Source organism: Poeciliopsis prolifica, unplaced genomic scaffold, assembly GCF_027474105.1.
Source record: "Poeciliopsis prolifica strain line A6 unplaced genomic scaffold, Auburn_PproV2 SCAFFOLD122, whole genome shotgun sequence".
Taxonomy (NCBI): Eukaryota; Metazoa; Chordata; class Actinopteri; order Cyprinodontiformes; family Poeciliidae; genus Poeciliopsis; species Poeciliopsis prolifica.
Window position 1 is genome coordinate 655,482 of NW_026562497.1, and position 123,855 is coordinate 779,336.

Below are 123,855 nucleotides of genomic sequence, written 5' to 3' on the forward strand. Positions count from 1 at the left end.
TTATTTTTATTTTACTATTATCAATTATTTTGTTTTAATGATTTTCTTTTCTTCAGATACTACTGTACCAATGAAGATGGTTCAGCTTGGAGACTCTGTGACCTTTCAATGTTCTCTGCCCAGTGAGTTTAATGACAGAGTCATCTACTGGTATAAGCAAAGTCCAGGAGATATTCTGAGACTGATTTTGAAAGTGACTGTGAGACAACAACAACCTAAGAGCCCTGAATATGAACCAGAGTTTTCTGACTCAAGATGGGAGGTAAATAATGATAAAAAATTTAGCCATCTGACGTTGTTGAAGGCAACCTACAGTGATGATGGACTCTATCACTGTGCACTCGTTGCTTGGAAAGGGATTGTCGAATGGAGAGGGACATATCGGATGGTTACAGGTAAATAAATTTTTTTTCTTCTGAATATTAGCTTCTAAAACTTCACCTTATGTATATAGTAGAACTGTAAAAAACAGAACAATATGTAGACTTAATAGAATCATAACATAATGTATAACAAACTTGATGGCATTTTAAAATTTACTTTAAGCAAAGTTACATTTTATAAGTATGTCTCATCGAACCTATTATTCATTTAACAAACACATTACAGGTGTATTTGATATAATTTAATTGACTTTTAAACTTCTGTTGTGCAGAGAATACTGCAAAAGTATCCGAATACACTGTCATTCAGCAGCCTGCAGTATCCATTCCAGTCCTCTCAGGAGACAGGGCTACACTTCACTGTTCAGTTTTGTTTGACTCTGAGAAGATGGCTTGCTCTGAAGATTTCAGCATGTTCTGGTTCCGAGTAAAATCAAATACTACCGATTCAAATATGATCTACACAGAAGAAAACAAACATCATGAATGTGAGAAGAGATCTGACTCTGAGAAGAGTTGTATGTTTAAATTGTCAGAAGATGTCCACTCTTCTGATTCTGGGATTTTTTACTGTGCTGTGGCCGCATGTGGAAAAATATTATTTGGAAATGGAACCAGACTGGAAATTGGTAGGATTTTGTCTCTGATTCTTTAAATTAAATAATAATTTTTAAAATATATATTAATTACAAATAATATCTTTTGTTGTTTTTAGTGGACAACACAAGTTTTGAATCTGTTGCCCTGCTGACTACAGTATCCTGCTTGGTTTTGTCTTTTATTTTAAATGTTGTTCTCATCTGTTACCGAGCTCTGAGGACAGGGAAAAAAAGATCTCATGGCAAGTATTACAAAAAATTCATATTTTTGTTATTTTAGTTTATTTTTCTTGGACAATGTACAGAAGACATTCCTCTGATACATATATGTAGCTCTTTTTCCATTTGTATTCTCTGTAGATATTCTAATTTGGTGTAAAGTTTGTTTTATTTGTTCATAGAACAAATAAAACTATATTTGCAACTATAATTTTTGATACCAACTTTGAAATTATGAATTTGTTAAATATGTTTTTGCATTGTTTTTGTTTGCATTTAATATCTGTGACACTTGGTAGTCAAATGTTTAACTAAACATAAGTAACTTTTTTTTTAATCTCTAATCTTAAGCAATTTGTTTCTTACCAAGACTCTTTTAAAATGTGTAAAATTGTTCATGTAATTTGCCGCCCAGTCCAGCCTTTAATTATATCAAATTAAACGGGCTGAAGCTTTTGACACTTGTTATTTATTTTAAAGTATGTTCACCTCTTTTTTCTGCATATTTAATCATATTACTTGACTTGTGTCATCACAGTATATAACAGATTTAAACATCCAAAGTAAATGGATGGAGTTTATAACCTTCTGATTTATTTGTGTCAGGGATGGAGAGCACCACTTCACAAGCGACATCGCACAGACTGAGACAGAGAAGACCTGATCCCGTATGTAATATAGATTGATGTGCAGTAATTTTTTGCTTTGATTTCCTTGTGTTTTATTCAATGGGTAAATGCCATAATTTTATTTTCATCTGCTCCACAGGCTGACGGTGGAAACAAAAACTTCCACCGTTTTTCTAAAAGTAAAGGAAAACATGGAAGCAAGAAGACAAAAATAGAATATGAGGAGTGCTTTTACTCTGAGATTAAAATCAATCAATACTGATGTGAAAAATCAAATGTATCTGCTTTTTATGCGTAATATTTTAAAATGCATTTCTCCCTAATCTATTCAAAAAAGACCTTTGTTTTTAAGGCATGTTACTTTTTTAAGCTGCATCTACTAACACAAACTGACTCTTTGAAATGTATGTTGTTTTTTTGTTTTTGCCTAAATTAGTTGCTTTACAGGTTCTTCAATACAAGCAGTCAAAGAAAAACCCAGAAATACTTGAGCCTTATACTTCCATGTTATTCACATTCATTTAAATTGCTAATCAGTTGGGATCAGAGTACGCTATTCATATCTGTTACGCAATAATCTGTTTCCTGTGTTGTACAGTATGATGTTCTTTGTTTTATGTATTTTAACTTTGTGAACTTCAATAGCTTGACATTTTAGTTATTAAGAAATTAATAACTAGGTACAGTGTTTGACACTGTGTATATTTGGTGGGTATGTCAATACGTCTCTCTTATACATCAAAAATACATCAATTATTAATCTCTTACATATTTAAGTGGATCAGGATGAAAGTTAATTCTGTATGTTTATGGACTGAAGTCTAACCCAAAATCTTCTAAATAAAAACCAAAAATATTCTATAAACTCAAGATAATTGATGTCCAGTTAGCTTTTTGAAAATTGGATGCCTGCAGTGACAAAATTATAACTCTGATAATATAGGTGGTGATTCAACACAATTAAAAAGTAATCTAAGGCTTCAGAGATGTCCTTTTGTTGGATTTTAAGCCTACGAAACCATGTGTTAAAATGAATACAAAAATAATGTATATTAAAGGATCATGTTAAGAATTTAAAAAGAGGAATAACTTGATTTAGCTCGTTAATTTATTCCTCTGTCCTAGGTTCTTGTGTCTGTGTAAGTGTCGAGGGAGAAAGACCAATCATACGACGTCAGACTTCAGATATTCAGAGTTTTATCCAAAGAATTCAATGCAATACAGAATGTTACAGCAAGCATCTCAACTAGATTATCAAAAGTCCAAGACATGACAAAACAGAGACAAAGAACTGAGTAAAAAAGGAAAAACAAAAGACAAAAGATGCATCTTCCGGGAAACTCTCACTCAGCACAAAGAGATTCGAACTTCTGCTGTAAAACAAATTATTTTATAGACTGTGTATTCTCCTCATTTAAATATATGCATTAGGAGGTGTGTTCTTTTCCTTTGTGTGGGCTGTCTTAATGTTAATTTTATTACCTCTGAGACCCAAACCCCCTTTTCTTCTCGTACCAGGCTCCGACCTGATTTACAGCGTGGAACTGGAACGTTATCTCTGCCTCAAGATGCTTTCACAAGAAAGTAGTTGGTGTTTTTTAACCAAGCTTGCACAAAATGTAATGCTAAATAAGGACTATAAGTTTGGATCTAAACTAACTAATTAAAAACAACTTTTTAATGCTTAAAGAAATATACCAATATGTTTGATTATATGTTGTAACAGACTTCTATAGTTTTTAGTGTTTGCCTGAACTATTCAACCCTGAGTAAAGAATTTATTGCCCTGATAGCCATGCTTTACTGTGGTGATGATTGTTGAAATAAGAATTTTAAAGTAGCACAATAGTACATAAGTTAACTTTTAGGTTAAGATAAACTTAGATACAAATCCAAACTGGGACAGCTGTCTGAAATGTTCCTTAAGGAGTGTAAGACTGCTTTCTGATTAGGAATTTATGTAAGTTCAGAGAGTCACCAGATGTCCCAGTTTGGATTTGTATCTAAGTTTATCTTAACCTAAAAGTTAACTTATGTACTATTGTGCTACTTTAAAATTCTTATTTCAACAATCATCACCACAGTAAAGCAGAGCGATGTCTGATATCTTCATACTTTGGGGCTGTTCTTTCTCTGAAAGTGCAAATTTAGTGAAGTGGAGGCAGACCCTCACTGGCGTAATACCTGTGCTGCACTGACAGACATGCTGCTGATGTGGAGAGACGGGTGTGTGTTAGAATTATGGCAGCAAACCAACAAAAGGCAAAGACATTTACACAGTTACTCCCTCAAGCCACCGAGTGAACTGAGTAATGCTGCTGGATGCAGATAATGTTAGCTAAATGATTACTAGCTAGTAGCAATGTACCATGTTAAGCTTGTTAAGTTAATATTGTTATGAATGTTCAAAAGTGAGTCATACTGGCTACATGTACTTGAGTATCATTTTGGAGAAAAGGTACTTATAAGAGTATTTTACTGTACTTTACTTCTAAGTAAAATTACATAGATTGATTTTGCATTTAAAGAAATAGACGTTAGAGATTGGAAACATTAGATTCTCAGATATCTGCAATGTGTGTGCTAATGTTTATGCAAATTTGCATAATTTGACACGTCACAAGTCATAGTGACATGTGACATTTGACATATGTCACTGTTTACATCCTTATTGAACTGAACTGAATTTTGGTGAGACGAGAAGAAGAAAACAGTGAACACTGTGGAGTTGCTTAAGTGAAACTGACACAGATACAATTCCAGACTCAAACTATTTTTCCCTTTTGGATCGGAAGTTTGAATCATCTTTAAGTTGATGGAGGATATAAGCGGATGAAGGAGGAAATGGATCCATCTTGTTGTTGGAAGAGAGTCCAGTATCAAGATGCCTGCTTTCACTGAAAAGTGGAGATCAATGTGGAGACCTTACTTTTGCTCAAGTACTCTTGTATGCTGCCTCCTAATGAGCTCAGTTGTGCCTGCAGTCAAGAGACAGCATGAAACCACAAACAAGCACAAACACAAATGTAGTCTACACTAAAGGTGGCCAAAGTCAGTCCTCAAGGGCCAATGCATGTATGTTTAGTTCCCCACAAGACATTATACCAGTTCAGTGTGAAAGATTTCAAGCATTTTTGCTTAACAGAGTGGAAAGGGGACTATCTACATTTATTTTTCCTATTGGAGGCCATGCATAAATTAAGTCTTTGGCGCTCGGGCCCCGGCTAAGGACATCAAGCTGTGATTGCGATAAGCTCGGATGAGCATTCCCGATGCTGATAGGAATGTAATCCTCCGGGACCCGATACTGGTGGTGGAGGTCGGTGAATGAAGTATGCCTGGAGAGGCAGGACAGTGGAGGTGGAGAAGGGGTGGAGGTGGGTTGAGCAGCGAAGCGGAAGACGCCTTGGATGGACGTCCTTATCAACTGGGGCATGGAGGGTGATTGGCTGCGACATGGCTTGGTCCAGCGATGATAGGTCGTTGATGATTAGCGGGATGCGCCAATTAGATGATGCAGGTGGGCTAAAGAGTCTTCCAGTTTGAAGCCTAGGCTTTATTTCAACAAATTGCAAAGCCTGAAAACAGTGTAAACCTGTCATATTGGCTTTATATCCACTTATAATTTAGACCTATAATTGGCTTTACATCCAATTGTTATTTACACCTAAATACAGAGCTGTATTGAGACCTACAGACTTGCAGGTCTGTATTTAGATCTACAGGGCTCCTACAGCCACAGGCGTCCTGTGGCTGTAAGTTTCAGAAAAATATTAGAACTACCGAAGCGAAACCGCGGGTGATACTTCAGAGTTAACATCAGCAAGTCTAACCCAAAATCAAAAAAAGTTTTTGAGTTTTTTAAAGACGTGTGTAAAAAAAGAAGATTGAAGTGATATGTGTTTCTAAGAAATGGAAAAGAAAAAAAACTGTGTGGCAGGAAGTATGTATGACTTCTGCAACTTGCCATCACCAAACAGTTTTTGTGACAACCAATGAGAATAATCTTACGCTGTGACATATAGGATATTAGTACTAATGAAGAACCATCCACTGTGATTAGAAGTCCAGCAAAATTTCTACCAAGCGACAGGGTCAAGATGATCGTATTATTGGTGACATTCCTTTTCCTTCATCGGGGATGTGAGTTTTTATTTTTATTATACCAACTATGTCTTTAAAAGCAGCATTTTCATTCAATGCTTTTGTTCTTTTCAGACACTCTTGTACAAATGAACATTGTTCAGACTGGAGAATCTGTGACTTTCACATGTGCTCTACCCAGTGAGCCTTGTCAAAGAATCATCTTCTGGTACAAGCAAAGACCAGGAGGCGGTCTGAGACAGATTTTGAATATTTCATTGAAAAATTACAAATTTACACCCCATAAATCTGAATCAGAGTTTTCTGAATCAATATGGGACATAAATAATGATAAAAAATTTAGTAATCTGACATTGTTGAAGGCAACCAACAGTGATGATGGACTCTATCACTGTGCACTCGTTTCTTGGACAGAGGGAATCAAATGGAGTGAGACATATTTGATGGTGACAGGTAAACATGTTTTTTTTTTTTTTTTCTAAATATTTGCTTCTAAAACTTCACCTTATGGACATAGTCAAGTACAATATGTAGACTCATAATCCATTTGAATTGCACTTTAAAATTTAATTGAATAAAAACTACATTTTTGTAATTATAACTTTCAAAAGACTGACAGGTATTAAGAGTCTCAATGAACCTGTCTGTTCTTTAACAGAAATATTACAGGTGTATTTGACACACTCCAATTGACTTTGAGGCTTTTCTTCTGTTGTGCAGAGAAATCTGTAAGGATGTCAGACAACATTGTCATTCAGCAGCCTGCAGTATCCAATCCAGTCCTCTCAGGAGACAGGGCTACACTTCACTGTTCAGTTTTGTTTGACTCTGAGAAGATGGCTTGCTCTGAAGATTTCAGCATGTTCTGGTTCCGAGTAAAATCAAATACTACCCATCCAAATATGATCTACACAGAAGGAAACAAACATCACGAATGTGAGAAGAAATCTAACTCTGAGAAGAGTTGTATCTTTAAATTGTCAGAAGTTGTCCACTCATCTGATTCTGGGATTTTTTACTGTGCTGTGGCCGCATGTGGAAAAATTTTATTTGGAAATGGAACGAGACTGGAAATTGGTAAGATTTTGTCTCTGATTCTTTAACTTAAATAATACATTTTAATATATATATATATATATATATATATATATATATATATATATATATATATATATATATATATATATATATATATATATATATATATATCAATTACAAATATATCAATTACAAATAATATCTTTTGCTGTTTTTAGTGGACAACACAAGTTTTGAATTTGTTGCCCTGCTGACTACAGTATCCTGCCTGGTTTTGTCTTTGATTGTAAATGTTCTCATCTGTTACCGAGCTCTGAGGACAGGGCAAAAAAGATCTCATGGCAAGTATCACTAAAATGTATATTTTTATTATTTTAGATTTTTTATCTGGGACTATGAAAAGAATGAATTGTTTTAAATAGATAGAACTCCTTTTCCATCTTTTCCTACCTATAGATTAGCCGAGTTAGTGTAGTTTGTTTTATTTCTTAGCAGGAATGCTTTTGAAATCATGAATTTGTCAAATAAGTTTTTACATCATTTTTGTTTGCATATATGTGAAATTTGGCAGTCAAATTTGTAACTAAACATCAGTAACTATTTTGTTCAAATCTCTAAACTTAAGTAATTTGTTCCTTAAGAAGCCTGTCTTTTTAAAATGCTTCAAATTGTTCATGTAATGTACAATGCAGACCAGACTTTAATTATATCAAATTAAACGGGCTAAAGCTTTTGACACTTCTTACTTACTTCTTACTACGTTCACTTCGTATATTTGCTCACAACTATTACTTGACTTGTGTCATCACAGTATATAACAGATTTAAACATCCAAACTAAATGGATGGAGTTTATAACCTTCTGATTTTTTGTGTCAGGGACGGAGAGCACCACTTCACAAGACACATCGCACAGACTGAGACAGAGAATACCTGATCCTGTACGTAAAATACACTGATGTACAGTAATTTTTTGCTTTGGATATCTTTTGTTCATATTCAACATCTATTAGCACTAATTTTATTTTCATCTGCTCCACAGACTGACAGTGGAAACAAAAACTATGCTGCCTTGGACTTTTCTAGACGTAAGGAAAAACGTAGAGGCAAGAAGGAAAAAGTGGAACCGCAGGAGTGCTTTTACTCTGAAATTAAAGTCTAATCATCAATAAATATTGATTTGAATAATTGGGCATACCTCTTTATGTAGAGTACTTCAACATATATGTCAACCTATGGTAAAATACTATACTGGAAGATTTTATGACTGAAGGTATGTTGCTTTGCTTGACAGCTTTTATTAACGAGTACTGCTCGTCTTTTTTAAATGTCTGTATTTTTACTTTTATTGCTAACACGGTCCACTCCTATTGTAATCACCTGTATAAACAAAAGAATTTGAAATGACAGAAATTGTTTTGTACAACTGGACAGCATGCAGAAGTATTTCTCACAGATATTGAAGAGTTTAATAATGTGTCTTTTTGATCACCTTTCTGCTGGAAAAACATTAAGAATATTAGGTCATTTCTGGTAAGAAGATGATTAAAATGATTTTTTTCTTGTTTTGCTTTTTCCTGTTTAGTACTGTATCCTCTGTATATGTCCCAATTAGTTGCTTTATAGTACAGAAGTTGTTGCATATCATAATTGAATATTAAGAAAATTACTATTTCACATTAATCTTCACAGCTACCTGTATTTTATTATTCTGAATCTGCTTCTGTTTTAAGTTTCGTTCAGAATTTAGTATTTTTTTAATTTTTGTTATTATTATTGTTGTAAATGTAAACATCAATTTCCAGTTAGAATAAGAAAAATGGCAACAGCTTGGTTTATGTCATTTGTATGCGCAATATAGAATCTTTTTTGATGCTCTTTGGTATTGATTTATTTGACTCATCAGAAGAAAAAAAAATTGCAAAATATTGTTGATCATGCAATTTGCAAGTTCATTAAAAAACCTTAACCATCATTTTAGATCAGATATTTTTCTTCTATGCAAAAATGCTTTTTGAAAATGGCTCAAATATTAAAATTCAATAAAGTTTCTGATTCAAATGTTATCTTCGATTGTTAATTCATAAAGCAGTTATTTCAAATTGTTTTCTGACAAAGAAAACAATTAATATTAATATATTTTCAGTTCAACCTGACTGTGAGGTTAATGTATGACTCTTTAATTCTATAGTGTGAAAATAAAGGGGATGACGTGAAAAAAAATTTATTAACTAGAAAATTTAATCAAAGTTAATCAGAAATTATAGTACCATTCAGGGACCTTCTTCATAAATATCTATGTTAAACCAAAATTATTAGTTGAACAAAACTAACCTTTTCATGTAAGATAAATTGACATTTTTAATATATATTGGGAAAAATGGTACTAATAATTTTAAAATTGCATTAGTTTTGCAATTTATGAAAGCTAAAATCATTTGTACGCCTATATTGAAACAAAAAGATGAAGCATAAAATGAACAAAGCCGCTACGTGGCAGCCGAGAACCACCAAAAACTGAGCGTAGCGTTACATATTGTTACACACAACAAGGTGGCAAAGAAAAAAGACATAACAAAGGCAATTGTTCAGATGTGTGCTAACAAAGTGAAGACTTATATAGCAAATTGTTTAGTGAGGAGGAAGAGGAAATTAGTAGCAACTTGCTCAGAGATTTAAAAGCTTTGAGTGACAAGTTTAATCTCTCTATATCACAACAATGATGACAGACTGCTTGTCTTCTGTAGCCTGACTGTGTAAGTCTGCAACGTTTCAGGAACTGGTGAGAAACTAAGTAAATTGTGATGCTTATCATCTAGTACTGTTTGCACTTAGATGTATATATATATAAAAAAAAAAAAAAATCCCTTCTCACCCACCGCGGGTGGTTCTTATCCTCTGAGCTCGGGTCCTCTACCAGAGGCCTGGGAGCTTGAGGGTCCTGCGCAGTATCTTGGCTGTGCCAAGGACTGCACATTTCTGGACTGAGATGTCTGATGTTGTTCCTGGGATCTGTTGTAGCCACTGCTCCAGTTTGGGGGTTACTGCCCCGAGGGCCCCGATGACCACAGGCACCACTGTGGTCTTCACCTTCCATATATATATATATATATATATATATATATATATATATATATATATATATATACATCCCAAATCCAGCACCCTGAGACTGTACACGAACCGCAAGGACGGAGGCAGAGGACTAGTGAGTGTGAGAACCACTGTCCAGGACGAAACAACTAAGATCCATAAATACATCAGGGACAAAGCCTCAACAGACAATGTGCTCAGTGAATGTCTCAGACAACAGGGAACGGAGGTTGAGGTGCCAGAGATACCATCATGGGAGGACAAGCCCCTACATGGAATGTACCACCAGCAAATAACCCAAGTAGCTACCAATGGCTGGAAAAAGCTGGACTCAAGGACAGCACAGAGGCCCTCATCCTGGCCGCCCAGGAACAGGCCCTAAACACCAGAGCAATAGAGGCCCAGATCTACCACACTAGACAAGACCCAAGGTGTAGGTTGTGCAAGGAGGCCCCTGAGACAGTCCAGCACATCACAGCAGGGTGCAAGATACTGGCAGGGAAAGCGTACATGGAGCGACATAACCAAGTGGCAGGCATTGTGTACAGAAACATCTGTGCAGAATATGGACTGGAAACCCCGAGATCAAAGTGGGAAACACCCCCAAAGGTGGTGGAGAACGCCAGAGCTAAGATCCTGTGGACTTCCAGATCCAGACAGACAAAATGGTAATGGCGAACCAACCAGACATTGTCGTAGTGGATAAAAATCAGAGGAAAGCCGTTGTGGTAGATGTAGCAATACCAAGTGATTGCAACATCAGGAAAAAGGAGCACGAGAAACTGGAGAAATACCAGGGCCTCAGGGAAGAACTGGAGAGGGCCTGGAAGGTGAAGACCACAGTGGTGCCTGTGGTCATCGGGGCCCTCGGGGCAGTAACCCCCAAACTGGAGCAGTGGCTACAACAGATCCCAGGAACAACAGACATCTCAGTCCAGAAATGTGCAGTCCTTGGCACAGCCAAGATACTGCGCAGAACCCTCAAGCTCCCAGGCCTCTGGTAGAGGACCCGAGCTCAGAGGATATGAACCACCCGGTGGGTGAGAAGGGAATTTATATATATATATATATATATATATATATATATATATATATATATATATATATATATATATATATATATATATATATATATATATATATATATATGTTATTGCGACAGACTGGCGACCTGTCCATGGTGTACCCCGTCTCTCGCCCGGAACGCAGCACCTCCCGACCCCATTAGGGCGATGGGTGACCGGAAAATTGATGGATATATATATACATTTTTCTTTTTCTTGTAACTACAAGGAAAAGGCTCCAGGAAAATTATTTTATCCATGATTTTGAAGTCATAATAAAAACTGTCTTTAGTGATCATATTACTAGAAGCAGGGACAGACTGGAATACAGAACCACCAGGGATTTCCTCGGTGGGTGGATGGGTCACAGGTTTAGCCTGTGGAACAGTACCAGTCATCTCAGAGTAATGAAGCTCATTTTTGCCTTCTCTGTTTCTTCTGCCTCAGCCAAGCGCTTCATAGATCCGCTCAGTGTGCAGCTGTGCACATTTGCAAGTGGTACTGTTCAGTTCAGGTGACAATGAAGAGCAGCGATCAGAAAAACTCATCCGATAGAGCCTAGCCTATGAATATAAAAATAGCCTCTATGGTTTATTATTATATCAACTATCTTGAAATGCAAAAGCTTTGTTCCCACTAAAGCCTCATAAATTTAAACTCCTTGTTTGTTTCTCGCAGCCAACAGAGAAAAGTGCAGTGCAATGGTTCAGGCTCATCATGCAAGACCAGATTAAGATTATAACTTTTGATAACCAATCAGAAAAATGTGTATGACATGTTTGATGTTGAAGCTCCTCCCAGTCAGATTAAAAATATCAGTGTTTTTTGAGCGACTGCAAGAGGAAGAATGAAGATGCTTGTGCTATTAACTACACTGCTGTTTCTGCGTCACGCATGTGAGTGCTTTTGAATGAGTTACAAGTTTATTGTGATTATATTGACGGGGGTTCTTCCATGTAATATGTCTTCTTTTTGTTCAGATTCTCTGGTTCCAGTGATGCAAGTTCAGCTTGGTGAACCTGCAACTTTTCTATGTGACTTGAAGTTAACACATCAAGTCGTTTATTGGTACAAGCAGAGTCCAGGGGATATTTTGAGACAAATTGTTAAACTGACTGTGAAACAACAAAAAATAACAAATTCTAGGTTTGAAACACAGTTTTCTGACTTAAGATGGAAGATTACTGACGATAAAAAAGAAATAAACTTGACAATTTTGAGGACAACACGAGGAGATCTGGGGATATATCACTGTGCAAGCAAGGTTTTCTCTCATGATGCTGAATGGAGTGCTACAAATTTGACATTCAAAGGTAAAAATACAACATACTTCTATAAAGTTTGCAATTGCCTGTTATGAAAGAAATAGAAGATATTGTTAACAATATGAAAACTTAACCAAGGCTCCTTAATTTACATCCAAAATAACATTAAGTACTCATTTTGGTTGTATACATGACTCACAGGGAAGACATAATCCATTTTAATTGCATTTTAAATTTAATTGAATAAAAAATAAATTTTTGTAAGTATAACAGGTATTAAGAGTCTCAATGAACCTGTCTGTTCTTTAACAGAAATATTACAGGTGTATTTGACACACTCCAATTGACTTTGAGGCTTTTCTTCTGTTGTGCAGAGAAATCTGTAAGGATGTCAGACAACATTGTCATTCAGCAGCCTGCAGTATCCAATCCAGTCCTCTCAGGAGACAGGGCTACACTTCACTGTTCAGTTTTGTTTGACTCTGAGAAGATGCCTTGCTCTGAAGATTTCAGCATGTTCTGGTTCCGAGTAAAATCAAATACTACCCATCCAAATATGATCTACACAGAAGGAAACAAACATCACGAATGTGAGAAGAAATCTAACTCTGAGAAGAGTTGTATGTTTAATTATTCAGAAGTTGTCCACTCTTCTGATTCTGGGATTTTTTACTGTGCTGTGGCCGCATGTGGAAAAATATTATTTGGAAATGGAACCAGACTGGAAATTGGTAAGATTTTGTCTCTGATTCTTTAAATTAAATGATAAATTTTAAAAAATTATCAATTTCAAATAATATCTTTTGCTGTTTTTAGTGGACAACACAAGTTTTGAATTTGTTGCCCTGCTGACTACAGTATCCTGCCTGGTTTTGTCTTTGACTGTAAATGTTGTTCTCATCTGTTACCGAGCTCTGAGGACAGGGCAAAAAAGATCTCATGGCAAGTATTACAAAAAATATATATTTTTGTTATTTTAGCTTGTTTATCTGGGACTATTCAAAAAATGAATTGTTTTAAATAGATAGAACTCCTTTTCCATCTTTTTCCATCTATAGATTAGCCGTCTTAGTGTAGTTTGTTTTATTTCTTAGCAGGAATGCTTTTGTCATAATTGCAATCATTTTTGATACCAACTTTGAAATCATGAATTTCTTAAATATGTTTTTACATTGTCTTTGTTTGCATATATGTGAAATTTGGCATTCAAATTTGTAACTAAACATAAGTAACTATTTTGTTAAAATCTCTAAACTTAAGTAATTTGTTCCTTAAGAAGCCTGTCTTTTTAAAATGCTTCAAATTGTTCATGTAATGTACAGTGCAGACCAGACTTTAATTATTTCAAATTAAACGGGCTAAAGCTTTTGACACTTCTTACTATGTTCACTTTGTATTTCTGCATATTTGCTCACCACTATTACTTGACTTGTGTCATCACAGTATATAACAGATTTAAACATCCAAACTAAATGGATGGAGTTTATAACCTTCTGATTTATTTGTGTCAGGGACGGAGAGCACCACTTCACAAGAGGCATCGCACAGACTGAGACAGAGAATACCTGATCCTGTACGTAAAATACACTGATGTACAGTAATTTTTTGCTTTGATTTCCTTGTGTTTTATTCAATGGGTAAATACCATAATTTTATTTTCATCTGCTCCACAGACTGACAGTGGAAACAAAAACTATGCTGCTTTGGACTTTTCTAGACGTAAGGAAAAACGTAGAGGCAAGAAGGAAAAAGTGGAACCGCAGGAGTGCTTTTACTCTGAAATTAAAGTCTAATCATCAATAAATATTGATTTCAATAATTGGGTATACCTCTCTATGTAGAGTACTTCAACATATATGTCAACCTATGGTAAAATACTATACTGGAAGATTTTATGACTGAAGGTATGTTGCTTTGCTTGACAGTTTTAATTAACGAGTACTGCTCGTCTTTTTTAAAATGTCTGTATTTTTACTTTTATTGCTAACACGGTCCACTCCTATTGTAATCACCTGTATAAACAAAAGAATTTGAAATGACAGAAATTGTTTTGTACAACTGGACAGCATGCAGAAGTATTTCTCACAGATATTGAAGAGTTTAATAATGTGTCTTTTTGATCACCTTTCTGCTGAAAAAACATTAAGAATATTAGGTCATTTCTGGTAAGAAGATGATTAAAATGATTTTTTTCTTGTTTTGCTTTTTCCTGTTTAGTACTGTATCCTCTGTATATGTCCCAATTAGTTGCTTTATAGTACAGAAGTTGTTGCATATCATAATTGAATATTAAGAAAAATGAAGCCTAGGCGTAAATTCAATCTGGAAGACTCTTTAGCCCCTCCCGCAGCTTTCAGTAGGCGCTTCCCGCTAATCACTGACGACCTATCATCGCTAGACTTAGCCATGTCGCAGCCAATCACCGACCACGCCTCAGTTCATAAGGACGTCCATCCAAAGTGCCTCCCGTTTCGCTGCTGCGTCAAACACGTTCAGTCGCACGTCCCAGCTTCCTAGCAAACCATCCCAGCGGATCCCTTTCTTGGTGATTCCTTGCGTACAGCTGCTTTGCCGTGTCCTCGACCCTTCCTTCCCCATCAGACGCTCCCGAGTCTGCGCTCATCAGTCGCTCACCAGCCGCTCATCAGCCGCTCCCAGATGAAGGCCCAGCTGGCCTTCATCTACCAGGTCCCCATCATCCTCGCACGCAACATCCCCAGCTGGCCTTCATCTACCAGGTCCCCATCATCCCTCGCACGCAACATCCCCGGCTGGCCTTCATCTACCAGCTCTCCATCATCCCTCGCACGCAACATCCCCAGCTGGCCTTCATCTAACAGCTCCCCATCATCCCTCGCACGCAACAATAAAAAAAATAAATAAATAAAAAAATCATCTACCAGCTCTCCATCATCCCTCGCACGCAACATCCAGCTGGCCTTCATCTACCAGCTCCCCATCATCCCTCGCACGCAACATCCCCAGCTGGCCTTCATCTACCAGCTCCCCATCATCCCTCGCACGCAACATCCCCGGCTGGCCTTCATCTACCAGCTCCCCATCATCCCTCACACGTAACGTCCCCGGCTGGCCTTCTACTTCCAAGCATTTTATCATTTTTAGCTGCGCAACATCCCTAGCTGGCCTTCATCCACCAGCATTTTATCTTCCCTCACGCTGCCGTGCCCTCTGCCGCCTTTTATCTAACAGCAACCTAGCTGGCCTTCATCTACCAGTTCCAGGTAGATGAATCAACGGGCCATTCTACGCCCCGTTATGTCCCCTCACTGGCCTTCATCTAAAAGCTTCACATGGTCCCAGCCTGTAATCCTGAGTTAGCTTAGCTCATCCCGTTTTCTCTACTTTCCCAATTCCGGCCTCGGCCCCGGCCTCAGCCTCCCTTTTTGGGGGGATGTCATTCCTATTAGCATCAGGTATGCTCATCCGAGCTTATCGCGTCAGCCCGATGTCCTTAGCCGGGGCCCGAGCTCCAAAGACTTAATTAACTTTTCTAATTGCTTTCATTAGCTGGCTTTCCCTAGCTGGCCTTCATCCACCAGCATTTTATCTTCCCTCACGCTGCCGTGCCCTCTGCCGCCTTTTATCTAACAGCAACCTAGCTGGCCTTCATCTACCAGTTCCAGGTAGATGAATCAACGGGCCATTCTGCGCCCCGTTGTGTCCCCTCACTGGCCTTCATCTAAAAGCTTCACATGGTCCCAGCCTGTAATCCTGAGTTAGCTTAGCTCATCCCGTTTTCTCTACTTTCCCAATTCCGGCCTCGGCCCCGGCCTCAGCCTCCCTTTTTGGGGGGATGTCATTCCTATTAGCATCAGGTATGCTCATCCGAGCTTATCGCGTCAGCCCGATGTCCTTAGCCGGGCCCGAGCACCAAAGACTTAATTAACTTTTCTAATTGCTTTCATTAGCTGGCTTTCCCTAGCTGGCCTTCATCCACCAGCATTTATCTTCCCTCACGCTGCCGTGCCCTCTGCCGCCTTTTATCTAGCAGCAACCTGCGCCCTCCTCGTTCCTAGCTGGCCTTCATCTACCAGTTCCCGGTAGATGAATCAACGGGCCATTCTATTCCCTGTGGTGTCCCCTCACTGGCCTTCATCTAAAAGCTTCACATGGTCCCAGCCTGTAATCCTGAGTTAGCTTAGCTCATCCCGTTTTCTCTACTTTCCCACTTTCGGCCTCGGCCCCGGCCTCAGCCTCCCTTTATGGGGGGATGTCATTCCTATCAGCATCGGGAATGCTCATCCGAGCTTATCGCGTCAGCTCGATGTCCTTAGCCGGGCCGAGCGCCAAAGACTTAACTAACTTTTCTAATCGCTTTCATTCTCATCTGAGTCTCTCCCGATTGAAATGAAGCCTAGGCGTAAATTCAATCTGGAAGACTCTTTAGCCCTCCCGCAGCTTTCAGTAGGCGCTTCCGCTAATCACTGACGACCTATCATCGCTAGACTTAGCCATGTCGCAGCCAATCACCGACCACGCCTCAGTTCATATGGACGTCCATCCAAAGTGCCTCCCGTTTCGCTGCTGCGCTCAACACGTTCAGTCGCACGTCCAGCTTCCCAGCAAACCATCCAGCGGATCCCTTTCTTGGTGATTCCTTGCGTACAGCTGCTTTGCCGTGTCCTCGACCCTTCCTTCCCATCAGACGCTCCCGAGTCTGCGTTCAGCCCACCTCCACCCCTTCTCCACCTCCATCGTCCAGGCTCCCAGGCATACTCATTCACTGACCTCCACCACACCAGGCCGGGTCCCGGAGGGATGTCATTCCTATCAGCATCGGGAATGCTCATCCGAGCTTATCGCGTCAGCTCGATGTCCTTAGCCGGGGCCCGAGCGCCAAAGACTTAACTAACTTTTCTAATCGCTTTCATTCTCATCTGAGTCTCCCGATTGAATTTATTTCACATTAATCTTCACAGCTACCTGTATTTTATTACTCTGAATCTGCATTTGTTTTAAATTTCGTTCAGAATTTAATAGTTGTTTTTATTTTTATTATTATTATTGTAAATGTAAACATCAATTTCCAGTTAGAATAAGAAAATTGGCAACAGCTTGGTTTATGTCATTTGTATGCGCAATATAGAATCTTTTTCGATGCTCTTTGGTATTGATTTATTTGATTCATCAGAAGAAAAAAAATTGTAAAGTATTGTTGATCATGCAATTTGCAAGTTCATTAAAAAACCTTCACCATTATTTTAGATCAGATATTTTTCTTCTATGCAAAAATGTTTTTTGAAAATGGCTCAAATATTAAAATTCAATAAAGTTTCTGATTCAAATGTTATCTTCGATTGTTAATTCATAAAGCAGTTATTTCAAATTGTTTTCTGACAAAGAAAACAATTAATATTAATATATTTTCAGTTCAACATGACTGTGAGGTTAATCTATGACTCTTTAATTCTATAGTGTGAAAATAAAGGGGATGACGTGAAAAAAAATTTATTAACTAGAAAATTTAATCAAAGTTAATCAGAAATTATAGTACCATTCAGGGACCTTCTTCATAAATATCTATGTTAAACCAAAATTATTAGTTGAACAAAACTAACCTTTTCATGTAAGATAAATTGACATTTTTAATATATATTGGGAAAAATGGTACTAATAATTTTAAAATTGCATTAGTTTTGCAATTTATGAAAGCTAAAAAATTTGTACGCCTATATTGAAACAAAAAGATGAAGCATAAAATGAACAAAGCCGCTACGTGGCAGCCGAGAACAACCAAAAACTGAGCGTAGCGTTACATATTGTTACACACAACAAGGTGGCAAAGAAAAAAGACATAAAGGCAATTGTTCAGATGTGTGCTAACAAAGTGAAGACTTATATAGCAAATTGTTTAGTGTGAGGAGGAAGAGGAAATTAGTAGCAACTTGCTCAGAGATTTAAAAGCTTTGAGTGACAAGTTTAATCTCTCTATATCACAACAATGATGACAGACTGCTTGTCTTCTGTAGCCTGACTGTGTAAGTCTGCAACGTTTCAGGAACTGGTGGGAAACTAAGTAAATTGTGATGCAGTAACATTTAGTACTGTTTGCACTTAGTTTATTCACTAAATATATGCATTTCAAGAGCGAAATGGAATTAATGTGCACTGGGTTTCTCTGGTCGTACTGACCACATGAACCCATTCCCACTCATCAATGTACACAAACACTGATTCACAGATCAGCAGGAGACTTGGGATTGAATGCCTTGCTGAGGGGCACATCGACATCAAACAGGAAGAAGCTGGAACCCACATCCTTCGCACTGAGGTCATTTTCACACCAAGAATTGCAAAGCATTTCAGCATTTTTGCTTTAATCTCCTCCAGAATAAGATTTGTAAAACATTGGCATTTCTGAGTTACATTGTTGAAAAAAGCATTCAAATATATCAAAAAGTCAAAAGAAAAACTATAAAAATATTTTCTAAAATAAAAAAAAAAAAATTAATAGCATGAAGACTTTTAAAGATAAAAAGCACATTTCACACAATGTATTTACATGCCATCAAATTGAATCTCTAAAGCGTACTACATAGGCAATAAGTTGTATTTAAAATTTAACTTGCGAGTACACACTTTCATCCGTTGGTTTCTTCTTTTCTTTCTTTGCTTTCCCTCCTGAGAAATGCAACGCTGCATAGTTCACAGCATTTTCAATGTCACCCTGCACAAAATAAATAAATTGCAGTAATAATGCTCATGTTTCCACAACAAAAAGTTAAGTGAATAAAAATGTATTTGACTGATATGATTACATACATTATTATCTTCTTGTTGGCCCAAATCATCATGCTTTGATGTTATGTCTAAAATAAAATGAATAAAATGAAACAAGACCAGTAATGTTTCACTAAAAATTGCATCTTATAGTTCTAAAATTGCTGTCTTTAAACACTTCCAAGTCTATGAAGATGAGAAAGGTATTCACAGTAAACTCTTATCTCATTTTTTTGCTAGAATATATATAAAACATTAGATTCAATAAATGACGCTTACCTTTACTATGTTTTTTTGCTTTTTTATGGGTTTGGTGACAGAAGATGGTAATATGCAAAACAGCTGAAATTATCAGGCAAATTACTACTGTAACCAGAATGATAAATGTTGAGTCTGATGATTTCTCTAGAAAATAAAAGGAACAAATAGGTTTTTAAGGAACAATTTGAATTAGTAATACAATTTATGTAAAAAATAAATATTCTTACCAGCTTCAAAAGCAGTCCCATTTCCAAATAATATTTCTCCACAAATGGATATCGCACAGTAGTAGGTACCAAACTCTGAGCTGCTGACATTGTGAAAGAAGCTGTGAACGCATTTCCTGCCATGTTTCCAAGTACAGTTGTCTTGGGTGATTCCATCCATGAAAATGATTTCAGGGAGAGATTTTTGTGATCTGGCTCTGAACCAGAGCACACTGAGGCCTCCTGGACAAGACCTATTCTTGGAGTGAGAGAGAACTGAACACTCCAAAGTTGCAGAATCTCCCAACCTGGCTATATTTGCTGGTCGTGATCGCTGCACAATTGTGTAGCTCATTGTTTCGTCTTTGTTTCCTGCATAGTAAAAAATGTTTAGCAACATTAACGGTAACACTCAAGAGTGAAGGATTTGAATATTAAAAATGCATTTAAAAAATAAAATCAGACTATAAGCTAACTTTTACTGTTCATGTAATGCACATTTGTGTTTTTCAATTTTACACAAGCACAATCTGTAAAAAGATTACATCTTTTTTGTCAGGATTTGCAGTAACAGGTGAGGTAGACACAGTGTAGCCAGATTGTAGTGAGAAAATTAAGATTTAAAGGTGATGAAGGTTTACAGAAAGTCCAGGCAGCACAGGTGAGCATTAAGACAAGGTATTCTAACACTGGTAACAAGTAGCGCAAAAATAAACCAACGAGAACTGAAAAAAGACGTAGCGTAGACCAACCACATTCGACAAGGACCCAACAGAGGAACACAGACACAAGTGGAGTTACGTACACCAGGAGCAATCAAGGGGAAACAAGAGGCAGCTGGAGACAATAAAGGGGAAGGCAGGACAATACAGAGACTCAACTGAACACAGAAACCTAAATTAACACATAGAAAAATCACATCCTCACACTTTTGCTGTTGCAAATTGCTTAATATTAATTTATTTTTATTCAAACAATTAATTTTCTTATAAGTAGCTAGAATGGTATCTCTAAAAAAAAAAAGAAAATGTCTAAATTTTGAAAAAAAAATAGTTTTGTTCACATGCCATTAAAAAAAGCATATAAAACAATGTGTCAAAATAATTTTAAGGTCTCAAATGTCCTGAAAGGGTCAATTGTGATAAACTTATCATTAGCTAATGGTTACTAATAATTTATAATAATAAACTGCTGTTTCTGTATTTGATTAGTAAAACTAAATAATATTGAACATCTTATCACATCAATGCTATGTGACAATATATAGATAAAAATTGCTTTGATTTTTTCAAAGTCTCTGTGTGTCCATCCAGAGTTTAGAAGACGACATAAAAAGTTATGAAAGTACCAGATTTGGTCGACATAACTGTTCATTTTTGAGTAAGACACGTGATATAAAACCTTCTCTGTTACCAAAGCTTTTTTATTATTGCTGATCAGTGTTTTGGATGTTTCAACGGGTATTTTGACAATTTATCTTTGAACTCCCCGTCTATGAGGTTAAAAAATTCTCATCCCATCATCGTAATATTTATCTCCATCTGCAGATTTTCTATTAAAGTCAGGGTTCTCAACTTGGGCCACCATAAAATGTTACCCTTACTTCCCATCAGAAGAAATATGTTAAGAGTAAAATGAATACCTTTTATTGACAAATAGGTCGATCTCCAGATATTCTCAGTCCAGTCAAGGATCGCACAGTGATAGAATCCCTCGTCTTCTTTAGTTGTCCTCAGAATTGTCAGATTGGTGATTTTCTCATGATATGTTGTCTTCAGTCTTGAGCCCGACATCCCCGGTCCATACTTAGGGTCGGTGTTTTTACGCAGCATTGTAATCACTTTCAGAGTATCACCTGCACTCTGCTTGTACCAGTGGAGACTTTTAATACCCAACCATTCATTTGTCAAAGCACAGGTTAAAGTTGCAGGCTCACCGAGTTGAACTGTGATCACTGGAACCAATGTACCTAAAGAAATAAAGAAATAAAAAACAAGAATGAAGTAAAAATTACAAAGGATACAAAATTAAATCATACAGAGAAAAGTAATTGCTAAAATATTTATTTACTTTAAAAATAACTTACATCCTTGATGAACAAGGAGCAGTGCAAGCCACAAGAAAATCATCTTCACAATGTCTTTTTTTGGCCAGTTGATGATATTTAAATGAAAAAAGGAGGCGTGGTATTCAAAACGCTCGATGCATCTGATTGGTCATACCAAAATATAATCAAGGAGCAGAGGAAAGTTCATTTCCTCTGCTACTAGCTCATCCTTCAATAAACTTTTTTTTAGTTTTGTTCTAGTCTTGACCCTTAAATTTAAATCCCTAGTAACATCAGCATGTCATTTAAATCTTAGAAGCTCTGCTATCTTTGCAACTGCAAAATTTGCTAATGTTTCAGATCTATGTTATAGGTTAACATAGACCTCCACTGATAACAGATAACTTGTTATCAGTGGAGCTGATCTTTCCTTTTAACAGACTAAAACACCTCTGGTGACACATCTTCAAATCATGTCTTTAAATCTGGAGCGCAGTCTTGGCTCTGATTGTTGTGGTACTCTTATACAAGTTGAAAAAGGAAAGAGGATTGAGATCAGCATAACAACTGTTGTCAAATCGGTGGCAGTCTGTCAGAGCAGTGTAAAAAGAAAATATATATATATTTTTATAGATAGATAGATAGACAGACAGACAGACAGACAGACAGACAGACAGACAGACAGACAGACAGACAGACAGACAGACAGACAGACAGACAGACAGACAGACAGACAGACAGACAGACAGACAGACAGACAGACAGACAGACAGACAGACAGATAGATAGATAGATAGATAGATAGATAGATAGATAGATAGATAGATAGATAGATAGATAGATAGATAGATATGAAATGTAAGTCATTGTTTTGCAAGTCTCAAGTTTCCATCCTAATCTATCGAGTCAATTCTCATGGCCACTGTCAAGTCAAGTCTGTTGCAAAAATAGAAACATCAATAATACACCAAATGACCAAGTTTATGTGACTTTATGCAAATATGGACTACAGACCACTCAAAAAGCAGGAAGCTCAAATAGTTGTGGGTAAAAACAGCCAAAGCAAAGACTCACATGTTTAACACTAGAGGGAGAAATGGCTTGTGGTCTTTTGCCACAGACAAAAGAGAAATCTTACAATGGCTATAATCTAAGGCAGCTCCATTTTTCTTTATATTTTGTGAAGCAAAAAGTTGTAGTCACTGTTGCACCACACCCTTTAAGTACTTGAATGTACTTCTATACTATTGCACATTTTTGTATTTTGTCATCTGATATTACTTATTGTGTTTAGTATGTCCAGGGAAAAAAAAAGTAACTCAAAAGTAAGTCATTCTTTATTCTGAAACTAGAAAATAAGTTGTGGGTCACTGCTTAACAAATGGAAACAATACACTCACATTTTGTTTTATTTTATTTTTTTTATCAATACATTCATACAGTCATAGTAATTATAAATGTTTAAGATAAACATATATCAAGCTTACTTATATAGCACATCTACAAACAACAATAGGCAAGGTGTTTTACACTGTAAGAAATCAAAAACTCAAGCAAAATAATCAATAAAAATGTCAGAAAAACGTTTGTGCACAGAGATGTTCTGCTTAAGTAGAATTGCAAGCCATAAAAATGTCCCAAAAAGTAGCAGATATTTAAAGTTATCAATGGTTTGAGCAGCTCTGACTTTCAAAGGCACCTTATGGGTCCCCATAGAAAAAGCTTTGCCGTTTCTGTTTTCACTCTGAATTGTTTATAAGCAATTGACCAACGGATAGAAGAGCTCTGTTTGGATTATGACAGCGAAGCAGAATTTTGAACAACTGCCACTAAATGAAAATTTCACCCTTTTTATCATACTTTCTGACGGAGGTTTTATTAGTTCCCACACAGACTTTCCTGTTCAGACTTTAACTTGTGCATACACATCTTCCTCAGCATACGACTGTTTCTTTTTTGTTCCTCGTGTGCTTTTTCTTCCAGAGAATTGCAAAGCAGCATAGTCCAGATTCTGGTCATCGTTGTCCTTTACAGAAAACAAATAGATTAATATATATTCACATTGCCACATGAATTTGTTGGAAAATATTTAAATGAATTTTTACTTACAGTATATTCTCCTGATTCAGTTATGTTATCATGTGTGTCTGCTGAAGAGGTGATTTTTGTCCCTAAATATAAAGACAATAAGTAATATGTTGCATTCAAACACAGAAGATGTACTGAATTTTGAACTTGAAATAAAACAATAAAACTGTTTGAAAAAGTACAAGAAAAAGAATGATTAAATCTTGTGTGTCATTAAATCTTGGTATAACATTTTATAATTTCTGCAGGGTATGTTAAAGAGTTTTAAACAGATGAATGACACATTAAGCTAATGAATTTAGTAATGTTATATATTGGTTTAATTATTTATTTTCTTAACTAATCAGGTACCACATTGCAAACCATATACCTGCTTATGCAATTTGGTAAAACATTTTGTAGTGTTGGACCGATCTATGTAACCCAAGCAAGTTGAATGTTTTTGCGATCCAGTTTGAGTAATAATGGCTATGAAGATATTTTACCTATTCGAATTCAATAAAAAAATAAAAATAAAAATAAAAAAAAACTTACCTTTAACTTGTCTGCATGCTGCCTTTTGGGTTTGGTAGCAGATCAAAATAACATTTACAATGACCGAAATGATCAAACATGTTATTATCACCAGTGCATTATCTTGTGGGTCTTTTGTTTGCTCTATACAAAAAAGACAGAAACATACTCACTTTTAAAAAATACTCTTTTACTAATACTCACTTTATTAGCATCTATTTTTTCTATTCTAAAATCATACCAGGTTGTTGATTCTGTTCTGCTCCAGTTCCAAGGAAAATCTCTCCGCATGAGGCCACAGCACAGTAATATTTCCCAGTATCAGACACTCTGATGTTCTTGGAGAACACGCACCTCCTCTGGAAATCAGATTTATCTTGACATTTATCATTTCTGTCTCCATTAACATAGATGACATTCGGATGAGACTGATCTGATTTGACTTTGAACCAAAACACATTGATGTCTTCTGGACACGCATTGTGGTTGAAGTCAGACATCACTGAACACTGAAGAGTCAAAGAGTTGCTTTCGTGATCTGGAGCTGACGCTTTTGCCTCTTGTACAATTTGGTACGTTGGTATATTTTCAGAGTTTCCTGAAGCATAGAACACAGATTTTGTTAATTCTAACTATTCTGACATATGACAAACATCCAATAATGCTAGTTAAGACAATGTCATAATGCTCCCTGTAGGAAAAAATGTTAAACCAGAGACAAATGCTCTCATGAGGTATATGAAGCTGTGGGAAATACATTTTTTAAAACCTCTTGACAATATATTTTTCACATTTTCTGACGTTTTATATGATAAAAATAAATATTTGAACACAGAGTCCAGTTTTCAGCAGTTATTTTAAGTTTACCTGTTAATAACAAATAGGTCCCATGCCAAGAATTCTCTGTCCAGTCAATAATCGCGCAGTGATACATTCCTTCATCTTCTTGAACTGTTCTCAGAATTGTCAGACTGCTGGTGTCGTAATTTTTTGATGCCCGCACTCTTGAGGCAGAATATTCTGGCCCATAAGCAGGTTCGGCATGCTTTCGCAGCTTTGTGATTAATTTGAGCGTCTGTCCTGCATTCTGTTTGTACCAGTGAAGCTCGTTATTGTTCAGCTTTTCATCAGGAAGCGAACATGTAAAAGTTGCTGGGTCACCTAGAGGAACTGTGGTCACTGGCACCAAGGTACCTACATTGTATTTTAAAAAAAGAACAACATGATAAACAAGTGAGTCACAAAAAGCCACAAGTGGAGAGTAAGGTAATAGGGCAACAGAAACCCCAAACAGGTACAAATGAAAACAGCACCTATTTACCAAAGTATAGGAACTTACATCCTTGATGAAGAAGAAGCAGTACAACCAAAAACTCAATCATCCTGACAATGTCTTCATAGGAGCAATTTTTCATATATAAGTTACAGAAGGAGGTCTTATGTTCCTTAGAGAGATCTGATTGGTTATCTTAAACTATACAATGATTGAGCATTTCCTACCACAGTGGTCTCCCCGCCTTTTAGGTGTGTTGCCCCAAATTCTTGCAATGTAATGATGAAGCTTCCAGTAATTCTCACAGCGAGTTATAAATACAAGAACAATTTTTGTTAAGACATTGTCAGTTAATTAAAGTCACTACTGAAATCTGGACTCCATATGCAGTCAATTAATAAAGTTGACAGTCATTGCATTTCAATCGATACTCTGTAATAAGGCGTACTACCTCGACTTTTCAGTTTCTATTCTACAGAAACTGTCTTGGTGTATTTCATTAAATTAGTTTTTCAAGCTTTTAGTTAGAAAAGTTTGACTTTTTCCTTTTAATAAGAACCTATCAGTGGTATTAGAAAAACTATTTGGTCTTGTCAAGTGTGGAAATATTTATTCTGTAAAATATAGGCTACTTGGCCCTTTTTAATTTTTTTTAAGAAGGATATTTAATATTTTTTTCTGAGAAAGGCTGTCGAGTTGGAGGAAGGTTGTTGCTTAGAGGTGCTTCCAAGTATTGATTCTGTGATTGGAGCCTCTAGTAGAGACGACAAGCTCTTCTCTACAGATGATGCTGTGCTTAGTGTTGATGCTTCTGCTTTGTTTTCAGCCACCTCTTACAGCTTTCAATTCAATTCAATTCAATTCAATTTGTTGATAAACAAAAGTAATTGTTTGTTAGGAACGACCATATGCACGAATGTACTGATCACATTTTCAAATGCTAAAAAATCTGAAGTCCTGATGTCGGTGGATGCTACCAACCCAAACAAGCATGTTAGGTTTATTTTACTTAAGTATCTTCTTTCAGTATCTTTCAATATTTATCTTTTTACACAACAACAAGGTCCAACTGAGTCTCCAGTACCACGGACAGTGCCATCCCAGAAGTTGGACTAAAGTACATTGAAAGACAGCTGACGTTATTTGTTAGCAGCAAATCTCTAGACTTAGACAAACTTAGACTTTGTGACCAACAAACTTTGAAATTTCTACTAAAATAAACACATCTCTTAAATTTTCACATTAAAATTACAAGGCTTCATTAAAGCATTTGCTTGTTTTGTTTTTTGTCTTTTTTTTTTTTTTGTCAGTCTGTCTTCATCTGTTCAAAAAAAAAAAAAAAAAAAAAAAAAAAAAGACATGACCCCCGGCCCCGGTTTTCACCCTGGTTTCACTTCAGCTCTTGTACATCTTGATATGTGAAAGCGATAACCTGGAAAGAAGAAGCCACACAAGAAGAGACTTGAACTTCATACCTGATTTTTAAGCAAGAGAGGAAGCGCTTTCTTCTGAAGCCCGCTCATTGATTCAAATAAGTTCTGTTTTGATGTCAAATGTAATTTGAAGTCTGAAAAAAGATGCTACATTTTTGGTGGTGGTAAGAGTTCATGGGGCCAGTGTGATTTCAGATCCTTTATTTAAGACCAAGTAAACAAAGCGCAGCTGACAACTTTTATCTAAGCAATATGCATATGATTAAGGGGGGATTTCCAAAGCAAAAGTCCCTAAAGGACTGAGCTTTATGTTCAGATTCTGATTGCAGATCTTTTGAATGCACTCAGTGCTTTAACAAGTTGTTTTTTTTATCATCCTTTACATGAGATGCTGCTGGTCAGCTTATTTTTCAGAACAGAGAGAATCTAAGGATTATGTGATTCTCTCCTTCTTAGTGATGAACCTTTGAGTTGCTTCAACACATAGTATAAGTCATGGAACAAAGTGGAAAATGGGGGATGTGAAAAATATTTCACGCTGTATCCATTGTGACATAACAGGATAATTTGGCATCTTCAAATATTCATAAAGTCACCTCATGGCTTTCGCTTTAATTAAGCAACATTTTACACATGAACCTCTGGACAGTTATTAGGCATGTCTCATTTTTGAGATTTATATTTATTGTTAACAATAAACATAAATTATGTTTATTGTGAACAATAAACATAAATTAACCATATATTTTTATGTTTCTAAACATAAACCAGTTCTATGGTAAATCCAAAATGTTAACGAACATCAAATGTTTAAAAAAGAAAAATTAATGTTTCAGACTTGAGAGAAATATTTGTGTGTTCACAATTATTGCACAAAATTCTGAAATAACAAAATTTAAACCACACATTTTTCTATCTCACTTTTAAATTATTTTAGAACCAGAAACAAAAACCTCCAAAGTTTTCAATAAACATTTGACATTTTAAGCAAAAATCAGTGACCAATATTGCCACCCTTCTTTTCACCATTCATGTCAGTTTCTCGTTCTGTTAACAATCAACTTTTTGTGCAACAGCAACCACAGTTTAGAGAGGTCGACTTTTTTCCTTCACTATAAATATCTTGCTTCAGCATTGCCCACAAGTTCTCAATCATGTTCAGGTCAGGTCAGTAAGGGAGCCTTTACTACAAACCATGCAGATGAATAATTAGATGAATACAAAACAATCATTGTCTTTTTGGAAGATGCAAACTTCTTCCTGTACCACTACTTGAAGATAATGCCTTCTGACAACTGGCAGTAAGTTTGAGAGTTGGTTTCAAACCAGTCTTCCACCTGGAAAGGTTATCAGCCTATACCAGCACCTCACCTCTGGGGTGACTGAAGCACTGTAATATCCGTTGATTCAACTGAAGGCCGTTCATTTGGTCTAGTAAGAATTATTCTCATTTCATCCATAAAATCCTTTGAAAAAGTTTTCTCCGGATATGTCTTGGTTCAGATTAGACGAATCAGCTTAAGTCTTATGTGGATTGTTGGTCAAGTTTAGCCTCCCTAAACTTGGCATTGTCTCTTTGGGCTGAAAATCTTCCACTTCTTGGTGTTCCAGGTAGATTGTAGTTATGGAATATGATGGAACTGGAGGATAACATGCTCCTGGATGCTTCATGCTTGAAACTTCTCAAATCCTTTGGAGTTCACTTCTCTTGCAATCCTGTAGACTATTTGCCACAAAACATGTGATGGTTTTGTGATCATGCAATTTCAACAGTGACAAATCTGTCTGAGATAATTTTGGTAATTGTTAACTTTTCAGAATCAGTTCGATTTCATTTTGGCACCATTTTGCCTAAATAAAAGAGGCTGCAAAATAATTATGTACACCCTGATATAAAATGTTGACCTCCCAGGCCACATGCTTCCTCATTCACAAATACACTTTACCTGCTATGCTTAAATCTATTAAGCTTGGGGTTAAAAAAATATCCCAAAAGATATTTTAAAGATACTCGTTTGCCTAGTAAATGCACAATCAAGTAATTTTACTTGATTGCATCAGGTTACATTGACATTTTCACATTTTCCAATTAAGTGTTCTACCATTTTTCTTGTGTTTTTCTTAAGAAAATAGTTTCAAGATCAAAATCTTGATCATGAATCTTATCAGTTCCTAGATGTTCTTTTTGACATCTTTTGACAAAACATGTATTAAATGACAAATGGAAAACAAATACATAACACAGTTGTTAAAATTGTGTTTGCATTAATTTGTTATTTTTAGAAAAATAATTTTGGTCATGAAAGAATTTAGAGTAGCAAAGAAAGACAGAAATTACATGAAGACCTGGACAATAATTTGAATGAAGAACATAACATTTCAAGTATCCTCCAGGTAGGCATATTAAAAGATAAACAAAAAACTTGTACTAAATATTTTCTTACAAAGACAAAAGATCTTAATAAAAAACTTAAACACACTGTGTTTAGCATACAAATGAAATATAATAAATCTTATTCACAGTTCTGCTTATTTTACAAAAGCAATATGATCCAAACAAGTATCTATTCAATTTTTAGTTACAGGCAACATCAAAGATCTCAAATCCAAAATCTTTGATTCGTGTGAACTTTCTCTCTCTACGGTTGTTTCAGGGATCCACTTCCAGGTTCCTTATGCTGAAGACAACCACAGAGTACATCTGTCCATATTCAACCCCCTTGTAAAATAGAAAAGATTGATCAAAATAGATAACTGCACAAAATTGTACTATTGACATTAAAATATAAATTTTAATACGTTACCTGTTGTCTTTTCTCACGACCACAGTACTTGTGTAGGTCAACCCCAGCTGTTTATTGGAACAAAAATATATATTAATAGGATTGATGCTCTTCTACCCACAAATAAACTGTTAACTTGTACTACCTTTGTTGTCCTTATACTTGCTTGTGCTAATGGAGACTATCAGGACAATTGTTGAAATAAGACTTAAAGCTAAAGCTGCACACAATGGAAGAATAACTTTGTCCGTATCTTGGAACCACAAGTTGAACCCTAAATCATTATTTAAGGAGGGGGAAACTTGAGTTACAAAAGCGAATTGCCTTTGCAGTTACTGTCACATTATCTGATCCAATACACATCATACATAAAATATAAAATTATCTTATGTCAAAATATGCAATTACCTTGAACTTTGGCTTTTGTTCCGTTTCCAGTAAATATTTCTTCACATGTGGCCACAGCGCAGTAGTAAGTAGCGTTGTCGATGGATCTGATGTTTTTAGAAAATGCACATCTCCTCTGAGAGTCCTTTCTCGTATTGCAGTCATCATGTTTGTTTCCATCTATGTAAATGATGTGTGGATGAAGTTGAATGATTTGGCTCTGACCCAGTATACACTGAAGTCTTCTGGACACATATTGTCAGGTAAACGTTTTTAGTATCTTTAAAAAAATTTTTATTAAATGAAGAACAGAGTAAAATTGAAGACTTATTTACCTACAGTTTCTCTCTCTTGTTTTTCTTAAGTTCTTGATCTTTGAGTGGCTTTAATTATTTAAAATTTTTATTCACAGAGTGATGAAGTTGCTTACTTAGTTTTGGTTGTGGATTATGCAATTTAAATATAAATTTTTATTCTGATTGTCCCAATATTTTTAGAGCAATTACAGGTGAGCATATAGAATTGTGGCGTTATAGGGAGCGATTATCTGATCTCACTAAGTAAAATTATATCTCTTCACTCTGATAATAAACTTGTTGAGAAAGGTGACATTTCATCATAAGTGACAGAATTGTTCAAAGTTGCTGAAAGAGCAACAATTATAATTGCTTTTATTTCTACATTACCTTTGAAATACAAATAGGTCCCATGCCAAAGGTTTTCTGTCCACTCGATGATAGCACAGTGATACATTCCTTCATCTTCTGGAACTGTTTTCAGTATTGTCAGTCTGCTAACAGTCTCAGTTTTTGATGCAATCATTCTTAAGGAAGAAAATTCCTGCCCAAATGCAGGGTCCGCATGCTTCCGCAGCTTCACAATCAATTTAAGAGTATCCCCTGTACTCTGTTTGTACCAGTGGACTTCATTGTTGCTCAGCTTATCAGCAGGAAATGGGCATGTGAAAGTTGCTGGTTGACCAAGGGGAACTGTTTTCACTGGGACCAACATATCTGCATTTTGGAAATAAGTATGACATCATAAAAAGTAAGATTAGGTTAAAGAAAACATACAACATCAAAAGATATGTAAAATATAGACATTAGCTGTCATTAATCTAATAGTAATTCAACTAGATGAAAAGTTTAAATGAATGCGGGTTTAACTTACGTCCCTGAGGAAGGAGAAGCAGTGTAACCAACAAAAGAACCATCTTGACACTCCCTTCTTTGACAGACTTGTTCTTGCCTAAGTTAGAGAAGGAGGTGTGGTGTTCCAGGATGTCTTTGTTTTGTTTTGTTTTAAATATCTAGTCAAAGAACATTTGTTGCCACAATCGCTCTTCCCTCTTCTGGTTCTTTGTCTTGGTTTTTTTACTTTAATGATCGCAAATTCACCAAGACATTGTATAAAATTTATACATTATTGGGTGTCACTATATTATCTCATCTTAAGCAAACCAGTAATATAGCTCATTCATATATTCTTCAGCTTTATAAATTGACATGGTGGACATGCACTACAACAAACTCAATCACTAGAACAAAATATGTTGTATTTGATTAGGAGTGATAAACTGCGGTCCTCAGTGCTTGACAGTCTGCATGTTACAGATCTATTACAGCTCCTACACACCAGACAAAATGGCTTCGTTATCACGTCATTGAGCTCTGAGCCAAGGATACCTCAAAAACATGATGACTAGCAAATTCAGGAAGATTTTCTAAACCAATGCCTTAGATATTTTTACTCATTGTCAATAATACTAACAATTTGTCGAACTAATTAAATAAGAAGGTTGTTGACTTTTAGACTTTTTCTGCATGGAGTTTGTGTGTTGTCCGGGTGGATCCCTGGGATCTCTCTACTTACTCCAGCTTTCTCCAATAGACCAAAACCACAAATGATTACTCTAAATTTTCGTTATGTATATGTGCAAGTGTTGTAGTTGTAGTTGCGTGTCCTGTGTGTCTCTGTGTTGCCTTCTAATGTAGTGACAAGCTGTTCAGGGTGCACTCTGCCTCTCCTCCAACAACCTTAGGGGATTGGTACAATCATCAAGCATTTCAAGATTTGCAAGATGATCACTGAGCATCTGACGGTCAGTGGTGGTTGGAGTAAATACTCCCCTAAATATCGTTTTTGCAAAATGATACTTACCTAATGTCTTCATTTGTTCTAAAACCCAAAGTTACAAAAGAAACAAACATGTACATCTGTAACTTACTTCAAGTTTCCAACAGGTAAATCCAATAGCACATGCATTGGTTTTTGCAAAACAAACATTTTGCTGAACAATAAACAATAGTTTATCAATGTACTTTCAACATTTCTCTGTTTGGGTCACAAAAGCTAATAAAACATCGATGTTGAGCACAGCACACATATGCTGAACAACAGCATTGAATGCAGCATATTTGCTTTTATTGGTAGCAGATAAACAAGTTTTCTTTACAATTTTCATCTTAATAATGACATATGAAAACAACCTCCAGAATGATAACAGCTAGGTGTTAGCAAACCAATAATTGTTGTGTAGACTATTTGTAGCAGAGTGGTCCTACTCTGCTACAATATCATCAGGTTGCTTCAGCAAGTTACATGTTTCTGTAAAACAACTCAAAAAACAATAGACCAGTGTTATGATACTAGAAAATATGATTTGTACATTTTAATACTTCAGCATTTTCAAAAGTAAATACAGTGTGCACCACTGCCAACCAGGGTTTGCAGATGCATGAAACCTGAAACTGCAACCCTTGCCCCTGAGTTCAGTGTTGTTTTCTTTTGATAAAGATAGCTTCCTTCACCCCTCTTTCAAACTATTCTCTCTGTCCTCAACCTGGACATAATGTCACCCCAGGCGTGGTGCAGTTGGAACAGTTGTTGCCATACATTGGAGTTTTGCTAAACCACAATGACACAACACTGGAACATGATGAAAATAGAACTCTGGTTTAACCTGACATGGCCAGGCTATCTGTGCAGTTTCCTGTGGAAGCTTCATGACGACCCTTCCCCACCATTCTACTTCTTCCTTTTGCACACCCTGTGCTTCAAGAGTCAGAGCACACTGCTAGCATTCAACAATAAGGAGGTGTTTGTGGTGGAAGCTCCAGTCGTGCACCAATTATTGAAACACATCTTACTGTATCTGATCGAAGGTTTCACCCTCAACCGGCACACAAGTTGATAAGTGAAACAAGTAACCTCGATACAAAAACCACGAAAGAAGACTTGGAACTTCAGCCTCATTTTTGGACAGCAAAAGAAACTGTATCTCATATAAGCAGGACTTGTGCTTGACATAGGCCACATACATTTGCATTGGGAGGCAGCATCTGAAGGGGGTGCTGCTGCAAAAACTTACAAAAAAATCATAGACTGAAATAAATATCAATAATGTGCCGGGTTGACTGGTTCCATTTTCTTATGCTTTGTTAAAAATAAAAATTATGAAAATATCAACAAAAATCCATCTTCCTTCACTGTTGACATCCTGATGCTTCTCCTCTTGCTCTCAATCAAATTTGCCAAAATGAAACTTCCATCCATCTACCGATGCGCCATAATCAATTAATCCAAGGCAATCAACTAATTTCTTACTGATTTAACATTAAGAAATGTTTAAATTAATAACCTTGTGTTTAAATAAATTTGAAAACTGTTAGTGATTGCATGTTCCTGTCTAGCATGTTCCCTCCAGTAGATGAGTGATGAAACATTACTAATAAAAAGCACATGGCTCTCAAAGGATTGGGTGTAGAATCACTCTGAATATCTGATTGAACAGATCTTTGGAGAGGTTATAAAATGTCTGCACAGACCAATCCCATTCAACCTGATGGAGCTGCAGATGTACTGCAAGAAGAATGAGCAAAATTGCATAAATATAAGCTGACTAAGCTTATGGTATCACATTTAAAAACACTTGAGGCTGCTAAATGTGGATCAGCCACGCATGAAGGAAAGGCTGTGAATACCTACATGAATGTGATTTCTTGATTATCTAATTTTAATAAATTTACAAATCACTCAAAACTATTTTCTACCTTTTCATAAAGTGAATTTGTGAGTAAAACCCTAAGGAAATAGATTAATTTTAAAAAAATTGTAGTAAGGCTAATATGACAAAATGTTGAAAAAGTGAAGAATGATACATTGTATGTTACTACTTATTGCATTTATATAAGGTTCCAGATTGTCTACTTTCGTGGAAATACAATCAGAGTTGTTTCAGTGTATTTTTAAGGTCTGTGTTATCTAGGTGAACTAGGTGGAAAAGCTGAATTTAGTTTGTTAAAAATTACCATCTATCCACCATCATATCAACTTTTATTCTTCTTATTTTACAGTTTTATTACAGAACAAACATATCTATAACTAAATATCCGGCTGAAATTTTTTTTAAAGATTAAAAAAATACAATAAGATCGAAACTTTTAATTCTGTGAAAGTACTGTAAATGGCAAACATATGCATTTACTGTATTCTTCAGGGCATAAAACAACAAGAGAAAAAACCATTTTATTCACTCCCTCTGTGAGATTTTGCTCCCAGAAAAAATTACCACCACTTATTTATATTTTAGTGTTTCACTTGTGAATACACACTCTCGTCAGTCTTCATCTCTCTCTTTGGCGTTCCTTTCATCCTTTTTGCTCCAGAGAAACGTAACGCTGCATAGTTTAATTCATGTTCCTCTTCATTCTATCAAGTAAAGGAAATATTTATCAAAAATGTTATCGCCATACCAGATGGGTGGGTAATATTTCATTACACCTCAACAATTAAACTGATTTTACATTTTTACTTACAGCAAGATCTTTGGACTCCCCCCGGGTGGTTTGTTTTGCTCGAGAACAGGACTCTTCTTTCCCTGAGTATCCACAAAAGATAAATATGGTCATGTATTTAACCCAACAGTTTGAAGAGCATCCACAGTTTAATTAGATTTTTCTTAACTAACACAAGAAGTTTAACAGTACAAGCTGCTTCACTAGAAGCATGTTTTTTCACACAATGCCTAACTAGAAACATGTTAACTAGATTATGTCACTTTAATTTATAGTATTCTCCAAAACCATTTAAGAATCTTTCTTGAAGAAATGCCTTTTTTTATTTCCATTTCTCTTATTTTATGAAATGTGTCATTTAGCACTTACCTTTAACAAGTTTACATGATGCTCTTGGGATTTGGCAGCAGAAAACTATATTTATAATCACAGAAATTGCCAAGCAGGTAATTGTTACCACCAGGATGACAAAGTCATCTTCAGATGTAGCTATAATTGAAAGACACACACAAAAAAGTTTTAACTTCTGAGGAAAAAATAAAAACATTGTTTATCTAATTTCCTCACTTGCTTACATTAATGTTATTAAATGTAAACCCAAAATCATACCAACATCCAATTTTGTTCCAGTCCCAAAAAATATCTCTCCACATGTGGCCACAGCACAGTAGAAAGTCCCATCAGATGCATTGACCGTTTTGGAGACATTGTACACACATCTCTGCTGAGAGTCCAAATTTTCTTCACATTTGTTTTCTCTATTTCCATCAGTGTAGATGATGTTTGGAATAGATTTGTTCCCAGCTCTTATCCAGAACAAATTCAGGTCTCCTGAACATTTCTTCTTGTCAGAGGTAGAGAGGACCGAACACTGAAGAGTCACTGGGCTTCCTGGATGAACTGGATGTGATATTGTTGGCGTCTGAACAACTGTGTAACTTGAAGACGACACAGTGTTTCCTAAACATAGCAAAATTCTTTGTTAGACACTGTAAATTAATTTTGGATGACTAGGAGAAGAAAAAAAATGCAGCAGGATCGAATGTTCAAAATCGTGGTATATATTTATCTCACTGAAGTGAATACACCACAGTGTTTCCTGAATAAAAGATAATTTTTTGTTAGACACTACAATTATAAAAATGTAAAAAAAAAAGTCTTGATAAGTCTTAGCAAACTGTTTAGAGTTGGGATAGTTTTGTTTGCACTATGAGTAATACCTTAATATGTGGTTAGTAGGTAACAATATTGAGAATATACTTTTTTCTTTCAACAGGTTGAGTGTTACTTCTTGAGTTGAACTCTACTTACAATTAGACTGAATTATCATTAATTCCTCAATCACTTACTGAAGTTGTTTAGACATGTTACACATATTCTTTAATTTGTTCATTTTGATATATTTTTTTATTCTGTAAACTTCTTTGAACTTCTTTGCTACTGAAATGTGTTGGAAATATATTAGACTTGAATTAAAATTTTATAAACTTAACAAATAATAGACTTGCTGTCACTATGTGAAAATTACTTTCATTGAAAAGAAACATGTTTGTCAAATTAGGTGATTAATTTAATCCCAAATCTGTCAGGGTTATAAATACTTTTTAGCTTAAATATATTCCTGTAAGCATAAATTACAATTTTAAAAAAATAAATAAAATAAATTGTTGTGATGGATCGCTACATTTGATTACTTCTACCTAATGAATTTGGCATTGACTTATGCTAAGACTTGGAAAAGGTTATGATAACTCTCATCCATTCAGCTCCCTTTTCAGTTGACCTCTGGGAGATGCTAGAGGTCTTTTGAGAACCTCAGCTGGATTTTTTAACAGTTTATATACTGTAAAAGTCTGCCCACTTTTACTTTTTGCTTCCTCACTTTATTTTACTTGCTTGTGCATTTGTAAAGTAAAACAATTAATCATTTTCAACAGTTCACCCAACAATATATCTATTCTACATAGGGATTCATACTCAGGATTGATGGCTAGGTGTTTATCTTTAAATTTAAAAGAAGTTGCTCAAATGTCAAATGTGACAAACCATGTTTTAGATAACCTTGTGCTAGATTATCTATTAAGATGTCTTTTAATATTTATATAGATCAAAAGAAAAGTGTTTATTTCTAAGCATTTGTCTTGTTGAAGTAATTTTAATAGTTAAAATACCTTGTATTAGCAAATAGGTCCCTTGCCAAGTGTTCTTGTTCCAATCAATCACCGCGCAGTGATACATGCCTTCGTCTCCTTCAGTTGTCATTCTAATTGTCAGATTGCTAATTTTTGCTGTATATGTTGCAGTCAATCTTGAGCCCAAAGATTCAGATCCATAAGTAGGTGCAACATTTTCCATCAGCTTCACAATCAATTCCAGTGTATTTCCTGCAGTTTGTTTGTACCAGTGAAGTTCACTGCTGCTGCTCTGCTTTTCTTCTTGAAAAGAGCATTTCAAAGTCACAGTGTCTCCAAGCTGAACGATCTTCACTGTAACCAAGGCATCTGCAATATGAAGAATAAAACATGTAAACATTGTTTGCTATTCAGAACAACCAAAAAAGACACAATCTACAGAAAAAGATAAAATATGAGGATACATATGTTCAAATTCGTATGCTCACAAACATTCAGAGGTTTTGTTTGTTTTCTAACTTACATCCTTGGTGCAGGAGGATCAGTCCGAGCCATAACAGATTCATCTTTAAGCTGTTTTCACAGAAACACAAGGTTTTATTCCAGTGACAGAAGGAGGAGTGGTTACAGGACCATCTGATTGGTTATCTCAAAATGCACAATCAAAGGCCATTTCCTGCAGCAAAAGTCTTTCTCTTCTCGGGGCCAGGCCTTGTAATTATAGCAATATTCATTCAATTGTCATGTTGATGGTCAATAATTGAACAACACTTCAAATGCACCTGTTTAGAGTTGGATTTTACACATAATCAATTACAAATTTAGTGATTATTGGCTGAAAGTGCAGCAATTGTACCTACATAATGAAAAGGTTTTATTTGCGTTATTATGGCACTTGACTTAATGTAGTTTTTTGATTATTGATTCTATCTTGCATGACTTTGTGTTTTTGTGTTTATGATGTAAAGCACTTTGAAATGACTTGCTGCTGAAATGTGCTATACAAATAAAATTTGATTGATTGATTGATTGATTGCAACTACACCATTTAGATGAAGATAGAAATACAGATATTCATCTGAAAACAGAGTCACATTCTGAATGCAGCAGGAAAACATACCTAGGTTACTCCATCCTGAATTGACATGTCTCAAAAGGCTGTGATCTCTCAGGCTACAATTTACATCATGTGCATTGACCTATTTAAAGGTGCAGTCACAGAGGGTGATGAGGGTTACAATTGGCAAACTCTCCTGCAGAAGACATTTTGTTTCTCCTTTCTTTTATATGATTTTGTTTCTTCTTTTAGTTCCTAAAACTGTATTAGAAAAACTATCCTTTTTCAAATCAGTTTCACAGTATTGTTTGTGTGTTTTAAATTCTTGCTAGACAAACAGCAGACTCCTCAGTAATCTGCATAAACGATCTCATGTTCTCTGTTCAGCGCCTCATTCGACTCCCTGGTATTTTCTGTTTTAAGGAATCCTAGAATTAAAATACAATGTTTTTTGTGAACAATACCAACAGACAAATTACAAAGTAGCATATCTTCTTAGAAATTATTATGATTTGTAAAATGGTGGATCTGAAAGATCTGAAGGTCATTTGCTGGAAAAAAATTGTGCTGTTGCAAATCTGTGCTATGAAGGTATTTGTTTGTATGTGGTATGATACTTTGTTAATTTCTTCATCACTTCACAAAAATTGAGAAATATATCATCTTGTCTTGGACTGTATATTGCACTGTCCAAAAATGCTTCATATGTTGATTTAAATGCAGAGAATTCAGGGAATTTTTCATAAAACTTTAAATTCATGTCTTTTAAAGACTGATGCATTTGATGCACAACATGTAATTGCATGTTTATTATAATCAGAGGTGAAACATTTACAGTGTTCTGCCTTGTCAGAATAAGGAATTTTATTTTTGCAATGAGAGCACAGTCTCATTTAGTGTTAAATTTACATATTTTACAAAATTTTTAGATGTATGTTTAATGTCCTACACAAATAGTTCAATATTCAGCAAATGCCCAAAAGTGACTGAATTGTCAGGATCTCCAGCAGCTTTGATCTAAGTTGAGTTTATTTTTTTCTCAGAGTTCTGCTCCCTAGCTCTCAGTGAAGGCGGACGCTTGCTTCCTCTGCTCCTTCTCTGCCCACCTTTACCCTACATGCTCTATTTTTATGCTTTTGTGCTGCATTTTTGGAGGCTCTCTTTGCACATCCACCGAATCAACAAATTATGGATCTGGTCCACTGGCCTCTCGATGCGATTGATCAAATAATCTCAATGAGAAGAGAGGGCAGAGGAGAGTCCACTTGTCTTGCTGGGGTATACCAGGTGTAATACAAGATTCATTGCTGTTTGGAGTTAATGGATACCTGGCATATTGACAAATTTGTGATGGGTTGGGCCAACCAGCAAATACCCAGACTAACATGCTGTAGGTCAGATGTGCAAGTTGGATGTGATTCTTGCTGAAATTTGCAGGCCAGGTGTGGACCCTAGGACTCACTATCAGAGTAGAAGTTGCTAGTTTTGGCCCTGTGGAAAGAACTATACTAATTTGGATGATTGAAATCAACAGAGATGTACCAGTGAGACTTTAGGGCAGATTGAAATGTTAAAGTCTGCCCAATCTAAATATATTATCTGTATCTGAACTGGCTTCCATGTGTCAGCTTTGGGTGGCTGCCTATTTCAAATCTCCTGGATGATTTGTAAACAACATTTCTTTCCATCTCACTGCCATCTGAAGACATCCGTATGACTGTGGAACAGAACACCCCCAAGGACTTGCTCTTAGATAAAACCATCACATCAGAAACTGTTGCCTGGAGAGAACTATACAGCTTGTGGTTACACACATGCTTACACATTCACAGCAAACAGATACACACCATGATTTTCACCACCTTTGGCTGGCTCCATGTCTGTGCCTTGTCTCGCTAGATGTGTCATATCCTTTCCAATGCTGTCATTTCGTCCCACTCATTCTTATTAGTTAGAACAAACTAAAGATTTAGAGAAACTCCTGTTAGTTCATCTAGAGAGGCTCCTACTATTTTATAAAATGTGGAGTACTTATTCTTGTTCCTTAGAAAAACATCTGCTAATTCATGATTATGAAGTACTTTGGTTGTTTTGTTTTTCTTTTGCTTTCTTCTGTTTTTTTTTTTTTTTTTTTTTTTTTTGTATTTCCTTTAATTCATATAAAGCCTTTTGAACTGCCTTGGTGCTGAAAATGTCCTTGCCTTGCCTTGCCTTGCCTTCCCTTGCCTTACCTCAGAGAAGACAAAGTGCAATGCATAACATGAGGATAAGCACAATTTCATCAGCAAACTGATGTGTGATGTGATGGTGATATGCGGGTATGCATGGTTGTGATATTGAAGTGGATTATTTTGACAGACAAAAACATAAAGGTGTGGGAGCATCTTATAGCACCAGGTGCACAGAAAGGTGATGTTGTCTATTGAAATCCATTGAAATATAAGCCAGAAAACAAGTGTGGTGAGGATGTTATAACTTCTACATTAACAAACACAACAACAACAGGACAGTACATATACTGTTGTTCATATACTCTTAAGATTGCATAAAACAGAGTCTAACAATCTCCTCAAGTTACATAAATTTTCATGAATATACAAAAGAAACAGCATATAAATGGTGTCTATGTGTAGAAAGAACATCTTTTCTTTCCACACATGTGATACTCATAACATCTGCATCATGTGTGTATATCAGTAACCATATTTCCATTTATGATTTTTTATGTGCATGTAGAAAAAGATGATGAAAATAGCAAATAGCAAAATAACTTTCTCAATTTCTCCAAAAGGTTACTCAGTGATGGACTGGCGACCTGACCAGGGTGAACCCCATCTCTCGCCCGAATGGATGGATGGATGGATGGATGGATGGATGGATGGATGGATGGATGGATGGATGGATGGATGGATGGATGGATGGATGGATGGATGGATGGATGGATGGATGGATGGATGGATGGATGGATGGATGGATGGATGGATGGATGGATGGATGGATGGATGGATGGATGGATGGATGGATGGATGGATGGATGGATGGATGGATGGATGGATGGATGGATGGATGGATGGATGGATGGATGGATGAGTTACTCTTGTTATTTGCCATATAAGTTCTGATGCAGCAAATGCTCCCATCCACAATGCATGCCTTAGAGCCACAAAACTCAGAAAAACTCTCAGGTTATTTTTAGATGTGTGATCCATGCTAGTTTGTAAACTCTACATTTTGTTTATTACAACTATGCATTGTATCAACATTTGATGAAATAACACAGCATCAACATCAGACTCAGATTTAGACTGGTTGATCCAAAGTAGATGGAAACACATCTAATTTGCTTTTTTTTTCTTGTTGATACTTTTTACGTTTGCTCCAAATTTGCATGTTACTGCAGTAACAAGGTTTTTTCAACAGCTGACGATTAAAAATAAGTAAATTATCCTTATTTGTGTAATAGCGTTTACAGGTAAAAATCACAAAATATATCTAAATGTGAGCATAAATATAAAAAATATGCTGAAAAATTAAAATGCTAGAATTACTTGTATAAATGCCAGATTTCAGATAAAACTTCAGGGTGAAGTTTTATCAGCACTCTTGATATTATAGTCAAATGAAAGAACTACAATTTTACTTACAAAGAGTAACAAAAGTAAAACTTGTCATTATAGAAAAATCTAAGAACAAAACACATATTTTTGATGCTATATTTATTCACTCATGTTCACCACATGGATGTTTTAAACATCCTGCACATATTCACAGATTTTCAGAGTTTAATTTGGGAATACACGCTGTCCTCTGGCCCTTTTCTCTTCTTTCCTCTTGTGGCTTTCCCAGCATTGAAGTGTAACGCTGCATAGTTCAGATCTAATCCATCTTCATTCTGCACAGCAAATAAAAAAAATCATTACAATGCATGATGATGGATGGATGGATGGATAGAAACAATTTCAGTAGGTGTTCACTTGAGATTTTGACTTGACTTACAATTTGATCACCTTGCTGACTCAAGTTCCTCCATCTTTCTTCTGAAGAGGCGCTTTCTACTTCTAATTATAGAGAAAGAAACAAGAGTAATCTGAATCTGACTTAATCTGATTCTTAAACCTTGTTTTTACACTGATTGACACTTCTAAGCAAAGTTTAAACTGTCATTTCTTCTGTCTAGAATCTGAAATGTGCCTGGGTTATTGTACATGATTATATGATTACAAAATTGTTACTGAATGTGAGTTTAGTTTTGTGAAGTGATCAAGAGGATGAGTACAAATCGGAGCTTAACTAATGTTTCTGATAGCTTTTAAATCCCAGAATTTCAGTGACATTTACCTTTAATTTTTTTACATGCTGCTCTTGGGGCTCGGTAAAAGACAAAAACAGCATTTATGATCATGGAAATAATTAAACAGGTCACAGCTGTCAATAGTATGGGAAATTCAGGGTCTGCCTTTCGCTCTGTGAAGAAAAGACAAAAAAATATGTTTTGGGAAAAAATTATGTTTGAAAATGTATTTTTCAATGGAAACCAAAAAAATCATACAACCTTCCAGCTTTGCTCCGTTTCCATATAATATCTCTCCACATGTGGCCACAGCACAGTAGTAAGTCCCATCATCAGAGGAGCTGATCTTTCTAGAAAAATTATAAACCCCTCCAGTCTGATCATCAATTTTCTTCTGACATCTGTTTGTTCTGTTTCCATCTGTGTAGATGATGTCTGGGTGAGATTTCTCTGATCGGAACCAGAACACACTGAGGTCTTCTGAACAAGTCTTGTTCTGAAAATCGGAGAGGATGGAGCACTGAAGAGTCACATAATCGTCTGGACCGTCGGAATCTGATACCATCTCCTTCTGAACTACTCTGAAGTTTGATGTTCCCACAGCGTTTCCTGTAGATTATTGTACAAAATGTTAGAAAATGCTATTTAAATTTTTTGACATATTCTAGATTCAGAATTATAACAGAACTGTGGAGTCGGATAAAATATACAGTAAGAAACAAATATTGCATCGAGTTCTCGCTAACATAGAGTTTGAGCTCTCCACCATTTCGCTTTTCTAATTAATGTGTCATGTTTCTTTTGAATGAAGCTCTCATTATTTAGCATATGACACATCCAGTTCAATTAAGTAAATAGCTAAATATTAAGATAAGGTAAAACTATAAAGCTTGTAAAGTTAAAAAACTCAATTTATTGGGCCACCACAGTATTGTGATTAATAATTGGGAACAGATCATCTCAAGACTTTCTCAATGACCAAAATATAGAATTTTAGAAATTACAATTTTGCATTTTTTTTTCAACACAAGATAAATAAGCAATTTTTTTATGTTTTTACTTCAATTGATTAAAATAAATGTTTCCTTTCACCAGTGCAGGCCACATTTTGATATGAAATGTGTATTTTATTGAAACTAGAATTTACTAAAATTATTATATATACATATATTTTTGTTTGTTTGATTGTTTTTTTTGTTTTTTTTTCTAATTTCTCTCTCTCAGAAATCTTCTAGAGATTACTTCTTCACCTGAAATGCCAAGAGTTGCCATAAAAGGCATTATGGCTTAGTGAAATAATTAATCGTGGACAGTAACGTAAAACATAACTTACATTTTTTTCACTTTAAAGAAATTATAAACATTCTCATTTTAATTATTTTACTTTAGCATTGCAAAAACAAACATAACTGATCCAAAATTTATGAATATTATTTGATTAAAAATCTATTAATCTCTCATGCAGTTTTGTAAACGTTTTGATAAAAAAAAAGAAAAACATAAAAGCTAAATACCTTTCAAAATACTTTACCTTTTATTAACAAGTACATCCCCTGCCAAACGTTTTGGTTCCAGTCGGTAAAGCCACAGTGATACATTCCTTCATCTTCTTGAGCTACTTTTAAAATAGTCAGGTTGCTCACTTTGTCAGTAAGTACAGCTTTTACTCTTGAGTCAGAGTAACCTGCTCCATACTCTGGGTTTGCAAGATTTATAAGTTTTACAGCAACTTCCAGAGTATCTCCTGCAGTTTGCCTGTACCAAAAAAGTTTATTACGTCTGTCTTTAATAGCAGGCAACAGGCATGTAAGTGTTGTAGCTTCACCAAGATGAGCTGTGATCACTGGAACCAAACCATCTGCATTAGATAGAAAGATAAGAAATTGTTAAATAATTATTCAAAAAAAAAGTAAAGGCACTCCATAGTATGTAATAACACCACAAAACTGGAAGCAAGAGCAGTGATAAAAATTGCAGGCATTCAAATATTTACATGACAAATTTAAATAAATTGATATTTAACTCACGTCCTTGATGAAGGAGAAGTGTGATCCAAAACAGAATCATTTTGAGACTGTCTTTGTTTGGCCACTGGTTCAACTTTAAATAGGAGGTGGGTTCTGATTCCTGGCATCTGATTGGTTGTCTTAAAATATACCATTTTGAGGCGTTTCCAACAACACAAGCATTTTTCTCACATAAATTTTGTTAATTGCTGTAAAATTTTGTGCAATTTATCATGCTCTATAATATTCAAACCACTGTATACAATGTTTAATCTTAATATCTGCACAGGATGGTGTTTTACAGAGTGTATGACAAGAACAGCTCTACCTCATATGATAGTCATATGGTAGATATCTCTAGACCAGCTATAACTTTAGACCAATGAAGGAAATGCAGACTGACCGTACATAAAAATATGATAGACTACCTTCATTCTTAAATTGACCTCTATTAAATTTAAGGCTGAAGATATTCAAAATATGCACAAACAAATTCTGCCCTCTTTCTGCAGACAAAAATACAAAAATAACAGAAGATACCCAATGAGCTTGATCAGATCATTGTAATTTATATTTTAACTGATTGGTTCAACCCTGGCATTTTGTGTGTTGGGTTGTGTGTCTTTCCTTGTGCTCCTCTTTAGTCTTCTTGTGTTTGTCTGTGTAGTAGTTTTTGTTATTATATCTAATCTCTATCAAATATTCATTTTTTGTACCTTTACTTGTGGCATGGTGTCCTGTTTTTGTTATGACTGAAAAACTCATCAGATCTTATTTTTAAATAATTATTGTTTTGTCTCAAACCTCTTCTGGAGAAAACAAAGGCTTGAAGAGGACATAAGTGAGTTTTCCAGGACTGTGGTTTATAGTCTCTCTGTGTTTCTCCAGGATGGATCAGTGGCATCAGGTTTTCAGGCAGGTGGAGCTCGATGTGGAATCCACTAAGGAGCTTTTTTGTGTTGCAGTGGTGGGATGATTTTTAGAAGAATCCACAAACCAAAGCAGCAGGATGACGAATGGAACCAGGAATCTAAAAGGATTCCTGCATTTATTAATATTTTCTGCTCTTTCAGATTGTGGAGTTGTCTATCAGGCAGTTGCCAAGTTTGTAGAGCCAACAACGAGAGAGAGAGAGAGAGAGAAACAGGAAGAAAAAAAGAGAGGCAGAGAGACAGAGAGAAAGAAAGAGAGAGAGGGGAAGACTTTGTTGTTTAGCATTATTTTCCCTTTGACGTGGCTCACTGTGGCCATTGTACTTTGAGTTTTAGGCTCTTTACTGAAATAAAGTGAGTATAGCTATTTGTGTTTGCCATAGTGGATATAATGATGAGACTGTCTCTAAAATAATACTTTCAACCTGGATTGCTCAGCTGTTGAAAATTAGCTGGCACAAATAAAATTAGGTATCTGCTAAAAGCTGCAACTTCTGAAACCTGCTATTGGAAAAATATCCCAACCTCAAAAGTTGTTTTCATCTTGACCCTTCTCTTTGGATCCATTTATTTGTGGATTTTAATTTTCTCACGTAAAGATCATCAAATCAAAGTACAAATCTAGCATGACTGATTGACACCTGCTGGCCTGCCTGAGGCTTGCAGCAAACTTTTACTGTTCAGACCATGAGAAACTTTCTCCTCCCAGTGTCAGAAGTCCCACTAACAAAAAACTGCACAATGCTTTCTTTCAGTTTAAGATATATGTTGTTACTGGGATATAGTTGCGTATAACATAAGTTAATACAGTTTCATTTATAATGTTCAGTGAAGCTGGAGTCTTCACCTTAGACATATTCGAGTCACATGCATTTATGTTGCGTATCAACTGCATAGATGTCCAGCAGAGGAGTAATTTTTGTTATTATCATTATTTAATTATTATTATTAGAGCACAAGTGCAGTGGCATCAAGTTTGAATTTAGGTTTTTCATATTGTTCACAATTTACAAAAACTTGCACGATCTTTCATGCACACTGTAGGTCACCCCTAGTACAATCTGGTTGACTCTACTAAAATCTGTCTGGTAGAGTTAAGCCGATATTTATCATTTAAGAGATTTATTGTACATAATGCGTCACAGGATAAAAACAAATGAAAACTGAGCACATGACATGAGTCATGGAAAAGTACCAAGAGTTTTGATGTTTTCGTTTCATTTCACCAGATGTGCACAAGGTCTAACCAACGAAACCGGTTCAAAGTTTTACAGCAAGTTATTGGAGATTCGGAAATCATATAAATGATTCTTTTGACTATATATGTATATATATCTATATATCTATATATATATATATGTATATATATATATATATATATATATATATATATATATATATATATATATTATATATATATATATATATATATATATATATATATATATATATATATATATATATATATATATATATATAAAGACAAAAGATATAGCATAAATCATTTTTGCAGTATGCCTTTTGCACTGTCTTGTGTTTTCTGCATTCCTCAAAGCAGGCATTTGAACACCCAATTCCACTTTATAATTATTGTCTTTGAAATGCATACATAAATGGTACTGCAAATAAATCCAGTTTATTTTCAAAATATGTTTACAAATTATTTGTAATCAACTTATTATATAGTAGCCACTAAGAAGTTATCAGAAAATTCTTCATATTCAGCACCCTGAATATGAAGGGTATTGATTGATCATCAATCCCTGCTAATCATTTAGTCTATACGCAATGAAAGCAGGTCTATTATTATTAATCATTTGAACAATGTTTTGCGCAAGAATTTTAAAAGAACAATGATTTGACAATAAGTTTTATTTTATGTCCATTTCCATAAAGAGAGCGTACAAAAATTATGACATATACATGACTTTTTCAAAATAACAAACAAAAATATCAATAGGAATGTGTTGATCTTCCAAAAAAAAAAAAAGCTTGCAGTCTTTTGGGTCATTGAAAGTGGTCACAAAAAGGCGATATTTCAATCTGAATTACATGTAGACTATGTTTTATAAGCGTATTTAATATCAAGGATTAATATTAAATACGCTTTAATATTAAAGCATATTTAATATTGAGAAAATCAGTGCAAACAAAATAAAAAGCATAAAAACAACATAACAAGCAAAATCTTTGACTATAAAACATTTTTGAAAACATACCTTTGAAAAGCAGACAACAAAATAAGTTCAGATTTTTGTGCATGCTGCTCGCTGCTAAATTATAATCATTAAAGCATTCATAGCCTAATAACCATAGGATGAGTCAACATTGCATAAAAACATATGCAATAAATTGTGAAAATATATACAATGTTTCATCGAAGGTCATCTTGTTTGAATGGTGTAAAGAAATCCTCTGAACTGGTTACACTCACCATTTTTCCAATCATTTCTAATCATTTTCACACAAACAATGATTGGCATTACTTGGCTAATTTAATGAGGCGTTATTGAATCCCTCAATTCCTGGCATGTGTGTAGATTGTCTCCTCATGTGTTGCTTTTATTTTACGTCTTCCCGCTTTTCCAACATTTGTCTTGGTGAACGCTGGGGCAGAATAAACCAAACAGTGTGCATCTCTCTGTGGAAAGTTTAAAAAAATTACATAGAAAAGTATGTTAATTTACATATGAGCACTAAACAAATGTTCATGTCTTTGCTCCTTTTACCTGTTCTTTCTGCTGAGGACCACATCCCGTCGCGGCATCTGTTAAACAGACAACAGAATTTCTCATAAAAATGTAAAAATTTACTTCTACAGACCACCTTGAAAGTGATGTGTGAAACATACCATTGCAAAAATGTGAAGCTTTCTTCATCAAGGTCTAAACGAGGCACATAATGACAACTAGACATCCACCCACAGCCACGCACAACAGTAGAAGTATTTTAGACTTCCAAAAACTGAATTGTTCTAGAAAAAAGTACAAATAACTGTTCTTATTATCTGAGTTAATTTTAATTACTGCAACTTAGAAATGTTTTCTACATACCTTGAACATCCAAAAATGTTCCATTTCCAAAAAATAACTTTTTATGCGTGGCCACAGCACAGTAGTAAGTCCCAGCATCAGAGGCTGTAATGTCCTTGGAGAAACTGTAGACACACTTTTCAGCATCCAGACATTCATTTCCACTTTTTCCATCAACGTAAATTAAAGAGGGTTGAGACTCATCTGGTCTAGTTTTGAACCAGTACACCCTGTGGTCAGCTGGGCAGTTTCTGCTCTCACAGTCAGAGGAAACCAAACACCTTAGAGTCATCTGGTCTCCTGGAAAGGCAGGGTGAAGTAGAGGCTCCTGAATTACAGTCGTGAGATCTTGATCTGGTCCTGGAAAATACAAAAAAAAGCATAAAATAAATACATTTGACATGACTACCAAATAGAATATTGTCTTCTCATATTTATATACAGAAATACTGTTTTGTGGACCTTCAACCATCAGAAGAATTCCTTTCACAAATATCAGTTTTAATGATTCAACTCTGATGCAATAGTAAAGTCCAGTGTCATTCTGCTGAGCTTCTTTTATATGCAGAATAAATGTTCCTTTCTCTTGTTTTGACGTAAAATGACGAGTTTGGGAAACCTTTTCATAATCAAAAGTTATTGTTTGTCCAAGAGATTCAGGCCAACTTCCGGAAGAAAATTTGACCCAAAACAAATTTTGGGATTGACTGGTTGGCAGGCGAGGACATATCAGGGTCACATCTTCCCCCACTTGAATAGTTTCTGTCTCCAAATTGTGACCATTTATGAGACCTACAAAAAAACAAAAAAGTTATTGACATGAATAAGATCATTGAAACTCAAAACAATCTTACAGTTTTGATATTTGTACATTCTGTACTTACGTCTGTCACTGAGCAAGAGTAGGAAATAAAATATGACCACCATATTTTTTTTAAAACATCAAACAGCTGCACAAAAAGACGAGCATAACATGGATGGTTCAGTCTAATATACCACTGTAAAGTGGGAGGGGGGAGAGCTGAAACAGTCTGATAGGCCTTTTAACCCTCACTGCCACCACAGTGGAAATTATCAACCATGTTTCCAACTGAAGCTTACAAAATAACACCTAGTTCATGTTTTTTTTTCATAGTGTTGGTCTTATTAAAAAAAAACAGCATTTTAATCTAGGAGGTCTAACCAAAGCTACAGGGAGCTTTACCTAATTAATTGGCTTAACCTCGTCTTCAAAGATTGCATGTGGGTCGACGCTCTATTAGCATTTTTATCAATGCTGAAGCGTGAGAGATGTATGGGTCCTCACTGTGCAAACGCTTTTTTATAAGGGTATTATAATACAGGAAAGGTAACTTGATATTGACTTATTTGTTCATAGCTTTCTTTCTGGGTTCATTTTCCATTTACTCATGTATGATGATAGAGAGGATTAAATTACCACGCTACTTTTCTCTCTACCGTTGCAGAGAGAGAAAAGTAACTTTTACTTTTACAATGTAAAAGTGTAAATTGTAAAACAGTGTCATTTTCTCTGCTTATTGCTGAGAAAGTGAAACCCTGTGAAACTTGTGTAGCTTTAACGTTGGTGAACTTCCTGATGAAGTTTGGATGATTTATTTTGAAGGAACAGCTTCCTGTTTAACTGCTAACACAAATGGAGCTTAACAGTAAAAACAAGTTGTAATGTAGTTTATGAAATATGTCTTGTTATGAGCAGCCCATTTGACAAAAACAAAAAACTATATTTATGATGTTAATCATAACATAACATAATCATAACACAAAATTTAATAACTTAAACTGTGCATTTATTTAATTATTTCCCATGACTAAAGCTAAAAGCCTTTGCTTCTTTATCACCCACTTCTCTAAACCCATAACTACTGCAGTAATGCTCATGGGAAAGCATTTCCGTCAAACTTAGAGTAACTCAGAAACATAATTGAACAGTTTCAATTGTGTTTCAATTGTCCATTTTCTTACACACCTGGTACACATGTTACCAGTCTGTCGCAGGGCGACACAGAGACTACAGGACAGGCAAGCATGCACACACATTCACACTGAGGGAGAATTTTAGAGAGACCAATTAACCTAACACTTATGTGGGAGGAAGCCGGAGAGAACATGCAAACTCTGTGCAGAAAGACCCAGGGCCAGGAAACGAACCAAGGACCTTCTTGCTGCAAGGCAACAGTGCTACCAACTGCACCACTAAGTCAAGGCTAAATTTATGAACTCTAGAGGTCATGCAAATAAAATGGCAGATTTACTTTCATGGTTGTTCTTCAGCTGCTGCAGATTCTCATTAAAGGTTTCACAAAAACACTTCTCTCCGGCTTTGTTGTTTGCCATTTATGTTTTTTGTGTGTGTTCAATAAGAAACGTGTGGAGGCTTTATCAGCAAGCCACACACTCCACGTTTACCAAAACTTAAAGCTCTGGGAAAGTAAAAGTAGCATTTTTACCTGTTGTAAAATTTTTGTGTGGATGAAAAGACTGCTTGTTTTAGAAGAAAAAAAATGTGAATAAGGCCTAAAGGTTTTTTCTGAGTGTGAACAGAGGATTCAATTGCAGTTGGAATCTATGATGCAAGAGGAACATGTAAAACAGTGAGTTTTGTGGTAGAACTGACTGTGAGCCAACATATGTGATGTGTTACAAAAGATTAATTTGGAGACAGATACCTTGAATTTCTGTGAAATCAAAATGAAAAAATAAATATTTTCTTCTTTGAGAGTTATAGCTGCAATAGCCCATATTATAAAGATTTCTTTTACATGGTCATTGCAGAGAACAGCTATCTACTTTCACTTTCTAAAAATAAACAGCACAATGCTGTTAATTTTGTTGTGCAGTAGTCCAGAATGTTATGAAATTAAACCAGTTTTTCTTTTGCAAACAGCTTTATTTTTATGTTTTAAACAAAATAGAGCACACATTTTGAATTTAAATGATTTTATCCTGTAACAGAAAACCCAGTCCTAATTGAGGCATAAATTTGGTTTTAAGTGAGTGTGAGACATTTGAAACTTAATTTTACTTTATTATGCATATCAATACTATCTTTTTTTTTAGAATTTCACAAACATCAATAGTGAGACAGAAAAAAAACACTCAAGAATAAAACATGGATTGATGACCAGAAATTACAATTGAATGAAACAGGGGGAAAAAATAACATTTTTGAAATACTGAATGGATTTGAATCTATATTCAATGCAAAAAAAACTTAATTTATTTCTTTACTTAGTTTAAGCTTAAAGCAAACAATTTCCTCAATTTAATCCAAAAGCTTTGACAGCAGCGTAGATCCTCTTTTTCTTTGCTTCTTTCTTCAGTCCTGCCCAGTCAGAGTTTGTTGAAGTAAAGATGGCTGCAGAGTAAATCCATCCACCCTTACATGTCTTAGAAAACAAAGAACGTTATAATTCACTCCGTTTTAAAACCTAATCAAATATTTAAACCATATTGGGATTTTTTTACCTCTTGAGGTTTCTGTCTGCTAATGTTTTTCTGCAACTCTGAATCAGCTGGAAAACAAAATAAAACGGAAACCAATTAATATTCCTTCAGATTAAGTAAACCACAGGAACTGCTTCAAGATTGCTTTCTTACCTTTACAGTGAACACAGTTATCTTTCAGGCTGAAGTAAATAAGAAACGCAATCACAACCAGACTTATTACCAGAGCAGTAGAGAGAAGAAGAATAACTTTTCGAGCATCCTGGGACCACAAGCTGGATTCTGAAACAGCATTAAATAAAAAATAAATAAATAACTACAAGTTAGTAAAAAGGACATGTTTTTTAATGTTCTGATTTTTTTTAAAAAAAGAAAAGTAACATTTTACATTGAATAGTTCACCTCACAATGGTACAAATAATTCAAGTTACCTTTAATATCTATACTGGTTCCATTTCCAAAAAATATCTCTCCACATGTGGCCACAGCACAGTAGAAAGTCCCATCAGATGCATTGACCGTTTTGGAGACATTGTACACACATCTCTGCTGAGAGTCCAAATTTTCTTCACATTTGTTTTCTCTATTTCCATCAGTGTAAATGATGTTTGGAATAGATTTGTTCCCAGCTCTTATCCAGAACAAATTCAGGTCTCCTGAACATTTCTTCTTGTCAGAGGTAGAGAGGACCGAACACTGAAGAGTCACTGGGCTTCCTGGATGAACTGGATGTGATATTGTTGGCGTCTGAACAACTGTGTAACTTGAAGACGACGCCACAGTGTTTCCTAAACATAGCAAAATTCTTTGTTAGACACTGTAAATTAATTTTGGATGACTAGGAGAAGGAAAAAAATGCAACAGGATCTAGTGTTCAAAACCGTGGTGTATATTTCTCTCACTGAAGTGAATACAGCTGGACATGATGGACTTAATTTAATATGAACTTCTTTATATTGATAGAAAACATTTTCTCCCAAAATGTGTTAACATTGCTGATAAATACCTATGACACTGTGAAATAACTATTTCTTATCCCTTTTCTTTCTCAGCTACAACTTATAACCTGATAAAGATAATAAAAACTGGATTCCTAAGTATTTGTCTTGTTGAAGTAATTTTAATAGTTAAAATACCTTGTATTAGCAAATAGGTCCCTTGCCAAGTGTTCTTGTTCCAATCAATCACCGCGCAGTGATACATGCCTTCGTCTCCTTCAGTTGTCATTCTAATTGTCAGATTGCTAATTTTTGCTGTATATGTTGCAGTCAATCTTGAGCCCAAAGATTCAGATCCATAAGTAGGTGCAACATTTTCCATCAGCTTCACAATCAATTCCAGTGTATTTCCTGCACTTTGTTTGTACCAGTGAAGTTCACTGCTGCTGCTCTGCTTTTCTTCTTGAAAAGAGCATTTCAAAGTCACAGTGTCTCCAAGCTGAACGATCTTCACTGTAACCAAGGCATCTGCAATATGAAGAATAAAACATGTTAGCATTGTTTGCTTTTCAGAACAAACAAATAAGACACAATCTACAGAAAAAGATAAAATATGAGGATACATATGTTCAAATTATTATGCTCACAAACATTCAGAGGTTTTGTTTGTTTTCTAACTTACGTTCTTGGTGCAGAAGGATCAATGTGAGCCACAACAGATTCAGTCTGATAATAATAAATAAATATTTTTTTAACAAAATCTCATAATTATAATAATCATTCTACTGTCATCCTGATGCTCAATACAATTCAAATTCTATTGTTTACAAATGGGCTCTTTTTGTTAGATTTTGACCAGAAAATATTTTCATTAAGTGTCTCCAAGCTGAACAATTTTCACTGGAATCAATGCATCTGCATCATATGAAAAGTGTAAACTGTTAATATTTACATCAACATATCAAAACTTCCTGCAATATAAAAAAAATGATAAAGTATTATGAACATGACCTTTCCCAGCAGGATTTCAACTGCATTACAAATCATTCAAGTCTTGTACATTTAACTTACACCCTTGATGAAGGAGAAGCAGTGTAAACCAGAACAGCGTCATCTTTACACACTGTCCACACTGAAGCTTTTCTTTTTATTACTGAAAGTAAGAGGTGTGACGATCCACAGCCCTGAAAGCATTTGATTGGCTACATAAAAGCTCAAGTTCAAGGGCATTTCCTGTCTTTTCGAAGCACAGTGTCTTCTACTTAACTCTCACAAACTGAGTAAACGTAAAGAAAGCCTGCAGATATTGTCATAACTTGTAGCAGTTCTAAGAAATGAATAAACGCTAATAACAACTTATTTGAATTTCTGTCTAAAACAAATTCCCCACTACCTCCTGCTGGTTTCTGCTCTTTTTAAGATGCATATTTTATTTGTAATTCTTTTTAAATAAGTTATGGTAAAGTTTTTCTTTTTGGATGCTTTATTGGCAGGCGTTATCTGACTGAAATGTTATTTGCAAATATGATAATTTTGAGGTACAAAGTGTGAGCTTCATAACAGATGCTGTATAGTTTACTAAATAAATATTTGTAGCATTAACACCTCCTGAAAGGGCTCATCTCTTTATTGTCTCTTGATTCTCTACAGGTTTTAACAAAGCACGTTTTTATCATTTTAAAAATACTATATGGCAATTTTGAACTTCAAAGGTATTTATTGCAGCAGAGCTGAAGGAACCTTGAACAGGAAATATGTTTATATGTTCCCTAATCTTCTGCTCTATTGTTGAATATCTGGGCTGTGATTTTGTGCCATATAAAAACAAATGTTGCCGGCTAACAATCCGGCAACATCTTCTAGAATTCTGATATTGTAGTGCTGATGAAAATATATCTGCTGAAAGGTATGTTTAACTGCATTTATCTGTGTTGAAACGTTTGGGTTGTGTAAGTAAAGAGAAGAAAGTTGTGGAATCTACTGAGAAGAATATTGAAGATGAAGTGACATTTTAAGAGGGTAATAGATCAGATAAGTTTGCTGCTTTGAGCACAGAGGTGCGATAAAATCATCTGGGACCTGGTTTACTTGTCAGTACATATACAGCCACCCACATACTACATACTGTAGTATGTGGGTGAGACTTATCTGTATCTAAACTTGGTTGTAAGTCTGATTTTGTTAGACGCAGACGAGGAGTTTATTATCCTGATCTGACTCTCTCCGTCCATTCAAGAATAAATTGAAGAACTGTCTCTTTATTTAAACTTAGCTGTTCTTATTGCTCCAAATTCAGTAACAAATGTCATGCGACATTTATGTTTTTGGAGATCTTGCAACATTCTGTGTTGTAAGTCAAATTTCCCAATTTACAGCAAATATGCATAATAGTCTTTTATTTACATTCGTCTGAATTAATATTCTGCACATATTTCACAATGACCACAATGCAATGACCTGATAATAACATTACCATTAACAGAGCTTATCTGTCCTGAAGATTTAATGGGCTTGCATGGAAAGGAAGTCGGTGCTGTTTGTTTAGTGGTTCAGGCTTTGGTTCTTTGAGCACTTGGGGCTCCTCATGGACTCTGCAGTGAGCATAAAACTTTCAGCTGAAGAAATCCACATAATCACACAAACACCCTTTGTCCTTCCACTCTATCCAAGCAGACACACATACACACGCCCACATACGCACTGCATCTAAATCTAATAAACTAATTTTACACCAAAACTCATTAATTTCCCTGCTATCCTCTGAGCTGTGACATGGTGTCTCTAAAACTGATGTCTCCAGCTACAGTCTTGCAAAAACAAGCAAGAGAATGAGAAAAGGTATTTCATAGTAAATAGGCACAATATCTTTACATTCCCTTTCAGTTTCACATACAGGCTTCATCTAGAAAAATGAGTCAATCTTCTTCTCTAACATCTATAGTTTGAGACATGGTTTCATATGGAATAAACACAATCAACGCTGCTCCTTAAGTTTCTAAGTCATTTAAACTTCTGTAATCTGCATTTGACATTGTTCAGTCCAGACTTAGCTTAAACTGGCTTTGAATGACGAGAAATCAAAAGCTATGTTCTTTTCACATGTTAAGCAGCACACAAATCTCCTCTCTAGCTTGTGAATTGTCTAAGGGTGTTGTGCAACAATAGGTCTGGTTTTGGCTTGAATAATTATAAATAATTGCTTAGGAAAATTATTGATAAAATAGTAATTTAGTTAATATTTACCAAATCAGCATAACCACCTGATCATCATGAAAATAAAAGCTAAATAGATCAGACTCACTAATTGTGTCTTAATGTCTATCTGCTAAAGCTTAGATGTTAAAATAATAGATGGAGGGGTAAAAAACACCCAGCATTGTTTTTTTTAACACAAAGACACGACACATGCATGGAATAAACACAAACAACTCTTTACCCCAATACAAGAGTTTATTAACAAAAATAATTCAGCCTTAAAGTTGAATACTTCAATTAACAAACTCACTCATAACACTCATCTGACTATATATGAAAGGATAATGAAAATTAATTAACCACTGAAAGGTAAAAGAATAAAAATGTACGACAAGAATAGAATCAATAAAATCATACAATGATATCACACTTCAGTATGGATTATGAACACTGAAAAACCAGATTTATTTAAGAGCAATTTGGATATGAGGACAAGTCAGTTTTCAATTAATTTAAATATTTTTGTGAAAAACAGCGGGAAACATGCAAGACAAAAACAAATTACTCATAAAGGCAGCTGTAAAACTCGAGAAAATTTTTTATATGAATCTGTTTTTTCTATAACTTCTGATGCACTCAATAAAATTTTCTTTACAAAAGAAAATTCAAGGACTTCATTTTAAAAATCCTAAGTTAAAATAAACAATCGAAAAACATCAGCTTGCATGAAACTTAAAATATAAATTATCCAAAATATAGATTTATTAATGAATATTGTATTATTGGTTTTAAGAATGATAAGCAGCAATTTATTCATCACTTTAGAGCAAATTAGATCTGTCGAAATGTTTTAACGTCAGTGTATACCGTCTCCTCTTGCGCTGTTCTTACATTCCTTCTTTCTCCTTTTTTGGCTTTGTTCTTGTTGAATGTTGGTGCAGAATATACCAAATGCTTTTCTTCACTCTGGGAAAGCAATACAAAGGTTAAAGAATATTCTGTGACTTAAATAAAAGCTGCAAATTCACAAGAATATTTTGCACTTTACCTGACTTGGCTTATCACCACCACTTGTTGGCGGACCTGTTTGCATATAGAGAAAAAAAATAAGAATCTCGAACCGATTGAAAACTATTTTGATGAACTGATGAATGAAACTTGCTTTACCTTTGCAACAGCCACACTTTTTCTTCTTGATTTTATAAATGAGCCAAGATATTACAACAAGACTTATAACCAAAGCTGAGCACAATAAAGGAAGTAATATTTTGGAAAAATCCATAGACTTGGCACCTAGGAAGAAAAAAATAAAAGAAGAAATGCATTTTAAAAATTATATTCCAGTAGCCTGTCCATCATTACTATATAGAAAAGTTCTGTACCCCCAAGTTTTGCTCCGTTTCCAAATAATATCTGTCCACATGCAGCCACAGCGCAGTGATAAATCCCACTCTCAGAGGTCTCAGAAAAATTGTAGAAACATTTCTGTGCAGTTTGAGCTTCAGGACTGCTTTCACACTCATCTCCACTGTTTTCTGGTAGATAAAGGAAACTGGGATGAGAATGATCCGATCCAGCTTTGAACCAGTACACCCTGTTATCTGCTGGACATGTTTTCCTCTCAGAGTCTGAGAGAACTGAACACTGCAGAGTGTTTGAGTTTTCTGCATTAAATGAGCCAGATGGAGGGTCCTGAATAAAATTGACCATATCCAATTCCTGACCTGGAGAAAAGAAAGATATGGTTTACTTTCTCAAATAAAAGAAATAAGTACAAATATGCAGTAGTTACATGTCATAAATAGATCTTTTTACCTTTAATTTTCAGAAATGTTCCATTCATAAATGTGAAGTCAAGTTGTCTGACTTTAACACAGTAGTAAAGTCCAGTGTCATTTCGCTGAGTTTCATTGATATGAAGATGAAATTTTCTTTCCTCTGTTTTGGCCTGAATATGAGGAATCTTGGAAACATCGTCAATCTTGAAATTAACTGTTGCTCCGAGAAATTCAGGCCAGTTTCCAGAAACAAGTCGGATCCAATAAAAAGTTTCTCGGTAGAGAGTGGAGGTCTGGCGAGGACAACTTAGGGTCACATTTTGTCCAGCAGTCACGGTCTTTACCTCACTCTTCAATTCGTCACTGCAAACTGGAAATAAATCCAATCAAAAAAATCTCACCTTAATAAACTTCAATAAAAACAGAATTTAGCACAATTAACATAATATAATCATATGTAAAACTCTTGTAAACACATATATTTCGCATTTGCAAAGATACTTACATCCAAATCTGAGGGTGAGTAATGCATAAACAAGAATTGCATTTTCATATTAACCCACATTAGCGGCTTCGTCCAGCTAAGAGACGATTGTAGGAGGATGGACCCTCCTAATATAACGCTGCAGAGTGGGAGTGAACTATTTCAGAACAGTTTGATTGGTCTTTTGTAATGTGAGGCGTCACTGTTGAACAACCACAATGGAAATCTATAAACCCCTTTTTTTCACCCTTAACACAAGAAAGACAATGTGCACACTTCCTACTGATGAAAACGCTGTTTCTGTTTGATAAACAAAACATCTACATTTCATTTTTCTCAGTGTGTTAATCTAAAAAACAGATTTCCTGTGATGCAAAAAAAGGATTTTTGCTCCTTGTTGTGATATAAGATATGGTTGTAATACCAAAAAATTTAAATTAATTCTCATTTTTAAAAACTCCAAATAAATGAGGACGTAATGTCACTGTGGTGCGCTGTGAAGGAAGCTGTCATAGATTTCAGACAATGTTAGCCCCGCCCACTGGCTTGTGAACTGAGAGATTTGTTGATCAAAGTTTCACCAAAAATATTGACCTCAGAGTCATAGCAATCATGTGTGCTTACTGGTTGAAACAGCCAATCAGATGTCAGTTTGCTTACGGGATCAGGTCAGCAAGTGATGCAATTAATATGGGACCACATTTCATCGTGTATCATTTTGACTATCCAGTGCCAGCCTTCATCTATTAATACATCACACACATCCTGATTAAAGTTATTTTTCTACTTTGACTTTTCATTTACTGAGTCATAATGATCTTCCATTAGGTACTTTTTTTGGTACGAGCCATTTCTTTAGTGTCCAAAATAAAATACAAACATTGAAATGAACCATGATAACTTTCGGACATTTCACAGCTAAGTTGGTCATAAGAGTATATAAGAGGAAGTTAGTGACTGGAAACAAAAAAAAGATATCATAAAATATTTATCATCTGATGACTGCTCATAGGTACAATTCAATCTGGATAGACTGACAAAGAGAAAATAGCAGTCAGTAGATTTTATTCAATCTGAAGACACTCAGACGGAGAGAAGGGAAGACAAAATTTAAAGTCTTTGGCGCTCAGGCCCCGACTGAGGACATCGGTTATCGCAAAATTATTTGCGATAAGCTCAGATGAGCGTTCCCAATGCTGATAGGAACATCATCCCCCAGGGACCCGGCACTGATGGTGGAGGTTGGGGAAGAATGCGGCCGAATGGCTGGGCCCGTGGAGGTTAGTGTTAGGGTTAGCTATGCTCTGGGATAACCCCCACATTTTTTATTTTTTTTATTTTCTTTATCTACTCGCCTGCATTTAATTCTAATGGGGCTTCAGGATTAATCTAGTATCTCATTGCTGGCGTCAAAGGTAGCATGACATATATTGTCACGCAGTTAAAGACAACGAGTGCACGAACTGACCATGACTTAGCCAATAAAGAAGCAGAGAACTGAATGCAGTAACCATGATGACCCATGAATAAGACTGCATTTTTATTTATGAATAATCCTTCTGTGCAGATAAGCGTGAATCGACATGGGCACTTGACTGAGAGAGGCGAGAAAAGGAGCAGGAGGTCCGGTGTGGGGCATAATAAAGTTCAAGGTAATATATGGGGCTTGAAAACAAAAGGAGACCGAGGCTACTACTGAGTACGAGACGCTGGGAAAATAGGTTGATGATCCACTTGGCTCACGCTAGGAGGGATGTTACTATTTATTTATTAATTTATTTAAATGTTCATTCAGTTAAAAGCCCTGAAGCATTGAAATGCAGCCTGAGTGGCGCATAAGAATAGGTCCTGCTAGTTCAGGAAGGAGATGAACTAATTGAAAGACTTTGCATTTCCGTGCATTGCGAACCATGAATGAGTCTTGTGAAGATACATCTTACCCCAAAACCCCGAGGTGGGCGTGGCGTGAGGAATCCAATGGGAGGTGCTGATGAGTGGGCTGACAGCGGCCACATGGTGGTAAGAGAAGCTGTTGACGAGGCTGAACCACAGCGGGGGAACCGTTCAGGCGATGTGATGAACAGCAGTGGTGAAATGGAGAGATGATGGACGATGAGCTGGGAGGAAGCGGCATAGTAGATTGGTGCGGCGAGACCTTAGCCGGCCGGCCAGGGCCTGTGGCGAAGAAAGGCTGCCAGGGGATGAACACAGTGGGATTACGCCAGAGATGTACCGTTAAAAAGGTGGCAAAGGAGCAGGAGACGGTGGTTCCCAGTCAGGCGAGAGAGCAGTGGGAGAAGCTGTTTGGAATGATCGAGGCCAACTAGGGAGCGTCATGTCTCCATTTTACCCCTTTCGGCTTTTATGACGGAAGTTAGAGGTGGAAGGACGAGAAATTACGAAGAAAAGGATCTGGGTGAGAAGCTGAGGTGTGTGAATGAACAAATTGAGCACTGCTGGAAAGCGGAAGACACCATGGATGGAGGTCCTTATCAGATGGAACTTGGACAGTTATTGGACATGACCTGTCTTGGATCAGCCTTGATTGGTCGATGGTGATAAGCAGAATGCACCCGTTGGCTGAGGCAGGTAAGGCTAGGAAAAGTCTTCCAGTTTGAATTTGTGCCTAGGCTTCATTACAAAGTTCGTTGGCGCTCAAACTCAGCAGAAGACTTATGAGCTGATGTAGTCTTCACCCCGGTCCGAATACTGGTGATGGAGCGGAGCCTTGAGATGAAGGAGCACAGAGGAAGGTGTCCGTTGGGATGAAGCTGAAGATGGGGAGGAAGCGAGTCGAAGCGCGGCTGAGGAGCGGGTAGACCCAAGGTAGCTAGACCTTTTGAAGAGACCCATGAGCGACGATTGGCTGGATAGATGACTTAGTCATGTCATTGATGGACTTAGTATCTTTTACGTTACTAATCCCAGGGATGTAAGCGTACTTTGACCAAAAAAGATATTCTGTAAGTACCACCATTTTTTCCAGCGTAGAGCTGGCAAGAAAAATAGTATCAATGCTAACTCCGTGATCTGTCTGAATTTTTCTCTCCCTATATGTTTCACTTATGTGTTGTCAGTGAGGCCTGGGGGCTTGAGGGTCCTGCGCAGTATCTTGGCTGTGCCAGGGACTGCACATTTCTGGACTGAGATGTCTGATGTTGTTCCTGGGATCTGTTGTCGCCATTGCTCCAGTTTGGGGGTTACTGCCCCGAGGGCCCCGATGACCACAGGCACCACTGTGGTCTTCACCTTCCAGGCCCTCTCCAGTTCTTCCCTGAGGCCCTGGTATATATATATATATATATATATATATATATATATATATATATATATATATATATATATATATATATATATATATGACTGGATATATAGCTGACTGGATAGCTCAATACATAAGGCATCAGTATATCACCCGAGAGGGCAGGGTTCGAATCCAGTCTGGGTCCTTAGGCAAGACCCTTCAAGCTACTGCCTACCTCATACCATGAGAGATACTAAGTTGCGTAACATGCCGGCTCAGACGTCGCCCGGCCAAAAACAAGGTCTGCGTCAGGTGTTGGGGAACCAGAGCACCTTGATGACAAATGGGCTACTGGAACAAGACGGAAATGGGCGAGAGATGAAAATGTGGATCTGTTGGAATGCTACTACTCAAGTAACCCTAGTGAGAGAGGTTACATGCAAAGACTGGGGAAGGAATGGTTACTTCGACATCCCCAGTCAACACTAAGCGCTAAACAACTAGTAGCTCAGTGTTCCAACATCCGCAAACGGCAACTGCTATCACAACTTGAGATTGACGAGATACAACACAAATGCTACGGCAAAAGGGAGGAACCCGGATGTCAGGACTGTGGGGACTTAACTACAAGTCCCCACCCAGTGAGGGGATACACGGCCCCAATGAGCGAAACAGAGCTGAACGAGACAGCTGCTGACCTGAGAGAGAGAATCATGACCCGAATGACAACCAGGCCTCCCCGGCGCCAATTACAACGGCTGAGTGAAGTACCATCAGAAAGTCTCATTGAGAATGTGAATGCAGCATTGAGAACGATCCCTACCAACACCATAACAGAAACCAATGAGCTGATCTACAACTCAGCATCAGTGATCCTTGAGATACTTGGCTATAAGAGCAACCATGAGACCCAATACCCACCATGGAAAAGACGGTTAGAGGCTAAAATCAAGGTAACAAGGAGGGAAGTGAGCCAACTGTCAGAGCTCAACAAGGGTACAATGAAAAGACCAGTACCCAGAAAGTACAGGCAGATGCCCATACCTGAAGCACTCGAGACTGGCCAAGGCTCCAAGCCTTGGCCAGCCGCCTAAAGAGATACACAAGGGAGAATGAATCCAGAAGGATTAACCGGCTCTTCTCCACTCAACCAGCTAAGGTGTACTCTCAATGGCAGGGTAATAACAACAGAGCAGACCCACCAAGGCTGGAGACTGAACAATACTGGAAAGGCATATGGAAAGGGAGGCGTCCCACAACAGCAATGCACAGTGGCTGATCTCTCTACGAGAGGACCACAGCAACCTCCCTGAGCAAGCCCCGGTAACCATCACTGTGACAGATGTTCAAGAAAGAGTCTCAGGTATGAAAAACTGGACAGCAGCAGGGCCTGACATGATCCATGCCTACTGGCTAAAGAAACTCACTGCTCTCCATGAGCGACTGGCAGCCCAAATGAGCTGCTACAAAGTGGGACTCACCCTGAATGGTTAACTGAAGGGCGGACAATCCTAATCCAGAAGGATCCATCAAAGGGTCCAGTCCCACCCAACTAACCGACCAATAACCTGCCTCTCCACAACCTGGAAGCTCATGTCAGGCATCATAGCGGCCAAGATAAGCAAACACATGGATAAACACATGGATAAACACATGAGCACGGCACAGAAGGGTATCGGTGTAAATACCAGAGGAGCCAAACACCAACTCCTCGTAGACCGCACAGTTGCCCGAGACTGCAAAACCCGACACACCAACCTGTGCATGGCTTGGATCGATTACAAGAAAGCCTATGACTCAATGCCGCATACTTGGATCATTGAATGCCTAGAGATGTATAACATCAACAGGATTCTGAGAGCCTTCATTGCAAACTTGATGAAGCTGTGGAAAACCACCCTTGAAGCCAACTGCAAACCACTTGCACAAGTGTCCATCAAATGTGGCATATACCAAGGAGATGCTCTGTCCCCGCTACTGTTCTGCATAGGCCTGAACCCCCTCAGCCAAATTATCAACAAGACTGGCTACGGATACCGACTCAAAAATGGGGCCAACATCAGTCACCTCCTCTACATGGATGACATCAAGCTGTATGCCAAGAGTGAGCGAGACATCGACTCACTGATCCACACCACCAGGATCTACAGCACTGACATTGGGATGTCATTCGGACTGGAGAATTGTGGTTGGCTGATCACAAAGAGGGGGAAGGTGATCCGCACAGAAGGAGTCTCACTCCCACAAGGAACAATAGCAGACATAGAGGACAGTTACAAGTACCTAGGTATACCACAAGCAAATGGCAACCTCGATGAGGCCACAAGGAAAGGAGCCACAGCTAAATACCTCCAACGAATAAGGCAAGTCCTGAGAAGCCAGCTCAATGGCAAGAACAAAATCCGTGCGATAAACAGCTATGCCCTGCCAGTAATCAGATACCCTGCTGGAATAATTAGCTGGCCAAAGGAGGAGATAAAAGCCACAGATATTAAGACTAGAAAGCTACTAACCATGCATGGAGGGTTCCATCCCAAATCCAGCACCCTGAGACTGTACACGAGCCGCAAGGACGGAGGCAGAGGACTAGTGAGTGTGAGAACCACTGTCCAGGACGAAACAACTAAGATCCATAAATACATCAGGGACAAAGCCTCAACAGACAATGTGCTCAGTGAATGTCTCAGACAACAGGGAACAGAGGTTGAGGTGCCGGAGATACCATCATGGGAGGACAAACCCCTACATGGGATGTACCACCAGCAAATAACCCAAGTGGCTGATATCAGTAAATCCTACCAATGGCTGGAAAAAGCTGGACTCAAGGACAGCACAGAGGCCCTCATCCTGGCCGCCCAGGAACAGGGCCTAAACACCAGAGCAATAGAGGCCCAGATCTACCACACCAGACAAGACCCAAGGTGTAGGTTGTGCAAGGAGGCCCCTGAGACAGTCCAGGACATCACAGCAGGGTGCAAGATACTGGCAGGGAAAGCGTACATGGAACGACATGACCAAGTGGCAGGCATAGTGTACAGAAACATCTGTGCAGAATATGGACTGGAAACCCGAGATCAAAGTGGGAAACACCCCCAAAGGTGGTGGAGAACGCCAGAGCTAAGATCCTGTGGGACTTCCAGATCCAGACAGACAAAATGGTAATGGCGAACCAACCAGACATTGCCGTAGTGGATAAACAACAGAGGAAAGCCGTTGTGGTAGATGTAGCAATACCAAGTGATTGCAACATCAGGAAAAAGGAGCACGAGAAACTAGAGAAATACCAGGGCCTCAGGGAGGAACTGGAGAGGGCCTGGAAGGTGAAGACCACAGTGGTGCCTGTGGTCATCGGGGCCCTCGGGGCAGTAACCCCCAAACTGGAGCAGTGGCTACAACAGATCCCAGGAACAACATCAGACATCTCAGTCCAGAAATGTGCAGTCCTTGGCACAGCCAAGATACTGCGCAGAACCCTCAAGCTCCCAGGCCTCTGGTAGAGGACCCGAGCTCAGAGGATAAGAACCACCCGCGGTGGGTGAGAAGGGAATTTTATATATATATATATTGTTATAGAGGTTCAGCTGTGATGACACATCATCTCCTGATTGGCCTCCTGGAAGCTGCAGGAGCTTCACCCCATTGGACCAGCAGAGAACTGCAAGCCTATCAGATGTTAATGAGATTCACCTGTTCTTATAAAAGGCTCCTGAAACATTCCTTCAGTGGGAAAGCTTGTAAGAGGAGGTTTTGCTCTGCTGTTCCCCACCTTTGTTTGTAATTGCCTTTGGCAATTTTGGAAATATTTTGTTGTTTGCTCTGCTAAAGCAGTTTGATTTGTTTAGGTTGTCTTCACAAGCTAGAAACTAGTGTTTAGGAGGCTTGCTGCTCCCTTCGTGGGTGTTTATTTTTCTTTTCCCTTTTGGGTTATTTGAGTTACTTTAGACTGACTTGTTTGGGCATCTTGTAATTTACTTTGCACTTAATCATTCTTAAAGATGTTAGCCCTTTTCCTTTGTTTTAATCGGTTAAGTTGTATTGTGTCTTGGTTTTGTGCAAACTTTGGTTTTTTTTGTAATAAATTACTTTTTCTATTGCCCCTTATTTTCTCTGGACATTTTTATGTTACCGCCCTGAATATCTAGACCTTAAGGGTGTAGCATACTATTTCCTTGTGCCTTTGACACCAATTTTCTCTGATTTGAAGAAGGTGGGGGGGCCAACTTCACTCAGGTCTACTTGACTCAAGTAAACTATCTTCTTAGGCAGTATGACAATATTGGAGAATTCAAACTTAACAAAAAGTAAAATGGTGAAATCCCAGAATAGATTGAAAATATACAATAATTTGAGGTCATGCACAGTCAAAATATCATTAAACTGGCATATCCAAAAAAGATAGTTTATGAAAATCCCACAGAAAAACAGGTTGACTTTGTTTCACTATATTGCTTCAAATTAAAACTTTAAGCATTACATGCTAAGACTTTTTTTTTTCCTGCACAATAGGTCACTTAAACTTCCTTTATATCGTACTTCATCATTCAATACAATATTTAAAATGTAACTCCACAAATTTCACATAACGCATCAGATCAAGCGTGACGCATTCATCCAATTGATCCAAACCTTGATTGTTAAGTTTTGGAATCACATTTTAGATGTGTTACAGGTACAAAACACTGGAATGAAATGGCTTAATCACCTCCTTCTTGTGTAGATCAGTTCCCCAGAGCCTTGATAATGTTTGATTCAGGTGTGGTGCAGCAGAGGCACATCTAAAAGTAGCAAGGCAGTGGCCCTGCAGGACTGAAATTTGGCTCCTGGTCCCTAGTGTATCCGATTGTTTTTTATTATTTCCTTGGTGAAAAACTGTATGATCAAAACTGATAAGAACTTGTTTTTAATAAACAGTGTCTGACTTAAAACCACATCACATTTTCTGTTGGTTGGTCTCAGTATGTGCATATACAAAATGAGCACACATACATGCACACATACAGACACATATATATGAAAAATACAAAAACCATCAAAACACAAAAATATGCAAGCTGCACCCAGATGAAAAACTTTTATTGGTCATTGAAGGATTTGGTCCACCCGTAATGCCTGGTAGAATTACATAAAATTTGTTTCAACCAACTTAAAATTCAAAATACCTTACATAACTAAACTACTAACTACTAACTACTAATACTACTACTAGTATTGTTAGTAGGAAACTACTAACAATACTATATGCATGTTTATGTATTGAGAAACAGATTTGTGAAGGGATGGTGAGCAGAGGAAAAAAAGCTGAAATAAAGAACAGTCAGTAGAAGAATAAAATTGTTGCAAAAAACACTTTCACAGCATAACAAGGCTTTCATTGTGTATATTATGCTGCTTAATGAACAAACACATTTAAAATGCAGTTCCACAAGTTTCACATAACATGAAATCAAGCATGACACATTCACCCAAAACTAATTGATCTGAATTATCTGAAATTTAAGAATCTTGTTGATGACCGACTTTAAGATCCAGCAGTCTGGTGACACTATGAATGAATCCAATAGTTAATCAAAGAAAAGTTTAAATTAGTCAGACACTGGCATATAATCTGTGGACTCCACATGATGAAATGTTAAATTATATTTATTGTAGTTACACTAATAGACACTTTCTTAAAAAAAACAGTACATATTGTCTTACATTGTGACATTATTCAATGCATGTGAAACATATGTTGCATGGCAGCTATAACCCAAAGGCTTTTACAGCAGTATAAATACTCTCTCTTTGAGCTGATGAGTTAATTGGTCCACTCTCCAGTTTCATCACAGTGAAAATGACAGCAGTGTAGATCCATTTGTTTTCTTGTCCCTATAAAAATGATTGAGCAAGGAAATATACTACAACTTCATAAAAACTGCAAACGTACAAGAATATTTTGCACTTTACCTGACTTCGGTTATCGCCAACACTTGTTGCCGGACCTGTTTGCATATAAAGAAAAATAATAAGAATCTCAAACCAATTGAAAACTCTTTTGATGAACTGATGAATGAAACTTCCTTTACCTTTGCAACAGCCACACTTTTTCTTCTTGATTTTATAAATGAGCCAAGATATTACAACAAGACTTATAACCAAAGCTGAGCACAATAAAGGAAGTAATATTTTGGAAAAATCCATAGACCTGGCATCTAGGAAGAAAAAAATAAAAGAAGAAAAAATGCATTTTGAAAATTTGATTCCAGTAGCCTGTCCATCATTATTATATAGAAAAGTTCTGTACCCCCAAGTTTTGCTCCGTTTCCAAATAATATCTGTCCACATGCAGCCACAGCGCAGTGATAAATCCCACTCTCAGAGGTCTCAGAAAAATTGTAGAAACATTTCTGTGCAGTTTGAGCTTCAGGACTGCTTTCACACTCATCTCCACTGTTTTCTGGTAGATAAAGGAAACTGGGATGAGAATGATCCGATCCAGCTTTGAACCAGTACACCCTGTTATCTGCTGGACATGTTTTCCTCTCAGAGTCTGAGAGAACTGAACACTGCAGAGTGTTTGAGTTTTCTGCATTAAATGAGCCAGATGGAGGGTCCTGAATAAAATTGACCATATCCAATTCCTGACCTGGAGAAAAGAAAGATATGGTTTACTTTCTCAATAAAAGAAATAAGTACAAATATGCAGTAGTTACATGTCATAAATAGATCTTTTTACCTTTAATTTTCAGAAATGTTCCATTCATAAATGTGAAGTCAAGTTGTCTGACTTTAACACAGTAGTAAAGTCCAGTGTCATTTCGCTGAGCTTCATTGATATGAAGATGAAATTCTCTTTCCTCTGTTTTGGCCTGAATATGAGGAATCTTGGAAACATCGTCAATCTTGAAATTAACTGTTGCTCCGAGAAATTCAGGCCAGTTTCCAGAAACAAGTCGGATCCAATAAAAAGTTTCTCGGTAGAGAGTGGAGGTCTGGCGAGGACAACTTAGGGTCACATTTTGTCCAGCAGTCACGGTCTTTACCTCACTCTTCAATTCGTCACTGCAAACTGGAAATAAATCCAATCAAAAAAATCTCACCTTAATAAACTTCAATAAAAACAGAATTTAGCACAATTAACATAATATAATCATATGTAAAACTCTTGTAAAACACATATATTTCGCATTTGCAAAGATACTTACATCCAAATCTGAGGGTGAGTAATGCATAAAACAAGAATTGCATTTTCATATTAACCCACATTAGCGGCTTCGTCCAGCTAAGAGACGATTGTAGGAGGATGGACCCTCCTAATATAACGCTGCAGAGTGGGAGTGAACTATTTCAGAACAGTTTGATTGGTCTTTGTAATGTGAGGCGTCACTGTTGAACAACCACAATGGAAATCTATAAACCCCTTTTTTTCACTCTTAACACAAGAAAGACAATGTGCACACTTCCTACTGATGAAAATGTTGTTTCTGTTTGATAAAGAAAACATCTACATTTCATTCTCAGTGTGTTAATCTAAAAAACAGATTTCCTGTGATGCAAAAAAAGGATGTTTGCTCCTTGTTGTAATATAAGATATGGTTGTAATACCAAAAAACTTAAATTAATTCTCATGTTTTAAAACTCCAAATAAATGAGGACGTAATGTCACTATGGTGCGCTGTGAAGGAAGCTGTCATAGATTTCAGACAATGTTAGCCCCGCCCACTGGCTCTTGAACTGAGAGATTTGTTGATCAAAGTTTCACCAAAAATATTGACCTCAGAGTCATAGCAATCATGTGTGCTTACTGGTTGAAACAGCCAATCAGATGTCAGTTTGCTTATGGGATCAGGTAAACAGGTCAGCATGTGATGCAATTAATGTGGGACCACACTTCATCCTGCATCATTTTGACTATCCAGTGCCAGCCTTCATCTATTAATACATCACACACATCCTGATTAAAGTTATTTTTCTACTTTGACTTTTCATCTACTCAGTTATAAGGATCTTCCATTAGGTAATTCTTTTGGTATCAGACATTTCCTTAGTGTCTAAAAAAAATACAACATAAAGTGAACCATGATAACATTTTACAGCTAAGTTGGTGATAAGAGAGTAAAAGAGGAAGTTAGTGACTGGAAACAAAAAAAACATTCAAAAATATTCCTTATCTGATGACTGCTCACAGGTACAAGTTTACAGCACAGCAATATTGCATTTACTGGACCGTCCAGAACCGCAACTCTAATAGTAGTTTGGACCAAATAATTGAAAATTATTCAACCAAATGGATACCATTTACCACCAACAATCAGCAAAGAACTGGAGGAAGAATGACAGTCACGTCACTGCTGGGTTTAATTATCTTTTATTTTACTCATTCCAGAATATCTTTCTTTGGTTAAAGTAAGTTTACATAAAAGAAAGTTATTCTGTAAGTAGTGCCATGTTCTCCAGCATGGAGGTGGCCAGAAAGATAGTTAGTATCAATGCTAACTCCATGATCTGATTGAATTTTGCTCTCCCTATATGTTTCACTTATGTGTTGTCATTGTGTATTTTGTTTGTTTTTTTCTATTGTAAATAGTTTGTATTTTGCTGTTGTAATAAAACAATATTTGCTTGCATCTTAATTTTTCTATTTTCATTTTCATTTCTCCGCTGCATAGATTCCAGTGGTGAGTGATTTTATGTGGCTTACCACTTTGTGTCTGACTTGTTGCTGTTTGTTATTACTTTCACTTTGTTAGACCACTGACAGTTAACTGTTAAAAATGTCTTTGCTGAGGAATCTTTTGACAACGTTTTGCACAGGTGACATCTTATATCGTCGTTTTACCAGAAATCACTAAGCTTCTGAGAGTAACCTGTTGTTTCACCATTGTTTGTAGAAGTAGCCTGATTGGTACATACTTGATTTTATTCACCTCTATCCATGGAATGAATGAATGTGTTTATTTCCATTGTATTGGTAAACAAAGCTGGATGGAGTGCTCAAGGTGCTGTTAAAGTACAATAAACAAATAATTAAAACACATTTAGCAGCTATAGCCTGTTCAGTATGTCACAAGATGGCTGTGTTAAGTGCAGCTACTGTATTCTTTAGCATTGAAATTGTAGATCACTCTTTTGTCTGGGATATTAGTAGCCTGTAGCATCTGTTATGTGCTGGAAGTTTAAAAAAAAAGAGTGTCAGGGATGAGAGGATTTGAGTGATCTAGACTGAATTAATAATTTGGAGGGACAACCCAATACCTTTCACAATATGGCATATGTTGCAGGCAGAAGAAAATCCTCCTGAACATCATCATCTGCTTTAGCATTAGAAACATCTTCATTCTTTACAAGGCACACCAGTGACTGGTGAGTAATGATATCTTGCACTACATGAGTATAATTGGGTTTAATAGACATGTATATAGAGTATCTAGCATATAACATCCATGGATATCGAGAGTAAAACCATTCAAAAGTTTAAAGTTCCAAGTCCTGATTTAGATAACTAATACATTTTCTACATTTAGCTGTGTTTAGAGAGGATTATTGCGTATGAGATAAGTTTACACAATGAGGTGTCTTGCATCCTAGCAGCCATAAGAATATCTCATTACCCTCAAATACAACTAGACTCAGGTCAGCTAAAGCAAAATGGTGAAATCCCAAAATAGACTGAAATCATGCAACTATGCAATGGTAGTATCTTATTTTTTTATGCTTTTTCTAGTTGTCACTATTCCAGTGTTTTATTGAATTGGGATAATAGAACCACAATCTGGATCACAAGTTTGTTACTTTGTGAGATGAAAATTCACGAGAACCACTGTATGCAAACTATTTACAATATTTATGCAAGAAATTTCATAGAAAAAATAATTTATTTGACATAATTTTACAGACATAAACCTTAAGAGGTTTATGTCTATGATTACAGACATTTGCATTTGCTTTTACGTTTAGTAAATCGTCATCTGGATATGCACATATCAAAAATGTACAAATTAATATTTACTGCACCACGATCATGCCACTTTTCAGCCAAACGATCTTTCCCAGCATAGTCACAAAATATACAGAACATATAGTGAAAGAATTTTTCTTTGATTATGAAATGTTTTCATAATCAAAGTGTGTTCTCTGGTATGCCACATGAATTTCTGACTTCAAAAAGTATAAATAAGACTTTATAAAGTTTATTTTAATCTTTGAAGAAGTTTCTTTTTGTTATTTATTGGAGTTTAGTACGCTAAGATTTTGGTCAGTTTAGAAAACACAAGCTATTCCTGATTGCAATGAACATCCTAAATATTAATAACATTTCTATTTTACACTGTAACACATTATTTGTTTTTTTAAAAAATAAGGAGAACAGAAGCAAATCAAAGTCATATTAAGATATTTGTAAGCAGTCAAAGCACAAAAACATGACACAGAAGATTTGTTTGATTTATTTCAGCATATTCTTTATATTAAAGTACAATATTCTTATGTGCTATGTGTCGTCAACATAAAGCATCTGTTAATATGTTTCAAAGTTGTGTTGTTATTGATATAAACAAATCTTTATGTTAAGACATCACCTAGATTTTTTTATAAGGGGCATCTGCTGAAAACCATACATTGCAGAAACAAAAAAAGAGAAACAGAAATAAGAGAAAACAATTTAAAAAAGAAAAAAAAAATTTTTTCTTCTAAAGGCAATGACAAAATTATATGTGTGTGTGTGTGTATGTGTGTGGGCACGTGCATGCAAGTGCGTGTGTGTTAAACCTAAGCTAAAATTAGGCCAACACACTTGCTTTAAACTAGGGATAACACTTAAATAAAAGTATATCTGTGTTTCTGGTCTTACGAATGAGAAGCAACAACTAATTCATCACTTCAGACTAAAGTAAATCTATTGAAATGTTTTGACATCAGTGTAGACCGTCTCCTCTTGAGCCGTTTTCACAGTCCTTCTTTCAGCTTTTTTAGCTTTGTTCTTGTTAAATGTTGGTGCAGAATATACCAAATTCTCTTCTCTCTGGAAAGAAAATAAAGACTTAAATAATAATCCTAATAATGAGTAAAAAGGGCAAATTAAAAATGTTTTTCTGCCTTACCTGTTTACTTTGGTGATCGCCAGTACTTGTTGCTGGACCTGTTTGTACAGTGAAGAAAATAAATAATGAGAATGTCAAATCTATGGAAAATAGTTTTAATAAATAGATAAATGAAACTTGCTTTACCTTTGCAACAGCCACACTTTTTCTTCTTGATTTTATAAATGAGCCAAGATATTACAGCAAGACATATAACCAAAGCCGAACACAATAAAGGGAGAAATATTTTGTAAAACTTCTCTGAGTTGGAACCTGAAAAGATAAAAGAAATATTTAAAAAAAGAAAAAAAATCTGAAAAAGTAATTTCCAGTAATATTTCCATCATAATTGTGATTTAGAAAAGTTCTCTAGATACCAAAACGTTTTGCTCCATTTCCAAATAATATCTGTCCACATGCAGCCACAGCGCAGCTATAGATCCCAGCATCAGACGTATCCGAAAAGTTGTAGAAACATTTTTGTGCAGAAGGAGTTTCAGGAATCCTTTCACACTCATCTCCACTGTTTTCTTGTAAATAAAGTAAATTGGGATGAGAATGATTTGATCCAGCTTTGTACCAGTACACCCTGTTATCTGGTGGACATGTTTTCCTCTCAGAGTAAGAGAGAACTGAACACTGCAGAGTCTGTCGGGTCTCTGACTGGATGGCACCAGATGGAGAATCATCCAGAAAAACAGTTACATCTGATTCCTCTCCTGAAAAAAAAGAAACGTTTTACTCTCTCAACCTGAAGACTGTTACTCTCAAGTAAAAGAAGGATTTTCTAAATACTTTATTACATTTACCTCTAATTTGTAGAAATGTTCCATTCATAAATATAAAGTCAAGCTGTCTGACTTTGACACAGTAGTAAAGCCCAGTGTCGTTTCGCTGAGCTTCATTAATAAGAAGAAGAAATTCTCCTTCCTCTTGTTTGGTCTGAATTCGAGGAATCTTTGACTCTTCATTATACCCAAAGTTAAATGTTGCTCCAAGAAATTCTGGCCAGTTTCCAGAAACCAGTCGGATCCAGTACAGAGTGTCTTGGTAGAGAGCGGAGGACTCGATAGGACAGCTTAGGTTCACATTTTGTCCAGCAGTCACAGTTTTTACCTCAAAATTATTTTCTGTGCAAACTGAAAATAAAACCCCAGTTAAGTTTATTATTTAAAAACAACACAATGGATCACAGAGACAAATATGAAAAAGAGACATACCTTCAGAGCTAATTATTATTGGATATTTTCATTTTGTGAATATACTTACATGCAAAATTGAACGTGAGCACTGCATAAAACAGGAAAAGCATTTTTGTATTAATCCACTGTAGCAGCGACATACAAATAAGAGGCGATCAAAAGATGAACCCCCTTAATATAATGTCGCAGAGTGGGAGTGAACAACTTCACAGCAATCTGATTGGCCTTTTTAATCACAAGGTTTCACTGTACTACAACCACAATGGAAATAATGTAAACCTTTTTTCCAACCTTAACACTTGAAACAAATGTGTTCACTTTCTTTATGATCAAATAATAACTGAATTTCTTCACCAGTATAGATGAAGCTCTGCAGAGGTCTGGTAATTTATTTGATTGAGGTCACTTGCAGAAGAGATGCATGTAAATAATCCAGGATGGTAGATCTGAGGACTGAAGCTGAACACATAGGGAGAGTTGAACTCCACTACTCACACTCATGTTTAGCAATACCTGAATCCTCCGTGGCAACCACTCAGGGGTGCCTAAATGCTTGCTGTCAACCAGCAAGGCCTAATTTCACAAAACTTCTCCTTGGAGCTGCAATCTCCAGTTTACCTCACAGAGCAGCTTCTCCGATGCCTCCCTCTCTCAGCTTCTTCAGACTAGAAGCAGGAAGAAATAACAAACTACTTATAAACTACTTTAAAGTTTATAACTCCTGAGAACAGTTGTGAACAGCATAATTAATGAACATTGTTGTGATGAAGTGCTGAAGTTGGGGAGTTTGAAAGAGTAGGATCTCCTTAAAGCAGCAGAGGCACAATTTTAAGGTGTTACATTGCGATGTCAAGTTTCTGTTAAGCTATGCATAACAGAAACTAGATGATATTGACCTCTTCATCTCCTCTGCTTCTACTTGCACCGTTGTGGGGATAAAGGTGAGGTGTCTGTCGCCAGTCATTGGGTAAGAGGAAATACACCCACTGAAACACAAATGGTAAACAACCATGCACACAGATTTAGTCTTCAAGGCAGTTTGGAGAGACCTATTAGTCTAAAGATCATATTTTGACAGCACTATTGGAAGAAGCTACATTACTCAGACAGAACCCACTCATATATGAGGAGAACATGCAAAGTCAATACAGAAAGGCCCAACCAGACTCTTACTACTGCAAGTTAACCGTGACACCAAATAACTCTTTTCATTGTAAATTAAAGGTAACACATACTAGTTTTTTTTTGTTGTTGTTGTTTTTGTTTTGTTTTTTCATAGTCATGTATTACTCCTGTGTAGTTTGACACTCAACTTCCAATAAGATGGCCTGAAGTTTGTTATTGTAATATTGGTAAAGGTGAAAAATGTTGAAGTCATAGTGAAATTTTTCAAGGCTCAGTAATAACAGAAAAAGTTCTGTTGTAGTCTCACCTATTATATCTGAATGTTATTAACAGTAAACATGTGAAAATATCATGGAGAAATCATAATTACTCTAATAGCCCCTGGTAACTATAAATTACTCAACAACACATGTTTTATCTTAGGTCAAATTATAAGAACATGGAAAATCTTCATCATGCATTTTAATCTCTCCTTATAAATAAATAATAAAGCCATAAATTGTTTTGTTTTTTTAACAGAAGGTTTTAACTGCTGCAATGACCAATGTTTAAGAACAGCCTGTTTTATTTCCATGATGGCCAAAAGTAACAAGAACTTGTTTTTATTAAACAGTGTATGAAACAAACCACATCACTTGTATGACTGAAGGGTGTTTGTCCCACTGCAAAGTCACACCTCACATTTCCTGTGTGTTGGCCATTGCTTGCAGTCTCAGAAATGCACCATGTGCACGTACAAAATGAGCACACACCATTAAAATCGCAAAGGAAGATGACAAATTAGTTTAAAATTTAAATCAATGTTAAGTTAGGTTCATTTTACTTTGACTCATTCTACATTAATGGCTCCAACTTTTTGTTGCTTGTAGCTATTGAAACTGAAGCTGGACGTCTGCCAACACGTGTTTTATTTCCTGATAAACTGACTGCTGTAGTGAGAAAAAAGAACCACAGAAACAGACCCTCACTCTCAGATGCATTGTCATCTTGTGACGTGATTAGAAAATAATCGTTTTGGTAAATGATTATAGATTAGAAAATCTGTTTCTTTCTGCAGTTCATTTGTCCAAACAAAAATTGTGGTGTATACATTTGAATAGATATTAATGCAGTGGTGCCTAAAGATTTCCTGGGGCCCAGAACAGTCTGTGTTACTTCCATGATACAAAAGTAGATGGATCTAGTAGGGGACCCAATATTGGGTCCCCTGTGGATTACAATAAAATCCCCACCAAAAAGGAAAAAAAAAATCAACCAGACATAAACCTATACATATATTTTATTTTCAAACTCCACCCAAGTTTATTTCACACTTCAGGTTGTAACAAAACACAGTTCAAACCATCTTTACAGTGAAACACTATTGTGTAACAGTTTTTTTTTTTTCATCCATACCGCTTCATCCCCCCACTCTTCTGCAATGGCACTGCCCCCCTGTAGGAGGCGCACCACACACTCTGGGAACCACTGATTTAATGCTTTTGATATTGTGTTTTTCTTCATGTGGCAAAATTATTAAAATATCAAAATAATTCTGCATTAAAAATAGAATAGAGTTGAAGACATGAAATAATAAATGTATTTAAAAATCATCTTTTAGTTTTAGATTTTAGTGTGGATGACAAATCACTGGTCCTCAAGGCCCTGATGGGTGTGTAGGGATGTAAGAACAAATGCAGCTCCACGAATTTAAAATCAAGTATGACACATTCATCCAATTGATCCAAATAAATTTTGGAATCACATTTTAGATGTGTTACAGGTACAAAACACTGGAATGAAATGGCTTAATCACCTCCTTGTCGTGTAGATAAGTTCTCCAGAGCCTTGATAATGACCTGATTCAATTCAAGTGTGGTGCAGCAGAGGCACATCTAAAGGTAGCAGGGCAGCAGCCCTCCAGGACTGGAGTTTGACATCTGTATCTAGTATATCCTGTTATTTCCTCTGTAAAAAATATATGACCAAAACTGATAAGAATTTCTGTTGGTTGGTCATTGCTTGAGGTCTCAGTATGTTTATGTACAAAATGAGTACAAATATATGCACACACGTATATTGAAAAAAATATGAAAAAACATCAAAACACAAAAATATGCAGATGAACAACTAGCTTTAATTGATCATTGAAGGATCTGTTCAACCCGTAATGCCTTGTAGAATTACATAAAATTCATGTTTCAAGAAACTTATGATTCAAAATACTTTAGAAAACTAAACTTTACAGGGAACTAATAGCGATACTAAATGTATGTTTGTGTATTGAGAAACAGATTTGTGATGGGATGGTGAAGAGAGGAACAAAAGCTGAAATAAAGAAATATCAGTAGAAGAATAAAATTGTTGCAAAAAACACATTTTCACAGCATAACATGCATTCCAAAACTAATTAATCTGAACTTTGATTGTTACATTTAAGAATCTTGTTCATGACCGACTTTAAGATCCAGCAGTCTGGTGACACTATGAATGAATCCAATAGTTAATCAAAGAAAAGTTGAAATTAGTGAGACACTGGCATATAATCTGTGGACTCCTCATGATGAAATGTTAAATTATATTTATTGTAGTTACACTAATAGACACTTTCTTAAAAAAAACAGTATATCCTGTCTTACATTGTGACATTATCCAATGCATGTGAAACATATGTTGCATGGCAGCTATAACCCAAAGGCTTTTGCAGCAGTATAAATACTCTCTCTTTGAGCTGATGAGTTTATTGGTCCACTCTCCAGTTTCATTACAGTGAAAATGACAGCAGTGTAGATCCATTTGTTCTTGTGTCCCTATAAAAATGATTGAGTAAGGAAATGTTATCAAAATAGTGTTAAGAAAGTAAATGAATATTTTATGCTTTACCTTTAATGTGTCCTGACTGCAAAGTTTTTGCAGCTCAACACCATCTGGATTATAAAATAAACTAAGGTTATAGAAAGAAAACTGCTCTTGCTGAAAACTGAATACGTATCATCCAGTACCTTCAGAGGAGTCACTTTTCTTTTTGATGATTATGCAGATAAGGACAACAATAACCATCAGGCTTAGGGTCGAGACTGTGCACAGAGTAAATATGCTAACTCCCACTTTCTTCACACAAAGAAAGTGGGACGGTTCTGCCTGCTGAATAATAGTGCTGTTTAATATCCCCTCTGTGTTTCCTGTTTGAAAGCAATAACAAACAATTAACTTTAATAAAATATTGAAACATGTTATCCACATGTTCCTTGTTACCAGGACTTAAAAATAAAGACTAAATTTAATCTTGATAAAATTATGCTCAATTAATCAGACTATAACTTGTCTATAAAGTGCTTGTAAGTTACATCTTTTACCACATGCACAGAAAATCCCATTACAAATCTATATGCTTAATATCAACACCACATGTTACAACTTAAATAGTTGCAAATTATCCAGGTAAGTTTTGACTGATGTAAATATCAGCTAATTTGTAATAAGATTTGCCAAAACAAGTTATTCAGTACAATAATTTCAAATATCAAAAAAATAAAAATACTAAACAAAAAATAAACCGTGCCCATCCTGTAACCCTTTAAAATGGAGAAAAGGCATTAAAAGAAAAGTTTTATATGAGACAATAGAAGCGCTGCAAAACTATAATAATACTGTAGTTAGGAAACATCAAATAAAATTAAAATAAGAAACAAATAAAATATTCAATTTTCAGACACTGGAAAAAAAAGCAACAGCACACTCAGAATACCACAGTTCCCATGCTGGTAAAACAACAGAAGTCCAACTGCTTTAACTCAATACTTACAGTGTTTTTGTATTGTTAGAGTATTAAAATGATTCAAACCAGAGACTACATACCTACCTTTTACTTTCAAATAAGTCCCAGTCCATGTAGATTCAGTCCAGCCTATAAGAGCACAGTGATACATCCCTTCATCTTGTTGAACTACTCTAAGGATTGTTAGTTTTCTAATTGTTCCATAATTTGTTGCTTTGAATCTTGAAGCAAATTCTGGTCCATAACTGGGAGCAACATTTTTTGGCTGCATTACGATTAATTTCAGAGTATCTCCTTCACTTTGCTTGTACCATTGAAGCCATGTGCTGCTCTGAAAGTTGTCCATAGCACCACAAGTAAAAGTTACAGGTTCACCAAGCTGAACGGTGACCGCTGGAACCAAGGCATCTGAGTAAGGTAACAAAAAAAGACGTAATCTACATTGAAAATCATTCAGTAGGAAAATTATTATTTTTCTATCATTCCTGTGTTCGAACAACTATCCCCCTTGGAAAGTTGAATGAGTTAGTATGGACTGATCAGCTATTAGTATAAATAGCTCAAAAGAAAGAGCTATCAGTGATTAACATTCTGGCTAAAAACAAATAATAGGCTTACAATTAATCGTTGAATAGTGATTTATTAGATTCAAGTTAGTAACGTCGATAAACCACTAACGTCGTCTTTGACCTTCTTCCTGTGTTGTAGTGTGGACCCCATCCAGAAGAGGGTGCTGAAACTCCTCCTTTAATGGAGTCAGTTGTTAGCTGTAAGAGAAACAATCATGGTGGAGGCATCCTAGAATAGGAAAGTGTAATGCTCCAAATTTATGTGGGAGGTGAAATGTGCAATTCTGTTTTGAACATAAAGGCTAGACAAACTCCATAAGTTTCACCTTAAATATATGGAGCAAGGTCAACTTCTCTACCAAATATTGATGATGCCCCAGGAAAGGAAATGAGGATGTGATGATGGAAAAGCAGAGGCATTGTGTGAGAAAACAAAATATAACAAGATGGAAAAAGACATGATGGCAATAAGAAAGATTGGATTCGAAGGCTTTTGTGAGTAAATGCACCCGATGGAGCCAAGTTTTACCATCCCATTGCCATCCCTAGCTCTCATTGTGATTTCCATGCTACCTTAATACATGTTGGTCATACTTGCTCTATGTTGCTTTTCATGATTCAGAAACATTGAAAATATTTTCTTATTTAGTTCTGATTAAAGTTCAGTTAATTATTTAGTTTTAAAGACTGATACAGACTTTTTACTTTTATTTAACAAAGACAAAATGTTCCAGAGTTTAATAGTTAATTTTTAAAAATACAGGAGACACAACCAACTGCAAAATGTCACAACACAAGATCTAAAGTCGACAGGATGACGTTTGGTTCTACTCTATGTCTACTGCATGTTAACCAAGGAGAGTAAACTTTCACCAAATAATTGATGAAAAGAAAATTGTTATATGAAACACCTCCAACATCCTGGATGAAAACCTTTTGCATATTTGCAATAATTTACACAATTTCATGATGATATGACAGAATGCATCAAGACTATTGTTTCTTCTAGGTATATTTTGTTAAAAAACAATAATTAAGAGTAGAGCATTAATTTTAATTGCTCAATTTAGTATGTTGCATGCAGATTAATTTTAGTATGTTGCATGCAGATTAATTTTAGAAGCTATACATTGAATATAAAGTTGGAGTTAAAGAGATTTAAATACATGAAGGTAATTCAATTTTAAATCTTTCTACTTAATATATTTAACATAAATAATATGTCATATAGGCAAAATTATTACAGTGTTAAACATTCTGATTTTACACACATCACTTTCATTAGAAGTTCAATTTGAATTCATAAATCTTTATTTTTGATTAGTAACCGAATAAACATATTTGAGTTTCCATACAAGTTTACACACACATGTTCACGCTGAAGCTTTAACCTGTGAATACACACTTTCTTTAGTCATCAGCTCTCTCTTCTTCTTTCCTCTTGATGCTCTTCCTTCAGAGAAATGTAATGCAGCGTAGTTCAGATCAGCTCCATCTTCAATCTGTTTAGAAAAATACATTTAAATTTCAAATGTACCTTTCGATGTTCAGCTTTATAGCATTTCAAACCTCAAATTTGGCAGTAAAAGTTGTGTTATTACTTACAACATCCTCTGGTTTTTGGTTAATATTGCCTCTTGTTTGTGAAGAAGAACCTTCTGTAAATATAGAACAAACATCATTTCTGATTTTGAGTGTATTTATTTATTTCTAAAAAGCTAAATGATCAATTCTTGCATTTGAATCACTTCTTCAAAACATACAACTCAGTGACTGACACAAACCTTTATAGCGTTGACATGATGATCTTTGCATTCGAAAGCAGAATAGAGCAATATTACCAGTCAAAGAAATGGCCAAACAGATTACTGTGACTAACAGCATGCTGATTTTTGATGTTTTATCTGGAGAACAAAAGAAAAGAATGTCATTACTTCTACAATAGATAATTGATTTGTTCTGTTTTTTGATGTTTTGTAAAATACTTTAACTGGTATAAACAAATTCATACCATTTCTAAGACTTGTTCCATTTCCAAATACTATCTGTCCACAAGTGGCCACGGCACAGTAATATGTCCCGACATCAGAGGAACTGAAGCTCTTAGAGAAGTTATAAATACATTTCTCCTGAGAGTCAAACCTCTTGTCACAATTTCCAGCTTTTTTTCCATCAGTGTAGATAATATGTGGGTAAGATTTATTTGATCCGGCTTTGAACCAGAACACACGAGGTTCTTCTGAACAGGTCGTGTTTTTTGAACCGGAGAGGACCAAACACTGCAAGGTCACCGAGTTGTCTGGATGATGGGGAAGAAAAACTGCTGGCTGCTGAACAACAGTGAAGCTCATGGTCCTCTCAGAATGAACTATAAAAAATTAGAAAACAAAGATACTTTGATTATGATAATCTATATTCTTTACACCCAAGAATTCAAAGAAATTTTAATATTAGATTCTTAACTTTCATCCTAAAAGAATTATTTCAAATAGATAGAAGTTATTTTGTCTCAATTATATGGAGAACAAAATGATTTTTTTTATCCAGATTAAATAATCTCGAACACATAGCTATGACAAATCAGATTTTTTTTTTAAATATGTAAAAAGACATATATACTACATTACAAATAGTAATTAAATAAAAAAAGGGAAATTTTTCTACATTTGGCAAAGAGATTATCAGTTTTGTAACAATAAAACAAGCTTTGCACCATGTTAGTGTGAGCAACTTTTTTATCCAAAAATAAAGACAATTTCATTGTACATTTGTTTTAAAATTGATTGTGTACTTGTATAAAATAGTCAAATAACATGAATATTCATCATCATCTAGTTAATTTGTTTTCATTTGACATTAGATACACAGCAACAATGAATTTGTGAGATTTTTATATTGTTCACCTTTTATCGACAAATAGGTTCCATTGCAGGTAGATCCATACAAATCCGTTTGAATGCAGTGATACATTCCTTCATCTTCTTGCACTGTTTCCAAAATTGTTAAGCTGCTCATTATCTCTGTGTTGCTCACATTAAATCTGGAAGCTGAAGCTGGTCCGTAAATAGGTTTTAGGTTTTTTTGGAGACTCGCAATCAATTTGAGAGTGTCCCCTGCATTCTGCTTGTACCAGTGAAGCCATGTGCTGCTCTGAAAATTGCCAGAAAAAGCACAAGTCAAAGTCACAGCTTCACCAGGTTCAACTGTGACCACTGGAACCAAAGAGTCTGCAATATGGGAAAAAAGACGCAGGTGAAAAACATGTAAATCAATAAGATGCAACATGAAAAGAAAATTACTTTGAACCAAACATCTTTGACAATATATAACAAGGAGATTATCTTTCGAAATGTATACATCTGTATTACTTACATCCTTGATGAAGAAGTGACAGTATGAGCAACAGCAGAGTCATCGTCACAATGTCTTCATTCTGATTCTTGATCCTTTAGTGACCTGGGAGGCGTGTCAGTCCCAAGTGTCAAATGCATCTCATTGGTTGTCGCAAAGTATACAATAACAAGGCATTTCCTGTTTGTACAGTGAGCTTCTATTCTGGGTTATGTGCTTTTATGCAGTAATTTGAATGTTTGATGGTTTTTTTCATTCTGATCTGTAGGTAACACATGGGTCAAGAACTACGAGGAAGGTTTCTCATGGCATGGCAAAACTTTCTTACGCAGATTATTACACTGATTTTTATGCCATGGGCTTTGCAGTAGCACCACCAGCAGGTTAGCTTTTCTTTTGACTTTGCAGACTACAAATAATTTACAGACATAATAGATTATCAGATGTTGAAATATTACTACAGTGCATACATCATCATGTTTCAGAGAAGTATGAAATAAATCACACTTCTATTATTTAAAGGGGTTTAGTTATTAAAAAAATATGTTTCAACCAAAAACAACTATTGGCAATTCACCAGCATAATTGAATGATGACACTACAGCTTTTACAGCACTTTCATTATTCTCTGTGACTATCATTGGTTACACATAAAACCATAGAGTGAATAGTTTTACTGCAAAGGTCCTCTGTGCAGAAGATGAGTGAACTATGTGGGAGTAAACAAGTAAAGATCAAAGGTTTCACCTTTATAAAATGCACAAAAGCTAAGGTAGTGAAGTAAAGCACTAAACCTCAAAGTCATATCATCATAACAGGGGAAAGTTCGTCTAAACGACAGTTGCAATATTGTCTATCACAACAATACAAAGTTATAACATTTAGTAGCTAAATGGGAAAAAAAAAAAACAAATGGATGCATACCTGGAAAAATACACAGCAATGATAGTACAATGACAATCTATTTTAAGATGAAAGGGTGAAAAATTGTGCCAAAAATGTGTTGAAACTTCTCACTTCAAATGTTTGCCTGCAAATGTTTCATATTATACCTCAACCAAATCCCTGTGTATAATTGTATTTTACATACATTTTCCACAGTAAATGGCCTGCCTGTATTCTGGTTTGCTAGAGGTTCTGAACTGCCACTGCATATTTTCAGAAGGCTATTCACTTCACAAAGTCCATTTTTCACTGTGTTCCATATTCTTTTACTCTCTCTCTCTCCTTAATATGAGTGTTTATATTTAGATCTGCAGATTATTCTCTGGAACCTTCCATTTATTTTGATACCAGAACAAAATAAACTCTTTAGTTCCTGAGATATGATGAATCGTTTTGGGGCATGTCCTGGTTTCCATCCACAAAGCTGCTTCTCTTGGCCCACTATAATTGTGGCTTCACAAAAATTAACTGATGGGACAGCAGAAAAGACTTTGTGTGCAAGTTGTGTAAAACAGTTAGCCTATTACCAAAACTATTAAGACCTAAAATACCATTGTGACACAAAACATGCTGATGCAGACATCACCAACGCTAAAGTTCACGTAAAGAAGTATATTTTGAAGACCTTAGATGAATTATAGGAGATTCCAGAAACACTTGAAACCTGAATGAGTGTAATAGCAATCTGTAAAAGGAATCTGATGCTTCAATAACCCAAATAACAGATTCAAATTAAAATATCATTGTTGTTGAGCTCATGTTCATTTATTCAATAATTTGGTTGCAAAAAGGGCTTTTGAATTGGAAATATTGCTTGTTAAAGTATGATTTTCAATTGCACTGTGGCAACAACTCCATGGCATTTATGGAAACGATGTAGCAGATTAGCTGCTAGTAAACAGTCTCAGTCTGGTTGAGAAGAGGTTCTCTGCAGTCACTAAGCAGGAGGTTCCTGGGTGTCACTTTTGTGGGAGAAGTTTGAATAAAACATAATTGATCAGATTGATTGTTGGATTTCCTCCCAATTTGCCTTTCTCAATCCTTCCTCCTGTTACTCCTTGGTTTTGCAATGGATCCATAAGTAGGAAAAGCTTAAAAAACATGAATAAGATAGCAACAGAGTAAGAAGGTAACCAATTATTTTACTTAATTGTATCTATTTGAGTGAGTTTTTCAGGAATAAAATTATTTAGGAGTAGTTTTACTAGACATTTTGTTACATTTCATGAATTATCGTTTCTTTTATTTGAGTAAAATTTTTGGATACTCTGTCCAATGTGAATAATTTTACTGAATCAAATCTGAACGTTTTTACAACAAAATGTGCCACGGACATACTTACAAGTACAGTTTAAAGTGAGAACTCTTGCTTGAACACAGCTTGTTCTGATGTTAGTTTGTATTTGCTGAAGAGAAATGTAGAAACTTTTGTCTTTTGTGCTATTTTTTATTTTCACAAAACCACTTCCTTAGATCTACATCAAAAGGTACCCTCATGACAAAAACATAATTATTTAATGAAATATATGTATCTACTTTATCTTCTACGGCACTGTGGGTCATGGCACATGACAGGTTCTGCTGGAGGTTTCTCCTGTTAAAGGGACGGTTTTTCTCTCCACTGTCACCCCATGCATGTTCATTATGAGGGATTGCTCTCAAGTCAATGAAACAACACAAGCAACTGTGTTGCTGCATGTTGCAAGAGCAGACAACCATTGACTGTGAATGCTGCATGTCAAGAACTGAATTGAGTTTTTAATTGGAAAGTTTTAAAACCAATTTGAAAATAAATTGAACCTGATTGAACTTTGTTGAATTGGAATTCATGTATAATTGAATTTAGATCACTTTGTTGTAAAGTGCTATGAAATGACGTGGTGTGAAATGGCGTTGTATAATCAGGATCATTTTTTTCAATTTCTGAGATTCACTTTTTTTAATTTATTTTTTAATGTAAAGATTTATTTAAAAATAAAATCATTCTGTTCTTATGTTAACCAAAGAACAAACACCTTTAAGTGTGTCTGCTCTCGTGGTTTCAGAGTCACATGACCAGCTGGGCTTGGTGGGAGATGTTGTCCATCACTGCTGCAGGTAAGCTTCTGGCCGTTTGTAAACCTCTAACAAATCTTCATATTGCTTTCTTTTACTGATATGCCTCTCAACTATTAGATGTTTGATTGTGGATCAAAACCTTCAACTGATCACGCGGTTTGACAAGTGGGAACTGGAGAGTGTTTGCTTGGGAGCTAGCATGCTAGTGTTAGCCTCCTGGTTATTGGTTGGGGTCTGTCAGTATAAACTAACTTGAGCTGAGTATGTATTGTTACTTTGATGCATTTAATGAAAATACTTTGAATGAAAAACATTATTTCCATTGCAAGCTAAAATGAAATATTGAGAAATTTAAAAATTTCACACTTTCACCTTCACTCTAGACTGAACTAATTGGATTCTTTTCCATCATTTCTCTCACCTCCACCAAAGAGCTGAAATGTTAAATGTTTTAGATAATAATAAAAAAACAAAACATTTTATATTTTATGGACTTGTTTGTATATATTATTGTAAATATTGTTTAACACATTTTGAACTATTTAGTTGTGTGTGTTTTTGCAAATCACACAGCAGTCAAACCAATACTTTTTCTGATCTGATTTCATTATTAATTCATTCATAATTAGTAATTTTAATATCCATATAAGTAACATAAACATTTGAAGAGCTAGCCAGTATTGCTAGTAGAAAATCAGAAAGATCCATTTGGATATGGCTGTTTTATTTTCCATTCATTATGTGTTTCACATACATAAAAGATGTATTATAGGCTTATTAAAAAAAAAAAAACAATACAACATGGTAAGGGTGGCAAACGTGTAATTATTTTTTTTTTAAATGCATTTTCATCACATTTGTCATTTATCAAAGTTTTATTTGAATTCACAACTTTTGTGTGTCAGCAGCAAGATGCTCTTTCATCTCAGAAGTGAGGTTTTCAATGAAAGCTCATTTTTAAGCTGATCCTTTAACTTGTGAATACACACTTTCTTCAGTCATCAACTCTCTCTTTTTCTTTCCTCTTGATCTTCTACCCTCAGATAAATGTAATGCAGCGTAGTTCAGATCAGGTCCAGCTTCAGTCTATTCAAAGAAACATTTACACTCAGTTATTTTGTAATACTCAGATGTATTGATTTGGATCACAAAAAATAAATTTAGATCATTACTTACATGATTTTCCATTTCGCTGATGTTGTTTCTTTTTGGTGAGGAAGAGCTTTCTGTAAAAGTGGCAGCATCACATAATTAGTCAATTTCAATATATATGCCGTTTTCATTTTATATGATTTTATTAACATTTTTCTTGTGTCTACATCTTTGAAAAATATAATTCAGTCACTGAAACAAACCTTTAAATCGTTGACATGCTGATCTTTGTATTCGAAAGCAAATGAAAACAATATTACAAATGACAGAAATGACCAAACAGATTATTGCGACTATTGTGACCACCAGCATGTTTTCATCCTTTCCACCTAGAAAACAAAGAGAAAGTATGTCATTGCCTATAACAAGAGCAGGTTATTGCTTGAGAAAAGATTTTTTTAATGATTATTTTAGATATTTTGAATAATTTATTGATACAGTCATACCACTTTTAAGATTCAGTTCATTTGCAAATAATATCTGTCCACATGTGGCCACAGCGCAGTAGAGGGTCTTGGGATCAGGGGAGCTGTTATTCTTAGAGAAGTTATAAAAACATTTCTTCTGAGAGTGAGAGATATTGCCACAATTTTCTGATCTTTTTCCATCGGTGTAAATCATGTCAGGAAAAGGCTTTTCTGATCTGGCTCTGAACCAGAACACGCTGGGTTCTCCTGAACAGGTTTTGTTCTGAGCATCAGAGAGAACCGAACACTGCAGCGTCTCTGAGCCTGTTGGACGGGTGGGACCAGAGATCGTTGACTGTTGAACAACAGTGTAGTTTGATGTCCTCTCATATCCTGTGAAATTATGTATAATAAACTTGAATTATACAATTAGAGTACTGCTAGAAAAAAACATTTTTGTGTCATATTTGGTAGAGACATATAAACATGTTTGTCTATTTTTTAGTTTAGTTCTGTTAAAAACATTATTAGTAATTTTTTATTAATATAAACGATCAGATATGAAAAAACTAAGTCACAACAATTACATAATGCAGCTTAAATATGGAACACTGAACCATATTTTATATCGATGAGTGTTTGACAAAAGGGGTCAGTATTTGTTAAAGTTCTACAATAACAATAATTATATATCATTGATTTTCTTTTATCTTCGAAATTTCATCAAATTTGGAAGACAGTGGTTCAACTGTTTTTTTAATCATATTGAAAAATCAATTTAACCAATTTGAAGTTCAGTTTTTATTAAAACAATTATACATTTTTTAAATTTTAAAATACAAATTATTTAAATTACAAACAAGACTTATATAATATTACTAACAGTAAAGAATATAAAATAAAACAGTAAATTCCAATAATGATTTTGGGCTTTCAGTGTTTTTGCAGAAATCTACAAACAAGGTTCTGCAGTTGTAGATTTCTGCACATTTTCATTTGATTTTGTAATTGATTTAATAATTGTTTAACAAATGGTAACATTTTTGGTCTGTGGTTTAGCAGTGTGAATGACAATTTCCAATCTCGGCTAAGACCAGATTGTTTAAATGTTAGAACCCAAGTTCTCTAGTTCTTAATATAGTTATACCCTCTGCAATAGCGCAAAACATTCTGGAGAATTGAACACAAACTAAAATTGTTTCATTTTCTTTATCCTTTGAGAAACAATTTAAACAATATAATAACTGTTCATGCTGGAACTGAAATGCAGAAACTGAAATAAATTTACTCTGCCTTTTAACCTGCATTTATTTCTAATGTTATGTGTTACAACGCCATAGAAAAACATAAAGGGCATGTTATATACAAATATATTGAAGATAAACGTTGCGTGCTGTTCTTAAAAGTTACAGACTGAAAATGTGGTCTGAAGACACCTCTATGGACCACATGAGTTTTGCTTCTTGAATGCATTTTTCAGAAACATAATCCTGTCCAGAAGGACTCAAAGATTCATAATACTTTATCTGTAAAATAATGAAAGAGAAGGATGACTGATTTACCTTCAATTGATAAATAAATCCCACTCCACGTAGTTTCAAGTGTGTCCCTTTGAGCACAGTGATACATTCCCTCATCTTGTTGAACTGTTGTGAAAATTTTAAGAGTGCTGCTGTTCTTGGTGTTTGCTACATTAAATCTTGAAGCATCAATCTGTGGTCCATAGATTGAGGTTATTGTTCGCTGCTGCATTAGGATTAAATTCAGAGTATCTCCAGCATTTTGCTTGTACCAGTAAATCCATGTGTTGCTCTCATATGTCATATCAAACACACATCTCAAAGTCACAGATTGACCAACTTTAGCTGTGACCACTGGAACTGATGCATCTATATCAGGAAAAGGCAGAATTGAAACAATAAGAACAACATAAAAAGAAGAATATTAGATTATTGAAGTAGGTGAAATGTATGTTTCACATACGTCAACAAGAAAATATTCCATCTCAGTTTGTGAAAAGTACTTACAGCCTTGATGAAGAAGTAACAATGTGAGCCATAAGAGAGTCATGATGACACTGTCTTCGTTCAGAAAAAAAATGTCCTTTAGTAACTGGGGGAGGTGTGGAGATCTTGAGAGTCAAATGAGTCTGATTGGCTACTTCAAAATATACAATCAAAGGGCATTTCCTGTACAGTGAGCTTCTCGTCATTTTTATGCCTTTATTTTATTTTTTTAACATCTTTGGGTTTTCATGCATTGTAAATAGTTCTCTGCTAAAGTCAACATATAAACAGAAACAAGGTAATGGATAATAATGACTCAATCATCTGGAGCAGGAAATAAAACACTATTCAGTTCCTTCCAGTGGGACTTCTGACACTGGGAGGAGATTGCTAGTTTCTCACAGTAAGAGCAGTAAGAGCTGGTTGCAAACCCTGAGCAGGCCAGCAGATGTCAATCTTCATGTGAAAAACTGCAAATTATCACAAATAAGTGGATCCAAAACCTGCTGTCAAGTTCTGGACTGAATTTACCAGGAATGGAAGGGTGAGGCCAGTGTTTATTTATGGAGACACAGAAGAAAAGAATGAAACAAACAAAGAAGAACAGGGCATTATTTCATTCTTTACTGTACTGGGAAAATCAAACAGCCACTTGCAACCCCCAGACCTGCAGGTCAGACAAATGAAAACTGTCATCCTATCACAAAATGGCTGAAGATAACATGTGTCACCTTTATTTTCAATTCATTGTTAAAATAAGACTGTTGAGGAGGGAGGGTGATTGATCTAAGGAACTGATTAATTAAATTTTCTGTCACAGCAGAAGTGTTCTTAATACAGAGGGTACTTTGTATTTTTTCCAGAGGGGACATTGAAAAAAATAATTTTTTAGCATTACTTCCCAAAAATATTGCATTGTGTTGCAAAACCTTTGTGTTCCCTCACAATAATGTACTGGTCAGTTCATGCAGTATAATTGAGTATTGAAAGTCTGTCTGCTGAAATATAAGATTTCATAAGGTTTCTCCATGTACCTTGTTTGTGAAATGTCTGGCATTTTATTTTTTTTTTTCTTAAGGATAGAAATGCACCACAAACCTATGTGCAAAATACAAAAGCAAAACAAGTGAAACATGGTCTTTTGCAGGCCTTCTAAGATATAAACAGAAACTTTTCATGAGAAGAAAAAGGGAAAAACAAATATCTAAATTATTTGGAGTATTTCTGAGTTGTTCTCACAGGTTAATAAAGTCATCTTGCAGTTCTGATTGTCTGTTTTTGTGTTAGTAGTCTGGTTAATGAAGGGCCATTTTCATGTCCAGTTCCATCTCAGCCTTACACAAACGTGAACATGCAGTTAATAAATCAATTTTCAATCTGGCTTTTGCACCAAAGGATTAAAGAAGGGGTTGAGAAATATTCAGTAAATGTGTAAAGATTTGCAATTTTAAACTGACAAGACTTATTGTGAGGTTTCACTAAAGAATTCCCCACAACCCTTAGGGGAATCCATTGCTGATAATTTATCAACATATTTATTACTTATAGGTAAAATTTTCAAATGGGTTTAGAAATGCACCTTGTCATCCATGTGCTCTATTAAGTGTTTCTCTAGATCTATGCTTTTATGTTAGAAAATTATAACAAAATAATTATGGTGATTTTACAGTTGATACTGAAATATTATGCCACAAGTTGTAAGTTGGCAGCGTGACTCTTTATAGGGAGAATTAAGGTTTGCTGTTTTAGAGTTTAGTGGGTTTTATGAAGTTCTGAGAATCAAGGGTGGAAAGGTAAATAGTTTCTGTTTTGTTTATTGAAGCAGTTTATTTGAACAACCAGGCACCAAATGCAAGTAAGAACTGCTAGTTATGTGACGTGGAGTGTTGATTTCTAGTTCCAGCTTTTCAAACCTGCACAGACACATAATATTTAATCAATGGAAAGTTGAAAAGGGAAAAATTTCAGAAAATAACTTGATAATAGAGACTAAAATGATTAGGCAATCAAGCAACTGGTGAAGATGAGCACAGATTCTAAATACTCATCACTTGATTGCTGATGATCGACCGGTTAGTGACTCTCAAGATCTGGCCTGTGAGAAGAACTGCTGATTCAGAAGGAAACAAATGACTTAGAATATGCAGAAGATCAGAACAGTCCTGAATAATGATGTCAGGAGTTCAATTATGCTATTGATGGAGTTTCTTAACCTCCTGTCTATGAAATATTAGCCTGGTCATTGGTTTCCTATGGAATTTTCCTCACTTGCTGTCTCTCCTCAAAGCTCCTTCTGGGATTTCTCCCATTGAGTTGGATTTCTCCTGTAGAATTTCAATCGGGCCAATCAGCAAACAGAACAAGTTGTGAACGATGATGGTGATTTTGTGCGTTGTTTTAGAATTGTAGTCTGTCTGCAGTTTTACAATGGCAGCTGAAGAAGTCATTCAGTCCATGTTGGCCATGCATCAAAATATTTATCATCAAAATCCTCTTTTTTCAGCTCAGCACTTCTGTCTTCGCATTGAGGGATTGTTGTGTACAGTGAAGGCAATTACTTAGAAGCTTCACATAGGTGAACTAGTGCATTACAATATGTCTCAGACAAACCTTGGTGATTAGGTTAAATGTCAAATTTCACAATTCACTCCTCAAGGAACCAATAGTTTCTCAAAAGCTGTGGGAGGAAATAAGACAATATGGCACTTGAACTTTCATCCTAAATCATGTGGAATATAAATTTAGATGCATTAAAAGCGGCATTCAGATTTCCTAGATGTGATGTGGCTAGATGTTCAACGAAAGGTACATAGTTTCTTTATATCTGGACTCATATATTTGATGTGTGTAAATAAGACTGTATGACTTGGGTTCAACATTTTGTGGATCCTTCAACAACTTCTGACAATAATTTACTGCAGTTTTGACCCATATTGATGTCACTAAATTAGGTTTGCTTCCACCACACTTTGACAGTTTTGACCACAAATTTGATAGTCTCGAAAAATAGCTTTTTGTTCACATGTGCTTTTGCAAACTGTAATCTTATGTTTTATCTTGCTTTGATGTCTTCCTCTTTTCCTGAAAGGACTCTTTTCTCTGGATAAGAAGATGATGCAAACATTTCTAAAAAAAAAAAGAAGATTGCTCTCTAGAACACAGAATCTGGCTCTTTCCTGGACAGACGATTGAAACTCTTCATAAGTCAAAGACACACCATCCACTGTTCAACAGTAAAGAGAGGTCTGTATTGTTGTACTTATGAAAATAAGATAGATCCATTTACATAAAGCAGGATTATTTCCCATTTCTAAGATATTTCACATACATACAGCAAGCCATCAAGTTAGATTTTTCAAACATTACAATATGTAGTTGAAATTGACATAAAATGTTGAAAATTATTTATTTTATTCATTCCATGTTTTTTATTCACGGTCCTGCCCCACTTCACAACTTTTGTGTGTAAGTCAGTAACAGTATGCATTTGCATCTCACAAGAGGTTTTTATTACAAGCTGACACATATATTCAAGCTGATCCTTTAACCTGTGAATACACACTTTCTTCAGTCATCAACTCTCTCTTCTTCTTTCCTCTTGATGTTCTCCCTTCAGAGAAATGCAACGCAGCATAGTTCAGATCAGGTCCAGCTTCTGTCTGTTTGGAAAAACACATTTACACTCAAAAGTTATTTATCTAATTTCTTAATAGTGCTAAACAATATATATGAACGTTACTGAGTACTTACATCATTTACTACTTGGCTAAAGTCGTTTCTTTTCTGTGAAGAGTTTTCTGTAAACATGGAAGAAATGCACATTTACTCAATTTAACTTTTTTTTTTACATGATTCTAGAAAAATTGTCTTAGTGCCAAACATCTTTGAGATCAATAATTCAGTCATTGAAACAAACCTTTACATTGTTGACATGCTGATCTTTGTGTTAGATAGCAAATGAAAACAATATTACCAATTACAGAAATGACCAAACAGATTATTGTGACCACCAGCATGTTGTTTTCATTTGTTTTACCTAGAAAAAAAGAAAACAAAGTGTCATTTCTTCCCTTAATATAAAGTTATTGCTTCAGAAAACATTTTGAATAGTTCAAATGTTGTATGCAAAGTCATACCGTTTCCCTGGTTAATTTCATTTCCAAACAGTATCTGTCCACATATGGCCACAGCGCAGTAGTAAGTCCCAGTATCAGAAGAGCTGATATTCTTAGAGAAGTTGTAAAAACATTTCTTTGGAGAGGCAGATCTTTTCTCACAGTTTTCAGCTTTTTGTCCTGCGGTGTGAATCATGGTGGGAAAAGACTTTTCTGATCCGGCTCTGAACCAGAACACTCTGGGTTCTCCTGAACAGGTTGTCGTCTCAGAGTCAGAGAGGACCGAACACTGCAGAGTCTCTGAGCCCGTTGGATCTGAGATTGTTGGTTGTGAAAAAACCGTGTAGTTTGATGTCCTCTTAGGGATTCCTGTGCAATATTATATTAAAACAAAATCAAATAAGAAAACTAGGGTTGTGTTTGAAAAATGCTTTTCTTGTATCAAATTTGGCAATAAGAACTTTACTTGATTTGATTTATGGTAAAGCTATTGAAGACATAATGTCGTTGAATAAATATATTATATAGTCAAATATTAGGACACTTTATTCATAGCCATAATAAAGACTGATGTATGTGTGGTACAAAATGATCAAGTTAAATATCTCACAGCTCACAAAAAACATACATTTTTTTCATTGATTTCAACTTTGGTGTTTTATAATTTTGTAATAAACTGTCAGCAATAATGTTCACACTTTTAAAAAATGCTTTAGTTAAATTGGAATATATATTTTATATATATATATCACAAATATAAAAGTCTTTTTTGGGGCTGACAGTGTTTTTCCACAGAATTTCATGCTATTTTCATCATTGCTTCATAAATAAGCTACAGATTAAAATATTTTTACTTAAAATCCAGGTCATTTGAGTGTTACTAGTGCAGATCTTTTAAAAGGTCTACTTTCTCCATAAGATTATATGCACTGTAGTGAAAAACATTGCACGGTATCAAATATGAATTGGTAAATCCATTCAGTCGTTTTTTTTTGTAGAATTTTTAGTTCACAATAATAATTATATTATTTGAAATTCCAATAAATAGTTTTTGTCTTTCAGTCTGCGTTTTTTTATTTTTATAAGATATAAGATGATAAAAAAAAAACACATTGATATTAAAATTAAACATTGCATGTTGGTTCCAAAGAAATCAGGAACTAATCTCTAAAGGTTTGGTTTTTGGATGCCTCTTCGCCCCTTAAGCCATGCTTCTTTCCTAGATTATAGATTTTTCAGTGACATTTTGTCCAGTTGGATTTCACAGATACTGATTAATATGTCAATTTAAAAAATATATTAAATACTGGAAAAGAAAAATTGTTCATTTACCTTTTATGAATACATAAGTCCCACTCCACATAAAGTCAAGTGCGTCCATTTGAGCACAGTGATACATTCCCTCATCTTGTCGAACTGTTGTGAAAATTGTAAGACTGCTGTAGTTTGTCACACTGAATTTTGAAGCAGAGAATGCTGGTCCATAATTTGGGTTTGTCGTTCGCTGCTGCATCACGATTAAATCCAGAGTATCTCCAGCACTTTGCTTGTACCAGAAAATCCATTTGTTGTTCTGATATTTCAAACTAAAAGCACAAGTCAAAGTGACAGTTTGACCAAGTTCAACTGTGATCACTGGAACCAAAGAATCTATATTGAGGGGAAAAGCAGCAATTTAAACAATCACAAACAACATGAAAAGAAAATTTCGTTGAAATGAACCAAAACATATGAGATACTTTGACATGAAAATGTTTCATCTCAGTTCATGAAAATAAATACTTACATCCTTGATGAAGAAGCAATAATGTGGCGAGCCATAACAGAGACATGGTGACACTGTCTTCATTCAGAAAGAAGATTCTTTTATAGTTGTGGGAGGTGTGGAGATCCTGACTGTCAAATGCAGCTGATTGGTTACTTCAGAAAATAAAATCAAAGGGCATTTCCTGTATGTACAAATGCTTTGTTGCCATTGTTGTACCTTTATTTAATTTTTATGTGTGCGCCATCAATAGTTCTTTGCTAAAGACAATATGACACAGAAGAAAGGTTGCGGACAAACATGGCACAAAACTCGTGTTTATGGAACCAATCGCAAAATGTTTATTAATCTCACTATTTATGACTAGCGTCTCCTGCAGGTCAACTGCTACACATACAGTAAATGGTGAAACAACAATAATGTAGGATTAGGGTCAGAGTTACCACACCTAGTTATTGATCAGATGATTTTCTCTTACGTATAAAAATGAGATATCGATATTACACAAACCAGACCTAAAAACAATTGATCTTTAATGCTGTATATCAATAGAAATATGATGAATGTGGCTTGGAGATGAAAAGAATGTCTTGAATTCTGGAGATTCAGCCATTGTGACAAAGAAGCACACCTTTGGTTCATTTTTAGTTATACATGGGCAAAACTGCTGATACTCCTCTGTTAATGACCAAAAAGCCAACAATGGATTCTAAAATAATATAAAACAGACAAAGAAATAATGAATAAAAATATACCCAAAATTTCCCAATGAAAATCAGACATTGCTTCTGAATTGTTGTTCAAGAGAATTACTATATTAAAAAATAAACAATAATAAAACAGGCCTGGTCAAAAATGACGGGATACGTAATTTAAATGTTTGGCAATTTATTGAGACAATGAAAACTATAATCAATCAACTGATGAAATTGTTACTGAGACGTCTTCACCTGCCCACAGGTAATTTGACTCACACCTTTTGGATAAACTGCTCTCAAGTTTGAGCGCTGCTTTATCTGGCATGTTTTGTCTCCTTCCATAGATATTCAATATAATTTAGATCAGGGATCATAGAAGGCCAATTCACAATCATCCAGTGTTTTTCTCTTGAGTAATTAAAGATGTCCGTTTTGGGTGAATTTTCTGTTTTAAGGACCCTTGACCTGTGACTGAAGACAGAACAATTTTCTCCAGAATGTTTCAGTCATCAGACCCGGCAAAGATTTGAGACAAACTGTGCTAAATATAGCAATATAGATGATCTGCCTTGCTTCTGTCAGACCGCCCCACGGCAGCTGTGGGTGCAATCCACATTGTCTGCATGTGAATGAGTGTGTGAAAGGTTATGACTGATTTCATTGTAAAGCATCAGTGTCCTGAAAAGTGCTATGTAAGTGTGATCTCATTTAACTTCTTTGGAAGTTGTTCTGGACTCTTTGGCTTCTGTTATTATCCTTTTCTTTGTCATCAATTTTCCAGCCACTGCCAGGGAAGTTTTCTACAGTCCACTAAACTTTAAACCTTTGAATAACATGAGCAACTGTTGTCACAGGAGCAACAAACTGCTGGGAGATGGTCTAACCTTTACATTTAAAATGTTTGTTCATATGTTTTTTTAATATCCTGGGTTCTTCGGTTCCTATAGATCATGTTCAGTGTGGTGCACAACATGTCTCCAAACAGCACAGTGACTTCTTGCCACCCTTTAAATAGGCAGACTGACTGATCACAAGCTTGAAGGCATCTGTAATTAAAGGACACACCTTGGACCATAATATATTCCTATGGTGTAACTCATAGATCAATAAAGTATTTCTGAATTTGAATTTCAGTTGTTTTGGAATTTGCCTTTATTGTATCTGAAGGTTGGTGTTATGACAACATAGGATTAAGGATTAGAAGGTGTTGATGATCTGCCAGAGCACAGTGATCATAGGAAAGTGTGTGATGCATATATCTACTCCAGGTCTTTTCTTCTCAGATCCATTAGTTTGAATTTCACAGTTTCATAAACTATCTTTTATGAAGCAGGGATATAATACTCATATATTTGAAGAGTTGAAGAGGTGTTTCCTGAAACTGTGCAGCCTTGGTTTCTAATAATTTTTGAAAATTGAATTACAGTTAAAAGCACATAGGATAGCTGCCCATATCCATATCCAGGTTTTTGCCATCCATCACATTGTAAGCAGAAAGCATCTATAACACCAAAAAGCATCAATTGTTACATGTTGCTACATGTTGATGTTTTGTGCTTTCCTTCAACAGCTTCTAGATGTGTCCTGCTTACTACAAAAATGATTTAAAAAATGTTTATCAACTCATATTTACTTGACTATCAGCATTTCATTCAAAAATATATTTGTACCTGACACCCAAAATGAAATAACACAAGGGATAACAAGTCAGTAACAGAAGTCTATTCAAGACAGTAAACCTTCACACTAAGATACTTAAACATGTTTAAAGACCCTTTAACTTCAAATATATTTAAAATAACTGCTCCACTTTTGACTGTGGTGCTGCTTGGAAAATGCCAGAATAACAACATGTTTTTATCACTTTCGTAAAAGTCACAAGTTTATATAACTCTCCTCAATATCTTTTGAAACAGAACGACTAGAGTTTAACATTTTGTGTCCTTACACAAACTTCTCTTCATAATTTACTGGAGTTTTGGTAAATCCTAACAGAACCAAGTCAGGTTGGGTTCCTCCTCACTCACATACACATCTTTGTCATATCTGACCACAAAGTTTCAACACATCTGAGATCAGCATTTTGTTTTCTAACTGAGGTGGCATTGTGCTTTGGAAAACTTTGACTTTCTGTTTGACTTAAGATGTCGCTTCAAAATTTTACATAACTTCCTGTCATTATGAGGCCATGAAATATAAAATATGTCCTCCAGTAAAACACCAAAACAAATCTGCCGTCACTATACTCTACACTATAGATTATGGAATAAATTTGAAAAGTTTCAGGAGTTAATCCACAATTCTCTTCATGATACTTTGACTGAAAACTTTCTTTTTCTATTTTTGGAAAAAGGAACATATGTTCAACAATATCGCAAGAAATGATGTGAAATAGGAGTGACAGATGTATTTGGTTATTTAAGATAAATTAAGAAGAAAGTTTGAAATAATATAAATGCATTATTTAGTTTTTTTTTTTTTTTTTTTTTTTTGTGGGGAGGAGAGAGTCAGAGGTCTGACATGGATAATTACTGTAATACACAACCAGTGTTCAAAAGTTCAGTTTCATACATTTAGAAGAGAAATCAAAAAGATCTGTAGAGCTGTTTTTATTTTCCACTCCTAAGGAAAACACAAGCCATCATGTTTAATGTAGGCAAACTTAAAGTATTGAAGCTGTACATTTTTTTTCCATCATATCTTTCATTCAATTGTCTGCATGAATACTGAGTTAATTTTTGTGTGTAACTAAGTAACGGTATTCATTTGCATCTCACAAGTGGTTTTCTTTACAAGCTGACTCAAATACTCAAGCTTATCCTTTAACCTGTGAATACACACTTTCTTCAGTCATCAGCTCTCTCTTCTTTTTTTCTCTTGATGTTCTCCCTTCAGAGAAATGTAACGCAGCGTAGTTCAGATCAGGTCCAGCTTCGTTCTGTTTGGAAAACACATTTACAATCAAAGTTATTTTGTAATGTTGAGATGCATCTTTTAGCATTTGAAAGAACAAATTAGACAATTAAGGTTTTTACTTACATCATTTGCTATTCGGCTAAAGTTGCTTCTTGTCTCTGAAGAAGAGCTTTCTGTAAAGATGAATGCAACACATATGATTGCTCAGTTTCAGTGTAATAAGGTTTGTTTCATTTTATGTGATTTTATGTTTTTTCTGGCATCACATATGTGTGAAATATATAATTCAGTTACTGAAACAAACCTTTAAATCGTTGACATGCTGATCTTTGAGTTCGAAAGCAAATGAAAACAATGTTAAAAATGACAGAAATGACCAAACAGATTATTGCAGCTATTGTGACCATCAGCATGATGTTTTCATCTCTTTCACCTAGAAAACAAAGACAAAGCATGTAATTGTCTCCATCTAGAGAATATTCAGAAAGCAATGACATATTTGAATGATGTAAGTCATACCCCCTTTGATTTCATTTCCAAAAATTATCTGTCCACATGTGGCCACAGCACAGTAGAAAGTCCCGGCATCAGAGGGAGCTGATATTCTTATGGAAGTTATAAAAACATTGCTTTGGAGAGTTAGAGCTCTTCTCACAGTTTTCTGATCTTTTCCCATCGGTGTAAATCATGTCAGGAAAAGACTTTTCTGATCTGGCTCTGAACCAGAACACGCTGGGTTCTCCTGAACAGTTTGTTATCTCAGAGTCAGAGAGGACCGAACACTGCAGCGTCTCTGAGCCCGTTGGACGGGTGGGACCAGAGATCGTTGTCTGCTGAACAACTGTGTAGTTTGATGTCCTATTTGGCACGCCTGTTAAATAATCACATTATTTGTCAGTGAACTGTCGAAACAAACTGAAATATTGAAACTAGAGTAAAATAGATAGATGGATAAAAACTTTTAGTCTCCTTGTGATTTTTCCTCAGGAAAATTTTAAAATTTAGAATTGTGGAATTATAAAACTAGAAAAAAAGTTGTTTCTTGTGTATTTAGCAAAGACTATTATTTATTTTATTTTTTTTATGGAACATTGATTTAAAAAGTGTCAGTCATGACAAATGCACAACACTCAATTATTGAAACAAATTAATCACAACGCAGTTATAACAGATCTATTTAATATGGGACACTTATTTCATAGGTGTATTTTATATAGACAGATTGGGCCACAAAAAGGTCAGGTTAAACATAGTTTAAGTTCTGCAGTTCAAAGAAAATATTTATATTCTGTTTTTTCATCTCTTTAATTTAACTTCTAGGTACTGTTTGGTCCCTGACAATTTGATGATTTTGTTGATTTAAAGTTAGCTTGTGGTCCCCAGAAATGCGTATGAAATAAATGATGTTTTTATTGATGTTTTATTGTAATAAAACACATTTACAAAAATATAAAAATTAAACATTGAATGCTGTTACCAAACAAATTACTCACTAAAAATGTGATTCTTTTGTTACCCTGTGCCATACTTTATGATTGATGATATATTTTTCAGTAACATAATCGTGTCTAGTTGGATTTCAGGCAATGATACACACTGGTCGATTTATGATTTAATAATATTAAAATACAGGAAGATAAAATGACTTCTTTACCTTTCACTGATATATAAGTCCCATTCCATGTAGATTTAAGTCTGTCAATTTGAGCACAGTGATACATCCCCTCATCTTCATAAACTGTTGTGAAAATTGTAAGATTGCTGCTATGCTCATTTGATCTTACATTAAATTTTGAAGATGAGATTGCTGGTCCATATTTAGGGCTTACACTCGTCTGCTGCATCGCAATTAAAGTCAGAGTATCTCCAGCACTCTGCTTGTACCAGTAAAGCCATGTGTTGCTCTGATATTTCATGGCAAAATCACAAGACAAAGTCACAGACTGACCCAGTTCAACTGTGACCACTGGAACCAGAGTATCTATATTGGGGGAGAAAACATGTCATTCAGTAAAGAACAACTAGAAAAAGAACAATATTATATAAATAAGAGTCCAGGTCAGTTGTTCAGGAAAAATATTCTGATGTAATCAATATCTCAATTCAAGTAAATAGTACTTACATACTTGATGAAGAAGTAACAATGTGAGCCATATCAGAGACATGGTGACACTGTCTTTATGCAGAAAGAAGATCCTTTAGTAACAAAGGGAGGTGTGGAGAGCTTGTCCATCAAATGCGCCTGATTGGTTATCTCACAAAATACAATCAAAGGGCATTTCCTGTATGTACACTGAGCTCTTTGTTGTTCAAATTTTTTTAATCTATTTTTCATTTTAAACAAATGTTGGTTTTGCACACACCATTACTGGTTCTTTACTAAAGGTAATATATACGCAGAAGTAGGATAAGAAGCAAACATGACTCAAAATTTCGATGCAGGGAGCAAATTGCAAATGTTTTAGTCTCACAGCTTTATAGCCAGCGCCACCAGCAGGTCAGCTTTTGCTGCATCTATGAACCACACTATAATCCCAGATTTAAATTTAGCAGTTTTTGTTTTCCTCTTTAGAGGTTTTCAGAGGAGTCATTTCAATGTAGATCATGTCATTGACTAACCTGAACCAGCATCTTTTAAAGCTCTGTTGTGTTTGTTTAGCAGGTGGTATACAGTTCTCATCAAAACTCAATCAACTTTCACATACTGTGTGCATCGTGTACTTGATGCACGATGCACACAATTTGTTAAATTCATTTGAACACATAAGCATCTGGACTTTGTACCCAAAGATGATTAAGAATTTATCCAAAACTGATGAGAGTGTATAAGACTAGAAATTCTAATAAAGAGAAAAGTAAAACAAAGAAAATTATTTGACAAAAATAGTGTAACTTTCCATGCAAAAACATTTTGTTTTAGAAAATATTTCACTCTCCATTTGTTTTGAAAGTAGTCAATATGTACTGCAAAAAAAAGTAAAAAAAAAAAAAAAAAGAAACATCTAAAGCTCATATGAAGTGGAGGTCATTTCTCTGCTCTCAAATAAGATATCTTTATTATAGAAACTGATCTATATCAAAATGCCATCAATTAGAGGTATCATGCATACATTTAATTTGATTGTTGTTGTTTAGCATATTTATCCTTCACTGACAAATAAATTCCTGTTTATGTGTGATTGAAGTGATATACTGTAGCTCAATGTCAGCACATTGATACATTCCCTCATCTTGTCCTAAACACTGTGAGATTGCTGATTTTCTTGCTGATTGTTACATTGAATCTAGAAGAAAAATTCTGGTTGATGCAGGGGGGCTATGAAATTGTCCTGCATCATTATTCATTTCAGATTCTCCTCCACTCTGCTTGTACTCTTAAAGCTCTGTGGTGTTTTAATGTTCATCAGTAATAGTTGGGGAACCAAGTTATACTTAGTTAAGTTTGGACATATCCTGTCCAAATTTATGCATGTACTAGCATATCTGATGATGAGAAAACAGTGAGAACCACATCAAAGTTATTGAAGTTGTCTTCTTTCCAGTACTGGGTTCTTTAGTAAGAGGTGGAGGTCTGGTGACCCCAACTACCATATACATCTGATAGATCATCATAGCATAACTGCATGAAGGGAATTTCATGTATGTACAATGGATATTTTTTCTGTCTGTTTCCTTCTTTTGTTTCTGCATTAGGTGATGTCTGTTGTGTTTATATACCTTTAAGAGGACCAACATGACACTAAACAGAAGACAGATGTTGACTATTCTTGTAAGAGACTTTCTTAGTATTTTTTTTTTCATATGCAGGCATGTGGATGTTTCTTTCACCACTTGTTTTGGATTAATTGCTCATCTGAGCTTAATAAGATTTTTTTTTATTGCATGACTAAAATAATATAATTTGTGAAGTTGTACATGAGAATCTGAGGAGATATATCAGCAGTTTTGTTTTTCTAAACGAAAATCTTCAAATTTAGTTCAAACTCATAGGATTTAACTGACTTTATGTTCAGTTACAAGGCACAAATAGTTTTGCACCAAAACAAACTCTGTATATGGGTCACTTAAACAAAAACAAAAAAAACGCTGCAACTGGTGGCTTGTGCATCTTGTTTGCAAATGAGAAGAAGGAAATTGTGCAATGTAGTTTAAGAGAGAGTTCAAAAGAAAGTATCGAATTTAGTTCTTAGAAACTGTGAAAGCAAAGGTGAAATGGCCCAAGACCTGTAAGAGAGGATGTGGTGAATAAAAGGAAGCTATTAAAGAGAAAACAACAATTTACAAAACATCACACATGTAGATGAGTTTCTGGAATATGGGTCAAAGGTTGTACTTAGGGCTTTTAAAATAACTAGTGATCACTGTGTAAACAAAATATTATGTCTCCACAAAAAGAGAAGATCACACAAACTGTTATGGATTGTATGTTAAGTGTTAAACAATTCACTCTAAGTTTGATTGATCTTGGTATTTTAGATTTAGAACTAAAATGTAATCAGATGGCCACGTAAGTCATTAAAACTTTTTTTTTTTTTTTTTTTACCATTTCTAACACATTGGTAAAATGTAATTTACAAGAATCAGGATGAATTAACAAAACAAATCACAAAGAAATGAAGCAGCAGGTTGTTTGGTTTTGGTGGGCTAATCAGAACTAAGGAATATCGTAAATATAAGAGTCTCAGTTTCACCTGTTAAAGAATAAATGAATAAATAAAGGTCCAACATTTTTAAGCAAAAAAGTGAAAAAAAAGTCCATTAAATATTAAGGGGTTTCTCCTCGTCAATATTTCGTTTACCGAACAGAAACCAATAAAAAAGTTGAATTCAAGGCACTGGTAAGACAATCGCACTAAATAATCATTTACTTTCACTTTAGCATGTAGGTACATTAAAGAGACATATTGAAGTTGTGTATTGTAAACAGACAGATTAATACAAACAACACACCCACAAACCTATTTTATCTTCATTAATTTTTTTTTTCATTACTTCTTACTGTAAATGCATTCAAAGTGTGACATAGAATTTTAAGTTAGCACAATACTGCACAGGATAGCTTTGACACATATAAAATATAACATAGAAAGTTAAAGTACACTCTAGGTTATATAAATTTAGATGAAACTAAAAACAACGGCTCATCTCTGAAACGCAGATAAATTCTTAAAAGGAGGATCAGACAGAAGAAACAGAAAACATAGGCCTAGACTCCTTGGATCTCTTGAGATAAGGAGCCTATATGCCAGGCATTAACAAATTCCTGAGCATGGTTCAAAAGTTCACTAGGATCTTAAAACTTTTTATAAATATTTTATCTATATTAGAATTAACTATATTTCTTTAAGCATGTTTTTTAAATAGTTACTTATTAGATCCAACTTATAGTCATTATTTAGCATTACATTGTGTGCAAGCTGGTTAAAAATACAAACTACTTTCTTGTGGAAACATTTTGAGGCACAGATAGCGCTGCAGCTGCAATCATATATCAAACTGGACAGCGGCTGATACGAGAAGGGTTTGCCGTATATCTGCTTTTGGGGCTCTTTAGCAGGAGGTAATAAAATTAACATTAAGACAGCCCACACAAAGGAAAGAACACACCTCCTAATGCATATATTTAAATGATGAGATTACGCATTCTATAAAATGATTTGGTTTACAGCAGAAGTTGGAATCTCTTTGTGCTGGGTGAGAGTTTTCCCGGAGGATGCATCTTCTGTCTTTTTTACTCAGTTCTTTGTCTCTGTTCTGTAATGTCTTGGACTTTTGATGTTCTAGGTGAGATGATTATTGTAACATTCTTCTTGCATTGATTTTCTCTGGATAAAACTCTGAATATCTGAAGTCTGACGTCGTACGATTGCTCTTTTCTCTCTGCACACTTACACAGACACAGGAATTCGGGACTAAGAATTAATTAACGAGCTAAGATCAAGTTCTTCACTTTTTAATTCTTAACAATTGGGGGCTTCGTCCGGTCCTTTTTCTCTGTGTCTCTGTGTGTGTTGCAGTGGAGGCTTGTTTGTTTGTGTTAGCCTGTGGAGCGCAGCTGGAACGTTGCGGAGTGATCTGCAGCGCGGCTATCCCCGCGGACTGATCTTGGTTAGTGTGTGATCTCTCTGTGTTGTTTTGTTTCTTCTTATTCTACTGAACCATTAGATAAGCTGGTTACACACCCGTAGTTGGCAGTGGCGCGCCTCAACCACACTCGACGGAGTGTGGATTTAGCTAGGTTGGCTCGACCTGAGATTTTACTACACTTAAACGAAGCCTGTGAGTTGGGGTGTGAGACAGGAAAAGGTTTGAATCGACCTTGGAGTTTTGGTTCGCTCCGAAAGCAGCTGATTATTTGCAGGGCTTATGAGAATTGGCTACGGTTGTATCACCACGTTCCGGTTTTGTTCTGGATCGAAAGGACCTCCAGATTTAAAAGTTGAATCACTTAAGCTATTGCCCGAGCTTGAAAGGACTTATGCTAAATTGGGAGACGGTCTCCTTCCGCAGCAACTAGTGCTGAAAATGAAAGTGATGTGCAGTGAAGTGCAAGAGACATTGGGGCCCCAAAGAATTAAACTCTTCTGTTATCGATAACAATAGGGACTTTCCTTTTGCTTTCTTATCTTTCTTAATTTTCCTCGTTTGTCTCTGTGTGTTGACGTTATTTTGATTTTTTCCTGTGTGTTTTCGCTGTTTTTTGTCTGTTTGTGTTGTTTCGCCGGCGTGTCTTCGTGTCTTTGTGTTTTTGTCTTTGTGTTTATGTCAGTACGTTATCTGTTTGTGTGTCGGAGTGACTGAGCCGTTGTTTGTCTGTGTGTTTGTTGTGCGGTGGCCGTGTGAGTGTCGCAGTTGTCTGTGTGTTGTACGGCTCTCTGTATGTTATTGTGTGTATAGGAGACGGCGTTTGCAGCTGCTGAGTGAGTGTTGTGTTATTTTGCCGCGGTTGGTGCTTATATACTATTTGAGAACTTATTATAAGAATAATACTCTCTAATATTAATAATATTAATAATACTGATGATATAATTTTTATCAGGCTATGTGCTTATATGGCGGTTGATTTTAATAATAACGTGTTAGCTTGTTGTTCTGCTTCTGTCTCGTGGTTTACGGTACAGGCGCATGTACGGAGCTACATTAGCATTTAATTCAGCAGTTGGCTTGTTACGTTTGATGTGACTCCGGCTCGCTTTACAGTTCTCATGGCAGATGTAGTTCGTCAATAAAGTGATATTTTCATTTTGATTGTCTGTTACACGTAGGCAGGTCGTTGGTTGTTACACATTGTGTCTGCAGAACAACTGCTGGCTAATTTTTCCCTGGACAGCTGCGTCTGTGAGTTTACAGGAGGCGACACAGGGCAGAACGTTGTGGACCCGTTTTGGTGAGTTGGCCAGACATTGAACAATTCTTTATACAATGATTGTTATCTGTGACTTTTTATGGGGAACCGGTGAGTTGTAGTAATAATGCTAAATTAAAAGCGGTGTCTGAGGTTTTGTCGCACCTAAGTCTACTCCATTCTCTGCAGTGCTGGCCTCTATTTTAGTTGTTGATTAGAGTTTACAGGTAGAACCAGTTTGCAGGGTCATTTTTTGTTTTTTCTCTCTCCTGCATAAATGTTTACTAAGTAAATGTGTTGGTAGCTTTTCTATGGTGATTAGAATTAAGCCTGTTGAATTGTATAGATCGGATTACAAGTGTTTTGCCTAGTTCCGCCTCTTAACAGATATATAAAAAAAATAAAAATAAAAAAAAAAGGGAGGTGTGATTGTCTGTGGATAGGATTGGATTACATTACACCAGTATTAAAATCCCTTCACTGGCTCCCTGTGGCTCAAAGAATATATTTTACAACACTGTTGTTAGTTTACATATCACGGACCGGTTTAGCACCACAATACATCTGAAGATCTGCTGTTGTTGTATCAACTTTCCAGACTATGGTTCTGGTTCTGGTTCTGATTTTGCAGAGCCAGAACCAAGAGAGGGAAGCAGCTTTCAGCATCTGTGCACAAACATTTGGAAGTTAAATTAGTGGGTGGTCTTGTTTCGCAGGGCCTAGTTTCACACGTCATAGTCTGGTGCGGTGTCATATTGCAATTCTAATGAATGAGAAATATATAAAAGTACTTGTATAATGACTAAAATATTAGACTCTTGTGAGCAGAAGGCTGTCCCGTTTCTTAGACGTGTCTCCTTTGTCACACTGATTATCAGTCACACCTCTGGAGAACAGATGTGAAATTTTGTTTTTGGTGTTGTTCCGTTCAAATAAGAAAGTTTGTCTTTTTGGACTTTAATACTGGTGCTGTGTTGTGGATTAATGTCTTTTATTTATATGATTTAAATTTGATTTGGGGGAATTTCAGATTTGTAGGTTGGACGCTTTCAACTAAATTTTTATGATTTTGCATTAAGCGCTAAATCTTCCGTTTTTTTCCCTGACCACACACATTTTTACTTAGTTTTGGCTGTTTTGGATGCGGACCTGGGGAATTTATTTTCTCTTTTGCCGCGCCGGGTGTTATTTCTAAATTTTTGTAGGACATTTACATACATCCCTATATGTTTTTATATGAGGCCATAGAGTTGTGGAAGGGATATTGTTTTTTCGGAGAAACTATAAACTATATTTTTATTATAATTTGTAGGAGCATTTTCGACTGGATGTGCTGCCTGTTGTTCCTCCCTCCGTGTCTATATTTGATAACAAAAACATTCAGATTTGACTGGTGGTGATGCTGATTAATGGGGAATAATTTGTTGCATAATTTGCATATGTTTCAGTCTATGGAGAGTAACTGGGTGGAAAAGGGGGACTTCACTAGCGATTGTTTCAGCTCCAGTTACTGGATGCTTGGTATTCAGTGCATAAACAAAACAAAATATCACTTGTGGGTGTGGCCATGGTGGCTGCTGCTCTTACACTGTCTATTTTTCACTCAGGCTCCTGTTGCAGGAACACGGTTTGGTCCACACATCTATGATGCTCCAAATTTGCAGACTGAGGTTTCAGCTTGGCATGGTGGTCACAGGCAGGGGCTCAGATGGTCTGGTGTTAGGAGAAAGGGTGGACGACGAAATGCCTGTCGTCGCTGTGGCGAAATGGGACATTGGGCTCTGCAGTGTCCTCATAGGTCGCCGTCATCTGCGGACTATCCTGTCCAACGGACTTTCCCTGCTGAGCAACCTCCGAATGCTGCAGTGATCCCTGGCGGTGCTGGACGCCACCCTCACCATGGAGAATGCTGACATGCCCCACAGAGGCCTTTTGATCAGGAGCGTTGGCAGATCCCCTAATTAGCGGGACAGTTGATGGACATTTATTGTCATTTTTGGTGGAAACTGGAGCTCTTTTTTCTTTCCACTATGAACACTGCCATGCTTTTTACAAGACTCTCATATGAATGCACAAGGGCTGAGGTTCTCTGAGGTGAAACAGACTCTGTCAGTGAATACATCTTTGGACACGGTGGGGGCAGATGGACTGATGGATCATGTCATGTCTGCTCTGTCATTTGCCTTCCTGGACAGTTTTTTGCTGCTGCTATAGGAGGAGCATATGGCTGATATGTATGGGGTCTAATTCAGCCAGAAAACACCTGACAGTGCCGGAAACCCTGGATTCTGACACTTGCACCGGATGAGTAGAAGTCTGTTTCCTCATGTCACGCTGTCTAAAAAATCTGAATGTAATCTAGTGCAATTGGATGTAAATTTAGCGGGTGGGGACTGAATAGTAATTTTTAGAATTTTGTGGACCCAGAAGTGTTGCTGCCGCAGTTTGTCTGACTGGTACAATTGGTTTAACATGCAGGACGAAGCAGTAACACATGTTTCTTTGGTTCTGTAACACAGCAATACAGTTCAGGACTTGGGTGGTGTGGTAAAATGCCTTTTATATGTTTTGAATTTGAACATTATAGTTTCTCCTCCTCTATTTTTTCTCTCCATCGACTGACACGTATAAAATATAACAAACAAGAATTGTCTGGGTAAACACTGGTTTTGGGACGTCTTTTGCTCCCTGGTTATCACGGTCTGTTTGACATCACACCAATCACATTTGGTTTTACAACCTCGTCCTCCCATTTGATTTACAGCAATTTCTGGAGACAGGAAGATAGGACAACTGGCAGGACACATGATTTGTAGAAGACTGTTTTGACTTTGGTAACCTTGTAGTGCCGGTCAGTACTTCTAGGTTCCTCTCTGACTTATATTTTTATGTTGATTTTGATAGCGTTTTATTTAGTTTTTCTCTTGCCAGGGTTGTAGAGATGTGTTTTCTTTTCCTTACACAAGGTGAATATCCGTGGTATGTACTTCTCCCACAGACGTTTGTTTTTCATTTAGGAATGTTTAATTGGGTTTTGTAATGGTACTTGGCTAGTTGTCTATTGTCAGTAGATGTGATTTTGGTTTAGTATGTTGATAATCTCCTGCTATCTGCTGCTGCACATTTGGCTATACCTCATTATAATTTGCCATTTAATTTGGATTTTTCTATAACATAACTGATGTTCTTAGCAGTTTTGTTTCAGAAAAAGGGGGAGAGCAGATAATTCTCCAGTAAAACATGAGATTGAAATGAGAGAACTGGAGAAAGCATTGCTTCTGTGGTGATTCATGCAAGGACTATTGATGCTTAGATATAAAAGTTTGTAAATGGTAAGTATTGCGATTGAATAGGTGGAACAGAACCACGTGGTAAAATCATTCAACATCAACAGAGTTTTTGCCAGAAGAACTATCTATGTGGAAGGCAAGCAGAGCCATCATGAGATGACATCTAATTAAAGAGTATGTGCCATCCAGCCCGCACATATATACAAATATGCACATCAATAACTTATTTTTGCAGCTTAAACGGAGACGGTTCATTGTGGGTGCACATGTGTGTTTCTTGGTTGGCATGCTTTCAAATCTATTTTCAGTCAGACATTTTCCCAGGATTTCTTTTGGAGTGTATTTTAATTACAACTTTATTTATTATATTCTTGTATTATACTTTAATAGTTTATTTGAGTTAGAAGGAAGTGCTTAATTGATTAATTTTTTGATACACTGAACAGATAGAAAATAAATGTCACTATAGTAATCTCTGGCCTTGGCCCATCATTTTTGGGTGTGGTGGCCCGAGTCATAAGAGAAACCGTCACAAGTCAGGTTGATAAGGTGATTCTCCCCGTAAATATGAGAATTAATGTTTTTCCAGGTAACACAGGGAACGACACAGGTAGGTTTTCACAGGTAGGTATTGAGGTGTTTTGAAACCATTTCTCAGGATTTTTTATATACAAGGAGTACAATTAACTGTCACAAGGATTTGATTACTTATTAGATTCCAGTGATGGATTCCAGGAACTAATGAGGTAGGTTGATGCTACATTTCAGGTATCAGGATCTCCAGGAAGTGGAACAAAATCCTGGGTTTGAATCATTTTATTTTTGGTACAATATATTATCCATACGTTGCAGGCAAACGTGGGGATTGAATGGAACAAAATACAAAATTGGCTACAATCTGTGCACAGACAAAATTTAATGGGGTAGTTGCAGTGCCTGTTATATTGCCTGTTGCTTTGTTGTCTGTTAGGATGTCCATTAATAATTTAACAGGGCTTTCTCTTCGTACGAGCATGAAATCAGAAGAAGATTTCCAGGACCAGCCGTCAGAACTCCCGGATGGACAGGTGACCCTGTACATTTATCTCATAAAAGATTGTTTTCATGAGTTACAGTTAATAGCAGCGGGGTTTGTGGAGTACCAGGGGTCACAGGAGAGGTCAGAGAAGGGACCTGCATCAGGGTACACCTGGGTGAGGCTGAAGGTCATCAAAACGGCAGTGGTCTGAATTCTGCTTCACTGAGCTCTACCAAGTCATGGAGAGGACGTCCTAGCCGCTCCGACTGACGGTGTGATGAGAGACCTGGTTCTGATGGGGCCAGCAGAGGATCTTCACTTCACATCAGACCCAGAGGAGGAGCAACACTCTGGGCCAGAAGGATAGCAGATTTATTCCTGCTATAGGTTCTGGTTCCTGGAGTTCAAGGTTTTGAGGCCCAAAACAGGCATAATAATCCTTTTTGGGTTTTCTCTGATTGAATGAGAGGATGAAATCCCTCAATTACACTCACGGTGTTGGCATAATAATCCAATATTCAGTGAGCATCGCATATTCAGGATGGACGCCTGCTAAAACTGTCGGGATCAAGAAGAAAGGAGTTGCCGATTATTGCGAACTCTTGCGAACTGTTGCGAACATTTCTTCCTATTTTTTCTCCAGTCTTTTTAATTTTTTCACCAAAGATTTTATATCTTTCAGGAACAATCGATGGACACGAAGCAACATAATGAAGTAAAGACATTATTGTTTAATATAAGTGTGTGACTGTATGTATTGGTGTTATTTTTCTCTTCACAGCATTGTTGTGTTTTTCATGTTGTTGTTTTTACTGTTGTTGGTTTTACTGTTGTTATTTTAGTGCATAGTTGAATGTTTTTTACTGCTTTTAGGTGACAGGAAGTTTTTTGTGTTTTTGTGATTTTGTATTGATGTTATGTGATGTATGTTTTTCTTCTTTTTGATGTGACTGGGGGATCAAGTCTTGTTATTGTTTGGGGTTTTGTTTGTCAGGGGAATGTTAATCTTTCTGTTAAATCCTTATGTGTTTGCTCCCAGGTAAGTATGGTCATACTTTAGGTGATCTCTTTTTTAAAGAGATCAAAAGGGGGAATGTTGACATAGAATTTTAAGTTAGCACAATACTGCACAGGATAGCTTTGACACATATAAAATATAACATAGAAAGTTAAAGTACACTCTAGGTTCATATAAATTTAGATGAAACTAAAAACAACGGCTCAATCTCTGAAACGCAGATAAATTCTTAAAAGGAGGATCAGACAGAAGAAACAGAAAACATAGGCCTAGACTCCTTGGATCTCTTGAGATAAGGAGCCTATATGCCAGGCAATTAACAAATTCCTGAGCATGGTTCAAAAGTTCACTAGGATCTTAAAACTTTTTATAAATAATTTTATCTATATTAGAATTAACTATATTTCTTTAAGCATGTTTTTAAATAGTTACTTATTAGATCCAAACTTATAGTCATTATTTAGCATTACATTGTGTGCAAGCTTGGTTAAAAATACAAACTACTTTCTTGTGGAAACATTTTGAGGCACAGATAGCGCTGCAGCTGCAATCATATATCAAACTGGACAGCGGCTGATACGAGAAGGTTTGCCGTATATCTGCTTTTGGGGCTCTTTAGCAGGAGGTAATAAAATTAACATTAAGACAGCCCACACAAAGGAAAAGAACACACCTCCTAATGCATATATTTAAATGATGAGATTACGCATTCTATAAAATGATTTGGTTTACAGCAGAAGTTGGAATCTCTTTGTGCTGGGTGAGAGTTTTCCCGGAGGATGCATCTTCTGTCTTTTTTACTCAGTTCTTTGTCTCTGTTCTGTAATGTCTTGGACTTTTGATGTTCTAGGTGAGATGATTATTGTAACATTCTTCTTGCATTGATTTTCTCTGGATAAAACTCTGAATATCTGAAGTCTGACGTCGTACGATTGCTCTTTTCTCTCTGCACACTTACACAGACACAGGAATTCGGGACTAAGAATTAATTAACGAGCTAAGATCAAGTTCTTCACTTTTTAATTCTTAACAAAAGTCATTTCTTATACTAAGTTCTTAAAGAAGATATCATTTAATTGTAAAAGTAAGAAAGACATTGTGCAGCCCAGGCAAAAATTCAAACTGGAAGACTCTTTAGCCCACCTGCATCATCTAATCGGTGTATCCCGCTAATCACCGACGACCTATCATCGCTGGACCAAGCCATGTCTCGGCCAATCACTGACCATGCCCCAGGTGAAAAGGACGTCCATCCAAGGCGTCTTCAACTTCGCTGCTGCGCTCAACCCACCTCCACCCCTTCTCCACCTCCACTGTCCTGGCTCTCCTGGCATATCTCATTCACCGACCTCCACCACCAGTATCGGGTCCGGGGGATAACATTCCTATCAGCATCGGGAATGCTCATCCGAGCTTATCGCAATCACAGCTCTATGTCCTTAGCCGGGGCCGAGCGCCAAAGACTTAATTTATGCATGTCAATAAACTTTTCTAAATGCTTTCTTTGTCTGTCTGAGTCTCTCCAGACTGAAATTAAAGATGTGCCTAACGATGGTCACTCAGAGTGCCTCTCAGGGCCTGAGAGGCACTCAGAGTGCCTCTCAGGGCCTCTCAGGCATACAGACCGGGTTTTAAAGTTTAACATGGAAGACTGACCAGGTTTTGTTTCAAGGCCTGCTTCAGGCATGGATTTAAAGTTTAACATGGAAGACTAACTGTTCTGATGGTTCTTGGGATACTTGTAGAAGTTCGAACTGAGTGCCTCTCAGGCCCTGAGAGGCACTCTGAGTGCCTCTCAGGGCACTCAGTGCCCTCAGTGCCCTCAGTGCCTCTGAGTGCCTCTCAGGCCCTGAGAGGCACTCAGAGTGCCTCTCAGGGCCTGAGAGGCACTCAGAGTCCTGAGAGGACTCTGAGTGCTCAGGCCCTGAGAGGTCTCCGCAAAAAGATATGGGTGGTACTTGTAGAAGTTTGAATGGTAAGATCAGCAGGTGCTTGGTTGGTGCATTACATACAGACCGGGTTTTAAAGTTTAACATGGAAGACTGACTTCGTGGTACTTGTAGAAGTTTGAATGGTAAGATCAGCAGGTGCTTGGTTGGTGCATTACATACAGACCAGGTTTTAAAGTTTAACATGGAAGACTGACTTTGTGGTACTTGTAGAAGTTTGAATGGTAAGATCAGCAGGTGCTTGGTTGGTGCATTACATACAGACCGGGTTTTGTTTCAAGGCCTGCTTCAGGCATGGATTTAAAGTTTAACATGGAAGACTAACTGTTCCGATGGTTCTTGGGATACTTGTAGAAGTTCGAACTGAAAGACCAGTAGGTGCTCGGTTGGCGCACTGCATAAACACATGCGTTGCGGTTCTGATGGGTCTTAGTTCAAGACCTGCATGGGGAATGGTCCGAAGCACCCTCTTTATCCAGAGTGACAGCTGGAGTTTTAAAGTTAAACACGGAAGATCGACTTTGAGGTACTTTTAGGAGTTCGAGCGGTTTGATGGGTGAGTGCTCGGTTGGCGCACTGCGTAAAGACATGCGTTGCGGTTTCGATGGGTCTGAGTTCAAGACCTTCAGGCGGAATGGTCTGAAGCACCCTCTTTATCCAGAGTGACAGCTGGAGTTTTAAAGTTAAACACGGAAGACCGACTTTGAGGAACTTTTAGGAGTTCGAGCGGCTTGATGGGTGAGTGCTCGGTTGGCGCACTGCGTAAAGACATGCGTTGCGGTTCCGATGGGTCTGAGTTCAAGACCTGCAGGCGGAATTGTCCAAAGCACCCTCTTTATCCAGAGTGACAGCTGGAGTTTTAAAGTTAAACACGGAAGACCGACTTTGAGGTACTTTTAGGAGTTCGAGCGGCTTGATGGGTCAGTGCTCGGCTGGCGCACTGCGTAAAGACATGCGTTGCGGTTCCGATGGGTCTGAGTTCAAGACCTGCAGGCGGAATTGTCCAAAGCACCCTCTTTATCCAGAGTGACAGCTGGAGTTTTAAAGTTAAACACGGAAGACCGACTTTGAGGTACTTTTAGGAGTTCGAGCGGCTTGATGGGTCAGTGCTCGGCGCACTGCGTAAAGACATGCGTTGCGGTTCCGGTGGGTCCGAGTTCAAGACCTGCAGGCGGAACACTGTGAAGCATAGTCTGTATGCAGAGTGTCAGTGAGGGAGCCAACTCTCTAACATGTGCTTAATTCCGCACATGTTAGGGAGGCTTTACTCAGAGAGGTGGAAAGTGGAGGGAGTTCAAGATCTGCTTATGGAATGGTCTGCACCATACACTGCATCCAGAATGTACAATTGTAAATGTTGGAAAGAGAAGGAAGTTAAAGTTCTCAGTCCATGGGAGCAACAATGGACAACGTTAGACTCTCACTGGGTCTAAAGTGAGAGTTCAAGACACGTGTGCGGAACTGTCTGAAGCACACTCTTTATCCAGAGAGACAGCTGGACTTTTAAAGTTTAACATGGAAGACTAACTGTTCCGATGGTCCTTGGGGTACTTGTAGAACTTCGAATGGAAAGGTGCTCAGTTTACGCAGTCCATAAGAGCAACCAAAAAAAAAACAACTCTGAGGGACTCTCAGGCCCTGAGAGGCCCTCTGAGGGACTCTCAGGCCCTGAGAGGCCCTCTGAGGGACTCTCAGGCCCTGAGAGGCCCTCTGAGGGACTCTCAGGCCCTGAGAGGCCCTCTGAGGGACTCTCAGGCCCTGAGAGGCCCTCTGAGGGACTCTCAGGCCCTGAGAGGCCCTCTGAGGGACTCTCAGGCCCTGAGAGGCCCTCTGAGGGACTCTCAGGCCCTGAGAGGCCCTCTGAGGGACTCTCAGGCCCTGAGAGGCCCTCTGAGGGACTCTCAGGCCCTGAGAGGCCCTCTGAGGGACTCTCAGGCCCTGAGAGGCCCTCTGAGGGACTCTCAGGCCCTGAGAGGCCCTCTGAGGGACTCTCAGGCCCTGAGAGGCCCTCTGAGGGACTCTCAGGCCCTGAGAGGCCCTCTGAGGGACTCTCAGGCCCTGAGAGGCCCTCTGAGGGACTCTCAGGCCCTGAGAGGCCCTCTGAGGGACTCTCAGGCCCTGAGAGGCCCTCTGAGGGACTCTCAGGCCCTGAGAGGCCCTCTGAGGGACTCTCAGGCCCTGAGAGGCCCTCTGAGGGACTCTCAGGCCCTGAGAGGCCCTCTGAGGGACTCTCAGGCCCTGAGAGGCCCTCTGAGGGACTCTCAGGCCCTGAGAGGCCCTCTGAGGGACTCTCAGGCCCTGAGAGGCCCTCTGAGGGACTCTCAGGCCCTGAGAGGCCCTCTGAGGGACTCTCAGGCCCTGAGAGGCCCTCTGAGGGACTCTCAGGCCCTGAGAGGCCCTCTGAGGGACTCTCAGGCCCTGAGAGGCCCTCTGAGGGACTCTCAGGCCCTGAGAGGCCCTCTGAGGGACTCTCAGGCCCTGAGAGGCCCTCTGAGGGACTCTCAGGCCCTGAGAGGCCCTCTGAGGGACTCTCAGGCCCTGAGAGGCCCTCTGAGGGACTCTCAGGCCCTGAGAGGCCCTCTGAGGGACTCTCAGGCCCTGAGAGGCCCTCTGAGGGACTCTCAGGCCCTGAGAGGCCCTCTGAGGGACTCTCAGGCCCTGAGAGGCCCTCTGAGGGACTCTCAGGCCCTGAGAGGCCCTCTGAGGGACTCTCAGGCCCTGAGAGGCCCTCTGAGGGACTCTCAGGCCCTGAGAGGCCCTCTGAGGGACTCTCAGGCCCTGAGAGGCCCTCTGAGGGACTCTCAGGCCCTGAGAGGCCCTCTGAGGGACTCTCAGGCCCTGAGAGGCCCTCTGAGGGACTCTCAGGCCCTGAGAGGCCCTCTGAGGGACTCTCAGGCCCTGAGAGGCCCTCTGAGGGACTCTCAGGCCCTGAGAGGCCCTCTGAGGGACTCTCAGGCCCTGAGAGGCCCTCTGAGGGACTCTCAGGCCCTGAGAGGCCCTCTGAGGGACTCTCAGGCCCTGAGAGGCCCTCTGAGGGACTCTCAGGCCCTGAGAGGCCCTCTGAGGGACTCTCACACGGAAGACCGACTTTGAGGTACTTTTAGGAGTTCGAGCTGCTTGATGGGTGAGTGCTCGGTTGGCGCACTGCGTAAAGACATGCGTTGTGGTTCCGATGGGCCTGAGTTCAAGACCTGCAGGTGGAATGGTCCGAAGCACCCTCTTTATCCAGAGTGACAGCTGGATTTCTAAAGTTAAACACGGAAGACCGACTTTGAGGTACTTTTAGGAGTTCGAGCGGCTTGATGGTTGAGTGCTCGGTTGGCGCACTGCGTAAAGACATGAGTTGCGGTTCTGATGGGTCTGAGTTCAAGACCTACAGGCGGAGTGGTCCGAATCACCCTCTTTATCCAGAGTGACAGCTGGAGTTTTAAATTTAAACACGGAAGACCGACTTTGAGGTACTTTTAGGAGTTCGAGCGGCTTGATGGGTGAGTGCTCGGTTGGCGCACTGCGTAAAGACATGCGTTGCAGTTCCGATGGGTCCGAGTTCAAGACCCGGGTGAGGAACGGTCCGAAGCACCCTCTTTATCCAGAGTGATAGCTGGAGTTTTGAAGTTAAACACGGAAGATCGACTTTGAGGTACTTTTAGGAGTTCGAGCGGCTTGATGGGTGAGTGCTCGGTTGGTGCACTGCGTAAAGACATGCGTTGCGGTTCCGATGGGTCTGAGTTCAAGACCTGCAGGCGGAATGGTCCGAAGCACCCTCTTTATCCAGAGTGATAGCTTTAGTTTTGAAGTTAAACACGGAAGACCGACTTTGAGGTACTTTTAGGAGTTCGAGCAGTTTGATTGGTGAGTGCTCGGTTGGCGCACTGCGTAAAGACATGCGTTGTGGTTCCGATGGGTCTGAGGTCAAGACCTTCAGGCGGAATGGTCTGAAGCACCCTCTTTATCCAGAGTGACAGCTGGAGTTTTAAAGTTAAACACGGAAGACCGACTTTGAGGTACTTTTAGGAGTTCGAGCGGCTTGATGTGTGAGTGCTCGGTTGGCGCACTGCGTAAAGACATGTGTTGCGGTTCCGATGGGTCTGACTTCAAGACCCGGGTGCGGAACGGACGGAAGCACCCTCTTTATCCAGAGTGACAGCTGGAGTTTTGAAGTTAAACACGGAAGATCGACTTTGAGGTACTTTTAGGAGTTCGAGCGTTTTGATGGGTGAGTGCTCGGTTGGCGCACTGCGTAAAGACATGCGTTGCGGTTTCGATGGGTCTGAGTTCAAGACCTTCAGGCGGAATGGTCTGAAGCACCCTCTTTATCCAGAGTGACAGCTGGAGTTTTAAAGTTAAACATGGAAGACCGACTTTGAGGAACTTTTAGGAGTTCGAGCGGCTTGATGGGTGAGTGCTCGGTTGGCGCACTGCGTAAAGACATGCGTTGCGGTTCCGATGGGTCTGAGTTCAAGACCTGCAGGCGGAATTGTCCAAAGCACCCTCTTTATCCAGAGTGACAGCTGGAGTTTTAAAGTTAAACACGGAAGACCGACTTTGAGGTACTTTTAGGAGTTCGAGCGGCTTGATGGGTCAGTGCTCGGCTGGCGCACTGCGTAAAGACATGCGTTGCGGTTCCGATGGGTCTGAGTTCAAGACCTGCAGGCGGAATTGTCCAAAGCACCCTCTTTATCCAGAGTGACAGCTGGAGTTTTAAAGTTAAACACGGAAGACCGACTTTGAGGTACTTTTAGGAGTTCGAGCGGCTTGATGGGTCAGTGCTCGGCTGGCGCACTGCGTAAAGACATGCGTTGCGGTTCCGGTGGGTCTGAGTTCAAGACCTGCAGGCGGAACACTGTGAAGCATAGTCTGTATGCAGAGTGTCAGTGAGGGAGCCAACTCTCTAACATGTGCTTAATTCTGCACATGTTAGGGAGGCTTTACTCAGAGAGGTGGAAAGTGGAGGGAGTTCAAGATCTGCTTATGGAATGGTCTGCACCATACACTGCATCCAGAATGTACAATTGTAAATGTTGGAAAGAGAAGAAGTTAAAGTTCTCAGTCCATGGGAGCAACAATGGACAACGTTAGACTCTCACTGGGTCTAAGTGAGAGTTCAAGACACGTGTGCGGAACTGTCTGAAGCACACTCTTTATCCAGAGAGACAGCTGGACTTTTAAAGTTTAACATGGAAGACTAACTGTTCCGATGGTCCTTGGGGTACTTGTAGAACTTCGAATGGAAAGGTGCTCAGTTTACGCAGTCCATAAGAGCAACCAAAAAAAAAAACAACTCTGAGGGACTCTCAGGCCCTGAGAGGCCCTCTGAGGGACTCTCAGGCCCTGAGAGGCCCTCTGAGGGACTCTCAGGCCCTGAGAGGCCCTCTGAGGGACTCTCAGGCCCTGAGAGGCCCTCTGAGGGACTCTCAGGCCCTGAGAGGCCCTCTGAGGGACTCTCAGGCCCTGAGAGGCCCTCTGAGGGACTCTCAGGCCCTGAGAGGCCCTCTGAGGGACTCTCAGGCCCTGAGAGGCCCTCTGAGGGACTCTCAGGCCCTGAGAGGCCCCCTGAGGGACTCTCAGGCCCTGAGAGGCCCCCTGAGGGACTCTCAGGCCCTGAGAGGCCCCCTGAGGGACTCTCAGGCCCTGAGAGGCCCCCTGAGGGACTCTCAGGCCCTGAGAGGCCCCCTGAGGGACTCTCAGGCCCTGCGAGGCCCCTGAGGGACTCTCAGGCCCTGCGAGGCCCCCTGAGGGACTCTCAGGCCCTGCGAGGCCCCCTGAGGGACTCTCAGGCCCTGCGAGGCCCCCTGAGGGACTCTCAGGCCCTGCGAGGCCCCCTGAGGGACTCTCAGGCCCTGCGAGGCCCCCTGAGGGACTCTCAGGCCCTGCGAGGCCCCCTGAGGGACTCTCAGGCCCTGCGAGGCCCCCTGAGGGACTCTCAGGCCCTGCGAGGCCCCCTGAGGGACTCTCAGGCCCTGCGAGGCCCCCTGAGGGACTCTCAGGCCCTGCGAGGCCCCCTGAGGGACTCAAACACGGAAGACCGACTTTGAGGTACTTTTAGGAGTTCGAGCTGCTTGATGGGTGAGTGCTCGGTTGGCGCACTGCGTAAAGACATGCGTTGTGGTTCCGATGGGCCTGAGTTCAAGACCTGCAGGTGGAATGGTCCGAAGCACCCTCTTTATCCAGAGTGACAGCTGGATTTCTAAAGTTAAACACGGAAGACCGACTTTGAGGTACTTTTAGGAGTTCGAGCGGCTTGATGGTTGAGTGCTCAGTTGGCGCACTGCGTAAAGACATGAGTTGCGGTTCTGATGGGTCTGAGTTCAAGACCTACAGGCGGAGTGGTCCGAATCACCCTCTTTATCCAGAGTGACAGCTGGAGTTTTAAATTTAAACACGGAAGACCGACTTTGAGGTACTTTTAGGAGTTCGAGCTGCTTGATGGGTGAGTGCTCGGTTGGCGCACTGCGTAAAGACATGCGTTGTGGTTCCGATGGGCCTGAGTTCAAGACCTGCAGGTGGAATGGTCCGAAGCACCCTCTTTATCCAGAGTGACAGCTGGATTTCTAAAGTTAAACACGGAAGACCGACTTTGAGGTACTTTTAGGAGTTCGAGCGGCTTGATGGTTGAGTGCTCGGTTGGCGCACTGCGTAAAGACATGAGTTGCGGTTCTGATGGGTCTGAGTTCAAGACCTACAGGCGGAGTGGTCCGAATCACCCTCTTTATCCAGAGTGACAGCTGGAGTTTTAAATTTAAACACGGAAGACCGACTTTGAGGTACTTTTAGGAGTTCGAGCTGCTTGATGGGTGAGTGCTCGGTTGGCGCACTGCGTAAAGCCATGCGTTGTGGTTCCGATGGGCCTGAGTTCAAGACCTGCAGGTGGAATGGTCCGAAGCACCCTCTTTATCCAGAGTGACAGCTGGATTTCTAAAGTTAAACACGGAAGACCGACTTTGAGGTACTTTTAGGAGTTCGAGCGGCTTGATGGTTGAGTGCTCGGTTGGCGCACTGCGTAAAGACATGAGTTGCGGTTCTGATGGGTCTGAGTTCAAGACCTACAGGCGGAGTGGTCCGAATCACCCTCTTTATCCAGAGTGACAGCTGGAGTTTTAAATTTAAACACGGAAGACCGACTTTGAGGTACTTTTAGGAGTTCGAGCGGCTTGATGGTGAGTGCTCGGTTGGCTCACTGCGTAAAGACATGCGTTGCAGTTCCGATGGGTCCGAGTTCAAGACCCGGGTGAGGAACGGTCCGAAGCACCCTCTTTATCCAGAGTGATAGCTGGAGTTTTGAAGTTAAACACGGAAGATCGACTTTGAGGTACTTTTAGGAGTTCGAGCGGCTTGATGGGTGAGTGCTCGGTTGGTGCACTGCGTAAAGACATGCGTTGCGGTTCCGATGGGTCTGAGTTCAAGACCTGCAGGCGGAATGGTCCGAAGCACCCTCTTTATCCAGAGTGATAGCTTTAGTTTTGAAGTTAAACACGGAAGACCGACTTTGAGGTACTTTTAGGAGTTCGAGCCGTTTGATTGGTGAGTGCTCGGTTGGCGCACTGCGTAAAGACATGCGTTGTGGTTCCGATGGGTCTGAGGTCAAGACCTTCAGGCGGATTGGTCTGAAGCACCCTCTTTATCCAGAGTGACAGCTGGAGTTTTAAAGTTAAACACGGAAGACCGACTTTGAGGTACTTTTAGGAGTTCGAGCGGTTTGATGGGTGAGTGCTCGGTTGGCGCACTGCGTAAAGACATGCGTTGCGGTTTCGATGGGTCTGAGTTCAAGACCTTCAGGCGGAATGGTCTGAAGCACCCTCTTTATCCAGAGTGACGCTGGAGTTTTAAAGTTAAACACGGAAGACCGACTTTGAGGAACTTTTAGGAGTTCGAGCGGCTTGATGGGTGAGTGCTCGGTTGGCGCACTGCGTAAAGACATGCGTTGCGGTTCCGATGGGTCTGAGTTCAAGACCTGCAGTCGGAATTGTCCAAAGCACCCTCTTTATCCAGAGTGACAGCTGGAGTTTTAAAGTTAAACACGGAAGACCGACTTTGAGGTACTTTTAGGAGTTCGAGCGGCTTGATGGGTCAGTGCTCGGCTGGCGCACTGCGTAAACATGCGTTGCGGTTCCGATGGGTCTGAGTTCAAGACCTGCAGGCGGAATTGTCCAAAGCACCCTCTTTATCCAGAGTGACAGCTGGAGTTTTAAAGTTAAACACGGAAGACCGACTTTGAGTACTTTTAGGAGTTCGAGCGGCTTGATGGGTGAGTGCTCGGCTGGCGCACTGCGTAAAGACATGCGTTGCGGTTCCGGTGGGTCCGAGTTCAAGACCTGCAGGCGGAACACTGTGAAGCATAGTCTGTATGCAGAGTGTCAGTGAGGGAGCCAACTCTCTAACATGTGCTTAATTCCGCACATGTTAGGGAGGCTTTACTCAGAGAGGTGGAAAGTGGAGGGAGTTCAAGATCTGCTTATGGAATGGTCTGCACCATACACTGCATCCAGAATGTACAATTGTAAATGTTGGAAAGAGAAGGAAGTTAAAGTTCTCAGTCCATGGGAGCAACAATGGACAACGTTAGACTCTCACTGGGTCTAAAGTGAGAGTTCAAGACACGTGTGCGGAACTGTCTGAAGCACACTCTTTATCCAGAGAGACAGCTGGACTTTTAAAGTTTAACATGGAAGACTAACTGTTCCGATGGTCCTTGGGGTACTTGTAGAACTTCGAATGGAAAGGTGCTCAGTTTACGCAGTCCATAAGAGCAACCAAAAAAAAAACAACTCTGAGGGACTCTCAGGCCCTGAGAGGCCCTCTGAGGACTCTCAGGCCCTGAGAGGCCCTCTGAGGGACTCTCAGGCCCTGAGAGGCCCTCTGAGGGACTCTCAGGCCCTGAGAGGCCCTCTGAGGGACTCTCAGGCCCTGAGAGGCCCTCTGAGGGACTCTCAGGCCCTGAGAGGCCCTCTGAGGGACTCTCAGGCCCTGAGAGGCCCTCTGAGGGACCTGAGAGGCCCTCTGACATGCGTTGCGGTTTCGATGGGTCTGAGTTCAAGACCTTCAGGCGTAATGGTCTGAAGCACCCTCTTTATCCAGAGTGACAGCTGGAGTTTTAAAGTTAAACACGGAAGACCGACTTTGAGGAACTTTTAGGAGTTCGAGCGGCTTGATGGGTGAGTGCTCGGTTGGCGCACTGCGTAAAGACATGCGTTGCGGTTCGATGGTCTGAGTTCAAGACCTGCAGTCGGAATTGTCCAAAGCACCCTCTTTATCCAGAGTGACAGCTGGAGTTTTAAAGTTAAACACGGAAGACCGACTTTGAGGTACTTTTAGGAGTTCGAGCGGCTTGATGGGTCAGTGCTCGGCTGGCGCACTGCGTAAAGACATGCGTTGCGGTTCCGATGGGCCTGAGTTCAAGACCTGCAGGTGGAATGGTCGAAGCACCCTCTTTATCCAGAGTGACAGCTGGATTTCTAAAGTTAAACACGGAAGACCGACTTTGAGGTACTTTAGGAGTTCGAGCGGCTTGATGGTTGAGTGCTCGGTTAAAGGCGCACTCAAGACCTACAGGCGGAGAACATGAGTTGCGGTTGATGGGTCTGAGTTCAAGACCTACAGGCGGAGTGGTCCGAATCACCTCTTTATCCAGAGTGACAGCTGGAGTTTTAAATTTAAAACACGGAAGACCAACTTTGAGGTACTTTTAGGAGTTCGAGCGGCTTGATGGGTGAGTGCTCGGTTGGCGCACTGCGTAAAGACATGCGTTGCAGTTCCGATGGTCCGAGTTCAAGACCGGTTGAGGAACGGTCCGAAGCACCCTCTTTATCCAGAGTGATAGCTGGAGTTTTGAAGTTAAACACGGAGATCGACTTGAGGTACTTTTAGGAGTTCGAGCGGCTTGATGGGTGAGTGCTCGGTTGGTGCACTGCGTAAAGACATGCGTTGCGGTTCCGATGGGTCTGAGTTCAAGACCTGCAGGCGGAATGGTCCGAAGCACCCTCTTTATCCAGAGTGATAGCTGGAGTTTTGAAGTTAAACACGGAAGACCGACTTTGAGGTACTTTTAGGAGTTCGAGCCGTTTGATTGGTGAGTGCTCGGTTGGCGCACTGCGTAAAGACATGCGTTGTGGTTCCGATGGGTCTGAGGTCAAGACCTTCAGGGAATGGTCTGAAGCACCCTCTTTATCCAGAGTGACAGCTGGAGTTTTAAAGTTAAAACCGGAAGACCGACTTTGAGGTACTTTTAGGAGTTCGAGCGGCTTGATGTGTGAGTGCTCGGTTGGCGCACTGCGTAAAGACATGTGTTGCGGTTCCGATGGGTCTGACTTCAAGACCCGGGTGCGGAACGGACGGAAGCACCCTCTTTATCCAGAGTGACAGCTGGAGTTTTGAAGTTAAACACGGAAGATCGACTTTGAGGTACTTTTAGGAGTTCGAGCGGTTGATGGGTGAGTGCTCGGTTGGCGCACTGCGTAAAGACATGCGTTGCGGTTTCGATGGGTCTGAGTTCAAGACCTTCAGGCGGAATGGTCTTAAGCACCCTCTTTATCCAGAGTGACAGCTGGAGTTTTAAAGTTAAACACGGAAGACCGACTTTGAGGAACTTTTAGGAGTTCGAGCGGCTGATGGGTGAGTGCTCGGTTGGCGCACTGCGTAAA

At 37.5% G+C, this 123,855-nt stretch overlaps 13 protein-coding genes across 13 annotated transcripts; all 13 read right to left on the bottom strand.

Moving 5' to 3' along the window:
- Window positions 1-18,897: 18,897 nt before the first annotated feature.
- Window positions 18,898-21,721, bottom strand: LOC129354967 (uncharacterized). Its single transcript, XM_055024537.1, has 6 exons — window positions 21,688-21,721; window positions 21,244-21,570; window positions 19,623-19,973; window positions 19,414-19,539; window positions 19,177-19,223; window positions 18,898-19,081 (listed from the first exon to the last, which is right to left on the bottom strand). The coding sequence occupies exons 2-6, from the start codon at window positions 21,431-21,433 to the stop codon at window positions 18,968-18,970; spliced, it is 828 nt and encodes a 275-aa protein (XP_054880512.1). The 5' UTR covers window positions 21,434-21,570; window positions 21,688-21,721; the 3' UTR covers window positions 18,898-18,967.
- A 1,817-nt stretch (window positions 21,722-23,538) lies between these two features.
- LOC129354979 (uncharacterized) lies at window positions 23,539-25,631 on the bottom strand. Its single transcript, XM_055024547.1, has 5 exons — window positions 25,589-25,631; window positions 25,117-25,443; window positions 24,271-24,393; window positions 23,758-23,819; window positions 23,539-23,674 (listed from the first exon to the last, which is right to left on the bottom strand). The coding sequence occupies exons 1-5, from the start codon at window positions 25,629-25,631 to the stop codon at window positions 23,552-23,554; spliced, it is 678 nt and encodes a 225-aa protein (XP_054880522.1). The 3' UTR covers window positions 23,539-23,551.
- Window positions 25,632-29,515: 3,884 nt separating this feature from the next.
- On the bottom strand, window positions 29,516-31,329 carry LOC129354978 (uncharacterized). Its single transcript, XM_055024546.1, has 6 exons — window positions 31,296-31,329; window positions 30,812-31,138; window positions 30,147-30,305; window positions 29,884-30,012; window positions 29,760-29,806; window positions 29,516-29,674 (listed from the first exon to the last, which is right to left on the bottom strand). The coding sequence occupies exons 2-6, from the start codon at window positions 31,134-31,136 to the stop codon at window positions 29,606-29,608; spliced, it is 729 nt and encodes a 242-aa protein (XP_054880521.1). The 5' UTR covers window positions 31,137-31,138; window positions 31,296-31,329; the 3' UTR covers window positions 29,516-29,605.
- Window positions 31,330-34,634: 3,305 nt separating this feature from the next.
- Window positions 34,635-36,287, bottom strand: LOC129354971 (uncharacterized). Its single transcript, XM_055024540.1, has 5 exons — window positions 36,271-36,287; window positions 35,531-35,859; window positions 35,291-35,410; window positions 34,943-35,004; window positions 34,635-34,835 (listed from the first exon to the last, which is right to left on the bottom strand). The coding sequence occupies exons 1-5, from the start codon at window positions 36,285-36,287 to the stop codon at window positions 34,713-34,715; spliced, it is 651 nt and encodes a 216-aa protein (XP_054880515.1). The 3' UTR covers window positions 34,635-34,712.
- Window positions 36,288-41,809: 5,522 nt separating this feature from the next.
- On the bottom strand, window positions 41,810-44,468 carry LOC129354962 (uncharacterized). Its single transcript, XM_055024532.1, has 6 exons — window positions 44,429-44,468; window positions 43,933-44,259; window positions 42,663-43,010; window positions 42,449-42,574; window positions 42,107-42,168; window positions 41,810-42,002 (listed from the first exon to the last, which is right to left on the bottom strand). Exons 1-6 carry the CDS (start codon window positions 44,466-44,468, stop codon window positions 41,886-41,888), a joined length of 1,020 nt encoding a protein of 339 aa, XP_054880507.1. The 3' UTR covers window positions 41,810-41,885.
- Window positions 44,469-56,930: 12,462 nt separating this feature from the next.
- On the bottom strand, window positions 56,931-60,246 carry LOC129354972 (uncharacterized). The gene is made up of 4 exons (XM_055024541.1): window positions 60,165-60,246; window positions 57,785-58,117; window positions 57,352-57,693; window positions 56,931-56,935 (listed from the first exon to the last, which is right to left on the bottom strand). The coding sequence occupies exons 1-4, from the start codon at window positions 60,244-60,246 to the stop codon at window positions 56,931-56,933; spliced, it is 762 nt and encodes a 253-aa protein (XP_054880516.1).
- A 621-nt stretch (window positions 60,247-60,867) lies between these two features.
- LOC129354973 (uncharacterized) lies at window positions 60,868-68,718 on the bottom strand. The gene is made up of 4 exons (XM_055024542.1): window positions 68,660-68,718; window positions 68,191-68,523; window positions 67,759-68,100; window positions 60,868-61,067 (listed from the first exon to the last, which is right to left on the bottom strand). The coding sequence occupies exons 1-4, from the start codon at window positions 68,706-68,708 to the stop codon at window positions 60,868-60,870; spliced, it is 924 nt and encodes a 307-aa protein (XP_054880517.1). The 5' UTR covers window positions 68,709-68,718.
- Window positions 68,719-72,013: 3,295 nt separating this feature from the next.
- LOC129354974 (uncharacterized) lies at window positions 72,014-73,844 on the bottom strand. The gene is made up of 6 exons (XM_055024543.1): window positions 73,802-73,844; window positions 73,342-73,671; window positions 72,910-73,251; window positions 72,680-72,805; window positions 72,554-72,591; window positions 72,014-72,474 (listed from the first exon to the last, which is right to left on the bottom strand). The coding sequence occupies exons 1-6, from the start codon at window positions 73,842-73,844 to the stop codon at window positions 72,349-72,351; spliced, it is 1,005 nt and encodes a 334-aa protein (XP_054880518.1). The 3' UTR covers window positions 72,014-72,348.
- A 3,136-nt stretch (window positions 73,845-76,980) lies between these two features.
- LOC129354966 (uncharacterized) lies at window positions 76,981-79,010 on the bottom strand. The gene is made up of 4 exons (XM_055024536.1): window positions 78,701-79,010; window positions 77,841-78,020; window positions 77,722-77,765; window positions 76,981-77,648 (listed from the first exon to the last, which is right to left on the bottom strand). Exons 1-4 carry the CDS (start codon window positions 78,960-78,962, stop codon window positions 77,523-77,525), a joined length of 612 nt encoding a protein of 203 aa, XP_054880511.1. The 5' UTR covers window positions 78,963-79,010; the 3' UTR covers window positions 76,981-77,522.
- Window positions 79,011-80,519: 1,509 nt separating this feature from the next.
- LOC129354975 (uncharacterized) lies at window positions 80,520-82,600 on the bottom strand. Its single transcript, XM_055024544.1, has 6 exons — window positions 82,558-82,600; window positions 82,089-82,412; window positions 81,197-81,553; window positions 80,970-81,089; window positions 80,791-80,843; window positions 80,520-80,687 (listed from the first exon to the last, which is right to left on the bottom strand). The coding sequence occupies exons 1-6, from the start codon at window positions 82,598-82,600 to the stop codon at window positions 80,559-80,561; spliced, it is 1,026 nt and encodes a 341-aa protein (XP_054880519.1). The 3' UTR covers window positions 80,520-80,558.
- A 3,773-nt stretch (window positions 82,601-86,373) lies between these two features.
- LOC129354965 (uncharacterized) lies at window positions 86,374-89,164 on the bottom strand. The gene is made up of 6 exons (XM_055024535.1): window positions 89,126-89,164; window positions 88,661-88,987; window positions 87,138-87,491; window positions 86,895-87,020; window positions 86,716-86,765; window positions 86,374-86,625 (listed from the first exon to the last, which is right to left on the bottom strand). The coding sequence occupies exons 2-6, from the start codon at window positions 88,920-88,922 to the stop codon at window positions 86,497-86,499; spliced, it is 921 nt and encodes a 306-aa protein (XP_054880510.1). The 5' UTR covers window positions 88,923-88,987; window positions 89,126-89,164; the 3' UTR covers window positions 86,374-86,496.
- Window positions 89,165-92,484: 3,320 nt separating this feature from the next.
- LOC129354964 (signal-regulatory protein beta-2-like) lies at window positions 92,485-95,080 on the bottom strand. The gene is made up of 6 exons (XM_055024534.1): window positions 95,006-95,080; window positions 94,552-94,869; window positions 93,241-93,588; window positions 93,021-93,140; window positions 92,855-92,901; window positions 92,485-92,763 (listed from the first exon to the last, which is right to left on the bottom strand). The coding sequence occupies exons 1-6, from the start codon at window positions 95,049-95,051 to the stop codon at window positions 92,635-92,637; spliced, it is 1,008 nt and encodes a 335-aa protein (XP_054880509.1). The 5' UTR covers window positions 95,052-95,080; the 3' UTR covers window positions 92,485-92,634.
- Window positions 95,081-98,293: 3,213 nt separating this feature from the next.
- LOC129354976 (signal-regulatory protein beta-2-like) lies at window positions 98,294-100,752 on the bottom strand. Its single transcript, XM_055024545.1, is given in 7 exon segments — window positions 98,294-98,620; window positions 98,722-98,771; window positions 98,903-99,031; window positions 99,118-99,190; window positions 99,192-99,469; window positions 100,253-100,579; window positions 100,725-100,752. Coding segments are annotated over 7 exon segments (1,008 nt in total). The 3' UTR covers window positions 98,294-98,497.
- Window positions 100,753-123,855: the final 23,103 nt, after the last annotated feature.

What these genes read in the sequence shown, in the direction of transcription:
- LOC129354967 (XM_055024537.1), bottom strand. Translation starts at nt 21,433, where the DNA reads ATGCTGCGTAAAAACACCGACCCTAAGTATGGACCGGGGATGTCGGGC. An exon ending in AGCAAAAAAACATAGTAAAG is followed by an intron (nt 19,224 to 19,413) that starts GTAAGCGTCATT and finishes ATTTTATTTTAG; the next exon opens with ACATAACATCAAAGCATGAT. An exon ending in GCCAACAAGAAGATAATAAT is followed by an intron (nt 19,082 to 19,176) that starts GTATGTAATCAT and finishes TATTTTGTGCAG; the next exon opens with GGTGACATTGAAAATGCTGT.
- LOC129354966 (XM_055024536.1), bottom strand. Translation starts at nt 78,962, where the DNA reads ATGGACAACTTTCAGAGCAGCACATGGCTTCAATGGTACAAGCAAAGT. An exon ending in GACTTATTTGAAAGTAAAAG is followed by an intron (nt 78,021 to 78,700) that starts GTAGGTATGTAG and finishes GCTTTCAAACAG; the next exon opens with GAAACACAGAGGGGATATTA. An exon ending in GCAGTCAGGACACATTAAAG is followed by an intron (nt 77,649 to 77,721) that starts GTAAAGCATAAA and finishes TCATTTTTATAG; the next exon opens with GGACACAAGAACAAATGGAT.
- LOC129354965 (XM_055024535.1), bottom strand. Translation starts at nt 88,922, where the DNA reads ATGACATATGAGAGCAACACATGGATTTACTGGTACAAGCAAAATGCT. An exon ending in GATTTATTTATCAATTGAAG is followed by an intron (nt 87,492 to 88,660) that starts GTAAATCAGTCA and finishes ATAATTTCACAG; the next exon opens with GATATGAGAGGACATCAAAC. An exon ending in AGCATGTCAACGATTTAAAG is followed by an intron (nt 86,766 to 86,894) that starts GTTTGTTTCAGT and finishes CCACTTTTACAG; the next exon opens with AAAGCTCTTCCTCACCAAAA.
- LOC129354974 (XM_055024543.1), bottom strand. Translation starts at nt 73,844, where the DNA reads ATGCTTTTCCTGTTTTATGCAGTGCTCACGTTCAATTTTGCAT. An exon ending in AAAGTGTGGCTGTTGCAAAG is followed by an intron (nt 72,592 to 72,679) that starts GTAAAGCAAGTT and finishes CTGTACAAACAG; the next exon opens with GTCCAGCAACAAGTACTGGC. An exon ending in GCGATCACCAAAGTAAACAG is followed by an intron (nt 72,475 to 72,553) that starts GTAAGGCAGAAA and finishes TTTTCTTTCCAG; the next exon opens with AGAGAAGAGAATTTGGTATA.
- LOC129354971 (XM_055024540.1), bottom strand. An exon ending in TGGAACAAAATTGGATGTTG is followed by an intron (nt 35,411 to 35,530) that starts GTATGATTTTGG and finishes TTTCAATTATAG; the next exon opens with CTACATCTGAAGATGACTTT. An exon ending in ATCATGTAAACTTGTTAAAG is followed by an intron (nt 35,005 to 35,290) that starts GTAAGTGCTAAA and finishes GTGGATACTCAG; the next exon opens with GGAAAGAAGAGTCCTGTTCT.
- LOC129354979 (XM_055024547.1), bottom strand. Translation starts at nt 25,631, where the DNA reads ATGATTGAGTTTTTGGTTGTACTGCTTCTTCTTCATCAAGGAT. An exon ending in GCTTCTTCTTCATCAAGGAT is followed by an intron (nt 25,444 to 25,588) that starts GTAAGTTCCTAT and finishes AATACAATGTAG; the next exon opens with GTACCTTGGTGCCAGTGACC. An exon ending in CTGAATCAGGAGAATATACT is followed by an intron (nt 23,675 to 23,757) that starts GTAAGTAAAAAT and finishes TTTTCTGTAAAG; the next exon opens with GACAACGATGACCAGAATCT.
- LOC129354964 (XM_055024534.1), bottom strand. Translation starts at nt 95,051, where the DNA reads ATGTCTCTGTTATGGCTCGCCACATTATTGCTTCTTCATCAAGGAT. An exon ending in ATTGCTTCTTCATCAAGGAT is followed by an intron (nt 94,870 to 95,005) that starts GTAAGTATTTAT and finishes CCCTCAATATAG; the next exon opens with ATTCTTTGGTTCCAGTGATC. An exon ending in TTAGCCAAGTAGTAAATGAT is followed by an intron (nt 92,764 to 92,854) that starts GTAAGTACTCAG and finishes TTTTCCAAACAG; the next exon opens with ACAGAAGCTGGACCTGATCT.
- LOC129354962 (XM_055024532.1), bottom strand. Translation starts at nt 44,468, where the DNA reads ATGATTCTGTTTTGGATCACACTTCTCCTTCATCAAGGAC. An exon ending in GATGTACTTGTTAATAAAAG is followed by an intron (nt 43,011 to 43,932) that starts GTAAAGTATTTT and finishes AATAATCTACAG; the next exon opens with GAAACGCTGTGGGAACATCA. An exon ending in GTCAGCAAGGTGATCAAATT is followed by an intron (nt 42,003 to 42,106) that starts GTAAGTCAAGTC and finishes TTTGCTGTGCAG; the next exon opens with AATGAAGATGGATTAGATCT.
- LOC129354973 (XM_055024542.1), bottom strand. Translation starts at nt 68,708, where the DNA reads ATGAAAATGCAATTCTTGTTTTATGCATTACTCACCCTCAGATTTGGA. An exon ending in ACTCACCCTCAGATTTGGAT is followed by an intron (nt 68,524 to 68,659) that starts GTAAGTATCTTT and finishes ATTTATTTCCAG; the next exon opens with TTTGCAGTGACGAATTGAAG. An exon ending in AAACGGAGCAAAACTTGGGG is followed by an intron (nt 61,068 to 67,758) that starts GTACAGAACTTT and finishes TCTCTTCAAAAG; the next exon opens with GTCTAGCTACCTTGGGTCTA.
- LOC129354972 (XM_055024541.1), bottom strand. Translation starts at nt 60,246, where the DNA reads ATGTGGCCGCTGTCAGCCCACTCATCAGCACCTCCCATTGGATTCCTC. An exon ending in TCGGGGTTTTGGGGTAAGAT is followed by an intron (nt 58,118 to 60,164) that starts GTATCTTCACAA and finishes ATTTATTTCCAG; the next exon opens with TTTGCAGTGACGAATTGAAG. An exon ending in AACATTTCTGAAAATTAAAG is followed by an intron (nt 57,694 to 57,784) that starts GTAAAAAGATCT and finishes TCTTTTCTCCAG; the next exon opens with GTCAGGAATTGGATATGGTC.
- LOC129354978 (XM_055024546.1), bottom strand. Translation starts at nt 31,136, where the DNA reads ATGTTGGTCCCAGTGAAAACAGTTCCCCTTGGTCAACCAGCAACTTTC. An exon ending in GACCTATTTGTATTTCAAAG is followed by an intron (nt 30,306 to 30,811) that starts GTAATGTAGAAA and finishes TCATTTACATAG; the next exon opens with ATGGAAACAAACATGATGAC. An exon ending in CAAGTATAAGGACAACAAAG is followed by an intron (nt 29,807 to 29,883) that starts GTAGTACAAGTT and finishes TCCAATAAACAG; the next exon opens with CTGGGGTTGACCTACACAAG.
- LOC129354975 (XM_055024544.1), bottom strand. Translation starts at nt 82,600, where the DNA reads ATGACTCTGCTGTTGCTCATACTGTCACTTCTTCATCAAGGAT. An exon ending in TGGAACAAGTCTTAGAAATG is followed by an intron (nt 81,090 to 81,196) that starts GTATGAATTTGT and finishes TTTGTTCTCCAG; the next exon opens with ATAAAACATCAAAAATCAGC. An exon ending in ATCATGTCAACGCTATAAAG is followed by an intron (nt 80,844 to 80,969) that starts GTTTGTGTCAGT and finishes CTATATTTACAG; the next exon opens with AAGGTTCTTCTTCACAAACA.